This window comes from Eulemur rufifrons, chromosome 1 (genome assembly GCF_041146395.1).
Source record: "Eulemur rufifrons isolate Redbay chromosome 1, OSU_ERuf_1, whole genome shotgun sequence".
Lineage (NCBI taxonomy): Eukaryota > Metazoa > Chordata > Mammalia > Primates > Lemuridae > Eulemur > Eulemur rufifrons.
In genome coordinates this window covers 40,593,181-40,737,359 of record NC_090983.1, presented here as the reverse complement: position 1 = coordinate 40,737,359, position 144,179 = coordinate 40,593,181, and the positions used below count along the sequence as shown (strand labels likewise).

The 144,179-nt window shown below is 36.9% G+C and overlaps 4 protein-coding genes across 4 annotated transcripts in view; 3 read left to right on the top strand and 1 right to left on the bottom strand.

Annotated features, from left to right (window-relative positions):
- SLC40A1 (solute carrier family 40 member 1) overlaps positions 1–19,503 on the bottom strand; it is a 20,519-nt gene extending 1,016 nt beyond the window's left edge. The window contains exons 1-8 of the mRNA XM_069469524.1: positions 19,134–19,503; positions 18,499–18,566; positions 14,057–14,216; positions 11,108–11,223; positions 10,130–10,256; positions 3,241–3,486; positions 1,714–2,361; positions 1–592 (exon numbers count right to left, since the gene is read on the bottom strand). The exon at positions 1–592 is cut by the window's left edge and continues 1,016 nt beyond it. Coding sequence (XP_069325625.1) covers positions 279–592; positions 1,714–2,361; positions 3,241–3,486; positions 10,130–10,256; positions 11,108–11,223; positions 14,057–14,216; positions 18,499–18,566; positions 19,134–19,176 — 1,722 coding nt within the window. The 5' untranslated portion in view covers positions 19,177–19,503 and the 3' untranslated portion in view covers positions 1–278. The remainder of the gene's footprint in view (positions 593–1,713; positions 2,362–3,240; positions 3,487–10,129; positions 10,257–11,107; positions 11,224–14,056; positions 14,217–18,498; positions 18,567–19,133) is intronic.
- Positions 19,504–79,612: 60,109 nt separating this feature from the next.
- Positions 79,613–85,801, top strand: ASDURF (ASNSD1 upstream open reading frame). Its single transcript, XM_069469513.1, has 5 exons — positions 79,613–79,785; positions 81,582–81,635; positions 83,125–83,200; positions 83,895–83,990; positions 85,746–85,801. Exons 1-4 carry the CDS (start codon positions 79,696–79,698, stop codon positions 83,963–83,965), a joined length of 291 nt encoding a protein of 96 aa, XP_069325614.1. The 5' UTR covers positions 79,613–79,695; the 3' UTR covers positions 83,966–83,990; positions 85,746–85,801.
- ASNSD1 (asparagine synthetase domain containing 1) lies at positions 83,987–88,097 on the top strand. Its single transcript, XM_069469504.1, has 3 exons — positions 83,987–85,450; positions 85,746–85,927; positions 87,773–88,097. The coding sequence occupies exons 1-3, from the start codon at positions 83,987–83,989 to the stop codon at positions 88,020–88,022; spliced, it is 1,896 nt and encodes a 631-aa protein (XP_069325605.1). The 3' UTR covers positions 88,023–88,097.
- Positions 88,098–92,978: 4,881 nt separating this feature from the next.
- Positions 92,979–143,789, top strand: ANKAR (ankyrin and armadillo repeat containing). Its single transcript, XM_069469491.1, has 22 exons — positions 92,979–93,614; positions 98,676–99,113; positions 100,984–101,147; positions 101,796–101,899; positions 106,737–106,917; positions 108,584–108,803; positions 113,333–113,534; positions 115,000–115,208; positions 118,484–118,588; positions 120,545–120,786; positions 125,687–125,855; positions 128,050–128,291; positions 128,454–128,607; positions 128,692–128,853; positions 130,761–130,867; positions 131,017–131,139; positions 134,633–134,791; positions 135,927–136,044; positions 138,377–138,486; positions 140,099–140,295; positions 141,533–141,579; positions 143,528–143,789. The coding sequence occupies exons 1-22, from the start codon at positions 93,014–93,016 to the stop codon at positions 143,773–143,775; spliced, it is 4,302 nt and encodes a 1,433-aa protein (XP_069325592.1). The 5' UTR covers positions 92,979–93,013; the 3' UTR covers positions 143,776–143,789.
- The last annotated feature ends 390 nt before the right edge of the window (positions 143,790–144,179 follow it).

Genomic DNA, 144,179 nt, shown 5'->3' with positions numbered 1-144,179 from the left:
TATCTACTTATGAGAAATAGGGGGTGTTCAGTGTTATCAAAATCTTCATAACTGAGTTTTTCTTTTCCTATTTTTTTTCCATGTCTAAACATAAGGGAAATTAACCATGTCATTTCTGCTGACTTAGGTTTCCTAAATAGCTTTTAGTCCTCAAGGCACCGCTGTGGTAAAAACAGAGAGAAAAACCCAGCCATTTATTGGAATTCTGCAGTATGAAATAAGCACATGTGCTCTCTCTCTATAATCTAGTAACAGGGATAGCAACAGTTAGAACTGTCTTAAACATCAGATGTATTAGCTTGATTTTCATGCCTAACTTCTTTTGTATCAGGACAACAAACAAAGAGTTGGTTCCCCAGAGTTTTTTGGGCGAATCGGAAATACATAGCGTGGCCCATTGCTACAAAGGAGACTGAAATCAATACGAGCAAGCCAAAAGCTTCAGGATTCGGAGCCAGGATGACCATGATGAAGTGCAGAAGATCAAGAAGATAGTTCATGGAATTCTGTACACCATTTATAATGCCTCTTTCAGATTCAATTACATTTTCTTGCAGCAACTGTGTCACAGTTAAATCAAAGGACCAAAGACCTATAAATAAAAGATTTTTTAAAAGATCAGATTTTAGTTTATAGCCATATATTTCAGATTTGTAGATAAAAGTTTGTTGACATATGCAAAATACACATTTAGCCCCACTATCTTTAAGTCACCTAATATATATTTATCATAGCCTTGCCTTAGAGAATTGTTTTTCATTAATAAGTATTGGGTTATTAGCAGATTCAAGAAGAACTTTTGTAAGTCCAATCTACAAACTTATTAGGTCTGTTTTTCTGTCATTATTCATACTACAAAAGCAATACTTTCAAATCAGAGACATCATAAATCCTATTACAGTATAAGCACTAGTATTTTTAAAGTTTATGACCCAATATATGGTTATGGCTAAAGTATAAGGAAACTTTAAACCAGTGTTACATTTGCTGCTTGAGTTCTAAAGCCCCTACAATAAAGCTGTCTTGCTTGAATATTAATGTCTTCAATAAATTAATGAGCTGCTTTGTAGCACAAGATAAGTATGGTTTCATTTCAAGAATGAATTTGGTCAGAGATAATTCATCGGTATTCTATTAATGATTACTTAAATTTTGCTTTGTAAGAAGTCTTTACATTATGTTTCCTTCCAGAGCTATATAATCCATTTGTGTGGCAAAGTATGTAATAAATACATATCAGCTAGAGAGGACTTTTGAAGGATTTTTTTTTTCAAACTGCCATGTCTTTAAAAAAAAAAAAAGAAACTATCTTTTTTTTATGTTGTCCCATGGAAATATTCTCTAAATTATAGTTCTTTTGGTTAGAGTTATTATAAAGATTCTAAATGCCTTGATGGCAGTATAATTACTGTAACTAATATCTTTTAAAAATTAAATCACATTAAAAGAGTAACACTTAAAATACTTCAAAAAAGTTTTCAAGTCTAAAATATGTTTCAAGTATATGTACATACATATACACATATACAAATGTATTTTTAAGCTATAAAATAAAAATTTCATAATTAAAGACCAGATTATATATATATAAGTCATGAATTTTGCTTAAATTAATACTCAGGTAATATTTCAGACCATTTATTGATGGATTCTTTGTACCCACATTCCAAAAAGATACTTTAGTTCATTAATATACAAAAAGAGATTTCTTACCAACTCGAGCAGCAATGACGCCTGCAAACAGCAGACTGACGGAGATTATGGGCACAGGCTTAGGACCGGTCTCTGGAATGATATTAGCAGGATCAGACCCGTTTGACATGTACATTTCCGTTATAATGGCGGTTTCAGGTATTTTGGTAGGTGTAATTGACTCTCCTTGAATGAACCTTGAACGGATATCTTCAAAAGGAGAAACAGACAAGTCCAAGGGGCTTCCAGGCATGAACACGGAGATCACACACAAGGTCAAACAGGAAAGCTGTGCCACTCCTGAGATCACACCAGTCCGAACCAGACCACATTTTCGATGTAGCCAGGTAAAAGCCACAGTTCCCATTATTCCAGTTACAGCTGATGCTCCCATCAAAATGCTGAGAACGGAACCACTCAGCCCCTGAGTGTAGGCGTACCCTGTAGTGATGCAGTCGAAGCCAAGGACAGTCATGTAAAGGAAAGCAAGACCCATGCCAGCCAGGAACACTGGCTGGTTGTAGTAGGAGACCCATCCATCTCGGAAGGTGCGGAAGGGCTCAGCCATCTGGGAGGCACAGGTGGGCTCTTGCTCATGTTCAAGCTCATGGACATTAGAGTCTTTCTCACCCATTAGATGAGTTCCCTCAAGAGGATTTGGCTCAGTATCTGTTAATAAAAGATACCATTATTTAGGGGGGAGGACATGAGGGATAAAAGCTGATTAGCTTAGTACTTTTTCTTTTCCTATTTCCCTTCCCCATGGTTACTACTTTACTCCTTGGTTACTACTTTATAATATGTATTTTCTTTCAGTAATAATCTAAGAATTCCAGCCAAGGAACAATCTCCAAGTACCATTTTTATTAAATAAAATACACTGATAACTTTGACTCAAGAAGTACAAAAGCAATCCATGTAATCAAAACATTTGTATCCCCATATTCTGAAATTTAAAAAAATACTATTTATCTCTCTCTTTTTTTTCTTTCTCTTAGAAATTATACCCTCACCGAAATAAATAGCAGGAAAACTCATCAGATAAAATATAACAACTGTCTGGGAAAACACAGCATCTTATTTCTGGGGACCTGTTAAGATTCCATTTACCCAGAAGCCCAACTTCTTCTGCTCCTGAGACATGCCCATCTTCACTTCCTCGCTCCACTGTCCTACAAATGTCCACACAACTCGTTCTTTATCTATCTACTCCAAGGGATTCTCTTGTTCTCTTTTTTCCACTGTTCTTCCCACTCCTGTGACTCAGCTTTGCCCAGCCATTTCTCAACTAATTGTCCTTCTGTGCCTGCTGTTCACATCAAGGACAAGGGCCAGGGGCCCTGTTCCAACCCCATTAGGTGCAACCCAGAGTTGTTCCCCAGACCCTCAAAAGCCTGGTTTTGCCTCATCTACCAAAGTGATCTATTTAATCTCATCCAGGCCTTCACTGGTAATAAAACCTGATATTAATTCAAAAGAGCTTTATCTTCAACAACATTTAAAGTCTGAACATCAGAATAAAAGGACTGATCATTATGTTCAGTTTACCTTTGTGTAAATTCAGCTGTTTCAATTCAGTTTCCTCTACTTTAAGAGCAGCTTTCACAGCCAGAGCAGGAGTTTTCTGGTAAACCTTCCAGAGCAGAAAGTACTCCACACACATGGATACCAAATTCCATCCCGAAATGAAACCACAGCCAATAACTGGGGAGCCAAACGTCATAATCTGTCCCACAGCCATGGGGGCCAAGATGTTGGTTAACTGGTCAATCCTTCGAATTGTAGCATTCATGGCTACAGAGATGGGTGGAAAAGGCAAATAAGTGTGCAAACCTATCAAAGAGAGACCGCCCATTTACATAATACAAAGTCATAAACCAAGAGTGTAGATTCCTCAAATATGAATTTCTAAAAGCACTATGTGAACAAACTATTTTGTTAGAAAAACAATTGTTTGGATTAAGTCACACTAAATTTGCCTCAAAAATCACAATTCCTGTGGGATTATATAAATTCGTCTAATATCAGCTTTTAAAATGAGTATAAGAGTGATTCTACATTCATTCTTTAATAAATATTTGTTAAATGCCTATTATAAGCTAGGCACCATTCTTAACAGTTTAAAGAAGGCAAGTAACATCCTTCTCTGTCTTCATGGATTTACATTCTCACAGGAAGAAAAAGACAATTAATCAACAAGTATGTGTGTACAGCATATGTCAGATGTTCATTAAATACTATGGTGAAAAATAATGCAGAAAAAGAGCATTGAGAATGTTCAGGGGAAAGTTCTATATTAGATGAAGTCAGGGAGGGACTCACTGAGAAAAAAGAGAGCATCACGGCAAAGACCTACAGTGGCATACTCTGACATATTTTTAAAGGTTCTTTTTGGCTGCTATGTTGAGAAAAGACCACAGAGTGAGGGTAACGGGGTTCACAGACAAAAGCAGAGGCAGGGAGACAACTGAGAGATGATGGTGGGCAGTAACCAGTAGTGACGGGGAGAAATAGAATCAGGAGGACTTGCTAACAGATTAGATATGGGGTGCAAGAAAAAGGGAGGAATCACATATGACTCTAAAGTGTGTTTGTTTTTAGCTGAGCAACTGATGGAAGAACAGAGTTACCATTTACTGAAAAACAGACGACTTCAGAAGAATCAGGTTTAGCACAAAAGAACAAGTGTTAGGTTTCGAAGATGCTGATTTTGATAGGCCTACTGAAATTTAAAAGAGGCCACATCAGGCAGGCAGTTAAATATATTAGGCTGGAGTTTGGGAAAGAAATACGAGCCAGATTTGGGAGTTACCAGCTGGTTGGTTTTTAAAGCAATGAGGCTAGATAAGATCACCACCGCAATGTGTGTAGATTGAGAAGAGAGAGACAAGGTCTGAGAACTGAGCGCTGGGAACACCAATGTTTAGAGGTCAGAAAGGTGAGAAGAAACAGGAAAAAGAGGAGAAAAGCCAGGGGAGTGTGGTGTCCTTGAAGCCAAGAGGTGACAACGTTTCAAAGAGGTGAGAGTAATCAACTATGTCAAGTGCTGCCCATAGGTCAAGAAAGAGGAGCACTGAGAAGAAACCCCAGATTAGTCACATGAAAGATGCTGGGGACCTTGTAAAGAGAAGAGCAGTAACGGCAGTGCCTCATTAAAGTTGGTTTAAGAGACTTTAAGCGACACCATTTACATTATATTTTGAGTCATTCTGCCTAGAGCACAATGTGAATGTTGTCCCGTGGCCTTATGGAAGCAAGGTCCTGACCAAAGAAAGGAATTGGAAATAGACAACTCTTGTTGATACATTTTGCTGAACTGAAGAACAAAGAAATGGGGTGGTAGAGGGGGAAGTGCAGTAAAGACAGGGCATGTTTATATGCTGCCTGGAATGATACAGTAGATGAGGTGGGTGGAATGTGAATCTACTGCACACATGGAAGAATTGCCCTTAAACAGGAGCAAACGATGCATCAGTAGTAACAAGTGGAGGCCACACATATGGCTTCAGGTACAGGTAGGAAGAGAGATATGATGGTGGGATCACATGGCAACTTTTTTCATTTCTTCCACTTTCTCAGTAAAATACAAAGCCAGGTCATTGGTGAAAGTCAGGATCAGGGAGGAGGACATGAATGTGTGAGGTGAGAGGGAAAAAAGGAAGGAATCAGAAAAAACAGCATGGTCATCTAACGGTAAGAAAGGCCAAACTTGAACCCAGTGGTCCTGGACCTTAAGCCACAACACTGAGCAAGATCACGTGTTTTTCTCCAGCCATGTTCTACTGTAGAGAGTTGGATTTAACCACGGTTTTACCAAACCAAATGACAAAAGGAGAGGATGCCAAGTGAGCTGAGGGTATAGGCTAGGAAGTGATCATATCATCATGACTGACCTTGGAAATTAAGTTGAGTGAACAAGAGACAAGAGAGGGGTCAGGGACAGTGGAATTAATGACTGTAGGTGCCAACCAGGTGGATTGTTGAGGCTGTGGTAGTGAGGGAGTGGCTGGAACGACAGGTGGTTGTTCAAGATATGGACGCCTAAGATTGAGATTATGGAAGGGGAGGGTTTAGTGATGACGACAAGGTCTAGAGTTTGACATGTAAATATACCTGAGTCAGAGTGGAGGACAAGATGGACAAAGAAGAGGAAGTTAAGAAAATGCCCGATACAAAGAAATGATAAATGTTTGAAATGATGGTATGCTAATTACCCTGATCTGCTATATACTGTATATATTGCAACATCACTGTGTACCCCATAAATATGTATAATTATTATGTATCAATAAAAAACCCCAAAAAATTTAAAAAAAAAAGAAAATGACCTATTTTCTCATTCCCCATCTCACATAGCACAGTGAAAATTAATGAGACAAGTCTTAGGCCGGGCGCGGTGGCTCACGCCTGTAATCCTAGCACTCTGGGAGGCCGAGGCGGGTGGATCGCTCAAGGTCAGGAGTTCGAGACCAGCCTGAGCAAGAGCGAGACCCCGTCTCTACTAAAAATAGAAAGAAATTATATGGACAACTAAAAATATATATATAGAAAAATTAGCCGGGCATAGTGGCGCATGCCTGTAGTCCCAGCTACTCGGGAGGCTGAGGCAGGAGGATCGCTTGAGCCCAGGAGTTTGAGGTTGCTGTGAGCTAGGCTGACGCCACGGCACTCACTCTAGCCTGGGCAACAAAGTGAGACTCTGTCTCAAAAAAAAAAAAAAAAAAAAAAAAATGAGACAAGTCTTTAACAATCATTTCGGTTACCTCAAGGGAAAAGCAATACGTGACTAACAAGTAAATTAACAGAAAATTGCCTTTATTCCTTCTCTAATTCTTCCTGGTCCTCAATTACTTTCCAATTAGTCCTATGGGTGTATAATGCTTATATGATAACAGGAGAACTTTGATACATGTCACCTTTCACTTGAGAGGCAAAGGCAGCTTTCATCGAGCTTGTATTCGTCTTTGCAGAGGCTTCACTAACTTCCATCTCTCCCTCTCTAGTAAGTTTCCAACTAATATGCCAACAGAGAAGTGTGGAACCAATCCAAATAACTCAATAATTTGAATCCAAAAACAAAGTAACTAAAGAAAATATATACTTGGATCTGAAAGCCCCAGAAAAACAACAAAAAAATTATTTTAGTTAAAATTATTACTCTTTCAGTTTTCAAGTGCTCATTGAGTTTTCCAATGTCATCAATTTCTATCTTTTATATTATACTTAGGAAGTTAATAATATTTAGGTGTCGGTACAAATGCAGTGTCAGAAAACAGCTTTCATTTTTCTGAAGCAGAATGAATTAAATAATTTTTTAAAGACCTGATCATTTTACTGGTAACAGGCTAGAAAAGAGTCTTCTGAATATGCAAACATATGCTCCTTACAAATTTATATTTATTCTTATACAAACTTATGTGTGTTTGATTCCAATTTAACTTTCAGCTACGGCTGAGGCACAGAACATGACATGAAATAACTACTTCCATTATAAAGGGTATATTACATCTCACAGAAGTACAATTTTAAAAAAGATTTGCTGAGCAAATAGCAGCTAGGTTTGTCTGCCTTAAATATGAAATCAATTTTTAATCAGTAGAGCTTAAACATGAAAATTTATCTGCCATACTTGATCAAGTTAACCAGTACCGATTTTTTTTTCCTTCAGAATGATGGGCAAGAAAAAATCTCAGCAGATATTAATAAAGTATGATCCTCAAAGGAAATAGGGAAGGAAATAAAGCAATAGATAGAGTAAAAGGTCTGGAAAATGGAATTGAGTTTCAAACAGGTTAGATAGGCTAAGGATCATGGCACAAGGGAATGTTTTAGTAAAATACTATACTCAGTCAATTACCTGGAAAGTACCTAAATTAGTTAACAAATTAGTTAGTAGTATTTGTGTGAAAAACAATATCTTTTCTGGAGCTTTCTGAACTGGATATGGTTAACAGCTATATTTCGACCTGTTACCACTGATTTCTAAAACTTTTTGACCTTGCTAGGGAAAATTTCTGCTGTTCTTTACCCTCAGTGACAGAGCTGCTAATTTTAAAACTATCTCTAAAAATAGAGATACTGGGATGAGGAAATGAGTGCAATGAACATCCAGCTCCCAGGCTTTACTTTTCCCATGCACACCCCTCCCCTGCACCTTTTATACACATACATGCAATGCACACACAATGCTCACAAATGAAGCCTTCCCAGCCCAGTCCCCTACCTGGGTTTCTAACAGTCTTTGCCAGCAATCTCAAAAATCAGCCTGCATAAACATAAATCATTCCTGACTGGAGTAGGAGTGTCTGCGTGTACAGAGATACACACAGGAACCCAATGCAGCAGCTGGAGTTCCCCCTGGGTGTACCTTTCCCCTCTCTCTTCTATTTTTCTTTTATCGTCTTCCTTTTTCTCCGTTCTCCTTTAACTCTGCTATAGCAGCAATGGCACCAAAAATCCGTGGTTAGACACTTGCTGACCTTCAGAACTAGAGAAGTTTATGTGTCCTGTTTTGAAACACATAGTAGGTTTTCCTTCACTAGTCTACTAACCCACACTGCTGGCTGGATGTGAAAAGAGCACCACTCACTAAAAGCTAACCTAGAGTAGATGAGAATTCAACAAATAGCTTACTTTCTTTCTTAAACTTGAGAAACTCCAGAAGGTTAAAAAGCAGACTGAGAAGCCTAGATTCTTCCACTCTGCAATAATTCATAATACAATGAGGGACAGCTGAGAAATGGCCAGTCCTATTTTTGTTGTTGTTCTTGGACACAGTCAGAAAGATCATATATGAATCAGCACTTTTCTTGGGGAAAACAATTTAAAAAAAAGAAAGATCCCACAAAGTTATTTGAGATCTTTGTATTTATTATATTTATACACATATATATGGACAAGTTAAAGATTCTGAATAACTTTCTCTTTTATACTTTACAGACTTTACAGAGTCAAAATGAGTTCAGTTAAGAAGATAAGTAAAAGAAAATAATTTTGCAAGCCAACTTTCTTTCTCAAATATATTCTAACAAATATATATGTGATCTATTTTCAAAATATATCATTTCGTACTCTTTGGATTTTAAAATATGGACATTTTACATGCTTAAAATAATACGTTAAAAAGAGAAAGTAAACAACAAAGGACAAAAAGCCTTATCTCCCAGTTCAATGTGACAAAAAGAGATATCGAATTACTCTTTATTATAGGTGATCACAAGAAGAAAAGTCAATGAGAACCACTACTTTAGCTCCACAGAGAATTTCCTGCAGTACAGATTCACATGTGCTAAATTCATCCTACACACACACAATCCTCTAAAATCACTGCAGTATATCTATCTCAATTAAAATACTGCTACCACAAAATGATGATTCAAGCAAATTCTTCTTCTTCTAGACCTTCCACAGACTTTGCTCTCTTTCAATTACCACCTTCTTTCTATTTTTTTTTTTTTAATCACATGGTCTGGTGAAACAAAACTGCTTGCTAACCCCAGCATGTAATCTCGCCTTCTGTGTCCTAGGATAAGCCATTTAAATCAAGAATGGCTTTCTTGTCTGTCAGGATGGTTGAGCAATGTGTTTGTGATACCCATTATGTCAATAACTAGCAGAGTTGATTCAGCTGATCTGACAGGTAGGTAGGTGTACCTTTCCTCCTTTACTCTCAGTAATTATCAATCCAGTTTGTGTCTGTGTATCATATGGGGGGAAGATAGGGAATACTGAGTGACAGAGTTATTCTGAACCTAAGCAATATTGATGGTACAGGACATGTAGCTTTGTATGCATTCCTTGCATTTTCTTTGTCCACTTGTTTGTATTTCCAGTGAACAACTAAGACAGTAAGCTTCTTAAAAACGATATTCTATCCTCTATTTCTATTTATTCAGTATTTGTAACAGAAATTAAATTACATCATGCAGAATGCAATAGAAGTTATAGATTGTAACTTTAAAGTAGAAGGAATTAATTTCTAGAATCTCTCCTACAATTGAGTTGTTTCCATTTGCTTTGGAGAAAAATCATATCCATAATATGATTGTTTAGTACCAGTAATAACATCCATAGGTATGGCTGTATGACCAGCAAAATCTCATGTCAGGTTTTCACTATTCTAAATATTAAGTAAACCTTTAGAAACAGTTAACAGAATTTTCTTAAAAAACAAAAAGTTTGAAACAGATGTTCTTCCATTTGCCAAGTTTGCACAGAACAAAAGAGAAGTTAACTATCCTATAAAATAACTTCATAATAGTGAGATAAATCTTAGCACTAAAACTGGCAATAAGGCAAGAAAAAAAAAAGCTATGCTTTCAATTTATTGTTCTTAAAAATACTCCAAACAAAAAAAAGACTTATAGTCTCATTTCTTACCACTGATTTAAAGTGAATCCTAACATACCCGTTTAATTGAAACAGAAAACCAAATTACCTGCTAGTTTGCTTCTGTCATCTCCTGCAACAACAACAATCCAATCCCTTTGGATTGTGATTGTAGTAGCAGTACTGGCCAAATTTGCAATATTTGCAATAGTGATGATCAGGATATAGCAGGAAGTCTAAAGAATTACGACAAAAAATTGAGTTAAAATGTGTTTACACCACTGAACATACCATACCTCACTATAGAAGGTAGTTTAAAATGGTCTTTAGTGGCATGATACAATTTTGGTTTTAGTTTCATTTATAAGAAATTATTCTATTATGTATATGTAAAATGATAAATACCAGTGGTCAAGTTAAGGGGCATAATGTTGTCCAAATCTATATCATCTGTAGTACCCATAATATAAAAATTATAATAATCATGTGAATATAGTTATCATAAAATGTTAACATAGTATTGGTTTTTAACATTTCTCCCATAAGTACCTCCTTTGAAAAGAATGCTTAAGAAGAACTGAGAAGACCTATATTTAAGTCAGAGTTCTGATACTTTCTAGGAAATGACAATGGGCAATCACCTAACCTCACTTAGTCTTAATTTTTTCATCAACAAAATGAAGGAAATAGACTCAAAGACTGCTACTATCCTACTTGGCTTTGAAGCTCTGTATCAATCCAGATATACATAAGAAGGTTCAACATGGATAACATTTCTTATATAGGGTGAACAAATTATAGGTTAGTAAAACGCTGAAAACTAACAACTGAATTATACAATAAACTCTTAGAGATGCCATTAAAAACCAATAGGACAAAATTTAAATTCACACAATACTTAATGAGTGCCGGTTATGAGAAAACAGCAACAGCAACAAAACAAACTATAGGGGATATTATAGTAGACAGATCAATAGTAAAAGGTCACGTTTGCAAAAAAGACACTCCCTAGCTTCGAGGCATTTTCATCTTTTACCACTACTAGATATTCAATTTTCTGCGATCAAGAATCTTGTTGAGAACTTACAAGAACCCATCCATGGTACATGGTCAGAAGCTCATTTTTATGTAAGAAAACCATCATCAGGATGATTCCACACAGGATGACTGAAACATTCTGTACCACCAGCGAAGTCTGCGCCACTGTACAGAGGAAGAAACAAAGTGTTCACTACACCAAAATGTCTTAGTGGGGCTGTTTCTATCCACACACCAGTGTTCTAGTACACTAATGCGTATGCATAATTACTACGAGATAAAAGAAAACCTTCCTGAAGTAAATTGTGCCTCACCTATTTGCAGTACAACCCAGTGGGTCACACCAGACCAGAAAAATTTGCAAACAAAATGATGAAAGACCCACAATTTTTTTCTGTTAGTTGAAGTCTTTCATAATGACCATATTTCCATTTATTCTCTTGAAAGTTTGCTGTCATAGACAAAACTATAGCATTACATAGATATGACTTATCTTTCAGCTCTTTGTTGCTTAAGCTAAAACAAGGAGGTTATGAAGGAGGTTAAGGAGGAAGTTATGGAATCCATAACCTCCCACATGGCAGGATGAATCTGATAAGATGGTATGGATAAATAGGAAAGACATGCAAAAATTTGCCAAGAAGAAGCAGTGTGTTTCTTTTGGCATACTAATGCTATTTGCTTTTCCTACAAAATTCTAAGCTACACTTTCCATCACAGAAAACAGAAACTCTCTTGGAGTGAGGCAGCCATGTAGATAAAGCACTGGAATGAGGACAGGTAAGGATACCTGGTAGTTTTTTCCTTGCCACTCGATTATAGATGATCCAGGGCAGGATACCTAATGTCTCTTACACTTGCGTCTATAAGGTGAGGGTGGTAATACTTGTCTTCCTTATTTTATGGGTTCATAATGATGCTTAAATAAAACACTTATGAAAGCACTTTGAAAAATATAGAGAGTTGTATATGTTAGGGATAATTAGAGCTCTTGTCTTCAAGCATAGCAAAGCTCATCCTGGCTTGGAAGGTCATATCAAACACTCAAGACAAAACAAACTGCTTTCTGAAAGTAGTCTGAAATAAAGTCCCAATATATAACTCATTCACTCATTCATGCATGCACACATTCATTCACTGCACAAGGATTAAATATTAAACCTAATGAGGTTCTTAGCTTTCAGGACCTCACAGACCTGAAGGAGGAATGATATGTGAACAGATTAATTTTATCAGTATAAGTACAATAGCAGAGGTACTAACAAAGCCTCATGAGAGCTCAGGGGAAGAAATGGTAAATCCAGCCTAGACACATCATAGAGGATTTTTTCTGGAGATAGAGTCTTGTTCTGTCACTCAGGCTGGAGTGCAGTGGCACAATCATAGCTCATTGCAGCCTTCAGCACCTGGGCTCAAATGATCCTCCTGCCTCAGCACCCCGAGGACCTGAGACTACAGGCACAGGATGCAACCAAACCTGGCTAATTTTTTTATTTTAATTTTTTGTAGAGACAGGATCTTGCTATGTTGCCCACACTGGTCTCAAACTCCTGGGCTCAAGCAATACTCCCACCTCAGCCTATCAAAGTGCTGGCATTACAGGCATGAGCCACACCTGGCCATGGAAGATTTTTCATATATTTTCATAAACATATGAAGTGATTATATAGGATAAGATTGCTATCCTAACATACTCTCCTTCATCCAACTCATCATTCTTTCCTAACCGATGATTGCAGTGCTCAACAATCATAAGGTTAAATGTTTCTATGCATAATATTCCTATGTTCCTACGCATAATGATATAAATAACTAGAATTCTTTTCCTAGGTTACAGAACTTTTTTCTGTATGTGTCTGGTCTACCAGTAGTTTACCAGTAGTTTCAAGTCCAAGAAGTTGATAATCCTGTTGTTCTGTATCCAGGAGCAACTGAGAGAAACTAATGCTATCTCAATCTTTCCTCAACATCTAAGACTACATGGTCAGGTCTTGACATTATCAACTGAGCAATTCAAGAAAATTTTACCCTGATTATCCACATTGCCTTTATATTCTGAATAACTGAATTGCTCAATCACTTTCTCTCTTTCCTGTATAAAATGAAATGATTTCAGTATTAATGTTTAGAATAAATGTCAATATATTATTATTTCTTCTTTTTCCCTAAAAAATTTATAATTCAGCTTGCTGTGATCCAAGGGAAGTTATTCTCCCTTGAATGTGTATTTAGTTTTCAATTCCTTACACATACCCTTGTATGAAACACCATAACCAGAGGACAGATGTAAAAATTGTCCTAGGAACATTATTCTAAAGGGACTGCAATGCAAGTCATGGTAAGAAAGGAAGCCAGAGTTAAGCAAACTTCTCTTTTTTTCTTTGTTTATTTATTTTTGGAGACAAGGTCTTACCCTGTCATCGAAGCTAGACTGCAGTGGCACGATCATAGTTCACTGCAGCCTCAAACTCTTGGGCTCAGACCATCCTCCCACCTCAGTCTCCTGAGTAGCTAGGACTACAGGTGCACCCCACTATGTCTGGCTAATTTTTTTAAAGATGGGATCCCACTATGTTGTCCAAGCTAGTCTTGAACTCCTGACATCAAGCAATCCTCCTGCCTTGGCCTCCTAACGTGCTGGAATTACAGGTGTGAGCTGCTGTGCTGGCCCAGAGTTAAGCAAACTTTTAATGTTTAACATGGTTCTTAGCAAAGTGCTACAGGGTTAATCATTAACATCTGAAATTTATAAATAGCCAAAGACACAGAAAAAAATCTATTAGGTCAATGTCTTGGAATCCCAACCTTGTGCAGGAGCCCCAAGACCTTCAATGCAGAGGTGCTGCCACCAATGCCCCCATCCCTCAGGTGTGGCATGTAGACACTCATTGTGTCAGTCATAGTGGTTTCTCTGTTAGTTTGTTGTTCCCTCTGTTACTGAGGTAGCTCAGGAACCAGTCTCATGAATACAATGGCTCAATTATATAACAACACTCACCTTTAAGCCTGGCATTTTTATCCACCCAGTCACCAATGATGGCTCCCAGGACCAGAACAGACCCTGCCACCACCAGCCCATAGACTGCAGTCAAGAGGAGGTTGTTTCCATAGAGCTCTACCAGAAACACAGACACTGCAAAGTGCCACATCCGATCTCCCTTGAATAAGAAAAGATGAGAAAATGTTTGATGAAATATTTTTAGTTACTATTTAATTGTACTCAGGAAGTTGCTTCCTTATCAAAAGGGCACTTTCTGGCTACATCATGAGACTTTCAAAGTCAATAATTACTCTATGGATTGAATACTGGTCAGATGTTAAAACCGTTCATCCCAGCACAATGGAAAATATTCTTGCTCAATTATTAAGAGAACTTGAAAAAGCATGATATTAATGAAACACACATACTCCGTATCATTTTAGAAAAAAATGCAGTTTCCAGACCCAAGATGGCTTTTTGAGACAAAACCTGTTCTCTTGTTTGAGTGTTTTCTCCTCAGGCCTGGAATTTGCCTATGAAGACTGGAGAGGAATAAAGCAGTTTGCTACTGAACCAGAGCTAAATTACAGTCTAACACAATCACAAATATTCGTATATCTTGAGCATCAAGGAAAAGCCAGGTTCCCAGTTTGTAAAATGATAGGAATGGACAGTTCATTCTATGATCTCTAAAGTCTCTTTTGCCACTAACATTCAAAAATAAATGCTCTATTTCATAAAGCAAATAAATTTCAGTCATAAAACAGCAGAGTAATCAGAAAGATGAAATCAATAAGGGCAAATTCTGGCACCACATAAATGAAGATGTCAGAAATAAACGCCTAAGTAAGTAGTTATTTTAACATTTTTAGTACAGATGGATTTTAAAAAGGGAATGAAAACTACTTTTCTTCACACAGATTCTAGAGTATATAGGGAATTTTAGAATTCATTACTGTGAAGTGTGGTATAAGTTTAACAGATACTTTTCAGAGAGTCAGGTAATTTAATGTATAAAAAAATCTATAATGGACCTTAATATGAGATTTTAGACTCCATCCCTGAATTCTGAGGTTAACAGTAAGGACAACAATATTCTGTCATAACTTATCTCTGGGAATCACGATAGGAAACCAAGTTCCCAGGCTGGATTCCTCATGGATTTGACTCTGTGGAAGTACTTACACTCCTGGTTCTTCCCAGAGTCTGTTAACATACTCATAATAAATTTCATGTGTTGGAAGTAAAGTACTATCCTGGTATGTCAAATGATTTAAAAAATTTAATAGAGCCAAGACAACAATTTTATGCATTCAAAACCTAAATTGATGCATGCTAGCAATCATTTACAATAAACTTTGTGTAGAACAGTAGTTCTCAACTGGGTATGATTTTATCCCCCCACCCCCACCCCCAATCATTTGGCAATGTCTTGGAGTTTTTTGAGTTGTCACAACTGCAGGCGGGCTGCAGACTGAGCTGTTTCTCAATCTTTAACAGGAAAAGCAAATTTAGATTTGCTTAGAATAAAATGGGATGAAGAGAGGGAAGGTACCTTACCCTAATCTCTATTGCTCTGAATAGGGAAGGTAAAAACACATAAATGCCCAATGATAGGTTCCCTCTGCGAGTGAATCTTCTCTTTCTTAACATACAGGATGAGAAATACTATTCTAATACTGTCGCTTTTTTCTTTTTTTCTTACTCCTATATTTCCCCCCCCCCCCCAAATTGTTCTGGAGACCTCTAAAGCACACCATCAAAACAAGTGCTATTAAATGAAAGTTTTTTCTCTTGCTTATGCCTGTACGGCATGCCACCTCCTTGATGGAGAGGAATAAAATTGCTCTAGTTATTTCAATTTTCAATGAGTATAGGCTTCAAAAAGCAACAATTTTATGCCCACAAAAAGCCCATAAATTGGGTAAAGTCTATGTAAACATGGACCAAGTGCCTACCCATTCCTTCCTTTCTTCAATTTCCTGCCCTCCCACCTACTCTCACCATGATGACTTGTTTACGTGTCTGTCTACCCTCACTGGACTAGAAGCTGAAGGCCAACTCAACATCTGTGAATAAAGGATCACAGTCATTAATCTACTTAATAAATACTTACTGGGCTTGAGGCGCTACTATGTACCCAACACTATTACAGGGCACTAGAGCTTCAGCAGTGCACAAAAATCACAGTCCATGCTTTCATGTAGCTCACATTCCAGTGAGCAGAGATCAAACACAACTCTAGCACAGGCCAGGTGGTGGTAAGTGTACTATGAGGAAAAATAAAGTAGGATGGGGCTGGAAGATGGCCTTTTGTACGAAGTGGTAACAAAGACCTCTATAAGCAGAGTGAGGCCTGCAGGAAGTGAGGGGTAGAAAAACACAGACACACTGAGGTACAAATGGAGATAGTCCATAGGATAAAGATATGACATAAGCAACCGATCTTTTTCACTGCCTTACACTATTAGTTATCTTTTTGTGATTAGATACATTTTTTAAAACCCATAGTAAATTACAAGCTCCTTGACAACAGGATCCACTTCTGATACTACTTTGTATTCTGATAGTACAGAGTAAAAGGTATTGATCCATTGGCAGATAGAAATGAAGTTTCAAATAAAAAGCATTCAACCCCACACAAAGCTAACTTGAGATAACCTACCCTAATGCCCCTCTATGTTCAATGTGGAGGAAATAATGATTTGGCACGTTTGGCAGGAAAATGGATAGATACATATGCATACATATATACATATATACAAAAACATACATGTTTTGTTGTAATAAAATCAGAGTGCCACATAAAACACAAGAAATAGAATTACCTAGTGTTAGCATCCCTCTTTTGTACCCCTTTGCGGTAAGAAGTAAAAAATCCACTAAACCTTAAATGGTTGTAGTGTCATTGTCTTTTTAATCCAACTTCCTCACAAGAACCTTCTTTGCTCCATTTACTATAAAGTTGGATATGCAGCTGTCATCTTTCTTTTGGGACTTTTAATTAAGATAACAAAAAGTCCTCCTGAAACAACCACAGTTCCACTTCTGTTGTCGCTTTTTTTTTTTTTTTTGGCAAATACAACCTCCCAACCTATTAACCAAAGGTCACATAAACTTTAATCAGTATTTGGAAGTGAGGTACCTTCTTCCTCAAAGAGCTAGGTCCAGACCATTCTCCAAGCTGAGAATTTCAGATACTATTTCCATCACCTATTATTAATACTTAATATTTACTGAATTAAATTGGAAGAACAAACTATTGGTTTAGATTTAGTAAAGGCTATTTCACTAGGTTTCTAGTTAGAATCATTGGCTATTGGAATTAAAACAAACTCACACCAATTCCACTTTGTTTACATATGCATTTGCAGAGTCATCCCTGTGTAAGCCTCTGGGACGATAGGCACTCACTTTTCTAAAAAGTCATCTATGAACTGATACTTCTTAGAGATTCAATAACATAGCTTAATAATTTCCTAAGGGCATAAAGTATAGATTTCCTCATACAGTGATTTCCATTCATGTTTTGACTATGATCCAATAGACGCTTCCAACTTAAAAAGAAAATAACATTCAAACACTTTACTCTCAAAATTCTTTCTCTTAATTTATGGTTCTTTTTAATTAAATATCACTTATGTGACATGAACAGAATGTAGACAGATTTACTGGAAATAAACAATAAAAACAATTGTTTAATTTTAAAGATTCTAATCATCTTTAATTAAACACACAACCAGCACCCTTGTGGGATTATTCTTTTATGGAGGAGATAATGAAGGAACCCAGACTCACAGAAACACAAGGACTGTTCTGAAATTCTGAGACCACATAGAAAGTCAGAGGAAAATTGTGGATTAGTTGTTGATTTTCATTGGATGATGAATTTGAAGACAGCCTGTGATGCCCCACAATCATCAAATTACAGACAACATCTTTAAACACCAGAATTTTTGTCACTCAGATATTTATTTCTGGGGTCATTTATACTTAAATTAACCTTAGAATGCTATTATTAGCCTAAGTCAGTCACTCCACCATTCTACTGTATTTTCATAGTGCTACATGCTGGAACCAAATTTTAACAAAAAAATAAAATAGAGAAATATTCTAAAATGCAAAAGAATAGAAGATATATGAGACATCCATCTATTTTTAGTAGCACATATGACCATTTACTAAGCCTAGTAATACATTATACAATTTATAAACAAAGCAAATATTCCTTGCTTGCTAATCCTGCCTTTGGATAGTTGTCAATCTATATAACATACCATAACCTGATAATTAAATAGCGTTAACTAACACTCACGGGAAAATATCTTTTGTGAGAAATAAATTTTTTGGTAAAGCATGTGTATTTGGATGATTTATTTCTTTTAAGGGCATGACAATTTGGCTTAATACGATTGGCACGAATGAAAGGAAACAAAATAAGAATACACATTCTCACTTACCCAGGTAGAGAGAGAATGACCAAGGTAAAGAAGGAATTTTGCAGAAGTCAGGTATTTTGCTAAGGATCCTGCAAAGACACAGGGTGGGGGGAAGTGGGGGGCAAGAAGGGGGATAAAAAGTGAATGTAGTCACTTGAATGAGCTGAGATTAGAATGTTTATCCATTTGTTTTCATTAAAGCATTATTAAAAACTACTTTGTGTGACAAACCATGTACATTTATCAAGTCGCCTAATGAATCGATGCATTTGATTTACTTAATACCCTTTACTTAAATTCTGCATGACCTCTTGGTCAATAACCGCCTAACTTCCCATTAGGTGAAGAAATGATTGTTTCAACATTTTTTTTTCTTTCTCTCTCTCTCTCTCTCTCTTTCTTTCTTTTTTTTTCTTTTTTTTGTACACAAGGCAATCTAAACTGCCCAGCCTACTCCATCGGTGCCTGTGTGCAATCCCCTTTTCCCACACCTTGAATTTCCTTTCTTCCTTAACCTCCACCAAATATGAGTGAAAGGATCTTTTACAAAGCACTACGGTGAACAGTGGAGCCACATTTCTCCAAAACCTGCACAGAGTTGCTTGTCTCCAAAGCCCAACCTCTGTTTCCACATGCATTCGGTCAACACAACTCACCACAGCATCCTCCCTGGCGGTTTTGATCTCTTGCCCCGGTCATGACACCAGGCGACCCGGCTTGCTCTTCTGCTGCTACTGTTGCTGCTGCTGCTCTTTCCGAGGTGCTTGTTAACAGGTGTGCAAAGAACTGGATATAGCACCGCTAAAAACACAACAGCCTTGGGCAAAAAGACTACAACGAATACTATAGCAAAGAACAAAAGAAAAACGGCCCGGGGGTCTTCCTTTTGTCTTCTTTCCAAACTTAGCTAACACTGTAGCTGAAGTTGGAAAGGAAAGCCTTATGGAAGCGGGTTGGGAAGCGCAACAGGCCGTCCGAGCCGAACCGGACGCCCCAGCTCTCGCTGCCTCCGCCGCCGCCGCCGCCGCGGTGGGCCGGGCCCAGCACTTATACCGAGCCGGGGGCGGAGCTCCCTCCCCTTCTGGGCCGCCCGGGCGTCCCCGCGGCGCGAGCCGGGGCTCCCGCCAACCTTCCGCGCCGGGCCGCCGTCCACGCCCTTCCCTGGAGGAGTCGCCGCCCGGGGCGCAAGCGCGCAACTGGCCACAAACAACCTGCGCGGCCTGCGGGGACGTTCGCCTCGACTAATTCCCCTCGCCGGGTTTCCTGCCCTGTGGGAAGCAGCAAGTGGGGCCTGGGCCGGCCGGCGCCGGCGAAGGGGAGGAAGGTGCTCGGAGCCGGCGGGGGGCGGCGTGGAGAGGTTTTGCGCAAAATGAAGCGGCAGGTGCTGGAGGGGCGCACTTCGCACCAGCTACCTGGCCGTTGAGGGGAAGGACAGCCGCCGAACAGTCACTGCGAAAAGCTCTAGCCAGAGCTTGGAGGGTTGGGATTTTTTTTTTTTTTTTTTAACGAAAATGATTTTTAATGTGGACATGTAAATAAATATAATCCATGTCACAGAGGCTGCTTTCCTGGCTTTCCCATTTCGGCCCTTCTGCGTCAGAGAATGTTTTTCCTTCCCAGGACTGCATAGCAGGGCTTCCCTCAAAGAACCAGAATCAAAGGGCAGGAAGGGGGCGCAAAGATCAGAGTCCAGCCTGTGCGGAGGAGTATACGGAGGCTTGGTAAGGTGAAGTCCCGCAGCGAGTTAGAGACCTACCCCCAGCCCAGAACTGGGGTCTCCAAATCCCTCCTGGAGATACAAGGAGGACGCGACAACCCCAGCAAACCCTTCACCATCATTCCTTCTCTCCCCGTACCCTCATCCCGCCCCCACGCGCGTCCCTCCCCCACCTAGCCTCCAAATTCCCAGCGTGTGATAGGCAGTTTCCAGGAATACCGGTTATCCCAGTTGTGTCCCCTGGTCTGTCCCTGTACAGATAAAGCCATTCATGGCTCTTGGAGGGGGCGGTGAATGGCTCTAAAGAACACCAGACTTGGATGACTTCGCCACTTTTCTCCCGCTGTGCCGCAACCCCTGGGGCATACCAGCCCCTTTTGCCAGCCGGTTACCTTACCCTTCTCAATCTCGCCAAAACCCTGAGAGTGGATCCTACACATTGAAACTCCAACCAGATTCCACAACTTGAGCACAGGCCGGACTGACACCCAGTCGTGAAGGGAGCCACGCACGAATATATGCCCTGTATCTGGACTCGCAATCAGGAGCCCCAAAGGTTTACGGGTGGGTGCAGCCGGATCGGTTGGGATGTGGTCTGGAAGGTAGAGATAGGGGATTTACAGTTTAACTACTGCTCTTAACTGCGTTTTCTTTTTCAAGCCCTCTTTTTTCCTTTCTTTCACGGGACACTTTCAAGTTCTTTGTCTTCATTCAGGGAGATTTTGTGTTTGCTAAAGTTGGAGAATAGGCTCATGTGTCCTTGAGAAGTAAACCAAAGTACACTAAGATGAGGGACCTGGGAAGGAGGAAACTGGTAAATTAAGCCCCTCCACTTTATGGAGATGGCTATTACAGAAGAATTTTGTTGATAGGTTCTCAAGCGTGTCTCAGCTACAAAGATCACTGAGTGCTTTTCATTAAATATGCCATAGCATTGTGTTATGCTGTCCCCAACTTCCAGGTGGCTTTAAAAAAGGTTCAGTTGGTTAAAAACAATTTACTTCCTATAGACACTGCCTGAGACATATTTTTGGAAATAGTGGCTAAGTCAATGTATACCTCAAAATATGATATGGAGTCTCTGTTCTTCATTGCACCAGGGAGTCCCCAGAAGCCAAAACTGAAAGAATGTTATAAAGAACAGATGGGACACTACAATGAATCAAGTAGGAAAGCAAGATCCATAACATCCAAACCAGTGAGTGTTTGAGCTTTGGCAGGGGAATCCTAAATTCTAATTAATGGGAATAGTCAAGATATATTAGTCGGGGCTCATGAAATGGAAAGGAATTGAAAATGAAAATAGGATAAAAATCCTTAAAATATGTACAAAATGCAAACTAACAGAATTCTTCTGGCCTTGACATTCTAGATTACAAAGCACTACTTAAGTCACAAGACCCTACTGGTTCTTCCTCCTTCCAAGAAAACATTTGACCAGTTGAAACTTAAGACTTCTTCCAAAAGTCATATGTATTTTTCCCAGAACACAGAATATACTACTTTCCTGTCAGTGTAATCATAACTAAGAAAGCCATGCAAGTTTTAAGTCAGTTTACAAGAAAAAATAGATGCCCTACCATTTTCCAATTCACTTTCAACATTTTTAAAAGTTTGACTAGGTTAACCAACTTTTTAACAATTTCAGTCAAAATAAAATGTACATTGTAATTTAAAATTGATAAAAAGTGTTTATGGTTAGGAAATAAAAAGGGTTTGATTACTTTATTTTCAGGTTGCTTTTTCACTTACCCCCCAGGCATCCTCAGTTTCCTCTGCGGTATCTGATGTGCTCACCAGGACAAAGGCAGAATAAAGAATGGTCACTATTCCACTGCTCCGAAGAAAAAAGTAATAGAGTTATCACCAACTATTACAGGAAAAGCTCATATCCAGGACAGAGCTTCTGTTGGGTGTGAAACTTTTTACCCTAACTTAGGAGCTATAAAGCCACATTTCCATTCAAAAGCCTTTCTCAATGTTACGGGCAAATTTCAAAAACTGCTTGACATTTCTATAACCTCTGACAGACTGAACCCTTGAGAAATTTAATTTTAAACACCAGCTTTAAGTTATAGACACCTTATTGAAAGATGGGTCCTCCCAGGTCTTCATTTTGTTTGAATCTTTCAAATAGATTTGACCTTGCAAAGTTCCTCATGAATGTGACTCTCATTGTGAGCACTCTCTCACTTGCTTTCTCCATCATACACACACAAACACACACATGCAGTAGTCTACAGTTTCTAGCTGAAAAATTAAATGCAGAGTTCAGAACATTCCAAAAGAAATATACTCCTAAGACAAATCCATAGAGACAGAAAGCATATTAGTTGTTTTCAGGGGTGGGTGGAGGGGGGAATAGGTAGTAACTGCTTAATGGGTATGGGGTTTCCTTTTGGGGTGATGAAAATGTTCTGAAACTACATAGTGGCAGTGGTTGTGCAACCATGTGAATGGACTAAAAGTCACTGAATTGTATACTTAAAAATGACTCCAATGGTAAATTTTTATGTTATGTGAATCTTACCTCAATTAAAAAAATAAATATATTCTTAAAAGGAAAGTTTGCCATTTTTCAGTAATAGTGTTGATTCCAATAAATGTAGGCCAAACATGGTCTCGGGAAATCTTAATCAAATAAAAAGAGCATGTGTAAAGAAGAAAAGAGAAATTTTGGCCATCACATTGACTGGAAACTAAAACATGAACCAAGTTAACTGGCCAGAAAATACATACAAATTCCATTTAAGAAATGTTTCAGCCTTTCAACTTTTGCCATAGGTCATTTCTTTTGCTATCTAACCTAACTCTCTCATGTTATAATACAACAAAGAGTCCATTCTTGTGTGTTCTGAATTCAGTAAAGCACAAGACAGGCGCTTAGTATCACCACAATATCCCCTTACATTCTCAACTGCTCAGCTTTGCCTTCCTCAGTCTATATGAACAGGGATAGATTTCTCAAATGTTCAGGCATTTTAATTGGTCTTCTTGGCACCCTTTTCAATTGTTGTCTGTTTGCAAACCCCTCACAGAAAAGAGCACAGAGGACCTCATTCACCTAAACAGAGGTCCTGTTATATGTTCTCATATCCTCAAACTTCTATCTCAGACACGCCACACTGCATACTTGTTTCTTTTTTGTTTTCCTTTCCTTTCCTTTCCTTTCCTTTCCTTTCCTTTCCTTTTCTTTTCTTCTTTTTGTAAGATGAAGTCTTGCTATGTTGCCCAGGGTAGTCTCAAACTCCTGGCCTCAAGCAATGTTCCTGCCTCAGCCCCCTGAGTAGCTGGGATTACAGGTGCATGCCACTGCTCCCAGCTTGCATACCTGTTTCTAAGCAGCACCTTGAAGCTGAATTCTACTAAGTTGACCATGTACTTAAACTGACGTTTACATTTTGTACTATTGGCAAAAATGTCAGAGTTCCTTAATGTTTCATTTAGGACATAGTCCATGTGTCCATTGCAGGAGTCCCTGTTTTCCAGCTCCTTCCCAACCCCAACCTCTTAATGGTATGACCATTATGCCTGCTCTTTTGTTTGTTTTTACTTCAGTAAATACTACTTCCATAATGCTGATTTTTCCCCTTACCTAGTCTCATAAAATGCCCAATTATCATAACCTGTCAATTATGAATGCAGCATCGTAAAAGATAATGGTGTCTCAAAGCCATAAAATCCTTAGACGATATCCCTCATCTTGGGTCCTTGAATGTGTGCTCACACAAACTGATAGTATAATAAAGAAAACCCTAGTAATATAAAGAAGACTTTAATCATGTGACCTGGACAAAGACCTCCAATGCAATTAGGAAACACTAACCAGATTAATTATTTCAACATTAGAGAAAAGTTACAAATACAGTAACAAGGCCCCTCCCAAGGATGTCTGTCAGAAATGTTTCACTGCAGTGTTATCTGCATTGAGCCATGTATATAACAAAAAACATCATATATTTGGAGGACTATACAAGTGCAAGATATGAAACAAGGTGCTTATCAGATATTATCTCATTTCATCTTCACAATACCCCTATTAACCTATACTTTTATTATCCCCATTGTACTCATAAAGAAACTGAGACTCAGAAAGGTTAAATAACTCACTCAAGGTCACTCAGAGAGGGGCAGAGCTAGGGTTCAAGCCTAAACTTGTCTGATTGCAAGGCCTTTGGTCTTTTTGCTTTGTTATCCTGCCTCTCACCAATCTAATAAGCTTGGGACAACATAGGTGAAGCCAATAAGCATAAATATGGCTTTTTCTCCCTATTGGCTCCCTTAAAGATGAGAGGGACTCAGGCACCAGTAGGGTCTTGGAAGTAACTTAGAGTTGATGATAGAGGCTGGCATAAAACTGGGAGGTGCAGTGACACCACTACCCCTCTGGTGGGGTGGGAATCACTTAGTCCAGGAGCTGTTGAAGAATTTCAGCCTGCTGCCCAAGTCCAGGGGATAGTCCAGCCCTCTTTCAGAGTACTGTATGTCTATGAAATGGATAAAATAACACAAAATAGGTTTGTGAAAAGCTCTATTTTATATGTTCAACTATGAAAAGGAGAGACTAAGTCAAAATGAAATATTTTGGAGGTTTTCCATTTTTATTTTTAGACTGCTTACTACTGGATTTTGTAATCAGTATTAAAAATGTGGGAGTTGCGGCTTTATGAAAATGTTATGTTATCTCAAAAATAGTCAAAAGGAATTTCTTGGCACTGTAGAGGGAAATAAGTGATAGAATTTTTAAAGGGGACATGATCAGCGTAGACTTTACAATATTAAAGAGGTTATTTTTTGAGACAGAGTCTTGCTCTGTCACCCGGGCTAGAGTACAGTAGTGTCATCATAGCTCACTGCAACCTCAAACTCTCGGGCTCAAGCAATTCTCTTGCCTCAGCTCCCAAATAGCTGGGACTACAGGCACGCACCACCATGCTTTGCTAATTTTTCTATTTTTTTGTAGAGAGACAGTCTCACTGTAGCTCAGGCTGGTCTCGAACTCCTGGCTTCCCGGAGTGCTAGGATTACAGGCATGAGCCACCGCACTTGGCCCAAGAGGTTATTTTTAAGCTATTTATAAAGCAGCATTAGATACAGATTTATTATTAGGTATAGGAGACAGGTTTTTCTATGGTACCGGAAGAAATGTATTTTTGAGAAAGTTTTGATATTTAGAAAATGTTCTACTGAGAAGACTAATATTTGCACAGGTCTTTCCAGTTTTCAATATGTTTTCATGTTTTCTCACTTAATCCTCTAGTTACGGCACAAGGTCTTTGATCATAGACATTGTACATCAAATCAACTCGAGGTCCATTGCCTGTGAGTACACAAACACCCGCAAACACACACACATGGGCTGTGCATGTTTGTCTCTCTGGAGATAGGAAAGATATTTAGTGACTGAGGTTAGTAATGAGGGGTATTACGGGTTTGGAAAGACAACTGATAAGGAAAACTTAAGAGGCTAAAGATAAAAGCGAACAAAAGAGCAAGGTTTGGAAAGAGAATGGGTAGCAACTGTGCATCAAAAACAAGCTTCAAATTAGAAATCAGGAGACAGAGTTCCATCTTTGCTAATAAACAGCTTTGTGTCTTTGGGCAATTTATTTTACCTCTATCTAAGGTCTGTTTCATCATTTGTAAATGAAGGCATTAGTTGATCTCTGAGATCAGATTCATTTAAATTGTGATTCAATAACAATAATTATAGTTATTATTTTCCTGTTAATGCTTTTCTATATAATAAGCATGTATTATTTTTATGATGAGTATTTATTACTTATATATACAGAAACGAAAAGATTAATGTAAACTTTCTGAGGTTGTAATTCTTCAAATGTAAAAAGGCTTTCTTATATCAGTTTATGCCACTTCAACCTTGGAACAGGGATAACTGCAAATTTTCTTCAAGGACGCAAATACCAGTTAAATTAAGCTTTTAAAAATCTGAATTGCAATAATCATTTTGAAAGCAATCTCAATATATCTTTCTACCATGTATTGGTATTATTTCATTTAAGAGGAAAATGAATGATGGTTTTCTATTCTTGAGTTTGCACTTGAATTGATTTCATTATTATACCTCTGGGGAATTTTAAGGTTACTCATTAAGGAAACAATATGATCCTTATTTATTTTCAGAGTACTTTATCTGTCTACTGGATCCAAATATTCATAACCTGAGAATAATATCACCAAGTAAGGGACGTTGGTTTGGTAACTATTTTGGTGCTTCTGCATTTTAATTAATTACTTTTTGAATTGTTTGATCCATCTGTTACCTGAAATGTAACAAAGGCTATTTCAAGTTTTGCTTCCTAAACACCGCATTTACGTATGAAGATTGATTTTCAATATGTACCTAGGGAGTTGCCAAAAATATACAAAACAGGCTGCTAGAATTGATAGGCAAAAATATTTTTGAGGTCATCAATCCTAAAGAATGTATCCTTGAACTTTTAGGTTTCATTTGATTTTGGAAGTCCAGCTGAGGCTGGCTTCAACTATTTTTAAGGATTGTTTTCTTAGGTTTACCTGATTCTCCATCAGCACTGACGGTGAGTTTCCCCTTTTCCATCCCCACCCTTTCCTTCTGATATTCAGCAATGGCCAATTATTAGGCTGTGGCAAGCTCAGCCTCCCATTTCTTGTGGTCACAAGGTGTGTGCTTTCTGTATAATCTACTCTGTATTCTCCTTAGCATTAACATTGGGTCTATCCTTTGCGGAAAAAAAACAATAATGAAGTCACATTAGAAAACATAAATGTTTTGACTAATTTAAAACTGCAAATGAAAAACACCTAGACTATAATTTTCAGTTTATGAGGATGTAGGGTATCATTAAATGAGTTTAGTGTCTTCTTAGTACCAATTACTTTAGACATTTCTAATTTGGTTGTCCTTTTTGTGTGCAATCTATTGCCTTTGGTGTAAATGTGGACTGATGAATGATGATTGTGGGTCAGCCCTTCATAGGGTGGACCATCTAAACTAAAGTTGAACACTAAGGGTAAAATAATTAAAGAAAAGTTTGTATTTGTGTCACAGGAGCTCCTTCTGTAATGCTTTAAAAAAAAGTCCCATTTTAAAAGCAGCTGACCAGTTCAAACAAGATCACAGCAAATCAAACGTATTCATCCACCTATTGTGAGCTTATAATGAGCTGGTGATTAGATATTTAGAAAATAATCCCTCACTAAAATCTCACAAACTCCATTAAATTCACATCTATCTTCATTTGATTGTGCTATCTGGCCCCAGGGAAAATGTGGCATATTTTTTCTTTTCAAATTTGTCATGTTTTTTAAAGTACAAGTATATGACAACTCTTCTGATGTCTCTTGTTCATGTATTTCAGAAACTGCTTGGCTCATCAATGCCTCAGACTGCTTTGCAAACCACACAGTATAGAAAAGCGCCATGGTACAAATGTCCCAGAAGTGCCTTGACTGTGCCTTTTGGCCTAATTAACTAATTATTGTTTTCATATAGAAGATTAAAATAACTAACATTTCCATTTCTCTGCCAAACATATCTGTGCAAGGATAGTTTGGCTACACAACTAAACTTAAGAGTCCAGCCATAGATATAAACTGACAGTTCAATACACAGAGGAAAACCATTTCTGAGGTAAGTTTATAAAGATTACTGGTCAAAATATCTCTCTGACAAATTTCCCTACATATGTATGTCCAGGTTACCCTGAGTGTAAATATTGTTTATATTGTGCCTGCAAAACTCTGTCACCCCCTCAAGGGAAAGGAAACTTCTCCACTGGAGTCCTTTGGTTTTGAAATTTAAAGGAGGAAGAAGAGCCTTCTGGTATTTAATCTAGACTTTTTTATTGATACGTAATGATTGTGCATATTTCTGGGTACCTGTATTATTTTGATACATGCAAACAACATGTAAATATCAAATCAGGGTGATTGGGATATCTATCACCTCAAACGTTTATCGTTTCTTTATGTTGGGAACATTGCAAATCTCTCTTCTAGCTATTTCAAAATATATAATAAATTAAGTATAGTCCCCCTCCTGTCCTATAGAACACTAGAACTTATTCCTTCTATTTAACTGTAACCCATTAACCAACTCCTTTTCATCCCCACTTCCCACCTTTCCCAGCCTTTGGTGACCACCACTCTATTCTCTACCTCTATAAGATCAACTTTTTTCAGTTTCCACATATGAGTGAGAACATGTGATATTTGTCTTTCTGTGCCTGGCTTATTCACTCAATAAAACGTCCTGCAGTTCCATCTGTGTTGCTGCAAATGACAGGATTTTATTCTTTTTATGGCTGAATAATATCTCATTTTGGATATTACCATATTTTCTTTATTTTTTTACATTTTTTAAATTAATAGACTTAATTTTTTAGAGTGATTTTAGGTTTACAGAAAAACTGAGCAGAAAGTAGGAATCTATTTTATGAGCAGAAATTCTTTAGAGCTCAAGAAATTCCAGGGCCTGTTGTAACAGTTGGATTCCTGTTCTGACAAGCTTGTGTATACACCAATAGTGTATAACAAAATGTAAATTAGTACCCATCAAACCCATGAGTGATATATTTTGCTTTAAATCACATGGCCCTAAATTACAGGATGCAGAACCCACGGATATGGAGGGCCTACTGTTCCTACCTCTTTGACTCTGACATTTCCATACCATAGCTGGCATTATCCCCAATAATGTATCCCCCAAAATGTCCATATTACTTTTGGAATTTTAAAAACACAGTCTAGGAACTTCCCAGCACAGAGCTCACCACCATTTCTTCTAAATACGGTGGTGGGTCCTGTGAATCAACATTACACAATGGGTGCCATTCAAAATCACCTGGATTGACAACCCTTAGGATTTCGTTGATAAGTAACTCATTGGCTTGACAATCATATCCAGGGCCTGACTAGAGGATTTTATCCTTTACAAATTCACATGCAGAATTTCTTTTACTATTAAATTTCCCTAAAATTGTTTGTGAGAAATTTTCAGTTTGTTGCTTTCAGGAAGGTTTCTAAAGTAGACTTCAGTATATGGGGTACCCTCAGTCTTTCCTGTGCTATTTTTTTTTTTTTTTCCAGAAGACTGGTCTTGGGAGAGTGTGTGGCTCTTGGAGGTATGCTGATCCAATTGACTGACTTTGTGGACCAGGAGGCTAATTTTATAATCAACTTGGGTCTGAAAGAAAAAATATCTCACTATTGTTTCCAGGCCTATGTTCTTGTGAAGGTGTCCCTAAGCATGGAGACCTTAAACTCACAGATTCTACAGCTAAGATTCTTAACATGGGGTCCAAACACCCTCTTGCTCATGGTTGAATTTTAGTGGGATTATGAATACCCTAAAATTGCATATAAATTTCCTGTAAATGTGATTTTTTTTCCTGGAGAAAGAATTCTTAACTTTCATCAGATTCTTCAGAAATTGACCACCCCAAAAAGGTTAGGAAACACTGGTCTGTCCTATCTATTACCTTAATCCAACTTCTTGATACATATAATTCCTTGTTTTTATTTCTAAATGGTAGAGTATGAATTGGTTTTATCAAATCCTTAAGAGTATCATTCTTTTTGTCTCACACTCTTGTTCTTTTTAAAAAAAAAAACACTATTATTTCAATAGGTTTAGGGGGTACAAGTACAGTTCTGTTACAAGGACATATTGTATAGTGGTGAGGTCTGGGCTTTTAGTATACCTATCACCTGAATAGTGTACATTGTACCCATTAGGTAATTTTTCATTCCTCACCTCTCTTCCATCTTTCCACCTTTGGAGTCTCCAGTGTCTATTATTCCACTGTGTACAAACATACATACCCATAGCTTAGCTCCTGTGGCATTTGGTTTTTCATTTCCGAGTTACTTCACTTAAGATAATGGCCTCCAGTTTCATACAAGTTGCTGCAATAGACATTATTTCATTCTTTTTATGGCTGAGTAGTACTTCATGTTTTTTATATATATATACACACACTAGATTTTCTTTATCCACTCATCATCTGATAAACACTTAGGTTGATTTCATATCTTTGCTATTTTGAATTGTGCTGCAATAAACATACAAATGTAGATATCTTTTTGATATGATGACTTCTTTTCCTTTGAGCAGATACCCAGTAATGGAATTGTGGGATTGAATGGTAGATCTATTAATACTTTTAGTTATTTGGGAAATCTCCATACTGTGTTCCATAGAAGTTATACTAATTTACATTCCCCTCAACAGTATATAGATGTTTCCTTTTCACTGCATTGCATGCCAACATCTATTCTTTTTTGTCTTTTTATTAATGGCCATTCTGACTGGAGTAAGGTGGTGTTTCATTGTGGTTTTAATTTGCATGTCTCTGATGGTTAGTGATATGAGTACTTTTTCACATGTTTCTTGGCCATTTGTATATCTTCTTTTCAAAAATGTTTGTTCATGTTGTTTGCCTACATTTTAATGTTTTGGTTTTTTTTCTTGCTGAGTTGTTTTGAGTTCCTTGTAGATTCTGTATATTAGTTCTTTGTCAAATGCATAGTTTGTGAATATTTTCTCCCAATCTGTTGGTTGTTTATTTACTCTGTTGGTTATTTCTTTTGCTGTGAAAATACTTTTTGTTAATAATTTAATTAAATCTCATTTGTTTATTTTTGGTTTTATTTCATTTGCTTTTGGGGTGTTAGTCATAAATTCTTTGCTTAGGCCAATGTCAAGAATAGTTTTTCCTAAGTTTTCTTCCAGGATTTTTATGGTTTCAGGTCTTACATTTAAGTCTTTAATCCATCTTGAATTAATTTTTGTATACAGTGAGAGAGAGGGATCCAGTTTCATTCTACTGCATATGGTTATCCAATTTTCCCAGCACCATTAATTGAATAGGCTGTCCTTTCCCCAGTGTATGTTTTTGTCTACCTAGTCAAAGATTACTTAGTTGTAGGTACGTGGCTTTATTTCTGGGTTCTCCATTCTGTTTCATTGATCTATGTATCTGTTTTTATACCAATACCATGCTGTTTGGTTACTATAGCTTTGTAGTATAATCTGAAGTCAGGTAATGTGGTTCCTCTAGTTTTGTTCTTTCTGCTTATGATTGCTTTGGCTATTTGGGCTCCTTTTTGGTTTCATATGAATTTTAGGATTTTTCTTCTAATTCTGTGAAAAATGATATTAGTATTTTGATATGAATTGCATTGAATATGTAGATTGCTTTGGGCACTATGGTCATTTTAACAATATTGATTCTTCCAATCCATGAGCATGGGATGTTTTTTCACTTGCTTGTGTCATCTATGATTTATTTCATCAGTGTTTTGTAGTTCTCCTTGTAGAGATATTTCACCTCCTAAGTTTTCTTTTTTTCAGATATTGTAAATAATATTGAGTTCTTGATTTGGTTCTCAGCTTGGTTGTTATTGGTGTATAGAAATGCTAATGATTTGTGTACATTGATTTTATAACTTGAGACTTTACTGAATTCATTCACCAAAACTAGGGCTTTTAAAGGAGGCTTTAGGGTTTTCTAGGTATAGGATCATATCATCAGCAAACAGAGATAGTTTGACTTCCTCTTTTCCAATTTGGATGCCCTTTATTTCTTTCTCTTGCCTGATTGCTCTGGCTAGAAGCTCCAGCACTATGTTGAATAGAAGTGGTGAAAGTGGGCATCCTTGTCTTGTTCCAGTTCTTAGGGTGGATGCTTTCAACTTCTCTCCATTCAATATGATGTTGCCTGTGGGTTTGTCATATATGGCTTTTATTAATTTGAGCTATGTTCCTTCTATGCCTAATTTGTTGAGAATTTTTTTAATCATGAAGAGATGCAGAATTTTATTAAATGCTTTTCCTGTATCTATTGAAATGATCATATGGTTTTTGTTTTTAATTCTGTTTATGTGGTGAATCACATTTATTGACTTGTGCATGTTGAACCATTCTTGCATCCCTGGATAAAACCCATTTGATTATGGTGTATGGTGTATTATCTCTCTTTTTTTTTTTTTTTAAAGAGTCTTGCTATGTCACCCTGGGTAAAGTGCAGTGGCATCATCAAAGCTCACTGCAACTTCAAACTCTTGGGCTCAAGCAATCCTCCTGCCTCAGCCTCCTGAGTAGCTGGGACTACAGGCATGTGCCACCATGTGTGGCTAATTTTTTCTGTTTTTAGTAGAGCTAGGGTCTCACCCTTGTTCAGACTGGTCTCAAGCTCCTGAGCAACCTTGCTGCCTCAGCCTCCCAAAGTGCTAGGATTACAGGTGTGAGTCACCATGCTTGGCCTGTATTATCTTTTTGATGTGCTGTGGATTCAGTTTGCTAGTATTTGCTGAGGATTTTTGTATCTGTGTACATCAGGGATATTGGTCTGTAGTTTTCTTTTTTTGTTGCATCCTTTCCTGGCTTTGGTATCATGGTGATACCATGGTTTTGTAGAATGAATTAGAGAGGATTACCTCCTTGATCTTTTGGAAAAGTTTCAGTAGGATTGATACCAGTTCTTTGTATTTCTGACAGAATTCAGCTGTGAATCCAGGGATTTTGTTGTTGTTGTTTTGGGGAGATTTTTTTTTTTTTTTTTTTTTTTTTTTTTTTTGAGACAGAGTCTCACTCTGTTGCCCAGGCTAGAGTGAGTGCCGTGGCATCAGCCTAGCTCACAGCAACCTCAAACTCCTGAGCTCAAGCGATCCTCCTGTCTCAGCCTCCCGAGTAGCTGGGACTACAGGCATGCACCACCATGCCCGGCTAATTTTTTCTATATTTTTAGCTGTCCATATCATTTGTTTCTATTTTTAGTAGAGATGGGGTCTCGCTCTTGCTCAGGCTGGTCTCGAACTCCTGAGCTCAAACGATCCGCCCACCTCGGCCTCCCAGAGTGCTAGGATTACAGGCGTGAGCCACCGCGCCCGGCCGGGAAATTTTTTTATTACTGATTCAATCTCACTACTACTTATTGGTCAGTTCAGGATTTCTATTTCTTTCTGATTCACACTTGAGAGGTTGTATGTTTCCAGGAATTTATCCATTTCCTCTAGGTTTTCTGATTTGTGGGCGTAGAGATATTCATAGTAGTCTCAGATGATCTTTTGTATTTCTGTGATATCAGTTGTAATGTCTCTTTTTTCATTTCTGATTGAGCTTATTTGAATCTCTACCTTCTTTTCTTGGTTAATCTAGCTAGCAGTCCATCAATTCTGTTTATCTTTTCAAAGAACCAACTTTTCATTTTGTTGATCCTTTGTAGTTTTTATTTTTAGTCTCAGTTTCATTTAGTTCTGCGCTGATTTTTGTTATTTCTTTTCTATTGCTAACTTTGCATTTGGTTTGTTCTTGTTTTTCCAGTTCCTTGAGGTGTGACAATAGATTATTAATTTGTGATCTTTCAATATTTTTTATGTAAGCATTTAATTCTGTAAACTTCTCTCTTAGCACTGCCTTTCCTGTACCCCAGAGGTTTTGATATGTGTCATTTTTTCATTTGTTAATGAAATACATTTTTTAAATTTCCATTTTGATTTGGTCATTGACCCAAAGATCATTCAGGAGCATGCTGTTTAATTTCCATGTATTTGTTTAGTTTTGAGATTTCCTCTTGGAATTGATTTTAGTTTTATTCCACTGTGGTCTGAGAAGATACTTGTATGATTTTGATTTTTTAAAATTTATTGAGATTTGTTTTGTAGCCTAACATATGGTCTATCTTAGAAAACATTCCATGTGCTGATGAGAAGAATGTATATTCTGCAGTTGTTGGGTAGGATGTTCTATAAATGTCTGTTAGGTCCATTAGTTCTAGAGTCCAGTTTAAGTCCAGTGTTTCTTTGTTGATTTTCTGCCTCAATGATCTGCCTAGTGCTGTCAGTGGGAATTGAAGTCCCCCACTATTATTGTATTTTTAGGTCTAGCAGTATTTGTTTTGTGAATATGGGTGCTCCAGTGTTGGGTGCATATATATTAAGGATTGTTGTATCTTCTTATTGAATCGATACTTTTAATCATTATATAATGAACTTCTTTGTCTTTTTTTTAACTGTTATTGATTTAAAGTCTTTTTTTCTGATATAAGTATAGCTATTCCTACTCATTTGTGTGGAACATCTTTTCCCACCCCTTGGCCTTGAGTCTATAAAATTTTTTATCAATTAAGTGAGTCTCTTATAAGCACATTTTCTTTATCCATTCATTGGTTGATGGACACTTAGGTTGATTCCATATCTTGGCTATTGTGAATAATTCTGCAATATACATAGAAGTGCAGATATCTCTTCAATATACTGATTTCTTTCTTTCAGATATATACCCAGAAGTGGGATTGGTAGATCACATGGTAGTTCCATTTTTAATTTTTTGAGGAACCTCTATGCTGTTTTCCATAATGGCTATACTAATTTACATTCCCACCTAAAGTGTACAAGAGTTCCGTTTTCTCCACATCCTCACCAGTGTTTGTTATTTCTCATCTTTTTGGTCAAAAAGATAATAGCCACCAGCCTGAGCAAGAGCGAGACCCCGTCTCTACTAAAAATAGAAAGAAATTATCTGGCCAACTAAAAATATATATAGAAAAAATTAGCTGGGCATAGTGGCACATGCCTGTAGTCCCAGCTACTCGGGAGGCTGAGGCAGGAGGATTGCTTGAGCCTAGGAGTTTGAGGTTGCTGTGAGCTAGGCTGATGCCACGGCACTCACTCTAGCCTGGGCAACAGAGCGAGACTCTGTCTCAAAAAAAAAATAAATAAATAAATAATAGCAATAGCCATTCAAGCTGGGGTGGGATGACATCTCACTGTAGTTTCGATCCGCATTTCCTTATGATTAATGATGCTCAGCATTTCTTCATATACCTGTTGGCGATTTGTACGTTTTCTTTTGAAAAATATCTATTCAGATCATTTGTCCATTTCAAAATTTGGATTATTTGTGGGGCTTTTGCAGCTGTGTGACCTCTTTGTATATTTTGGTTATTAATCCTTTGTCAGATGGATAGTTTGCAAATATTTTCTCCCATTCTATAAGTTGTCTCTTCAATCTGTTGGTTGTTTTCTTTGTATGCAGAAGCTTTTTAGCTTGATGTAATTCCACTTGTTTATTTTTGCTTTTGTTGCCTGTGATTTTGAGGTCTTACCCCCAAAAAATTTTTACTCAGACCAATATTCTAAGGCATATCCCAATGTTTTCTTTTGGTAGTTTCATAGTTTCAGGTCTTACATTTAAGTCTTTAATCTATCTTGAGTTTAATCTATCTTTAATCTTGAGTTGACTTTTATATGGTAAGAGATAGAGATCTAGTTTAATTCTTGTGTATACAGATATCATGTTTTCCCAGAACCATTTATTGAAGAGACTGTCCTTTCCCCAATGTATAATCTTAGCACCTTTGTTGAAAATGAGTTGGCCATAAATATGTGGATTTATTTCTATTCTGTTCCATTGGTCTGTCTGTGTTTATGCCAGTATGATGCTGTTTGGTTTACTAGAGCCTTGTAGTGTATTTTGAAGTCAGGTAGTGTGCTGCCTCCAGCTTTGTTCTTTTTGCTCAGAATTGCTTTGGCTATTTGGAGTCTTCTGGGGCTCCACATGAATTTTGAGATTTTTTTTATATGTCTGTGCAGAATGTCCATTGGTGTTTGACAGTAATTGCATTGAATCTGTAGATCACATTGGATAATATGAACATTTTAACAATATTAATTCTTCCAGTCCATGAGCATGGGCTATCTCTCCACTTTGTATGTGTCCTCTTCAGTTTCTTTTATAAGTTTTATAGTTTTCCTTGTATAGATCTTTCACTTATTTGGTTAAATTTATTCCTAGGTATGTTATTTTTTTGGTAGTTATTGTAAATGGAATTACTTTCTTGATTTCTTTTTCAGTTTGCTCACTGTTGGAGTACAGAAATACTGCTGATTTTTGTATGTTGATTTTTGTATCCTGCAACTTTACTGAATTCATTTATCAATTCTAACAATTTTTTTTCATGGAGTCCTTAGGTTTTTCTAAATGTAAGATTATGTAGTCTGTGAACAAGGATAATTTGACTTTTTCCTTTCCAATTTGGATGTCTTTTACTTCTTCCTCTTTGAATGTAATTTTATTTGCCGACTCTGCTGTTAAGAAATTAAACACTGTTTTATAAACTATTCCCACAAACAAATTCCATACAGAGTTAACCTAGCAGTCCATTGACCCAAAATTCAGACTCTGACTTTGACACAAAAGGATCATTTGTAGAAGATCAGAGTGTTTTTCCTCCTGTTTTCAAGAAGGTGGTATGGCATAGTAGAAGGACATGCTATTTGATACTAGTTGATCAAGACTCTCCTTCTTATTAATTATGTGATAAGGTTACATAATTCTCTGAACTTTAGCTTCCTTTTCTGTAAAATGCAGATAGTAACATTTCTTTGCATAGTTAATGTAGGCCCAAGTGAGATGCTACAAAGGTAGTGCCTGGTAATTGGTTTTGCTTTTGACATTCTGGAGCCATTTCACACCCCATCTGAAAAAATTTTCCATTTGTTTACATTCAGTATTTTATTTGCCTTAAAAATTCATTTTTGAAACTTTCAGAAAACAGCCCTCTTTGAAGTGCCCAGAAGTTATGTTCATGCTCACTCAATTTCCATCCTTTATAATTTCACTGACTTCAATCATTCCTCCTTCATGTTTGCTAGTTAGGGATCAGCAACATTTGAAAAATTAAGGGCCAGTCTTCCTGATCTATTAGGTAGGTAGTAGTGACAGGCCAAATCTCCTGGATAATTTCACAAACAAGAAGCAGGTGGCAAATGCATGCAGACCACCTGCCCTAAGGTGAGAAGGGGAAGAGGGAATATAAATTAGCCACTAAATAACTGATAACTGGGGCCAGTTCAATCAAACTGTAGGGAGATGTGTCTGTCTTACTTAACATTATGTTTCTGGTGCCTAGCACAGTGCCTGTTACACAGTAGTTGCTTAAGAAATGTTTGATGACTGACTGAATGACTGAGTAAATGGATTCCATTGAAAATCAACCCCTGTATAATCATTGATAATGTGCTGTAAGTTACAGGTGCCTTGTTATACCCGTTAGAAACACTTTCAGTTTTATGTCAGAATACTCACCCAGTAGTTGCTTAAACAAATGAGGTTTTTCCCCTCTACAGTTTGGAAGAAGGCAGTTGCAGGTGTTTTGACTGAGTGGCTTTATGACTTCTCAGAGTTGCGAGATTGTTGCAGGACTCCCATGCATCATGTCCTTCTATAGCATGTTCAAAGACAGAAGTAGCTGGTTGAAGGGCAGAGATCTTCCTTTATAATCTCCTTCTTTTATGATGGAGGAAAATATTCCCCAGGAGACCCCTAGGGGATTTCCCCTTCGCTTCATCCAACAGAACTAGGTTGCATGCTTGCTCCTAGGCCAGAAACTAAGACCACTTCTCTTGAGAGCATAGGATCTCCAACCAACACCTAAACAGGGATTCTGTTAGCAAGGAGGAATTAGTGAGGATGGCTTTTGCCATTCCCAAACTTATTGTAACATCAGAATCTCTTGGAGGTCTTGTTAAAACTCAATGTTCTTTTGGCCGGGCGTGGTGGCTCACGCCTGTAATCCTAGCACTCTGGGAGGCTGAGGCGGGTGGATAGCTCGAGGTCAGGAGTTCGAGACCAGCCTGAGCAAGAGCGAGACCCCCGTCTCTACTAAAAATAGAAAGAAATTATATGGACAACTAAAATATATATATAGAAAAAATTAGCCGGGCATGGTGGCGCATGCCTGTAGTCCCAGCTACTCGGGAGGCTGAGGCAGTAGGATCACTTAAGCCCAGGAGTTTGAGGTTGCTGTAAGCTAGGCTGACGCCACGGCACTCACTCTAGCCCGGGCAACAGAGCGAGACTCTGTCTCAAAAAAAAAAAAAAAAACTCAATGTTCTTTTGATATTCCTTAGCTACAACTAGACATAGAATTGGTGCTTTTAGTGACCACTGCTAGAGTTGAATGCAGAACTAAAGAAATGTTATTTAATTAAAATGCCATGTATAATTCAAGGAAAATGACTAATAATGCTTCTGAATTTTGATCAGTACCTGTGATTTTGCCAGCATTTCTTGTATGTGCTTATATTTAAATGGATTTTTGCCCTCCGTAAAGAAAATAAAAATCTATTCCAACAAATAAAAACAAATTAACATCTGGACTCATTTTGGAGATTTGTTTCTTTTATTGCGAGCATAAGAATATCTTGAGTTTGTGTTTGCTCTACTAATCTATGTCCACAAGAACAAAATAATAAATCCAAAAGTGAAAAATTCAAATAGCTTTCTAATATCGTAGCATCAGAGAAGCCCTAGATACTACATGTAGTGTCTAGTATCATATAAGTCCTCAAAGTAAGTGTACACCAACCTTACAACTTAATTTAGTTAAACTTCTTGTTTATGAAAACACAAACTTGGTCTCAAGTTACTGTTTTCAGTTTAAACAAAGTATATAGTTTTAGAAAATAGTAGTCCATATAGTAATTGTGACTTAATGTGTTTTGCTGCTTTGCAAGATTCTCCAAACTGTTATTATTAGTAAGAACGGTGTTGTATAGCTTTCAGATACATTGTTTTGGGTGATAGGCTTCGAACATCAAAGATACTAAAAATTGCCTGTGTCATATAAGGGATCTCAGATGAAGATTCCTCCAAAAGAAAGCATCTGTTTCCAGTAATTTCTGTATGAATGTCTAAGGTTATAATTTGGATAAAAAGGTTTTAAAGATAAAATTTTCAATTCTCCATTGTAACAGTACTTCCAAACATATCTATATTCACATTTTAGTAAAGACATCTATTAGATTAAATATAACTATCAAACCAAAGCACTCATCTCATTTCTCCTTTAAAAATGGCCAATACATTTTTAATGAAATGTTATTTACTTTAAAATGTTATATGTTGTATTATGAAAGACAATCACTAAAAATATCTTAAGTTATTCCTAAGTGGGTCTTCCACAAGTTTGTGCCAAGTAATGTAACAAGTCATCATCATCAAATAACTTGTTTGACCATTGTAGTAAATATTAATCATTTATTCAGATATGAAAGTGAAGTTTACAGGATGTAAGATTTTCCTGGTAATATTGGAATGATTCCACAGAATGCAGGATGGGTGTCACCCTTACAGTTTCCTAGGTAGTAGATTATATAAAATCTGAATATTTTCAGATGTGGTTTTTTTTTTCCTTTTTTACCTGTTCTCTCTCTCTTTTTTAGAACTTATTTTCCACACCACAATTGATTGGGTGTTACATACTTGGAATCTATGCAAGAGAGTATCATTTCTGAATCTGTGCTTATTAAATGAAGCCTATTTGCATCAACTTGTCAATTGAGTGAGTGTTAGAATCCCTGGCTGGAAATGATTTTTTTAATTGATTAATGGGTTCATTTGTTTGTTTTTATTTATTTATTTATTTTTTGCCATCACTATTAGTGATTTTTTTAAAATATTTTTTAAAGTAAAACACAAACTCAAGGGACAGTTTCCATTGCTCATTGAGCATTTAAAATGGGATCTGCAGATCATAATTGTTATGGGTTGAATACTGTTCCCCCCCCAACACACACACCAAAAAAATTCTTGTTAAAGTTCTAACCCCCAGTACCTCAGAATGTGATCTTATTTGGAAATAGGATCAATACAGATATAGTTAAGAATAGGTCATACTGGAATAAGGTGGGCCCCCAATCCAGTGTGATGGGTATCTTTATAAAAAGAGAAAATTTGGACACAGACACACACACAGGAAGAATACTTAATAACTTAAATAGTATCACAGATCACACGATGCTGGATGGAGGGAGTAATTAGAAAGCCTTCTTTTCTCTGGAAAGCAGTATACCTCTCTGCAAAGTAAAGCAGCAGTATAAATCAGTATCCCTTGAGTTTAGCAAATATGATCTAGTCATAATAACAAAAATAATAGATAACACAGAACACTTGCTATGTGCTTGCCGCTTCTCTAAGTACTTTACATATACTAATTCATTTATTGTCACAGTAAACCCCATGAAGTAAGCATAACTATTATGCTCCTTTTATGGGCAAGGAAATTGCAATTTAGAATGTTGGGGAAGTTTTTAAACCTGAGGCCTAAGAAACTAAACCTCTGACCAGTAATAATCCCCTAATGTGCTCTACCTTCTTAAACCTCGCTTGAAATAGTCTCACCAATCATATTACCACACAAGGTAGTACCTGCACTATCTCAGAAACTCTGTAGATAGCTCAGGTCTCTCTTGAGAATTAGGATAGCAATAAAGAATTGCAAATAAAATTGTTATTATTATAAACTATATCTTATTGTTATTATCATAAATTATATCTTCTCAGAGCAACTATGGGTGGGTAGTTCCCCAAGTTGTCGTCTACCCAGCATCCACAAAGAGTAGAGATAGCGTGAAATAGCATGAATATTTAGGGTGTACAGATCATGTGCAATTTTGAGTTCACACTATTACATTACTGTTTTAGAAGATATCAATTTCGTCAGCATGAAGTTGTTTCACAAGTAAGCATTAGATATTCAGATTGCAAGTATAGTCACACATCGCTTAACAACAGGGACACACTCTGAGAAATGCGTGGTTAGGCAATTTCATTGTTGTATGAACATCATAGAGTGTACTTGCACAAACCTAGATGGTATGGCCTACCTCACATGGTATAGCGTATTGCTCCTAGGCTACAAACCTGTACAGCATATTACTATACTGAATACTGTGGGCAATTTTAACACAATGGTAAGTATTTGTGTATCTAAGCATAGAAAAGATAATATGTTGTGCTACAACAATACAATGGCTACTACAACATCACTAGGCGATAAGAATTTTTCAGCTCCATTATAATCTTACAGGACCACCATCATATATGTGCTCTGTCATTGACCAAAAAGTCATTATGTGGCACATGACTGCAATTAAACTTTATCCACAGTGTAAGAAAGAGCCTTCATATATTCTTTGGAACCACTGTAACATTTCAAAATGTATGACTAAAAGTTAAATTTGAGGTGCCTACCTTTCATCTATAATTATCCGTATCTTTAATAGGTGAGCTGAAAATAAACGCCAACAAAGTATAAGCACAGAACAGTTCCTTATATATAATTTTTATCTTTGACCAATAAAACCTTTTTAAATTTTGTTACTCTGGTCAGAATAAGATTTTTTAAAGATCTAAAACTATACAGTTGAGCCTCAAGTATTCTGTTGTATTATCAGTGTTAAACAAGTAAAGATCAATAAATCAAAATATAGAGCAATGCAATGTGGTAAAGTGAATGACAATCATAGAAATACTTAGAATCTTCAAATGGAACAGTTTTGGCACATAGAAGACATTCAATAAATATTTTTAGAATGAATGATTAATAATTTTTAAAGCTGTCAAAAATCAACATTATTTAATACTTATTGTATAACATGAATTCATCTGACACTATATAAAAGCGTTTCCCTTATTTTCCCTCTTAAATAGAGGAATAGTGTCTGGATAAAGAAAATGCTTAAAGAATTTAAGGTAGGATGCAAGGCTATATTAGGTAAGCACTCCAGTTTTCTACATCCATGAGAATTCTTTATAAACAAACAAAAAACATGAAGTCACAAGAGGCCCTTCCCCTAAGTATCACATTATCACAGCATAGATTTCAGGGGTGGCTGGAGAACTCAAGAGATAAGCAAACATTGTTCGCTTTTCTATGCTCAAAACATACAGACTGTGAAGAGCAAAGTAAAGCGGAAGAACTTAGTTTGCTTTGTGAAAACAAAAGAAATTGTGCACTGAATTTACCTTCTAATAGGATAAGTGAGCCATGTCTAGAGAGGTGGAGTGTAGAGAAAGCATTACTGATTGGCTAGATAATTTCATTGGAAGAATTTAATATTGAGGAAACAAAATGTAGTTGCATAATTCTCAAATTGTCACTCATGAAAAATATCCAAGTAAAGTATAAATTTCTGATTAAAGAATATGTAATGTGAATTACATGAATGTTAACTGTTTCTATTATTGATAGCAGTGTATTTTTTTTCTTTCCACATCTTTATGATAGTATCTTCCTACTTAATTGCCTCCTCAGTAGTCTACCTATAGCCTAGCAAAAACTGAAGGGAACTTTTTAATCTATGTACAGTAAAAATTTTAATTACTTTCCCAACAAACATGGAAAGAGAAAACTAACAGCAAGTCAACTAGGTGGGGGTGAAGAAAATCATTGCTGTTTAGGCTGATGCTTCTTTAGACAAGGTGAAGATTCTGGTCATTCCCAACATGAGGTAGAGAACAAGGAGGAGATAAGCAAAAGCCCATGACCTGGAAAATGGGAAGCCTCTGTATTTTATGAGCCTAAGCTTCATAGTAAAGCTTCATTATTCCATCTGAATTAGTACTTTAAATTCCCAACATGATACACCCACATTCAAATATAAGTCCAAAATACATTCCAGAAACGTGTGTAACTATATAATCATCTCTTAATTATCCCCGCTAATAGACAACAGTGGTAAAGACAACCCAAAATTACTTTTAAAAAATCATTTTAATTGGGCTATGGATATAGTATCAACATATGATATGAAAAATTGATGAGTAACAAGAAGTACCACCTCACTATTGCTGTGATAGCTGTCACACTCATTCTTTTGAGAATTTTATGTCCAGTGTTGATGGAAACAGAAGAGATATAATGCATCCCTAGGAATAAGTTAAGGTCTAAGCAAATATGAAAAGTTGACAAGTATCCATTTCAAAGTCTCTTGCAATCTAAAGTTTAGTAATCTGTGTCTGGAAGACAAGGAAGTTAATGAGAGATTACTAGATTACCTATCTCAGAGAAAATGGAAAAATAGTTTCATAAGAACTTTTGATCTTCAAATTCAGAAATAAACATAAGGGCTTCTTTTCTCCCAATGTATATTGTTGTCTGCTTTGTCAAAGATCAGTTGGCTATACATGGATGGTTTTATATCTAGGTTCTCTGTTCTGTTCCATTGGTCTGTGTCTCTATATTTGTGTCAATACTATGCTGTTTTGGTTACTATTACCTTATAGCATAAAGTCTGGTAAAGTGATGCCTCCAGATTTGTTCTTTTTGCTTAGGATTGCTTTGGCTATTCAGGCTCTTTTCTGGTTCCAAATGAAGTGTAGAATTATTTTTCTAGATCTGTGAAATATGCTGTTGGTATTTTGATGGGGATTGCATTGAATCTCTAAATCACTTTGGGCAAAAGACATGAACAAAAGCTTTTCAAAAGAAGATAGACAAATGGCCAACGAACATGAAAAAAATGCTCAACATCACTAATCATCAGGGAAATGCAAATTAAAACCACAATGAGATATCACCTTACCCCTGTTAAAATCGCTTTTATTAAAAATTCCAAAAACAATAGATGCTAGTATGGATGCAGAGAGAAAAGAATGCTTATACACTGTTGGTGGGACTGCAAATTAGTATGACCTCTATGTAAAACAGTATGGAGATTTCTCAAAGAACTAAAAGTAGACCTACCATTTGCTCCAGCAATCCCACCACTGGGTATCTACCCAAAGGAAAAGAAGTCATTTTATCAAAAAGATACTGCACTCAAATGTTTATTGTAGCACAATTCACAATTGCAAAGATGTGGAATCTACCCAAGTGCCCATCAGTTCATAAGTGGATTAACAAAATGTGATATATGTATACCATGGAATACTACTCAGCCATAAAAAAGGATGAATTAATGCCTTTTGCAACAATTTGGATGGAACTGGAGAATGTGAAGTATCTAAAAGAATGGAAAAACAAACACCACATGTACTCACTATTAAAGTGGAACTAACCAATGAGCACACATGTACACAGAGGGAGGTAAAACTCAGTGGAAATCAAGCAGGGGAGGGGAAAGGAGGGGATGGGTGAAAACCTACCTAATGGGTAGAATGACCACTATTTGGGTGATGGGCACACTTACAGCCATGATTGAAGCATTACAAAATCGACCCATGCAACCAAAAACATTCGTACTCCCTTAATATTTTGAAATAAAAAAATAAATAAGCATAAAATAAATTTAGGAGTGGAATCTAACCCAGGGAGCATACCAGGTGACAAGAACCAACTGGCTTAGAACCAACTGGCTCAAGAGTAGAGGAACATTTATTATTTAAATTAAAATAAGAAAAGTTATTTCAAAAGAAAGATGATAGCACAATTTATTTGTTAAGAATATGTGAAAATTTTCAAAAGAGCATTTCTACCCATTCATATCCAAATAACCATAATCCCACCCAAATATCTACATATTTATATTCTTTTTTTTCCCTTGTCTCTTCTCTAAAATTGTACACACTTGTATTCTTAGTGTGTGCTACACAAGTAGCAAGTCTAGGTCTAAAACATAGTTATCAGGTATTTTTCATGACAAATTCCCAGGATGGAGCCAGGGTAAAACCCAAGAGGCTGCCCCTTCCAGAATTAACCATGTGGGCGGCTGCAGGATGATTACGTGAATGTGGAATGGCTATGAGTTTTTTGAAGGAAAAACTAGGTTTTATTCATCTTATTGAGTACTGACATATTACAGTGCTTGGTACATGCTAACCACTCAGTAAGTGTTGATTAATTAATAAAGATGTATAACCACAGGTAGCCACCTGGGCTGAGAATAAGTCACAGATCAAATTCAAATTATGTTGGCAACTTGCTCTGTGAACTTTTATGAGTCAGTTCCTGTCTATTTGATGATTTGGAAAGAGGCTGAGTGTTGGGATGTTTAATGTATCTAATGTATTGAAGTCCTCATATAAAAGTGCCAAATTACTACTATTAACTGAAGAACTGGTACTATATATTTACCAAGGTGTCTTTCATCCACACACTTGAAAGCACTTCCAATTATGGCAGATTACTGCTTACACTTTTCTAAAACCTTAACACATTTTAGGGATTAAAACTGTATTTCTAGCTCTCATTTGTAAATATTATTTTTCCTAGTCCCAGATGGCTTCACTGTAATTTCAACTTTTTAAGCCTTTCCCTGGCCTCTTACCTTTTTTTTTCATATTAATGAAATATTTATATTGAAAAGGTTATTAGGTAAAAAGAGATAATAGTGCAGGCCTTTAGACTCACTATTAAATTCAAGGACAATCTGAATTTAACTCTGTTCATTGTACCTAGAGTCAGACAAATCTGAAGAAATCTTTTGCCATTATCCAAGACTTGCTATGTCTGGACCATCACTAGCCTTGGGAACATTGGTCAGATCTAGGGCTTAGGTAGCCCAGAACCACCAGGGAACATCAATCAATACTCAATGAAATAAACCTGTATCCTCAGGACTCCTTGAAACTCTTTTGGTTTTTTCAGCAACTGAGAAGCCAGGGGGACTACCAAGACACACTCAAGGGCTACCTCTAACTTCTGCCACTTAAATTCAGGCCAGCCTTAGTACTCCAGGTGCTTACAGGCATCCCTCTGAGGGTCACTTTTTTCTGTAGCACATGAAGGTCCAGTTCACAATTGGTGCAAATCTACCTGTCTTCACTGCTGAAAAGAAGAAGAATGCTAAGGAAAACCAAAGAAGGCAAGAGCCAGTAATAGATTCAAAAAATTGTTATATCTGACAAGGCCCTTTACATTGAGGTATATTAGTAAAGCTTTCCCAGGTCTGTATTTAACATAAAATAATGATCATTTTGAAATTGAAACACATTTAAGCATTTAACATGAAGACTTTGGTTGGAAAAGAAAAAGTTGAAAGAGACTATTTTGGAAATTTGGAAAGGACTAAGTATATATCATTTTATAATAGTTGTTAAAAAATAGAAAACTGCACGATTGATGAAAATAAAAATCAATCTCCCCCTACCTTTCTGTTGCTGCTTTTTTCTATTTCCCCAAAAGTATAGATAATTCTAACAGACCATTCGTAAATTTTTATTTTGAAATTAGTCTCCCAATATATGTTTCATTATGTTTAAAGTCTTTTTTTAAATAAACATAGTTCTTATACAACTGTAATTTACTTCAATAAATAATAGTAGTGTGACTTCTTAAGTAGGAGATATATCAACACTACAGTATTACAGAGGGGACTGAAACACAGATTATAATCCATGATAGTTATTCTTGGTTCCCAGTCCCCTTCTCTTTTAAAATAGAGGCAGGAAAAGCTAAAAATACACTTTTCCAAAGTCCCTTACAGCTAGAGGTGGCCATGTGACACAATTTTGGCCAGTGAGATGTAAGGAGTCCAAAGGAGGTGTTTGAAACTTTTTTTCTTTTGTGATACAAGGCACAGATATGGCTAGTCCCCGCCCCTTCCCCTTTGTCCTGCCTGAATGCTGATGTACGTGCAGCCTGGAGCTGCAGCAGCCATCTTGCAATCAAACAGGGAAAAACAAGAGCGTGGCAGCAATGCTGGTCCTGGCAACACTGAGCTGCTGACGTAATGTCATCAGCAACCTCCTCTCAACTTTTGCATCATGTGAGAAAAATAAAACTCCATCTTTTTAAGCCAACATCTGAGTCTCTGTTGCTTAAAACTGAAAAGCATTTGTAGCTGATAAAGAATTAATAAAGTATGTTTAAGTACACAAATAACCAATGAAGGTTCAAAGAAGAAAATTACATGAAGTAGGAGGAATTTAGGAAAGGCCTGAGAAAGAGCTGGGGCTTGTGATGGGTTTGGAAGGCTAGGTTCCAGAAGCAGGGTAAATCTCACATAAAGATTATTCTATGAGCAAAATCTCTGGATACAATTTTAAATTATTAGTATTTTTATTATGCCATCTGTCATAAAGTCATTTTTTTTGCAGTTTTATTTAAGGCTAAGATTTGATTAATACATTTAATGCTACCAAATATGAATACATTCCCTATAATTTCTATAATATCACAAAAATAACTGATTTAATTTGCTATTTTGAGACAAAATATCTCCCAAAAGTATAAATAATGAAGTATTTTGCAATTTTCAACTCCACATGAAATTATATTTTAAATGCTGCTTGAGTAACTTATAAAGTTTATTTTTTAAATTTTTCTTTACTGTATTTTTAACCATAAAAACAAAAACATCCTAAGCCCATTTAGCCATGATAAATTATTGTTTATTAAAAAATAAAACTATCAGGAGCCAATGATTCATTGCGCCCTTCACAAACCTGATTATTATATGCACATATTCTAAAAATAAATATAATAATGAGCTCCTTGCTTCTGTATAGATATGACATCAAAATTATAGGATTGTGCAGACTTAGGGTCAAAGCAGTAAGTCAGAACTCTGATCCTAGCCATCCCAGGACGAAGCTGTTGATAAAAAACAAAACTAAATACCAACAAAAATCCTATCCCAGTGCAGGGGAATGTACCATGACTAACTGTTCATTAAGTTCAAATATATTTGCTCAGTGTTAACAAGTCCATTAAAAGATGCTAATGAAAAGCCAGATTATCTTTTAAAAATGAGATTTCTCCAAATTTAATCCAAAGGTGAGAAAGATCAATTTAGTTATTTACTTAGAGTGTAAGAACACACAAACTGAAAAACCAGTGTTAGAGGGAAGGATAGATTTCCTTTCTCTGAAACAATCTCTAAATAGAAAAGTTTAGAATTTCCCCAATTTGTACATTGTCAGCTTTCTGAAAGCAGGCTTAATTCTTCAATAGTAATAATTATGGATACTTTGTGCCATGGTATCAAGACTAAAAACTCTGTTGTTTCAGTTTTTTCAAGCAAATTAGTCTTAAGTTATTTTAGCATAAATACTAAGATAGGTTACATAAGAAAAATAAGTGGATGCATTATAGACTTTGTATTTTTAATATCCTGAATAGTCCAAAACAGAGATGACAGATTAAACCTATTAATATAAATTCTGTATTGACTATAGCTATAAAATATGTGAAATTATTTTTAATAAATAAAATTATGTTTCTAAAAAGGTATTTGCTGAAGAGACATCAAATTTTACTATAATAGCTAATGGTGATCTAAAAAAAATAAGAAAATTGCTGTACATTTGATTTTAGTATTTACTTTAAATACTTAACCCATAGAATTTATGTATGTATGTATGTGTGCATATGTATTGTTTCTATTGTCCCTTCCCAGTTTGAGGAAGCTGATCTATTTATGGCTAAAACATATTAATCTTGGGATATGCAAGTATTCATGACACTGAAGTATCTTATGGTCAAAAACTAATTTTTACTTTTAAAACATCTTTAAGCTTCTGAAGATTATCTGTATTTGCCTGTGTCTCTTACATATTGGATCCAATTCAGCAAATATTACACAACCTGAGGGCAAGGGACTGTCCCTTACATGCACATCATTCTCAGTCTCCTCCACTTCCAAACTAATTACCACCATACACACACTATTTTTAACAAAACCAAAGAATCATAGCTTGTTTCTTTCAAATTTCTTTGCAAACAAAAACAAATGGCTCATGTTTTGGAGTGAAGATGGCAAATCTCTCAACAAGGTAGCTAGTGGCAAAAAGAATCTTCTGCTCCCATGATAGAAATAGTTGGTCTTCTGTCCATCCCTAGTTGACAGGTCTGAACCAAGCCAGGCAGAGCCCATCAAGGGTAGGATCCCAAATGTGTGCACATATCTGTAAGGGCACATACACCTCTCTCTCTTTCACTTTTCCATGTGGCCATCTGGCTTTAGTAATTTTGTCCATGAAATAAAACTGATTTCAGTATAAATGAGGGAGAACCTATTATTAATGAATTCAACTTTTACACCCCAAGAGTTTAGCCAAACCTTTCTAAGTTTTTCCTAGTCAATTGCAATCATTACTTTTCTGTTTAATTTCTCTCACCTCAATCAGCAGCTGATCTTTCATACACTGTCACTTTTTAACCCCCATAACAATGCAAGTTATTTTTTTTATTACAGAAAGAACATTTTATAAACATATATTCTTAAAACTATTCTTAAAGTCAGTTCTTTCTCACATTGGTGTTGCCAATAATCTTTTCTAATGCCTCAACTTTTTTGACTGAATTAACTTGCAGGCTCAGAATTTGGTTGGGAGGTTGTTTTGGTTCTGGTTAATTTTGTTTATACTTGTTTTTAAGCAACTCAATAAAAGTGACCAAATTGAAATAATATATTACTAAATTAACCATTTGTTTAATTGAACTAACTGACCATTCAATCATGAGTGTAATCAAGCACAGTATAAAGTGCCCAGATTGAAATTTAAATTTGCTTAGAAATATGGAAATTCAGCATATGTAACTATATTTATTCATTGTTTACAGATAGCAAAATATGTATATCATTGGTAGTATACCCTCATTAGACAAGAAGGTAGTACCATAGGACATGTTTAAGTAACCTGAAAATACAGCGTGCTTTTAAAAGTTTTGAATACATGGAACTGTACAGAATAATATTTATGCTACTAAACAATGTGTAACCAGGTGTGGCTCTTGAATGCCACGTCATAATTGTTATTTAGGTTTTTGAGCTTGCTCTCAACATTGCTTGATCTACCATTGCTTAAAAGTATTGGGAGAGAAGCTAGGCTGAGACCGTGGCAGGCTGCTGCCTGGAAGGGCAGATTGTCAAGTGGACTGAGTTTGTCTTCAGAGCTCCCCTTCCCTTCGCTGGGCCTTCCTTCCTTAGATGTATCCCCCACAAATGTTCTCCAGTATGCACCCATACACTTCCTCTACCACCAAACCAGTTTTCCACCCCTCAGGAAAACCTGGATGCAGGAAATGATGGCATAGACTCACTTTCATGTATAAATAGCTAACAAAGCTTCATTTGTTATCATTCCTGAGTTATTTAAATTTTAGTTAAGCAACAAATAAGCAGAGAATAAAATATTTAATTTTCTAATTTCAGGATCCTGGCAAATGAAGAAAGTATTTTTGCAGGATGGTAGGGGGAGGGGCACTATTTCCAGCAAAAAGGGTAGGGGAAGCTCAGTAACCTCAAATTATTTTCAGAATTGCCATAGATATTCATATAAACTTAGGTCAGGTGAAACAGTTCCATGTAAAATATGAATGCTAGTATTATTCCAAGTAGCTGAACACAAGTCTAATATATAGCTTGATAATTTAAACCATAATTACTTATAACACTCATTTTATCCTGAGTCACCTCCAAATTACTATAATCCATAGAAAACTGTTGTCCTCTGCACATGGATATTGATCTGTCATCTTTCACTCTGTCCTTTTTGCCTATTTTACCCCTGGCAGCCCTGACACAGGTTATGCCTTGGCTCATATACAAAAGAGAGAAATTCCAACTTTCTCATTTTAGTATTAAGCGAATGAAAATAGTAACTTTGTAATAGGCTAAACAAGGAACATGACGTGAAACAAAGGGCAGGAAAATATGGAGAATTGGGACGATGATTGCCATGAGATATGTTGAGACTGTTTGTTAAATCTTTCTAATATTTCATGAACCGCATAAAGGACAAGTAACTTTTGTCTCTGACAACAGACCCAGAAAGCAGTGTGAGATGCAGCAGCTTGTGCAGCTAAGGGGAGATGTTCATAACCCAGGCTGCTCAAGCTCCATGGCTTTAATCATGAGCACAGAGGGCCACTGGCATTTTAGATTCCACTCTTGTAACATGGCTTTGCCCATCTCTTTCTTTCTTTTCCTTCTGTTTTTCTCCTTCTTTCCTTATTTCTCTCTTTCTTTCCTTTTCTATTTTAAAAAACATTTTCTATTTTGTTGGCTTTCTATTTTCTCAATCCAGTGGCCCTTCAGTGATCCCTACTGTGCTGTGTTTCCCAGGAGATGCCACAAAAACAGGTGAGGGTTTCCAGAGGCTTTCCCAGGATTTAAAGGGAGAGGGCGAGCTGCCCTGACCGGGCAGGCAGATTTAAGTAAGCTATGTTTGGGGGACTCTGAAGAGTTCTTCCTAACCTCATGCCAGTCCATTTTCACAATGGAGGGTACCATAGGTCACAAGTTAGGAATTCAGATGACTTACATCTTTAGCGAGCAATTGACATTCAAGGGAAGAGCCAGGATATGCTGAAGAGAACACTGGTCTAAGAACCAAGAGACCTGAATTCTAGACCTGCTCCTGCTGCAAATAAAGTAATTTAAAGCATTATTTATTTGCCCTTGGCCTCATTTTTCTTATTTATAAAAGCTAGATGACCTTGAAGATTCTCTCCAGTATTAAAAATTTTTTAAAACCCATATATTCTACCAATCTATAAGGTTCTACGAAAGGGTAGCTTGTGAGTTAAATTATTGAGTAGAAGAATGTCCAATTAATCGTGGCACGTTCAGAAAGGAAGGAAAATGACCAATGACAACAGTAACAGCAAAGATGATTCACCCCATTCCTCTGAAATTATTCACATTGTCTTTCCATTAACAGGTCAGACTATTGTAGTGCTAACACCTGTCTTCCAGGCTAATTGTATGTTATCACCTGAACAATAAGCATCTGAGCCAAAGGAGCAGGAAGTAGTTTCAGTTATCTATATCAAATTCTTATAGCTTCTTACACTACAGCAGTTCCCAGTTTGGAACTCTGGCAGTATAGAGGAAGCCTTTTTATATAACTCACATAAATAATTTTTTAAGACTTAGAACAGGTTTACCAATTTGGAGGACAATGAACCTGTTGGTTGATGTAGAGATGGCTTTCTAAAAAGCTTTAAGAAACTTCTCATTTTCTGGTAATATGTTGTCTGTACACATAGCACTTTAATATGATTCCTCATGCCATGTTATTTTTGTCTTTCTTTTCATAAAATTGTACTATGTAAGATCACTTGTAGTCTATATTAAAACATTGCAAGATATTCTAATTAAAGTAATAGTATTAATAGAAAGTTAACTAAAATTATTTAAAAGGAAGAAAATTCATCATTTTCTGATTATTTTTATTGGTTTTCAGTATCTATGTAAATTAAAGAAATGTTCTCTTAAAGAAATTAAGTTTAAATTTACTTACGCTAATTCACTTGAAGTAGAATAGTTATATAATTAATAGAGAGTAGGTTCTTCAAAGAAAAAACTATCAACGGCCTTCTACTTGAAGATGGCATTGTAGTTTAACATAAATAATAGACATGATAAAAACATGCAGGAAAAACATGCAGGAAAAACTGACATAAAAAGACTGACAAAATCTGGTAGGCAATACAAAAACAATGCTTATTGGAAAAACAGAAGAAACTTGATTTAAATAAAGCTGGAAAACAATTCTAAAATAATAAACAAAAAGCCCACAATTTTACTTTACCATCTTTGAATATTCCATTATTGTGCCATTGGAGTTTCTGATTCATTCCCACAACTGCCTTCCTTTGTCTTTGCCCTTATTTTGTAAGGTTCAAAATGTGTATAGACAATCTCCTGACAGGAGATTGGAAGACCACATTTCCCCTGCAAGTTGCTTCAGCCTGGTTATTCACCTATAAAACAAGAAAATTAAACAAAGATTTCTGCTTTTTGTTTTGTTTTTTTTACTTTTTAGAAGCTGACTCTTTAAGAAAAATCTTACATACAAATCCCAGATAGGGTAAACAGATACAAGAGTAACTGTGTGTATGTGTCTGTGTGTGTCAGTGTGTAGGGGTGTGGGTGGGATAAAAGAGAGCAAAGCACCATCCACTGAGCCCCTCCTCCTGTCCTTGATGACCACTGAGCCATCACAGAGCTTGAGGATAACTGTAATCTCTCAGCTGTTTCTCCATGCAAGCTCTAATATTTGATGCATATTTGCACTCTCTTTGGTATTACAATTATTATGTTGCAACAAAGCCAACCATATAGCAACATTTTCATAGCCCTGGGATCCTATAGAAGTGCCTCTGGACTCTTGGGGGTGAGGACATTCAAAAAAGAAGCCCAGACATTTGGTTTCTGTAACTTTCCCATCCTTATCCCCCACCATTTCAACCAGAGCATTTATGTTTTCACCTATTTTTTTTCACCTATTTTATATATTTTAGGGTCATGTAAAATTTATTTTGAGAAAAAGACTATGTGACTTAAAAAGTTCAAAATCTGTTCTGGAGCAGTGTTCTTAAGCATTCTTTCACCTTGAAGCACAAGAAAAATGGCATCGATACGCACCTCACAGTTTCCTGAACGTACTCAGTGATGTAGGCAGCGTCTCTACCATTTTCCTTCCACTTAAGGGTGCAAAAAGGCTTCCAAGAGGGTGACCTTGATGTTACTATAAGCTTGTTTTGAATATATGTATTTGTTTCTCCATTGGTGGCTAAGATGATTGCTGTTCACACCACTGTAAACAAGAAATGAATAGGATACATTAATATTACTTAAGTAAATACTACCTTATTTACAGAATTATTCTATGCAGATGCTGGAAATTTAGGAACCATAGAAAACTAAGTTTGGTAGTTAAAAGTAACTAAAATATACCACTAGGTACCTTGTTAGCTACTTCATAATTCATCTTCAAGGCTGCATTGGGAAATCAGCAGGCCTAGGGGCCTGACTGTAGGTAGGTTTTCTTTCAATTCCTTCTAAATGATGGAGTTTAAAAGAGATGAGGATCACCAATACTTGGAGGTGAGGAGACAATATGGAGGGTTTAAAGAGATGATTTGATATGTCTTTGTTTTTAAACCCTGGTATGTTTAATATGTGTGTATAAATATAAATACAAAACATTAACTGATATTAATTATTACCTACAAAAAGTAATAATTGAGTTTTTTTCAAATGAAGTTGTTTGTATAACTACAATATCCATAAACAACAAACATACACATGAATCAGAGCAAAATCGACCATTACTAAGTTTGAGGCAATGCAGCCTTCCCTTCGCCCCTGTCTGCCTCCATACACTGCACTCCACATGGTACCCTACCACCCCAAACCCACAGTGTGAGTGTTGGCTCTGAGAAGCTACACAGCTTGTAGGTAGAGGGAAACATATGTGGTTTGATACTTTCCTGACCTATCTGAAATGTGAGGTACGACCTAGCAGCCCCCTGAATTCTCCTTAATAAATTAAACATGAAAAGGTCCATCGAGTGTGTCTGTAGGGTGACTCAGGGTTACAATCTAGGTCTTTTATTTCATATTCTCTCTTAAACTTCAAACCTTCACATATCATCAATTCCAAGAAAATTATTATCCACATGCCCAAACAAAAACAAAAGACAACCTAGCCTGGATTTTTTTTGATGGAAAGATCTCACAGAAATCTAACTTAAAATCAGCTCATCACAAATATATTAGAAATCAAGTCAGTTATCTTTACATCAGATATGGTTCTCTGCTACTGAAATATATATACTTATTATAACATCTATACTTCCTTTCCTTCTCCCCCCTAAACAATTTTTTTTCAGAAGACTTAGAAATTCAAACACAGAAAAATATCTTCTACAGTGGGAATTCGATAAAATTAATTTTATTGCTATGTGCCAAACTTTCCGCGTAAAATTAGAAATCAAATTATACTGGCCATATTTAAATTTTAGTAATTCATTATTAAATTTATATAGCTACACAAAGACAATTTAATTGTAATGTGTGTAGTTTTTTAATACTAAAAAGATGCTTTCAGAATAAAGCAGACTAAATTTAAAGGAACTATGGAGGTCATTTTTATTTCTGAATATATATATCTGCATCTCCTACAACTCCCATCTCCACCCTTGCCAATCAAGCCCAAATCCAGTGAAATTATGGCATATAAATAGTGAGTAAAATCTGTCTGTTAATGGCATTAACAGAATTAGGACCTACATTTTTGTAATTGGTATTTAATTTGGGGATGTTTCCACTTTAAAGCTGCAAGGAAGAACATTGAGATAGTCTTTATACAGATCTTACTATCTGATTTGAGTGCTGTGAGCATTTTGGGTGAGTAATGGAGGACCGAGGCCTAGAGACTTGGGGAAAAGGCAGCCAGGAAAAATGTATCAAATCCACGGGGCAGCTGAACCCCGCAGCTGGCAGCTGGGACCCAAGGAGAGAGTGAGCCAACCGGAAACACCTCCTGCTAGAGTACGAGGAGGGAACTTAGGGCAGTCTAGTATCTACCTGTCTTAACACTGCTTTAGCACATGAAAGAGGGCCTCTGGCTTCATATGGGAGCTGTGAAAAAGAAGAAGGATTGACATGAAGTATGGTGATCAGATGGCCAGTAACAACCAAGAACTGAGAAGGTCATTTAACGAGCAAGCAAATGAGGGTTTGCACAATTTTTATTTGGATGTTAATGAAAAGGACAACCCTAGAAGGCTGGAAAACAAAGTACTCCAGTTATAATTGTATTACCTAAAACATTCTATTAACACTTGGAATTATGAAATTTCTTCTCAATGAAGCTAAAGTTACATCATAACTAAGTATAGCTTTATAGAAGCCTCACTTATGGCAACAACTTGTTAAAACCACTCTGCTTCCTTTACTTGAGGAAGGAAAGCTAACTACTCTCTCTGTAATTGGAATCCTTATATCTGTTTTGTGATTCTATATATCCCTATAGAATGAGGGAAAGGAGCTCAGAGAGGGAGGAGAATTATCATTTATTGAGCATCTAAGTCCCAAGATGTTTTATATAATATTAATAGGTATTGTCTTCACTTAATCCATAGCAACTTTCTGAGAGAGTTATTATAAGGCCCATTTTATGGTAGGGAACAAGAAAGTAGGGCTCAAGGTTAACTCACTTGCCCAAGGTCACAGTGTTTCCCATGCTTGAGTAAAAAATAGACTCCTTGTATAAGTATCACCAAGAATATGTCAAGTCCCTGGTTTAAAACACATTGAGTTAAGATATAATTTATGAAAACATCTTTAATTGTGAATTATCACCGTAAAAGAAAACTTTCATTCATGTAAGGGTAAACTATAATTTTAAATATCATTGAACTGAAAACACACACACACATGCACACACACAAACAAAATAAAATTCAAAGTACAAGGATCGGAGAATAATGTCTTTGGACCCTTAGGTGTCAACAGACTCTTGAGAAACATTACACTTTTACCTACACTCCCATCATTTCAGACATCAATAAGAGGATTGAACTGTGCTGTAAAATAGTAAGTAGAATGTAACATTGTTGAAACATTTTTTTAAGCTTATAATCTGCAACCAGACATGAAAATCCATATTCCTAATTTCTAATTAGCATACAAACTTCCACATTGTATAGCCGAGTTGTTGCAAAGCTTTGCCAAAATGGGTCAGTCTCAGAAGATCAAAGCTATGACACCCTTACACTGTGTAAGGCCATTATTTTTGGACCTGGTTTCATCCAGGGTGCTTCCTGCTTCCATAAGCACGTTCAACTGGTCTGAACAGTCTTCGTCCCTTGCCGGCAGGTTGATCTCGCCCTTCTGCTCCTCCACCTCACAGGTCTGCCTTGCACGAGGCTCAGTTTAAACAAACTGGTTACCACTGGCTCTATATATCCTACCCTTCAAGTGCAAATTCATATACAGTTGTCTCTCCCTATCTTGGGGGGATTAGTTCCAAGACCCTCCTGTGTACCCCCACATACCAAAATCCACAGATGCTCAAGTCCCTTATATAAAATGGTGTAGCATCTGCACATAGCGTACACGAATCCTTCTGTATACCTTAAACAAGCTCTAGATTACTTATACCTAATACCCAATGCTATGTAAATAGTTGTTATACTTTATTTTTACCAGTTTTTTTTTTACTGTTGTATTGTTATCTTTTTAATCGGCAGTTAGTTGAATCCACAGAACCCCTGGATACCAAGGGCTACCCACACAAATTCCAGGGTTCAATTCACATGATACAAACTTACATCTAAGAACAAATGGGCCCCTTCAAACAGAAATTTCCTTTGTCCTGGAGACTGCACAGACTACTTTACCAAAGATGTGATTTGGCAGTCTTCCAGGACTCCAAATATCCCTCTTTGCACTGCTAGATACAGAAAGAATATATATGATAAAAATGCACATGATAACCAAAAAAACAGAGGTAGAGGAAAGTCTAAAATGCATTTTTCCAATAGGAAATAGCTAGTTATGAAACTGCAGAGACAATGAGTTTTGTTTTTTTTTTTTAACAGCAAAATGGGGACTGTGGTTCACAATTCCCCAAAAGTATGTTTTCAATTGCTTTCTCTGCATTACTGAAGGACTGACTTTCTGATTTAAGGGGCTTTTGCCATTTAAAATGTCTAAATATACCAATTCAAATACATAGTATCAACAAAATATGAAAACCAAACTGCTTATTTTTTTTCCTCTCACTAGTAAGAGCTGAGCCAGCTGTTCTCACCTACCCACTTTGGCAGGAAAACTGGAAGCAAGTATGTGGGAGGGAAGGAGAGATATCAAGGCACATACATGCCTGCAGATGCCATAGTTGGCTTTCAAGCTGCGTGATTCACATGTTAATTCTGGAACACTCACCAACTGATTTCAACGGGAAAAAGCGCTTGGGTTATACATAACTGTTTGGTTTCTACATAAGGAACAGAATGCATGTTAAATCAGATCATATATGAGATTTCATCCCTGGTAAACTCTAGAAGAGCAATTTGCCAAAAAAAAAAAAAAAAGTATAGCTAATAGGTTTCTTTCTTCTTCCCCCTTCCTGCCTTCCTTCCTTCATTCAGTCTTTCCTTTTTTCCTTCCTTTCCTCCTTCCTTCCTTCCTAACAAATAGAGACCTGAACAATAACGGTTATTTTCCAAATATCCATGTACTAACTATTAAGTTAGTTTAGAAAGATTAAACTAACAAAACACTATTTCCCTTAATACTAAATTGCAGCCAGTGACTGAGTTGTTTTCAGCTCAGGATGTGTTTGTTTTTGACCACTATGAGTCTGTAGTCCTTAAAGAGACTGAAGCTGATATCTGAGACGTGTCACTGGGTGTGTCAGACAGGGAGAGCTCCGAGCTTGTGGAAGGCTGAAGCATGCAAGGCCATTTCTTCTCTTTGCCTTCTACCAGCCTGAGCTCCACTTCCTGCAATTCTTTTCTAATGTGCTTCTTTGCTATTTTCCAAGTGTCGACCAAAAATATCAAGATTGTTTGCTATCTCAAATCCCAAAATATCTGTGACCTTGAACAGAACATACATGATTTCTGAAAGGGAAGCAGTGGAACTAATGGCAAACTTTTTTCTACAGTCTTTTTTTCCCAGGGATAGATATCTTGAATAAAAGAAGTCAATAAAAAATGCTATGCTTTATTGGGGAGTCAGATAATTCTAATTTGAATAAGACTCAGTTAAATCAACCAACTGACAAATATCAAATTCACACTTCTAGGTTAACTTAGAAACCAGATTCCCACCCTCACTGCCCCTTTCCTGCCTTTCCTCAAATATGAGCTAACTATAAAATAAGCAAATTACAAATGCTTGTTTCTAATCCAATAATCCAGGGAAAGAGGGAGGTCTCTTCCAAAAGCTCTCAATAAATAGAGAGGAAATTTCTTTCTCAGAAACCCTAGTAAACGTCTTCTCACATCTTCTTGGTTCTGACTGGGTTACAGGCCATCCCTGAATGCATAACTGTGGCCAGAGTAATGGAATATGATGATTACCGCAAGCCAACTGAGGCCACCCCTGGAGCCGGACATAGGATCCATCCCACCTAAACCACATGCTTAAATGTGGGGGAGAGGTAGAACTCCAGAGGAAAATTGGATCACTATTTTACCAAAAGAAGGGTGGATAGATGTTGGCTGCAAAACAGCAGATGCCTTTATTAGGCCATGACATTTAAGCTGAAATTGAAGAAGCCAGCCTGTGATGAGCCAGTGAAGCAGGGTTTCATGTGCCAAGAATAGCAAATGAAAAGGTCCAAGGCAGGAAACAGCTTGGCATGTTCAAGGGACAGGAAATTATAGGTATTTACAAAATAGATCATTACTAATCTTTGATAATTTAACCAAGAACTCTCTTTTTTATTGATACGTAATATCTGTACTTATTTATGAGCTATATATGCTATTTTGCTACATGCATGAATATATAATAATCATTACATACTACTATTATACAGTGGGTATTTAGAGTATCCATCACTTTGCATATTTATTATTTCTATGTGTTGGGAACATTTCAAGTCCTCTCTTCTAGCTATTTTGAAATATACAATACTTGTTGTTAACTATAGTCACCCTACTCTGCTATTGAACATTAGAACTTCTCCTTCTAACTGTATATTTCTACCCATTAACCAACCTCTCTTCATTTGTCCCTTCCACACATACATACACACCCTTCCCAGCCTCTGGTATCTATCATTCTACTCTCTACCTCCATGAGATCAACTTTTTTAGCTCCCACAAGTGAGTGGAACATGCAATATTTGTCTTTCTGTGCCTGGCTTATTTCACTTAATATGATGACGCCCAGTTCCATCCATGTTGCTGCAAATGACATGATTTCATTTTTTATAGCCATATACTGGCCAATTTTATATATACACACACAAAAACACACAACACAACACACACACCACATTGTCTGTATCCACTGGGTGAATACTTAGGTTGATTTTGTGTAAGTTTGAAATTTTTTATAATAAAAATTAAAATAATAAAAGATAATACATGCCTCTTGATAAGTCATTGTTTGAATTTGGGAATAATATTGAAACTAAAGAACAGCTGCATTAATATATACTCATTACGTAGATTTGCGCTCTCTTAACTGTTTGTCCCTTGGACTCTCTTGCTCATTTACACTCTCCTTCTCTCTATATATATATAGATAGAGAAATAGATACTTTTTTCAAATATTTAAGGGTAGGTTGCATATAGCCCTTTACCCCCAAACCCCTGAAAACCACAGTTTTGGTGTTATCATAAAAAAGAAGATATTCTCTTACATACACACAGTACACACAAACTACAATAAATTTAACATTGATACAAAATTTTACCTATTGTGTCTATTAAAATCTTGGCAATTTACACAGTAAAGTCCATGAAGGTTTGCTATTTTGTTGTTCTTTGTTTTTGTGTTTTGTTTTGGTTTTTAGTTTCAGTTTTTTTTTTTCTTTTGCCATTCAGAACATGATCCAGTAGGATAAAATAATTATATTTTGTTTACATGTCTCTGGATATCAGTACAAAATTCTTAGATTCAAGAATCAGACACTGTGTCCAGGTCATCCCCATTCCAGGAGCCCCAGGGAGCCTCTATCCCAATTAGGCCCTGCCAGTATGGGCTAAAGAGGTCAGTTTCCTCAGGCCATCCTCGCCACTGTCCCAGACCTTGTCTTTAGAGTTAGTCAGCAAGAAAGTCTTCCATCTCCTCTGAGGAGGGAAGTTTCCATCAAAGAAATGTTTCTGTACAATTAGACAAAATTAATTAGCCACATGCTATCACATCCTCTGAAGAAGATGGCCTCTGTTCTCTGTTCTCGTAAGCAAGGGTATTTATTCTTTCCAAATATATTTACTTATTCTTCTAATAACCAAGTGCTATCTTCCATCTCTACTGTATTTGGAGTATTTGGTTAGGGAGTTGTGAAGTTTGAACTTAGAGGAAGCAAGGAGTCATCTTCAGCTCTTCCTGAGTGTCTGCTTTGGCTTCTCAGAGGTGACCAGAGGTCGAGAGGGAGGCTGACAGTGGCTTTGCACACCCTGCTAGCTCAGTGGTATGTAGCCAAGGGAGTGGGCAGCAGGGGGGGCTGCTGAGTCTTGTTCACGCACCCAGATCAAAAGAAAAGTGCCTCTTTCCCAATATCCCTATTAGCAGGTTACAGACCTTCCCTTCCTCTCTCACCCACAGAATGTAAAAAGAATTTGGTGTGAGAGGTACTGGGTAGAACAAAAGTGGTAAAGAAATATCTGTTGTTTCCTTTTCCTCTCTCTGTCAGAAGGAAGCCAAAGAGAAAGGAGAATAAGACCAGGAGAGAAAAGAAGACAAAGACAAGGAATCTTTACATACTTTCATGTATTACTCAGGTCACTTTCCACTACTGGAATATGACCTGGATTTTAGGCTTGAAACATAAAATTGACTCCTTACCTGGTTGGCTCTCCCCACCTCCTCTCCATGCTCCCACTCTCACTCTAAGAAAGCCTCACTCTACAGTGGGTCAGGGACAGAAAAATTTTCCTGCAAACAGTGGGAAGGGACAAGAAAAGCCAAAGTAGTCAAAATATACCAAGTGGGTCCTTATCTTTGCCCACTTTTGACCATCTGTTTGTCCCCTGGACTCCCTTGCTCCATGTCACCTGGCCTAAAGGTACAGACTTCCGGGGAAGTATGTGCAGGCAAAAAAGATATCAAAAGGATATGGCTGTAAAGAAGGAGGCAAAGGTGATCTGTGGGGCCCAATGAAAGATAAAGTGAGAGGAGCCCCTGGAGCCAGCTGATGAACCACTACTAAACTTCAGTCCTGGCATGGGAAGTTCAGGCCATGTGGTTCATTCTCTCTCCACTCCAGTCTCATCACTCTACCCAAGCTCCCAATTCATGGGTCCAGAATAGCAACCTTTATCTTTTACAGAGAAGGCAAGTCTTACAAAGCCTACAGATTGGCAAGATTAATTTTAACTCTTAATAATAGAAAATAATACTGTACATCCCATTTTATTTGAGCCTCACAACTTAAAGTTCAGAGAGTCTGAGTTACCTAACAAGTGAAAAATCCAGTACTAGATAACTCAAGAAATATGACTGCCCATCTGGAGATCTTTGCCATGAATAGACCAAGGACACCTAACCAAGGACTGAATGACCGCTCTAGGGACATATTCAAAATCATCCCTGTGAGCTGGTTACCACTAGGAAAGAAAGAGAAAAAGAAAAAAAAACATCATCCCTGGCCCCCATATTTTTGCTTATCTCTCGAGATACATAGGAGATGAAGCAATCAGACAGGATTCTAAAACACAGGGGGCTAGTAAAGACGGGATACCCCCAGTCTTACTCAGATTCTACCACTGTTTCTCCTTCCCAGAATCCATCCCACATAAGAAAACAGGAGGACAAAACTCATTTGCTGAATATTGACTTTTAAAATAAAATTTTGAAATAAATTGTGTGTCCATACCTAGGGCTCACAGCATTGCTCAATTCCAGGGATAACTGTTCACTTTGTATAGGTGACACTGATATAGAATACAACAGGAATGGGGTTCCCTAGAGTTATGGGATACCAAGCCCTATACCCTATACCTTACAGAAGGCCAATGAAAATGCATAAATGGTCTGGCAGCTTGGGGGTGGAGTGGCTCTGGCCAACACATTCTGGGGGGTTGGTGTTTTAATGTTATACCTTTTACACTGTTTTACTTATAATGAAAGAAAATGGAAGCATCTAGATGAGGCTTCAAATAGAACAACTATATTTTAACATTTTATCTGCCATCCTCAGAATAATCTTCTAAGGAAAGGTTCCCCTTTAAAACATGTCCACATTAAAACTTGCACCTGAATCTTCATAGTAGCATTATTCATAATAGCAAAATAGTAGAAACAATCAAATGTTCATAAACTTATAAATAGCTAAATAAAATACAGTATACCCATACAATAGCATATTATTTGTAAATAAGAAATGGAGCACTGAAACATGCTATAACATGGATGAATCATGAAAACATTATGCTAAGTGAGTGAAGTCAGTCACAAAAGCCCACTTACTGTGTGATTCCATTTATGTAAAATTCCATTTATATGAAATTTGTCCAGAGTGGGCAAATCTATAGAGATATAAAGTAGATGAGGGGGCTCCCTAAGGCTGGGGGACTTGGGTGGAAACAGGGAATGACTGCTAATGGGTATGGAGTTTTGTGTTGGGATAATGGAAATGTTCTAAAATAAAATTTGGTGATTGCTGTACAACTCTTTGAATATAATAAAAACAATCAAATTGTACACTTTAAAGGGTGAATTTTATGGTATGTGAATTGTATTTTAAAAAAGCTATTATAAAAATGTTTCCACTTTAGACACAAAATTCAGAAGTGCAAGTAAATAATATTTCAATAAGCAAAAAATAAATTTAAAAACCCTGCCTATATCTAAAGATGGAAAAGAAAAATAACCAAAATTGATTGTCTTTGAGTGATGGAACTCTCAGTCAATTTTTTCTTTCTACTATTCTGTATTTTCCATATTTTTATAGAGATATATACCTATCTCTATAGGTATATATAAATTTTTAGTGAAAAAAAAACACAAAAACTAATGCATATAGAAAATTTAAAACTACAAATAAGTACACCAAGAAGTTAATAAACTTTAGTTTGGGGGAGTGGGTTGGTGAATGATTTTTAATTTCTTCTTGTTGTTTGTCTTTATCAACCTTTTTAATACAGTAAGCAGGTATTACTTATTTAAATAAAGGGGGGAAATCTCTACATTATGGACATGAATGAGCTCATTTTCATGTGCTCCCAGAGCTCTGGCCAAGGTGCAATAGCCCTTCATTGGAAGAGTGTGCACTGTCATGCTAGGCTTGCGGATTCCTGGAAAAGCATATTGAGGCTCTAAAAGGAACCTCTAATGACTGAATGGTAGAAGATGTGACTTGCCCAGGTAAGAACTGGCCATTCCTTACACGACCATGTTTGTGAAAAAGTACATGTTGTTCACCCAACTTTTGATGCTTTGGGTAGTAGGTAGTCCAACATGAAGGTAGGTCATCAGTAAATATCACCAGAAACTCAGAAATTGCATTGATTTCCATTTATGGCAATTGTGAGTAAATACCTTTATCTTCCTTCTCTTTTATACCCACTCTTTCACCTTTGCCTAATTTGCATTTCTTCCAGTCTCATCTTTAGATTTCCCATACCTTTCTGACCTTCCCTGACCCCCTCTCTGACCCCCCAGACCTTCCCTGACCTCTCCCTGTTCACCCCACACCCTATCTGGTTTGATGCTCCTCATGTGTACTCCCATAGCAAAAACTGCACTCTCCATGTCACAGAATTTATCACTTCAGAAGGTAATTTCCTGTTCACTCCTCTGCCTCTCTAACTACATCATGTGCTACTTGAGGCAAAGACAGCTGTATGTCTTGTTCACTATTATAGTCCCAGCAGCTAGTATAACACAAAAGTAGAAGCTAACCAACATTTACTTGTGAGATGAATGAATAATATTTATATGAATCTATAGGAAGCACTGCATCTGTCTCATATTTTTATTCTGCCTAGGAACTTAGAAGGCATGCTAGGTTAAAAGTAGTCTTCCCCACTGAGCCAAGACCTGCCTTCTGGATGGGCAGTGACACAGACTATGTCTCCAACAGAAATACGGAGAACTGGAAAAAAACAAAAACCTGTGGTCATTTGAATCTATCTGCCCATTAGCTGGGGAGAGCTCAATTTTTATTCCAGAGAATCATCCATGTTACTCCTAATGTTTGTTTTGTTTTGTTTTTTAATTGGAACTTGAAAAGGAATCAAAATGCTAACATGAAACACAAGCTGCTAAACAGCATCAAGGGACAGGGGCAGGGAGGAAGAGATGGAAGTAGAAAAAAAGACAGTGAAAATAAACAGAATAAAACAGGATTCCAAAACACATTCTTATTCTGAGACAACAGGGAGCTGACTCTAGTTTTCATGATGTAAAACATTTGACAAGTTTGCTGATCTTCAAGAGAAAAAAATAAAAGCAACTTCTTGCTTTGAATCTCGACTTTTTCTTAAATATCAAGTAGAAAACAATTAATAATAATAGACAAAATAGATATAAATTCCTGCCACATGGACCTTACATTTTATAGGTGGAAGATAATAAACAAAATTAATAAAAGATAAAAAACAAAATTGATAAAATATTATATATACCATTGATTGTATGGTGATAAAAAGTAACATGAAGAAAATGAAACAAGGAAAATCCTCAATGAAAAACTCACATTTGAGTGAAGATCTGAATTAACCTTTAAATTTTATCCATGTATGGCATAGATGCAGAGAGATAGGAACACTCATACACTTCTGGTGGGACTGCCAACTAGTACAATCTCAGTGGAAGGTAATATGGAGATACCTCAAAGAGCTACAAATAGAACTACCATTTGATCCAGCAATCCCATTACTGGGCATCTACTCACAGGAAAAAAAGACATTCTATAAAAAATACATCTGCACTCGAATGTTTATAGCAGCACAATTCACAATTACAAAGATGAGGAAACAACCCAAGTGTTCATCAATATATGAATGGATTCATAAAATGTGGTATATGCATACCATGGAGTTCTACTCAGCCACAAAAAACAATGGTGATCTAGCACCTCTTGTATTATCCTGGATAGAGCTGGAGCCCATTTTACTAAGTGAAGTATCACAAGAATGGAAAAACAGGCACCACATGTATTCACCATCAAATTGGTACTAACTGACCAACACTTATATGCACATATAGTAGTAACATTCATTGGGTGTCAGGCAGGTGGAAGGGGGGAGAAGGGGATGGGTATATTCACACCTAATGGGTGTGGTACCCACCATCTGGGGGATGGACATGCTTGAAGCTCTGACTCAGGTGGGGCAAAGTCAATATACATAATCTCAACATTTGTACCCCCATAATATGCTGAAATAAATAAAAAAATAAAAAAATTACAATAAATATATCCATGTAGTCTAAACATTCATTTTAAGTTATACTTATTTTGTAAAAACAGAAAGGGTAACTCTTCTTGGGAAGAGTAAATTTTCTGTCCCTAGAGAGAGTATACCATGAAGGTGGCATCATCCAGCTTTTGTCCCACTAACAAATGGGACAAATGCCATCAAAGTCTTGTGAAGCCTTCCCGGACTCCCTTACTCTCTCAGGCAGAATTAACCATCCCTTCCTCTGTCTGATGCCTCCTCACTGTTTACAGACTTCTATGACATACCAGGATTCCTTTTCTAGTAAATGTCAGGCTCCTTGAGATTTTTGAGCGGCTCTATTTGCTCCACACAAGTAGCACACGGACTTAAACGTTTATTATAGGTACTCATTTTTCTTTTTAACTGAATAGATACACATACCCAAATAGTTAACAGAAAACACAACTATAAAACAAACATCTCAATATCCAAAGTCAGCTCCAGGTACCCATTAAATAAAGCTGCGATTGGGTGCACTATCCCTGAACCAGAGAATAGGGTACTCTCACCTACAAATCCTTCAAGGCTTCTCATGGTCCCATAGGAAAAACTGTTGAGAGATCTTAGCCAGGCATTCAAGACCTGCAGCAACTGGGCCTTGCCCACTTTCCCAGCCTCCTCTTCAACCACCACCCCGCACCTCCCCTATTCCTAAATCATGCCTAAAGTTATGTCTCTGAGCCTCTGCAGAGGCTGTTCCCTTTGCCTGGAGTCCTTGTTCTCTTTCTATGCCTAGTAAATTCCTGCTCCTCTTAAGAATCTATTTCAGCTTTGTTGCTCTGAAAAGCCTTCCCTGATTTCCGCAGATAAAGTTACTCTTTCCTCTGAGCTCCCATATTTCCATTCCTTGTCTACAATATTTATTATTAATACATTGTACCGTAACTATTTCATTGTCTGGCTTCTCCATTTGACTGAGAGTTCTTTGATGATAGAGACCATTTTATTTATCTTTGTACCCTCAGTGGGTAGCAATAGCGCCAGGCACATAATAGTTACTTAATAAGTCTTGGTTGAATGAATGTTGGACAGATTTTAAATACTTGCGTAAGAACATTCAGTGACATATTGTCAGAGAAAAGACAAGAAAATAAGTCTCCAGAGTACTTTTTCCCATATACTATTCTGCATTTTGGGTAATATGGCTCACATTGTAAAAGTACACAAATCTAAACCAGTCACATCACTTTTTAAAAAGCAAGGATCTCTGAAATCCTTGGTGGTAGAACATGCATGTGGTATGCTCTATTTCATATGACATTAAAGATTTATATTCACATTTCAAAATTAGACATGTGAATAACTAAGTGGAAGAACAGAATAAAGTGGTTTTAACTGGGGATGATTTTTCCCCCTAGGGGACATTTAGCAATGTCTGGGGCCATTTTTTGGTTGTTATAACTTGAAGGATGGGGCTGCTACTGGCACCTAGAGGGTAGAGGCCAGGGATCCTGCTAAGCACCCTATAAAGCACAGGACAGCCCCCACAACAAATAATTACCTGACCCTAAATGTTCATAGCGCCAAAGTTGAAAAACTTTAACCTAACCCTTTTATCTCGAAAAATTATAATTTTTTTACAAGTTACTATGACATTGAAAGTTATGATGGGCTCTTAGGTAGATATGATTGCTTCACTAGTCAATTGCTAAGAATGTACAACTTCTAAAAAGAATTGTAAAACATTGTACTCTGAACTAAGGGAAATAATCAATCCTGAGAAAAGGGAAGGGCTGGGCTTTCGTGTTCCACGTTTGATCAGTTAGTAATTTGAACTCTGCTAAAACAATTAGGTGATAATAAACATCATACTCAATCTCAGAAACATTTGGATGAATTATTAACAAGCATTAAAGTATTATTGCTGATAAAATGGGTGATGACTTTGGAAAGAATCACCCAGCTACTTAGCAAGAGATAACCAACCTTTGTAACATTTTAGTAATGCATGCAAGGCTTGGGTAATTTAAAAATCAAGAAATACATCAAAGCAGAATCAGAAAATGTAAACATATTCTAAATGATAACACCTAAGCTTAACTTGTCACCCAGACTCCATACAGAATATGGAGAGAGTAGCAATATGTTAAGAATATGGTGAGAGTAGCAATACTTCAAATTTATCTACTTCATTCCAGTGACACAAAAGAAATGTGGTGCAAAAGCAAATATTTACTTCTGTCTCCAGCTTCTTACTAATCATATTTTGATGGTCTGTAGGTTACCTTCCCTGAGATTTAATACTGACATACAAATACAGGTTAAGTAACCCTAAAAACTCTGAAATACTCCAAAATCCAAAACATTTTGAGTGCCAATATGATATCACAAATGGAAAATTGTATACCTGACATCTTTGCTTTCTGATGGTTCAATGTAGACAAAGTTTGTTTCATGCACAAAATTATTTAAAATATTAGATAAAATTATCTCCAGGCTATGTGTATAAAGTATATATGAAATGCAAATGAATTTCATGTTTAGACTTGAGTCCCATCTCCAAGATATCTCATTATGTATATGCAAATGTTCTAAAATCCAAAAAAACTCTGAAATCCAAAACACTTGTGGTCCCCAAAATTTATTATTTTATTATTATTATTTTTTTTTTTAACAAAATGCTGTTTGTTTGAGCATCTGGGTGCAGATGGTTGGAGGCTGACAAGAGCGTCCACACCAGAAGGGGAGAGCCTTGGGTTTTATAGAGGATTTTTTCAGGGGAGTAGAGCAACTGGGCCAAAACAGCCGCTGTAATAAATTCTTTTCAAACAACTAGTTCCTGGGACCCCAAACTAGCAGGCAACCTGCTGGGACTCTGTTTACACAAACACCTGAAAAGAGCCCAGAAAGGAAATGTAAATCTTTCTCTTTACTTTTCCCCAGCTCACAACTTTTAGAATTTGTTTTACAGCCTCAAAGTGTTCCTGAGAAGCTCCCAACATTTTAAATAAGGGATATTCAACCTGTATAACACTTCAAAAGATGAGCTTGTCATTTTTCCCATTGTTAGAGCAGGAGACTAGGAGGCAGGGCTGAGACTGGATATAGGGGCTTGAGGATTGGGTGCAGGTGTTAAAGAAAACAACCTTCAAACAGTAGTTAAGTAGAGGGACTAATAACCTGCTTGTCAGCTATCTCTGTCACCTTACATGAATTTGGCTAATTACAATATCATTTACATTGTGGTTTTAAAATTTCTTCGCCCTTAAAATCACCATAACAGTTCCAAGACAACCATATAAAGTATGGAAATGGGATGGAACACAATTCTAGAAATTACTACCCAAATTCTTAGTGAAAGTCAACCCCTTAGCCTTGAATATTCCTCCCCTCAATTAGTAAGAATGCAAAAGACCAAAAATCACTTCCTCCAGGTGCAGCTGCTCTTTTTTGAGCCTGCCTGCTCTCTCTGAAAGTGTACTTTTGCTTTAAATTAAAAAAAAACTGTTGCTTGCTTGGCTTATGTGACATGACATGAAATTCTTTTCCCAACAATCATTAAGAACTTGGAAAACTCTCCACTTGGAGGCCACTAACAGCATTCTGAAATGGGAACACCTACATTATTTTCATTGGCATCACCCAACTTATGAGTATCTGGGCTAAGAACCCTGTTATCTTTCATTTCACTCTCTACACTTCAGCCTCAGTATTAAATTATCTTCTGTATTTGTATCATGTAATGTCTTTTGGATTTGATCCCTTGCCTTGTTTATTTACTTTAATCCCTCCTCTTAAAACCACTACCTTAATGAAGGTTCTCATCATTTGTTCCTAAATTTCTGTAACAATCTCAGATGGTCTCTTATCTTTAGTGTCTCCCTGATCACTCAGGTTATTACATGATAACAACCACAACAGTTATACTGACAATTCTAGGCTGCTGGAGCTTGGGGGTTTAGAGCCCAAGTATTGGAGTCAGACTGCCTGAATTTTAAGCACTTAATAACAACCCTGTGAAGTAGCTTCTATGATTTATCCTCATTTTACAAATAAGAAGACAAAAGCATAGAGGATGGAAGTCACTTGCCCTCGGTCACACCTCTAGTAAGCACTGAGGTAGGATTTGGTCCAGTCAGTCTGGCTCCACAGTCTAGGCCCCTAACCACTGTACTTCAATGACCATCCTCCAGCCTATTATCACCCAGGACTTGGTAGGTCCTACATCCACCCCATGGGGCCACTCTCCATACATCTGGACCCTTTGCACCCCACACATTTTCTCTTTCAGTGTCCTGTTGCATGTAAGGGGCAAGCTGTCTTTATTTTATTTTGTATAGGGTAGTGAATTGTTTCACAATTGTTTTCAAGTAGCTCTGTTTATATTTTGTCTGTTTACCTAGATCTAAGTATTTTAAGAATTTTGTTATTCTTCTACATTCTCCCAAAGTATAATAGTACCTAGAATAACATCAATGAGCATTAAGTGCTTTGAGACTACTCTAATTACTTGCACGAAAACCTTTTATAAATAAAATAAATAAATTGAGGTGAAATATTATTATTAGGAGTATAAAAATCACATTGGAGATTCCCAATAACATTCCCTAACAAATAATCACAGCTAGATTTGGATATCCTGAAAATAGTAAAACCTTTAGGCTTCATTTGTTAATGCCAAATACAAGTGCTGAAAAACCAAAGACTTTATTTTCCCAATTAGTATAACTAGTACAGTTATTCCAGAATACCACCCAGCTTGACAGCATAAAAGCTCTCAATGCTTCCAACTGAAATTGCAACCTAGATTGGAAGTCAGCAGTGGTAGACAGTTTTTACAATGTGTACAGTAATAGCATTTGAGCAAGAATCTCAGGGAGAATAGAAACTAACATCTTGCTCCATCCAGTACCACTGTTTCCACTACAGCTACCACTCAGAAATCTTTAATTGGAATGATAGCTGCAAGAAGTCTTTAGTTTGGCTTGTCCATATTCAGAAAAGGGGAAGAGACAAGAAGCTTAATTTATCAATTAACATAAGCCCAGTCTTGTTCATTGTAGTTCACAATCGGTCTATCGTATGTACCTAGAACAGGCTTGACTCATAGGCACTCAATTTGTTGAATTAGTGAATGGGTCCAGAAATTTACATTCCCTTTACACAAGAGTAATAATAACAATAATATATACCAACCAGAAATATAGCCTGGTGGTTAGGAAACAGCTCTCTAGCATCAGACTGCCTGAATATATGTACCAGCTCTTTATCCTTGGCAGAATTACTTAACTTTTCAGATCTCCAGTTTCTTCACCTAAAAAGTAGGCCCAATAAAAGTAATCATCTTCCACCACACTTCTGAAAGTATTAAAGTAGAAAATAAATGCTACACACTTAGTATTACACATATTAAGTGCTCTAAAAATTATAGCTATTTCTGAGTACCTACTCTGTGTTAGGCACTATACCAGGGTTTCACAACCTTAGCACAATTCAGATTTTGGGCCAGATAATTCTTTGTTGTGGGGGGTCTGTACCGTGCATTGCAAGAGATTTAGCACACCCCTAATCTCTACCCACCAGATGTCAGTAGCACATCTTCAATTATGAAAACCAAGACTGGGGAGAAAAACCATCCCTGGCTGAGAGCCACTGTACTAACCAGAGCTCACTCTTTACAAATATTGTACTGATTCCTCAAAACAATCTGACAAATTTGTCAATGGTATTGTCTCTATTTTAAAGGTAAGAAAATGGCAACTCAGAGATGTTACCAACTTGTCCAAGGTGCCCCAACCTTCCTAGGTTTAACTGAGTCCATGGTCTTGACTGTGCATTACCACCTCTGTAATGTAGGTGATGTTTATCTTCATGCCTCTCCTTGGCTTCTCACAAAGGCACTACCTGTAGGCAGAGGTCACAGGAGGACCTTTGGAAGATAATAGTAAAGATAAACTTCATCTCTACAGAGTTGTGAGATGATCTCAAGAATCCTCACCTTATGCCCATAATTCTTGAGCCACAGTATTTCCAAGCTGAACAACAGAGTTTTGGTAAATTCCACGTGGAGTGGGTAAACAAAAAAAAAAAATGGCATTATTCTAAAAATACACTCAGGAATGTGAACTTAAACTGTGTATGGTTCTCCTTTAATTCTTCCCTCTTCCTTGGCAGTTCCCCTCCAAGTCCCTCACCAAGTAATATGGATGGCTCTTCCACTCAGCTTCTCTTCTTTGTTCCCACGAACTCCACCTTATCCCTGGCCCTCACAAGAGCCATGCCCAGAATGTTTCAATGGCCCTCTCAGTATGACACTCTAGTTTATTCAGCATCTTCTGTCAGACCAATCTTCTATAGTAAAGTTCACCAAGTTACTGCCCTACTGGAAAAGTACTAAGACATCTTCATTTACTGAAGCATCACATTTAAATTTCACTAATTGACATTCAAAGCCCTTCAAATACTATCTCTCTCTGCCCCTTGTCGTGCTGTCTCTCCTCCTCCTGGCCAAACTCCTCACTGTCCCACAGATTTGCCGAGACAAACACTGCTTCTCTAAGGCCCTTGACCTATGGCTTCATTGCTTGTCAATGCCTTCTCTTTTCTGTGCCTCTCAAAATCCTGGCCACTCTTTTAGGCCTAGCTCAGTTGAAGCCCCTCCACAAAGTATTGTCTGACTACTGCAGCCTCACAGGGCTTTCCATTTAAAGGTATTCACAGCCCTGACAGTCTATCTCTATCCTATACCACCTAGCATTTCAATTTTAAGTCTCTAGTATCTGTTGGAGTTTCACATTTGCTCAACTGGATTATAATTCTGCAAGCTGGTATCATATCTCACACTTAAGGGCCATACTCAGAGAAGGTCCTCAGTTAGTCCTTACAAATGGACTCCATAAAATTCCCCTGCTGCGGTACAATAGAGGGAATGCTTCAAGGAAATGAGCACCCCTGATCTTATCTTTATGTCTGGGGTTCCACCCAATATGAGGTCACCTCGTGTTCACTGCTACTTGGAAATACTATCACCAGCATACCTGCTGTTTGCCAACTCATTTCAATCCTGGGCCCTTTACTGGCCCTTAGCTTTCAAGACTCCTAGTCTCCTTTTCTTATCAGCACACCTTGACTTACTTTTGCATCATAGTCTTTGACGCTGACATTCTTCCTTGCGGTAAATCCAAATCATCATGCTGAAATTGCTCTTTATTGCCTCTTTGCTGGCATCTCTGGAAATGGAAATTATGACATCATCTAAACTGATCATTCCCAAACATAACTGAGGATAAGATCACTTGTGTGCTTATTACATATTTTAATTCTTGGGCCTTGTTCCCTGCTACTGCATCAGAATATACAAGATAAAAGCCTAGGAATTGGAAAGATTAACAAACATCCCAAGTGATTCTTATGATGAAATCAGTTGAGGAAACACTGATCTAAGCTACTGAGTAATATTTTACAAACTGATCTGATGAGATATTCAGGTTCAATTGCCAATCAGAAATTATGCATACTGGAAAAAGAAATCATTGAATTCAGGAGCTTGGCAGCATTCCTCCTTATCAATTTCCATTTTTCTAACTATTTATATAAGGAAACATGTTCTACTAATGAACCACTAAGATAGAAACTAGCTGCATTCTTGAACAAGTCACCTTAGAACTCTGAACTTTAATTTTCTCATTTATAGAAAAAGGGAGGGTTAGACCAGATCAGTAGTTCTCTTTTACGGATACCCACTAGAATCACTTCATTAGCTTTTTAGAACATACCACCCCTAGGGATTCTAATTTAATTGATCCAAGTGATTCTGTTGTACAACTGAGGTTAAAATAAAGTGAACTGGTGATTTTCAAGATGCCTTCTAGCTCTGAAATAACGCTTTGAATTAATAAATCTACTATTTTTCAAGTGTTTGTATCAACTTGACATTTATTTCATGCCATATGAAATATATATATAGTCTTTTTATTCCATTTTTTCAATATCATCTTTCTTACGTATTTGATGTTTATGCAGAAAAGAGGCTGAATAATTCTAAATTATTTTTATGGGTTATTGATACCATGCAAAAATATTCAGGAATATAATAAACTCTTTTAAAATCTATAGGCCTAAAGACATATGAATAGCAACAACCCAGTGGCTAATTAAATAAAAAAAAAGGGGTATATTTATCCATTTCTTCAGTATTTCAACTAATATTTATTGTTGAATGTCCGATATCTATTAGCCCCTGTGATAGTTACTAAGGATATAGCAATACATGAGAAACACAATCCAAGCCCACATGGAGAGATAAACATAGTGTCGATATTACAAATGTGATAAGGATCACAAAGAAATACAGAAAGCATAAGAATACACAAAGGGAGACTTCACCTACTCTATTCAGGAAAGGCTTATAGGAAGAAGTGACATGTAGGGTGAAACCTGATAAATGAATTGGAGTTAAGTGTGTGTGCTGGGGCAGAGTGAACAGCACATTGGAGAAGGAGCAAGGTCAGTGCAAAGATGATGAGTTCACTCTGCGACACACTGAGTGCGAAACACCTGAGTCAACCAAATGGAGGCCTTGAGTAAAATGATTCTGGAACTCAGAAAATAGATCCGAATTCAACTTACAACTTGAGAATTTTCAGCATGTAGATGACAATAGAAGTCATTAGAGGTGGATGAAATCATCTACTATGGAAGGTGCTGGGGTTATACCTGTACACCTGTGTAACTATTCACTGTGCTCAAGTGGCTCACAGTCCAACAAACGCAACCATATACCAGCAAGACCAGAATTTCAGTTCAACTAACATGAAAACTACACTGAAAATCCCTATTATTAATCACAGCAGGTATATTCCTCTGTTCCACCCTATGGAGGTTTATCTCCTAATTCAACCCAAAACTAGAAATTCATCTAAAAGTAAACTAGCCACCATTATGTACTATAAAGTAGGCTTCAACAGAGAGTATTTCTTGAGCCACTAAGAGATTCCACTTAAATCTTAAAAACAAAATTTACAAGTTGAAATATATTAACCTTGACATCACACTTTTTAAAATCACTGAACAAGAAAATCCAGGGAGCAAACTGCAGATTTTATGTTTGGCCATTCTCATGGTGACGTGAACTTTACAGTTTACAGAACTGTGATCACAAAACTCCAAGACTTGTGCCACACATAAGTCAGTCCACAGTCTAAGGGGTTCTTGGGACATGGCCTGTTTTTAAAATGTGCTTTGGACCTTAAAAGAGCACTGCATCCAATCGCTACGACTTCTGTTTGAAAGTTCACTTGATACCACAAATAATTACCAATTATCCTAAAGAAGATTGACATTTTTGAGATTTGACCCTTCTCCAATTATCCTTTTTCCTCCCTTTCTCTCTCTTCCCCCACTTATTCCCTCTACTCTTCCCTCCCTCTCTTTTTTCCTTTTATCTTCCCTCCCTCCTTTCTTTTTTGCTCTTCCATTTTTTCTTCTTTATACAGTTTCTGCCTCAAAGCCTTTATGGAATGGGATGGGCATACATGTAAAATCTACACACCTCATACTACAACATTGAGTGACTTTTCTTACACAAAGCACTTTGACAGAACCCAGCATCAGTATCAGGAATGGAAGAACCCTCATAAATCATCTTACCCAATTCACTCATTTCACAAATCCAGAAAGGGAAACTTCTATTCCACTGACGTGCTTGAGAATCTTCCCAAGGTTTATTTGGCTATCATATTAGATTTCACACAGTAATGGCAGACACTCTCTTGTACTATTTTGTTAAGTCAGCAGGCGTAGAACTGCACTGACCAATACAGTTAGCCACTGACACATGTGGTAATTGAGCCCTTGAAATATAGCAAGTCTGAAGTGAGATGTGCTCTAACTGTAAAATATACAACAGATTTTGAAAACAGTATAAAAAAACATAAAATATTTCAATTTTTATATTGATTACATGGTGAAATGATAATGTTTTAGATATACTGAGTTAAGTAACATATATTATTGAAACTTGTCTTACCTGTCTCTGTTTACTTTTTTAATGTGGCTACTAAAAAGTTTTATATTAAATATATGGCTCACATTTTTGACTCATAATACTTCTGTTCCAGAATAATAGGACCTATCTCATATAACATTTTCATTGGTTAGCTAATATTTCAGCCTTGATAAGACGTTCCTAAGCTCATGTAATACTGATAGGTAAAAAAATTCATTCATCTACCAAAAAAAAGTGAATCACATGTCCTAGAAGAAATTTGTTCATCTACTAAAAAAAAAGTGAATCACGTGTCCTAGCTGAGAGTGTCATAGATCAGTAACGCCAAAGGATGTAATGATTTGCCCAAGGTCACATAGCTTATTAGTACAGAAGATGATACTTGGGCCCAGGACTATTTATTTGCTCATTGACATTTTATCTTGGAGAGTTCAATGAACAAAATTGTGAAATGGTTTTCAATGGCTGCAAATCTGATTTTAGTTGAATTCAACAAATATTTGAATGCTTAATAGGTGCCAGACATTTTTCTATGCAGTAGTATGAAGTAAGCTTAAGTTTTATTATTTTTAACATTTGGGGAATTTTCCTTGAGTTCTAAATGAAAAACAAAATTATTTTCATCACACTTTTATCATATTCATAATTTAAATATGATTATATCCATGTGGGCATGTTTCTTAATTTAATTTAATTTTTTTAGAGCCAAGAGTCTCACTCTTCACCCAGGGTGGAATGCAGTGCTGCGATTATAGCTCACTGTAACCTCAAACTCCTGGGCTCAAGCGATCCTCCTACCTGAGCCTCCCAAGTAGCTGGGACTACAGGAGCATGCCACTACACCTGGCTAATTTTTTTACTTTTTTGTAGAGACAGGATCTCACTGTATTGCCCAGGCTGGGCTTGAACTCCTGGCCTCCAATAATCCTCCCATCTCAACCTCCCAAAGTGCTAGGATTACAGACAGGCATGACCCACCATGTCTGGCATTGTTTCTTAATTTTAAAGTTCTAAACTGAATATTTGACCAATGTAAAAAAGCTGTTTAAAATTTCATAAAATGCTATTACATGTTAATTTAAAAACATAAATTTTAACTTTAAAAAATATACCTTGAAGCAATTATCTGTGGCTCGGTCTGTCTCCTTTCAAATGGCTTCCAGTTTTTTTTTCCCTACTCCATCATAGTTAACAAAACCATCTAATTGTGACAACCCAAAGTCCCTCCATATACTTTTGAAAGAATCAGCTAGGGAAACCCCTAGCCCTGTGGAGAATCACTAGAAGAGAAGACATGTCTTCAGTAAGAAACATGTCAAATATTTCAGAGCCTGGTTCTTTCCATTCCATTGGTTCATAAACCTTGTTTATGTCAAAATCATCTGGAAGAACTTCTGATTTATCTATTTAACACACACTTATATAGAGCTTGCCATGTGCCTGAAGCTGTTAATGAACACTTTTCAAATATTAACTCATTCATCCTCATAAAAAATCTTTGTGGCAGGCAACCCTTACTCCTAATTTACAGATTAAGAAACTGGGGCTTGGCTGGGCGCAGTGGCTCACGCCTGTAATCCTAGCACTCTGGGAGGCCTAGGTGGGTGGATCATTTGAGCTCAGGAGTTCGAGACCAGCCTGAGCAAGAACAAGACCCCATTTCTACTAAAAATAGAAAGAAATTATCTGGACAACTAAAATATATAGAAAAAATTAGCCGGGCATGGTAGTGCATCCCTGTAGTCCCATCTACTCAGGAGGCTGAGGCAAGAGGATTGCTTGAGGCCAGAAGTTTGAGGTTGCTGTGAACTAGGCTGACGCCACGGCACTCTAGCCCGGGGAACAGAGTGAGACTCTGTCTCAAAAAAAAAAAAAAGAAAGAAAGAAAGAAACTGGGGCTTGAGAGGTTAATAACTGATACAAAGTCACACACCTAATAAATGTAGAAGTCAAGATTCAAACTCAGTTTTCTTATAGGGTAAATGGGAAACACTATACTATGCAACAAACAACCATATACCATTCCCAAAGATATGTCTCAGTAAATCTTGGAAAAGGACTGAGGAATCTGTAACGTATCTGAACAAGACTTTCAAGTGATTTTATATAATGAGAAGGGCATCTATCTACTGACTGGTATTTGGTAACCACAGCACTATACCATACCTCATTTGAGAGAGGCAGGAAGGAGACTTATGCAGCTAGAAACAAATCTGTGTTAGAGGATGCTGAGAAAGTAGGGAAGAACAGTAGTTGGGGACTATACACTCAGAATCTTGGAAGCCAGGCTGATAACACACATCATTTTTATAAAGTGTTCAGTAAACTATGCATTATCAAACAGAATGAAATATAGTAAGGATGTAGCATCAGAGGAAGACTATAAATAGTATTAATAAACATGAAATTATCCTATTAAGTAGGATACACAACAGCAATAGATTATGAACAAAGGAAGAACAGCCTAGCTAGTTGTATAGTGGGCTGCAGATAGGCAGTCCTGAGCCAGTCAGGCATAACAAATGATACCAGCTAACCCTAAAACATGACTTCAGGCAATGCAGGAGATACAGTAGCTGGGGGCTGGGGGGAATAGCAGTAAGTGAATGAACATGGAAAAAAATAAGATAAAGTGCAGAAGCACTTTGAAAACAGTTGATCACCATACTAAAGTGATTATCTCCACTTTGTTTAGTATTGTGTCATCTTGGGTGGCCCCTGTGAATAAATAAAAACATCAGAACCAGGCAGAGCCACAAGCAACAGCCCACCTCCAAAAGGAGTGAACAGCTATAGGCCAATCAGCAGTATTTCTGCCTACTTAATATGGACATGATTGTTAGTCAATTCAGACATCAACCAGAGCTACCACTCTACCAGACACTGCACTAGAAGGTGGGGTAGAAAGAAGATTAATACACTGGGATACTCAGTCTCTTTAGCTTTACAGGTAAGCCTCACCACCATCTCTAAACACTAGTTAAAATGGCATTCAATTTGTCAGGGGATGTATTAATAGGTTTTGGGAAATGGATCCAAGAAGTGGGCTAAAAGAGAAAATGCCTAATTTTAGTTTTTCATTAACATAATATTTGGTGGTAAAGATCTTTTAAAAATAGTTATCTTAGCAGCACAATTCACAATTGCAAAGATGTGGAAACAACCCAAGTGCCCATCAATACATGAGTGGATTAAAAAATGTGGTATATGTATACCATCGAGTATTACTCAGCTATAAGAAACAGTGAAAATAAAGTCAAACCTGTAGCAGCACTGAAAGAACATTCAGTAGTATCTTTTGCCTATTTCCAAGTTTTAGTTATTCTTTTTCCACAGGAATGAAATATTGCAAATATTGTGTGGGACAAATATTAATATGCACTAAAAAACTATTCGTTCATCTGAAATTCACATTAAAATTCATATAAAATTGTATTTTACTTGGCAACCCTAACCACAAGTTAACAAAAACTTACCAAGTCTATACAGTTCTGTTGCCAACATTGTGTCTCTTAAATCTATGCTTCAGCTTCATATCTTTGCCTAGATAAATATGAAGTGGTTTTTCTACTGAGCTATTATTCTTTACATTTACCACTAGAGGGAGGACGCACATAACTTGTAGTATACTTGATGCGAGGCCGTGAAGAAATCACCAGTGCGTTTCTACGTCCGATCCGCTAGAGGACGGTTCAGGAACCTCTCAGATTTTGCAATCAGGTTGCCTCACTTGCTCTGTTGCGTCCCTAAGTAGCCGTGCGCAGGCGCAGCACTGCTCCCAGACCAGACCCAGACTGCGCAGGCGTTCAAGTGAGCTCGCAGTCACTATTGGTAGGAATCATGGAAGGGGAAAGGGAACGGAAGGAGCCCCTGGTAGTGCGCACGCGCTGTCGCCGGGGCGGGGGGCTGTTGGGGTTTCGGCGGAGCTGCGTAGGCTGCGCATCTAGAGCTTGGTGGAGATGCCCAGCCGGGGAACATACCCAGAGGACATCGCTGTGCTGGTTTCCACCGACGAGTCCACCCCGTACAAAGAGGATCTAAGCAACAAGGTGAGTGTGGGACGCGACGAGAAGGCCCTCGAGCTCGAGACCGGGCGCCATTCGATCCTGCAGGTGGTCTGCCTCGGGCAACGTGGCCGGCCTGACCCGGGCTGGGCTTTGACCTGCTCCTTTGCTCTTTTTACTCATAGCACTTGACAGCTACAGTTAATCCTGCCCTCTCCTAAAAATTATTGTGATAAGGGAAACTCTGAAATTGGCCCCGAGAGTAGACACCGGTGGCAGTGGAGCGGAGTTTTGGTTGGGTTTTTCCTCCCTACTCTGTTTAGACTTTTAGAAATACTGCCAACCCCAAATCTGTTCTGCCACGGAAATTCTCCATCCAGTTATCCATGCCAGCAACCCGGAAGCCATCCTTGACGTCCATCACGAAGGCTTGTCATTAGTACCTTTGAAGCTCATTTCAAACAAGCCCCTTTAAAGCTGTGTACACTCTTAACCACCCCAAGCAAGCCACCATCATAAGCCATCGGAGCCCCTCCCCCCCTTCCCCGCAAGGGCTTCCTAACCGCTCTCTCGTCTACCTGTTACCTTCTTCTAATCATCTTTTCACTTTAACCAGAGCAGTGGTCCCAAAACACACATCTGATTGTCACCCTCTACCAAAAGGGGGTAGACAGGGAGTCAATATAATGTTAGTCTTAACTGTCATAAACAAACAAAATCTTTAAAAATATATGGGGCGGGGGGACGCAGAGGAGAATGGTTATAGCCTTTCAGGTATTACATATCCTAGATTCTACTTTGGTTCTATCCTAAACTCACAGTGACATCTTGGGCAAGTCTCTTTAATCTTCCTGTATCAGTTTCCTTCTTTGATGTAAAATGAAATGTGTATCTGTGCTTCTTAAAATGAATGGGAAAGTACTGTATATAAACATAAGTCTCAAGGAGATTTTACACATCCAGCCTTGGAATTCAACATTATCTAGTCCATTATCACAACTCTGCCAACTGAGTAGACAGAAAGGTGCACACTCATGGGGATGGGGGGTGGGGCTAAATTTTCACAATACACACAGCCCACTCTGATTACAACCACAGCAAGCCACTTATACATACTGATAGCAGATCCCTGAGGTGTGTGAAATAGCACAGAGATTATAAAGCCTGCATTTAGAGACCCTAGTGATACTATGTAATCATTCATGTTCATGAAATAACTACAGTGACTGAAAAGGGTTAAACAAAAACTTGGTTTTCACTTAGTTGACCCCTCTCCTACAAATAAAAAATGAAGCCTGGTTCAACAGTGCTAGGAGATACAAAGAGGAGAAATGCAAGGATGGACAGTGGTAGGTCTTACTGCCCCAGATATGGCTTTAATACTACTTTCTTGATCCAAATGTCTGGCTGCACCCTTTAATACATAAATTATGAAAAGCACTGGTAATTGGGGTGGGGGGGTGGGTAGCCCACCCCTCATTCCATTTCCCTTTTTAAGCTAAAGCATAACTTAAAAGAATTAATTGAAAGACTGCTATTACTTCTGGTGCACAGTGTCTATCTTTAATAAAAGGTATAAACTTTGTTTAGTAACTGTGGTCCTTGGTATGAATGCTGGGTATAAACACCAAACCCCTAGTCTGGGCTCAATGGGTTGCCTAACACTTGGCAAATCTAATCACTGTTTTCTTTTCCAACCTTTCCCCACTTACACCCCCACATAGACTGCTGTTGAAAAGAATCTGTATATTCACAGTCTGCCCATTTGGACAATAAGTACATAATGGTCCCTCTCTAATTTTAAAACAAGCACTTAAAGGAGTTTTTCTTTATTTTAATAGATAAAAGAACAAAAAATTGTTGTGGATGAGCTGTCTAACCTGAAGAAGAATAGGGTGAGTTATTAGAGGAGTTCTGAATAGTATGTGGGAGGTTTGGTTATTTATATTAACTATATATTAAAGTTTTAAGAATTATACTAATTGTACTTCAGTATCTTAGAGCTGTAATCACTAATGATATTTATTTTATACTTGAATTTGGTTGTTTTCTTTGGAAATAAACGAACTTTTAAATATATTGAGAAGATCACTAATGATATTTATTTTATACTTGAATTTGGTTGTTTTCTTTGGAAATAAACGAACTTTTAAATATATTGAGAAGAAACTGTTTCTTTAAATGAATGTGGATACTTGAAAAAGGATAAATTATTTCCCCTTCCCCCCAAATTTTTACATAAATATTCTAAATGCTTAACATGGTTATTTAATGCCATTTACATAATTAATGTATTCATAAACAGAGAAGCCACTGCTTCCTCTGTAGTTATACTATCAAAAATAACGTTTTAAAGTTCAGGAAGAAATTATTTTGAACTCTTTAATTTTAAAGATCACTTGGTGGCCAGGTGAGGTAGGTCATGCCTGTAATCCTAGCATTCTCGGAGGCCGAGGCAAGAGGATTGCCTGTCTCTTGAGCCCAAGAGTTTGAGATCAGCCTGAGCAAGAGTGAGACCCTGTCTCTACTAAAAATATAAAAATTAGCCAGTCGTAGTGGTGCATACCTGTAGTCCCAGCTATTCTGGAGGCTGAGGCAGGAGGATTGTTGAGCCCAGGAGTTTGAGGTTGCAGTGAGCTAGGATGATGCCACTGCACTCTAGCCAGAATAACAGAGTGAGACTCTATCTCAAAAAAAAAAAAAAAAAGGTTACTTGATAACTGGCAGGTTAGACATTTCTGATATTGTCACTTATAGAATATTAGAAGTTAAGACACAATTAATACAAACTTCCTGGAGGGCAAATTGGCAGAATGTATCAGTGCCTTAAAACTGTACAGCACTTTGACCTAGTAGTTCCATTTATAGTAATTGATACTTAGTAAAGAATCATGGGAGTGCACAAAAATTTAGTTACGAAGATATTCATCACAGCATTGGTTTTATTAAGAGTTGGTAACACCTGAAATGTCTAAAACTTGAAGACTGAGCAAATAAACTCTAATGTGTTATACCTATACAGCAGTTTTGTAAAAAAAAAAAAAAAAAGCACTTATTGATAAGAAAGTGTTCTCAATATATTGTTTATTAATAGAAGCAAATCATAAACCTGTAGGCATAATAGGAGCCTTTTTCTAAATATAAAAATGGTATTATGGTACATGCAGAGAAAATGAGTTTCACCACAGTGTTAATGGTTGCAATTTCTGAGTGACAGGATAATGGATGATTTTTGTTTGTCTTTTTGTTTATCTGTATTTGCTAGAAGTATTGTACTGAATACATATTTCTGAAGTTCAAGAACAAGTGATAATAGAGTTAAGCGTTTTGACATCTGCTACTTTTTAGATCAAGTCTTGAATTATCCTACATTATGTTTTGCAGAAAGTATACAAGCAGCAGCAGAACAGCAACATATTCTTTCTTGCAGACCGAACAGAAATGCTTTCTCAAAGCAAAAGTAGGTGGGGTTTTTGTTTTCAGGGCGGTGGTGGGGTAGGGAGGTGAAGGGCAGGGTTTGGGTGTCTTATATGGAAAGGCACAGAAAGTCTCTTAATGGTTTTCTGTGAAACTTCATGGTGGTACCCAAATTATACTGTCTGTATCTAAATGTTAAAAAAATATGTATTTAAGGTTTCATGCAGTGGGTTGGTTTTCTTAAAGTTAGCTTCCTAAAGAAGAGTCCACAGTTTAAAAATATATATATGTGTGTGTGTATATATGTGTGTATATATGTATATATATATATATCTCATAAGATGTGTTAGCAATTTTTATTGTATTAACCTGTGCTTTTAGAGTTTCAGACAGGTATAAGTATGAAAAACCATTACCACTTTTTACCTTTGTGACTTTGGGTGAAATACGTTGAGCCTCCAGGGTCTTTTAGGCTTTAAATAAGATGATACTTGATTAGCCAAGTACCTGGGCCAAAATAAGCACTCAGCGAACAGAAAGTATTTTTGTAAAAGATTCTTTATTATTATTACTAATAAAACATTCTTTATTAGTAACCTATTGTAAATTGTTATTGGCACTAACACATTGTGTGTACTCATAGTTTGATCTTGGTAAATGGCCTATATTGCCCTATGAATTACTAGTTAAAAGTCCAAAAATTTTTATTTAACCTTTCTTCTCCCTCCCTGCCACAGATACATTAGATGAACTGAAAAAAGAATACCAAGAAATAGAAAACTCAGAGAAGACCAAAATCAAGAAGTAATCAACCTGATATCACGTAACAATGTGTGGCATTTGTTGTTCTGTAAGCTTTTCCATTGATAATTTCAGTAAAGATTTAAAAGAGGATTTGCTGTATAATCTTAAGCGACGGGGACCCAGTAGTAGTAAACAGCTGTTAAAGTCTGATGTTAACTACCAGTGTTTATTTTCTGGCCATGTCCTTCACTTGAGAGGTGTTTTGACTGCCCAGCCCCTGGAAGACGAAAGAGGCAATGTGTTCCTATGGAATGGAGAAGTCTTTAGTGGAATAAAGGTTGAAGCTGAAGAGAATGATACTCAAATTATGTTTAATTATCTTTCTTCTTGTAAGAGTGAATCTGACATTTTGTCACTCTTCTCAAAAGTCCAAGGTCCTTGGTCTTTTATATATTATCAAGCATCCACTCATTATTTATGGTTTGGTAGAGATTTTTTTGGTCGCCGCAGCTTGCTTTGGCATTTTAGTAATTTGGGCAAGAGTTTCTGCCTCTCTTCAGTTGGTGCCCAAACATCAGGAGTGGCAAATCAGTGGCAAGAAGTTCCAGCATCTGGAGTTTTCAGAATTGATCTTAAATCTCCTACCATTTCCAGATGCGTGGTCTTAAAATTGTATCCTTGGAAATATATTTCCAGGGAGAATATTGTTGAAGAATATGTCAATAGCCTGACTCAGATATCTACAGACTTACCAGCATTTGTATCAGTGGTAACAAATGAAGCCAAACTATATCTTGAAAAACCTATTATCCCTTTAAATATGTTGTTGCCACAAGCTTCATTGGAGACTCATTGCAGTAATATTTCCAGCAGCCCAACTACAAGAGAGCCACTTCAGGTCTTTCTTGCTGATAGACACATGAAGGAAGTAGTTCAGCAGTTTATTGATGTCCTGAGTGTTGCAGTCAAGAAACGTGTCTTGTGTTTATCTAGGGATGAAAACTTGGCACCAAATGAAGTTTTGCAAACGTGTGAAAGGAAAGCAAATGTTGCAATCCTGTTTTCTGGGGGTATCGATTCCATGGTTATTGCAACCCTTGCTGACCGTCATATTCCCTTAGACGAACCAATTGATCTTCTTAATGTAGCTTTCATGACTGGAGAAAAGACCGTACCAACTAGCATTAACAAAAAAAGGAGTAAACAGAAAAATCATTGTGAAATATCTTCTGAAGAATTCTCTAAAAATGTTGCTGCCATTGATGGTGCCAGTCCTGATAAACAATTCAACGTACCAGATCGAATTACAGGAAGAGCAGGACTAAAAGAACTACAAGTTATTAACCCTTCCCGAATTTGGAATTTTGTTGAAATCAATGTTTCTCTGGAAGAACTGCAGAAATTAAGAAGAACTCAAATATGTCACTTAATTCAGCCCTTGGATACAGTTTTGGATGATAGCATTGGCTGTGCAGTCTGGTTTGCTTCTAGAGGAATTGGTTGGTTAGTGACCCAGGATGAAGTGAAATCGTATCAGAGCAGTGCAAAGGTATGGCACAGTATTTCTGCTCATAAGAGTTTCTGAGACTTAATTTTGACCCCTAAAGCTTTAGCATTTAGGTTACTAGAATATAGTATATTTTAGTTGTATTTAAACTACAACATAAGGCATTTGACTTCTTAAGAATTGGGCATATTTTACTATTTTGTGACTTTATCTGGTGTTTTTTCTCCAAAAGGGTTATCTTTAGGGTTACAATTGTTTAAGCTTTTCTTTTATCTTAGTTATTTTCTTTGCTGTATAGTCAGTAACATTTTTATATGGATCTCTTTTAACTTTATAGGTAGTTCTCACTGGAATTGGTGCAGATGAGCAACTGGCAGGTTATTCTCGTCATCGTGTCCGCTTTCAGACACATGGGCTGGAAGGATTGAATAAGGAAATCGTGATGGAACTGGGTCGAATTTCTTCTAGAAATCTTGGTCGTGATGACAGAGTTATTGGTGATCATGGAAAAGAAGCAAGGTAATTGCAACTATCTGAGTGTTGTTAGGGTATTTTTGTAAAACCAGCAGATTGTAAATGGAGATTTTTAAGTTCCTTTTTTCTTTGGAGACTATTCAGATAAGTAAAAGGAGCAGCTGTAATAGCTTAGCTTTATATTAAACTCAGACAGCAAAGCTGGGAGGAGGCAGGGAGCAATTATTTTCTAGAATTCATTCTCTGAGAAATGTCTTTTCAATACTTGTCAAAAGTGACACAATGACATGATGTGTTTTTAAGAATGCAGTGAAAAAGACTATAAAAGTAAAACTGAGATAGTGAAATACTAAGAGAAGGTAGTTAAAGGGTTTTGTTTTGTTTAAAATGTTTGCTTTCCTCCCAATAAGGGTATCAGCTCCACATGTAAGCTGTCTCCACTGTTGTAGAACCTAGCTTTGTCTCTATAGATACTTCTGAATGTGTAGATCCATACTGATTTGAGTGGTGGTCCTAGTACTGGATTTCCCTCTACTATATGGTTTTAGAACACAGTTTAGTCATATGTTGCAGATTGTGTAAAACCTTTACCAGAGATCAAGGAACTTGCATGTATGTATTATCTTTAGTCTCAGGGATTTATTTTTACCTAAATTATATTTCTGATGGCAGTAAACAAGTGCAATACTTAAATAAAATTTTCTAAAGCATTAAGGATGAAGGAAGATACAATATTTAGTTATAAAGAGCAAAAAGAAAATCTGTTCAAGTAGGCAAATTTATTAAGTGGTAGTTTATTACAAAAGTATAAGCATGCAAGAATAGGGAATCTAAGTAAGCTTCATGGGAACTGAAACATCATACTGTACCTACTCTCTATCTCTGAAACTTCGTTGTTTCTTGTCTCTTCCTTTGACTCATGGTCGCCTTTAGACAGTTGTCATTCTTATGTTTCCAGTCCTGATGCTTGTAAAATTTTGACTCCTATGTCATTATTCTGTCATAATTTTCAAGATTTCATTATAAAGAGATAACTAATACCACAATACAAAGTCTGTAAACTGCCCTTTGAAGGATGTAAGAGAGAAAGAGAGGGAGATGGAGTGGGAAAGAATGAAATTGAAAGAAATTCAGTCTATCATTTCAGCTAGGTCAGAGAGAAGGGAATTTATTTTATCTACTAAAAGCACTTCTAAAGGCCCCATATGACAGTATTAAGTATCTTGACATACATATTAACAGTAATCTATTGATTAGATTCTCTATTTAAAATTGCTTTTACAATTAATTCTTTACCCTCTCCATTCTCTCTACTCAAGCTATAATAAAATGTAATGAAATGGAAAAATTGGTATAACTGTATTGCATTTTGAGGAATTGATGTGGGGGGTGGGTGTTAAAGTATTTTAAACAAAAAGAACAGAATTTTATAGAAATTGGGAAGCCAAAAGGGCAGAAATATTTTGTTCTGTTAAATGAATATGTCAGCATTTAATCAGCTTATATGTAATTAAATAATTTTGATACTATGAAGTTTTAACATAAGTGTTTCACGAGTTCAGGATTGTGGAGCCCTTCTATATTGGTTTCATAGCCCTAAAGTGTCATTTCTTTAGACATGATAAAGATAAGACACAGACTGAATAGTTAAGATCATTCTTGTTTTCAAAGTCTCCCCAAAGATTCCTTGTGAAACAATTAGAAATTATTTCTTGACATCATCGGCCTAATTTATTTATTGAGACTTAGACTTTTTTAGTATATATATTAAAATTAGTCATGTGCTATGAAACACTTTTTAAAATGATTAAATTTTAGCTATAAAATTGTGTGAAAATTGCAACATTGATTTTATTTTTACATAGTGGTTATATTATCTATTTATTTTAGATTTCCTTTCCTGGATGAAAATGTTGTCTCCTTTCTAAATTCCCTACCAGTTTGGGAAAAGGCAAACTTGACTTTACCCCGTGGAATTGGTGAAAAACTAATTTTACGCCTTGCAGCTGTTGAACTTGGTCTTACTGGCTCTGCTCTTCTGCCAAAACGGGCCATGCAGTTTGGATCGAGAATTGCAAAGATAGAAAAGAATAATGAAAAGGCATCTGATAAATGTGAAAGGCTCCAAGTCATTTCCTGAGAAAACTTAACTATTGAAAAGTAGATTAAATCATAATATGATTTCACAATGTAACAATACTGAATGACAGTTGCATAAAAATAAAATACTCTGCTGTTTATTAATGTAGTGGTTTTAAAGTTCATTTAGGTGAATTTTTACTTTTCCTGTCAGAGAGCTGCTAAACCATGGCAATTTCCTGAATGATTGGAGTGTCTTTTGTTATTGTAATGAACCCCTTTGATCACACCTGAGTTTATTATGCTAATGAAGTGACTTAGATTGAGATCTTTAGAGAGCCTCAAGCTGGGGCTGGTCACCAATAAGTAAAGTTTCTGAGTTGTGTGAGCGATTATAGCAAATTATTGAACCTGAGTAGGGGGTTGTGGGAACCTCCAATTTATAGCTGGTCTGTCAGAAGCACAAGAAGCCCAGACTTGTAAGTGGCATCTGAAATGGGGGCAGTCTTGTGGGACTGAGCCCTTAACTTGCAGGATCTGACACTAACTTTGGGAAGATAGAGTCAGAATTGAATTAAATTGTAGGACACCCAGCTGGTGTTCAGAGAGTTGAAGAATTGCTTGGTGTGGAACAAAAGCACACATCTAGTGTCAGAAGTACTGTGTGTGAGTGAAGAGAAACAGTTTTTCCCCCCAGACTTACTTTATGGTAGCCACATCTGGAAATAACTCGGTTTGCTCTTGCTGTCATCAGGAACCATGGGTCAGATAGGGCCCTGTTTAACAGATGAAAAAACTAAGATTCAAAACTAAAGAATTTGCTTGAGACTCATTCCTGGGCAATACTTAGTACTTCTATTACATCTCTTTAGGCAGCTTGTTTTCCCTGCTCCAAGAAATTTTAAAGACTACAGTTGACCCTTGAACAATACAGGTTTGAACTGCGTAGGTCCACTAACATATGGCTTTTCTTCCACCTTTGCCACCCCAAAGACAGCAAGACCAACCCTTCTCCTCAGCCTACTCAATGTGTAGATGATGAGAATGAAGACCTTTATGATGATCCACTTCCATTTAATGAATAGTAAATATATTTTCTCATCCTTATAATTTTTCTCTAGCTTACTTTAAACAACAGATGTGTTTTTCATGGTCTGGAGGCTAGAAGTCCCAGATCAAAATGTCAGCTGGATTTGTTTCTTTTGAGACCTCTCTCTTAGGCTTGCAGGTGGCCACCTTCTCTCTGTGTCCTTACATGGTCTTTTCTTGTGCTCCCCTGGTGTCTCCTAACACCAGAACTTCTAACTCACCTGTAGGTGCACCCATCCTTTTTTTCTTTCTTGCTCTTATTAATAAAAAGGGGAAAGTGACCATCTACCTGTCAAAAAGCTGTGCCTCTGCCCGTTCTCTGTATCACAACCCTTCTTGCCTTTCAGAAAATATACTCTTCTCTTTCCAATGTCTTCAGCCTCTTCCTCTCTGATGGATCCTTCTTGTCATTTTTTAAAGCTTCTAGTCTATGCTAATTTTAAATGAACATGCTTGGTCCTGCATCTTCCTCTACTTAGCATCTCTTGCCTCCCATCCACACTCATTCTCTCCACATTTTTATCTATTCATGCAATTCCACTCCAACCTGACATTGACCCGCATTACTCAACTGTTAACAAGCATCACTGGGATCTATCCTCAATTAGGGATGACACCCTTTCTGGATCTGGCCACACTTTGATTCTTTTAATCGTAGTAGAAAAGAAATTTTAGGATACTGACAAACAGGTCAGAAGCCAGTCAAAGGCTTTCACACGCCCTAGATTTATTCCTTCTAAAATGTAATGTTCAAGTCAGATTTAGATACTATCTGTGTAGCTTTCATCTATCTGAAGGCAGACAACTTCAAGTGTTTATGCGGTCCTGAGCATTAAATTGACATTGCTTATATTAAATGAACTTAAGAGGTTTGCTATACAGCCTAGAATTGAATATAATGATTATTATAATAACAATATAGTTCAATACTAAAAATTATGACTTATGTACTCTCGTTGCCAGGCACTACTCTATGAGATTTACATATGTTAATTTAATCAACTGAACTTGTGTAAGGAATTTCCAGGTCATTTGTTCCACCAGGATGGTGTGCGTGTGCATACGTGCACACGCAAGCACATGAAACCCCAGAGAACCTAGGCATTTACAACCTTGCTAATTAATCCCATTAGCTCTAGGATGAAGTTCTGTGTTAATCCTTAAACAAAGGGACAATTCTTTCCCAAGATTTGAGACACAGAACAAATCATTTGGTTCCCTGGGGGCGGGGGTGGGGTGGGGGGGAACTTCGTAAGAATTTACATATGGCTCATACTTCATAAGTACAAACATGCAAATTTCTTAAAAAACGGTAGTGATGTTTTAACACTGCTTTGCTCTGGAGTAATTATCATAAGCTTATTAATATTCACCACTTACATAGTAGCTGAAATAATGACATGGTTGGTGGAAGAGAAATTCTGCCCCAGTTACCAAGAATTTCCATATTGCTAAATTCAGTGCAAGAGTTTTAGTTCTCATCTCACCTGACCTACCAGCAGCATCCAACAAAGCTGGCCATTCTTGACTTTTGACACACTTCTCTTGGCTTCTGTGATGTGACCAATTTTGGTTTTCCTCCTGCCTTCCTAGCTGTTCTTGCATTGTCTTCTGTGCTGACTCCACTGTCTCTACCTCTACCTGACCTTTAAATGTTATATTTTTTGGGTTTCCAATCCTTGGTTCTCTTCTCAATTCTTCTCATTCTGTATGCTCTCCCTTGGTAATTTCAGCCACTTCCCAGGCTTCCATTACCATGAGCCTGCCAAAAATTATACATCTGACCCCAGCTGCCATACTTAGCCCAGAACTATTTATCTAAGGCATATCTGACATCTCTATTTCTCTCACAGGTACTTCAATCATGTCCACAGGTGAACTCGTAATCATGCCCTGACATCCATCCTGTTGTTCCTGACAGAAATTTCGATGTCACTTTGACACCACATTTTTCAACACCTCTCCATTCAATCCATTACCGATAGCTACCTCATTATTTCTCAAATCCATCCACAGCCCCCATCTACACTTCCACCACCCTAGCCTAATCTTTCCAAAATCATTATCTAAGCAGCCTGCATGCTCTATCCCTCACCTACTTCTACAGCCTCTTACATGTCTCTCTTGTTCTCTGTGTAAGGTTTTGTTTGGTTTCTCAAAAACTTTCTTTTCACTTCGATTCTTCCCCTGCTCTTCCATGTCCCTGAAAAGCTACTTCTCCAATTCTTTACTTAGATTTTTCATCGTCCAGGCTCCGCTTAAAAGGTCACTTCCTCAGAGCAGCCTTTCCCCACCCCGGTCTAGCTTAACTTTCATTCATACGCTGTCATTGCATCATATATTCGTCACATTCTTAAATATACCTGTAAGCTCCCTGGGATTTTGTGTCTGCCCTGCTTTCTAGAGTCCCCAGACCCCTTAGCACAGTGCGTGGCTCATAATAGGTATTCCATAAACGTTTGTTGAATGAAAGAATGATGATGGAGGTGGGATTCCAACTCGGGACTACCTCAAAGCCTGGCGCTTTCGCCTCTGCTACTCTATTTATTGTTGTTTTGTTTTAACAGAGACAAATAGAGTAGCACAGTGCCCAGAGCATGAGGCTGGACTGCGTTCCAGAGCGGGGTCAGGGAGGAACTTGAGCAGTGGTGGAGGCGTTGCAGCCGGAAGGAAGCCCTGGGGTTCCCAGCGTCCGTCCGCCCGCGGGCTCCCCCTCACGAGCAGCGGCGCGACCACACCACGGTCCGGGGGACCAACGGGGACCAACGGGGACCAACGGCTTCCACCGGCGCCTGCGTGGTGGCGGGAGTCAGCTAGCTAGGCCGAGGCCGGGGGTTCTCAGGAGGGGCCAGCGGCTAGGGTGAGGCGAAAAGACCTGAGAGCTCCTCTCAGATCCTGCCCGAGCGTCTCCCCGCCCTTGCCCACGCGAGGGTCCTGACGGCAGGTTCAAGGCCCAGCGAGAAGCCAACCAAGGCGGTGACAACTGTCCCCGGCTCCTGGGAATACTACTGGAACAGCGTGGACGCAGTTTCCCTCTCCTGGACTAGAAAACAGTCGTTTTAAAGTAGGTTCCTTCTTTTTCCTTGTTCTTTCCCCTTTCCTGTGCCGCGGTGGACGCGAGCTGCTAGTGGACATAGGTCTTGAGCTTGAGTATGGGCAGACCTGGGTTGTGGTTCTGAAAGGTGTGAAACCTCAGGCGTGTCCTGTAATCTCCCGACTCTCCATTTCTGGGACTGTAAAGTGGGCATAACAATGCCTACCTAGCTCATCTGGGTTCTCAAGTGTGGTGCCCAAATCAGCAGCATGAGCATCACCTGTAACTTTACAAAAAGGCAAATTCTCTGGCCTGACTGAATCAGAAACTCCAGGATGGGATTCAGCAATTTGTGTTTTAACAAGCCCCAGGTGATTTTGATGCAGGTTAAATTTTGAGAACTACTGTATAATGAAACCAATTAAATTAAATCAGTAAAACTATTATGTATCACAGCCTGGCTGGCCTGGTTCGGTGACTCACACCTGTAATCCCAGCACTTTGGGAGGTGGAGGTGGGAGGATTGCTTGAGGTCAGGAGTTTGAGGCTGCAGTGAACTATGATGATGCCACTGCACTCTAGCCCAGGCAACAAAGCAAGACTCTGTCTTCAAAAAATACATAAATAAATAAATAACATTTCTTTTTCACAGACTTCTTAGTATCTTTTGACTTTTTTTGAAAAGCAGAACAATGATTAGTGTTAAAGGTTTTACAATTTTAATTCAAAATTCAGCTTTCTTATGTTGCAACTAGTTTGAGATTGAAAATGTAATGGTTGACTATGAGAAAATTAACCTTATAAAGATGAAAGGTACATATTTATTTCTAGAAAAATCCAGTTTCATTGCCATGGCAAAATTTATTGATCATCTTTCCCTTTTTACTCATGCAGAAACTTCAAAAAGGACATAGTAGATTTAATTAGGAATGTTAAGATTGCCCAAAAAAGGATTAACTAAATTTGATCAAATTCAAGATGAAGAGACCTACCTGGAAAATTTATCAGTTCAGAGAAATGCTTCTGCATTTTTTGAAAAATTTGATCGGAGTGAAGTACAAGAGTTACTAACTACTGCACTGGTTAGCTGGTTGTCTACCAAAGAGGATGTTCACTCTCAACTGGACATCCCGTGTGGAATTATGAGTCAAATGAATAATGTAGGCTTCTCCACTGCAATCCTACTGACGCCTGTGGACCCTACTGCCCTCTTAGACTGTAGAGAAGTCCATCAGATCATAAGGGAGTTGGCTATTGGAATTTACTGCTTAGATCAAATCCCTTCAATCAGTTTGGAAGCTAATTATGATCAGAGTTCTTCTTGTCAATTACCTCCAGCTTATTATGATACCAGAATTGGACAAATTCTGATCAATGTTGACTATATGCTGAAAGCACTATGGCATGGCATATACATGCCCAGAGAAAAACGAGCTAGATTCTCAGAATTGTGGCGTACCATCATGGACATTGACCCAGATGGGAAACCTCAAACAAGTAAAGATATTTTTGCAGAGTTTAGTTCAGCAGGTAAGAGATTTAACACTTCTTAATTATTTTTATTAGAAGCCATTTTTTTTTTTAAATTTAAAGGTAATATATCTGTGATCAAGATGATGCCAGGAGCTTTGTGAAGATCTGAGCTCCATGGAGATTAAGGATGAGCAGGAGTGGGTAATGTTTCCTACGGTGTTAGAGCCTTGACAATCCTGAAAAAAATTGCATTTGCTTTTCCTTCCTTTTTACCAATTTACCTGGGGCTCTCACTGGAGAGGAGGTGGGACTGATGAGCCATCATTCCAAACAGACATGTGCCAAACTGGTAAGGAAACAATGAGCCCTTTTTAGATTCGGATATCTAGATGGAAACTTCCATTATAAAAGAAAGAGGCAAAGAGGCTGAGCAGATAGAGAATAACATGCCGGTGATGGATGCTGTGGACAGACAGCTATAGAGATGGCTCAGCAGCTCCTCCTCCTCCAGCAAGGAGGTCAGCAGGCACCCCATTGTCAACAGGACCCAGGAGCACACTCTTCAGAGCCCCGGACATTTCATAAGAATGATAATGGACCCTCCTTTGTAGTGGAGGTAACCCAACAAGTAAGCAAAGCCCTACATCTAGAATAGAAACTACATACATCCTGGAATTGATACAAGAAACCCATCTAAAGTGAGATTAGGGTGTTGCTGCTTGCCCTCCTCTGGATAAGGATAGCCCTTTAAAAGCAGGCTTAAGTTAAGCTCCTAAAAAAAAACGCAGTTTATGAGAGACCCATCCTAGCACTCTGAGGTAAGTATGGTAATATAACCATAAGTAGAAGAGAATAGAGTAAAACAATACATCAAATGAGTGGGTCAGGTGCTAACCACTGTACATGAGTTTGCCTGTTTCAGGTCCCTGCCCCATTTGGAAGCAGAGAAGTGGAAGGGACCCTATGATAAAGTGCCTCTGTCAACTCACACCTCAATGAAATTGTCAGAGGTGAAACCTTGGGTCCATCATACCAAAGTAAAGAGGTATAGCTCCCAGTGGAGAGACCAGCCTTTAGGCAATCTAAAGTATCTGAAAAAAAGAAAAAAATGAAAATGATATTTGTGCTTAAAAAAATAAAAAAGCTACCCAGTCTATGCTATTTTGTTGTAGGAGCCCAAATGGACTAAGACAGGATGGAAGAGAGGTGAGCGTATCCACTGGCTCCTGTCCCTCCTTGGGGGTTACAAGGGGGTTTCACTGCCTCACACTTTCAGATTTGTTCAGACATCAGAATAGCTGGAAGAGTTCCATCACAAGTCCAACACAGAGGTGGCAGAGAAGCTGCAGGGCAAAAAATAAGAGTCATGTGATGCATCTAAGGCAAGGTGCAGTCAGGTTAAATCTGTATGGAGCTAGTTGACACAAGAACTGAAGTCTAAAAATGTAGTCTGAAAGGCTGAAAGGTAGGGAACAAAAGATGTCTGCTACACAGTGTGACTCACGGGAACTTGACCACAGCCCTTTCCTCCATGCTTAGTGTTTGAGGTTAGGAAGCAGACCACCTCTCCACTGGTGTGATCAGAGAGCTGGTGTCCGGGCCTTGTAGTTGCAGCTGTATGATGCCAAGCTATAGGCATAAATTGCTACATTGTCATTCACATTTGGGAAAACAGCATCTCCTCTCTTGGTATAACTAACTGGGAAACTGGATTTAAACCTTGCAACTGAGCACGTGATTGTTTTAAACAGTGTGCTGCAGTGGATTTCCAAGGAACCATACAGGAAGCCAGCTCCTTTTCTGGGAAGACAAACTGCTGGGAATCAATGTTGGCCAAGTTAACATTTACTTCTCAGACAGCTTTGCACTGTACAACACCACCAGCAGCACCATTCTGAAAAATCAGTAGCAACAGTAGTAGAGAACAGAGCACACCAAAAATCTGGTCATATTATCCAGTTTTCTGAAAAGGGATTTTAATTAGGGTGGATCCCTTGATCTGACTAATTTATGGATTCTTGGGCTCTTTACAGGAGGTTTGGGGGACAGAAGGAAAGAAGAAAAAGACTTATGATAGCAAAACAAGGGTGGGAAACTTTTAATTGAAATACTAAAAAAAAAGATGGGACCTTATTTATTAATATTAATAATATCACAAGCTAGTAACACGAAATGGTTATTTTTTTTTTAGGCCTCTGTTCATTCCCTGTCCTCTATCTGAAATGCCTTCTCCCTGCCCACCTCACCATACTCTTCCACATTCTTCCCGAGGTTATTGCTACTCATTTTTTGACACTTGATTCAGACACTGTCTCCTCTATTAGGACTGTACAGTGCACACTATACTTTGCACAGAAAATACTTTGTATTTTGTATTGAAATTGTTGGCTACATCTCTGTCTTCCTTATTAGACCTTAAGGTCCTCTTTGAAAGCACAGAAAACTGTCTTTTTTTGTTTTTAAAAAAATTCTCAGCACCTTATACAGTGCTTATCACATAATAAACTTTCAATGCATGTCAAAATTAAATGGTTAACAACAGATAGAATGTAAGAGAAAGGGAACTGAAGGAGACTCTCAGGTCTCTAGTTGGAGACACTGATAGATAAATAGCGCCATTAACTGAGATAGGGAATAAAAGAAGAGCAGATTTGGTGAAAGAGAAAAAATGAATTTAGGTGTGGAGTGCTGCCATAACATTCCAGGAAAGGTATTTATTAGGCATTTAGAAATAAACTGGAGTTCAGGGCAGGAGATGACATTAAAAGAAATTAGCATAGAGGGCAAAACAATGGAACATTCTGTTTCCCTTCTGTCATCCTCCAAATTTAGTTTTATCCAATTTTTGATTGAATCCTTTTTCATTATTTACTTTGTCATGACTTTGTACATATTCTTCCCAACTGATTTATGAAATGTACTGTGATTACAGTGCCTTTCTTTATTAACTTTTTATTTTTCACAGCATGAACAATTGTGTCATTTAAAAAAAAAAAAGTAGCCAGGTTTTCCGTGTACTTACTAATATTATAATTCAGTCCCAGATTTTTGAACAGAAATATCTAACTCCTCTTTATAAAAATGGAATATTGAATGGTTGGAACTGATTGTTCTCTCAGCCTCCTGTAGAGCCCCCCACCTCCATCCCAGTTGTTCCGGTGCCTGTCTTCCACCTGAGGCTCTGTTCACCTGTCTGGCATCCTTGCGCTTGCTCTCATTTAGGAGTGAGGCAGGAGCAGGGCTTACTGACTGGTAGACTACACTATAGGGTGATGGAGGAAACCCTCATGTTTCCCTGAGTTATACCTGTAAGGATATTGCCCTGCTCGGAAGGAGGGCAATGAGTCTGGGGCCAATGGAAGGGAAAGGTCAGTGGAATCTCCCTGTTCAGCACTCAGACTGTTATTTAACCCTTACTATCAGCACAACTTCTCCTGGCCCTCAGCTGTGCTTTGTAGCCCTTTTAGTAAGGAATAGGGGAGGAGCTGTGCTATCTGGGGAAGAAGATCTAGAGATCTAAAGGCACCTTTATCAGACTTTGAACCAATCTTCCTCCCCCCACACCCCCCCATTCTTACACCACAACCTGGCCTTCACAGCCTCCACCTGATGCTTCCAATGTCTAAGCCTTCCTGTGGTTCTGTGGTGAGAACTGATTGGCTCCCACCCACCCCAAGCCACAAAGTTTTAGTGGTATCAACAATCCTCTGGCTTATATTTAGACTGTTTTAAACTGTCAAAATCCCTCTAATTTCTTCATAATCCTCTTTATGATTTATCTTACCTTTTTTTGCAAAAGGGAGATGAATTATAGTGGCCATTTAAAAAGCCCAAGATTTCAAGCTCAGAGCTTTGCTTAAAAAAAAATAAGATGAAACAAAAAAAATAAAAAGTCCAAGAGTATTTTGCCTTTTTTATGGATTTGAGGAAGAAAAAAGAAAAAAGAAAGGCAGGGGCACGTTGATGTATCATTTATACTTTAAAGCAACTATATTACAAGCTCCACATTTTCTACGTCAAATTTCATGACCCCAAGCAGTTTTCTCAAGTCTAGATTAAGTATGACATTGTAGATATAACTATCTTAAAAAGACAATTTGACAACAAGAAAGTCCTTAATTTCATCATAAATGGCAAGGAAATGTAGCATAGGAAATTTTTCATTTTGTATACAGTAAAATCAAGTTCTAATTCTTATTTGTAAAATCATGATTACTTAGCAGGCAGGTTTTTTTTTAATGTGTATGTCTACCTTCCAGCTTCTCTTATCAGCAAAAAGAAGAGATTTATAACATTGGGCCTGAAAAAGCAACTTATACTTTTGGCCCAAGTAAGAAGCTGATTCCCTGCTTAAAGAGAGATTACATTTTCTATTTTTCTTTTTTCTTTTTTTTCTTTTTCAGAGACAGGGATCTTGCTCTGTTGCCCAGGCTGGGTGCAGTGGTGCGATCATGGCTCACTGCAGCCTCAAACTCCTGGGCTCAAGCAATCTTCCCACCTCAGCCTCCTGAGTAACTGAGACTATAGGCATATGCCACCATGTCTGGCTAATTTTTCTATTTTTTTGTAGAGGCGGAATTTCGCTCATGCTTAGGCTGGTCTCAAACTCTTGGCCTCAAGCGTGTTCCTGCCACGGCCTCCCAAAGTAATTTTTTTTTAATTTATTTTTTGTAGAAAAGGGATCTTGATGTATTGCCCAGGCTGGTCTCAAACTCCTGGCATCAAGCTATCCTCCCATCTGAGCCTCCCAAAGTGCTAAGACTATGGACATGAACCACCATGCCCAGCTGAGATCACATTTTCTTATAGTTCTTCCATATTTTTGTTGATCAAAGATGGGACTTATGATGTGTATCCACGGTATTATGTTTCTTTCCCCCAAAGAGAGTAGAAATCTATTCTTTTAAATTCCACAAGCTCCCATCTTTCTTCACTCTGCTTAATAATCCACTCATCTGCCTGCTCTTTAGCTTACACAATTTTATTGGCATCCCATTATTCCTTTGCTGTCATGTTAGTAGGATTTCAAGATGAAACCCTGTGTTCAATCTTCTATATTTATCCGGAAGCCAAGTATGAAATTTTCGCTATCTAAAATCTTTCTTTTTTACCGTGAAGGTTTGATTGATATTACAAAGGATCCAGACTTTAATGGAATTTACGATGAAGATATGAATGAAGATCCAACATATGATCCCAATAGCCCTGAAGAAAAAGAAGTATTTATGAAATATGCTGCAAATATTATGTTAAAGTTGACATTCAGTACCACACAAATTCAACAGTATGAAAATGTGTTTATATTTGAAACAGCCTATTGGCTTACTAATGCTATAAAATGTAATCAGGATTATCTTGACATTTGTACCTACCAGAGACTGCAGCAAAGACTGTATCTTCAAAAAAAGATTATTCAAAAACACTTTGAGAAGAAAAATGAAATAAGAAGAGGAATAGGATACCTAAAGTTAATATGTTTTCTGATTCCATTTCTACTGAGTTTAAAAAAGAAAATGAAAGTTCCATATTTAAGTAGTCTGCTTCCACCTTTTTCAGGTAAGACTATCACCAAAATTAAAATATAAAACATAGGTATATATTCAATCTGTATTTAAATTCAATATTGTTTCTAGTATGTGGGTCCAGGCAGTAACCTAACTGTGTAACCTGTTAGAAAGAAAAAACAAAATTCAGTGCCTCCAGTGTAATTAAGAAGACTTGGTATATGTACATAGTATTTTGTATATATTTATACCATTTGTAAGGGCTCGTGAAAGGCTTAAAATAAGTTCTTAGTGAATAGGAAAATATGCCATACTCATGATGGGACAACACTGTGAATATATTATATCTGATCCAAATTACTGTCTAAATTCATTGCACTTCTGTTCAAAATCCCTGTTGTGTTTTTCATTAAAGTTTACATAACACATTGATTCTAAAATTAATATGGAATAGCAAAGGATAGTGAATGGGCTTACATTTCTGAAAAAGAGATTGAAACATATTAAAACTGTAATAAGTGAGGGTTGTATTGGCAATGTAATAAATAGAGCAAGAAAAGAGAAAAGAGAGCTGAAATAGGGCCATGCTTATATGGAATTTGACAGGACTTCAGTGCAAACTCTTAATCCTACCAGATTAGCACACAATTTATACACTTTCATTGCTGTCTAAGTATGTAAGCTTATTATAATGGGCTTTCTATTCAGGTGTCAAATTTTCAGTAGAAATTTTGTGAATCATTTAGTGAAAATTTGTACCATAAGAATTCAGACAGTGAAAATAATCCATATCTGTGAATTATTAAAAATGGAACCATGACAGTGCTTGTCCCTTGGGTGGTAGGGCCCATGTATGGAACTGGGAGGACCTTGCTTAAAGAGAACATTAGCTATATCTGTAATGTATTATTACTTAAATTATTGGAAGCAAATATGATTAAATGTTAATAGTTAATTCTAGGTGGTCAGATCAGGGTATATATTATCTTTGTACTTTTTCCTACCTTTTACATTTCTTAAAATATATACCTTATATTGATGAAACCATATTCTACCAACCTGTCAAAATATTGAATAATTTTAAACCTTGCTGGGATTTGAGACAATTTTTTTAAATAAGGTACATGTGTTTTCATTACTTTCCTGAAATATAGGCTGGTTATTTTTGTTATGTGACAAATGCTTATTTATTTCTTTAGAGTGTCTCTTTTTACCTAACCTAGCTAAGTTTTTTTTATTTCACCAAAGTTTCTCCAAGACACAGAGTTTCAAGCCTTTTCTGATAATTGACAGTAAAGTATTAGTCTTGAGCTTACTCATAAAAATCAGTTAGTCGAATAATGTTTTGGGCCAGGTGCAGTGGTTCACACCTTTAATCCTAGCACTCTGGGAGGCCAAGGTGAGAGGATCTCTTGAGCTCGGGAGTTAGAGACCAGCTTGAACAAAAGCGAGACTCCCACCTCTACTAAAAATAGAAAAAATTAGCCTGGCATGGTGGCATGCACCTGTAGTCCCAGCTGCTTGGGAGGCCGAGGCAGGAGGGTTGCTTGAGCCTGGGAGTTTGAGGTTGCTGTGAGCTGGGCTGATGCCACTGCACTCCAGCCAGGGCGATATAGCAAGACTCTATCTCAAAAAAAAAAAAAAAAAAAAAGTAGAATAATGTTTTAACTATACTTTTTGGAAATGTCTGTACAATGAAACTACAGAAAATGCCCAAACTGTATGTTATAAATATATTTTAGTGTTCAAAATATTTGTATACATTAACAGCATAAATAATTTTATGGATTATAATTACCCAGATTTTAATTTCATGTGGAATTTTCTAACTTTGTTTACATGAATAAGAATTTAGATCCCCAAAATATGATTGTACATGTGCTGTTTACCTTGTAACTAAAAGTTTGTTTTCATTTTTGGAGATGACAAGGTCAAGACAGAGCGAGAATTGCCTCCATTTATTTATGGACGAGATTTTAAATGCCAGCATTTTCACTACAGAGAGAATAAATATTTTCATGTTCATGGAGGAATTGAATTTGATATCAGCACCTCTCCAATTGAGAATGCTTTGGAAGATTTTAAGGTTTAAATTATTATCATTTCTGAGATGGTTTGTCATTTCACAGCTCTTTTATCCTATTCTCCAACCAGAATGAGCCTCTGTTGGTACAGGCACTAGGCAGATCTCCAAATTATTATTCTCACAATTCACTAGTTTTTTCATATATTATTTTAACATACATGAATTAAGTGCAATTATATGTAAGGTACTGTGTTGGATGTCAGAAATAAAATGATAAATAAGCTACCATCCTCACAGAATTTATATATTTTTTAATGGATGATATTTGCCCTAGAATAGTTAACCAAAGAGTATAGTAGAAATCCCTGGACACTCACTACATACTCTCATTTTCCTTAAAGGTTAGTATTAGAACAGAAACCCTCTAAAGTTTGGGAACAGTAATTCTGCACCTGAAATTTACTATAAACATTCTACATTTCAATTGTCATTGCTTTTCTACCTTTTCTGTATCATATATTTTTCCTTTTGTGTTTTTTTCTCTCATTCTCAAAATAGCGGTTGAATACATACAGTTACTATCAGGGTCTTCTGGGATATTGTATTTAAATTGGTCATGTACATGGGTAAAATTTCATATAAAAGAAGTCTTACAATTGTTTAGATTTGTTTAAAGATAAGTTTTTAGTAATATAACTCATATTTTAGAAAAACTTAGAAAAAATACAAGATTGTGCTGCCAATACATTGGTAGAAGATTCGGGATACAAGGAATATTACTCAATACCAGTCATGGAGATTAATGGGAAAAGGTAAGAAACTTTCAGTAATTAATCACGCTAGGCACAACTTGTTGGAAGTTAGTAGAGAACAAAGCAAGTGTCAAAATGCAAACGCCAACTTAAAACTTGACGAATGGAGAGCCCAGAACAATAATAACCCCCATGAATGACACACTGACTCAACAGAATATTAAACATTATAGTTATTACTTCATGTACAGTCTGTGTAATAATCCTTAGAGTTTATAATTAGTTCTGATAATTAACACAGTGTAACTACTGTAGTGGTTAGGGGATTAGGATTAAATCCTATGAGTCAAACTGAAAGCAGGGACTCAGCACACACCACTTCATTTCCATAAGAAATAGTATTTAAAATCCTTTTCTGCCAGGTCTTGTTATGCCTGTCATTTTTTTGGAGGATATGTTTCTCCCCAGTATTTTCTGTCTTTTATATGTTGTGTTCTTGGATTTTACATCTTGGACACTGAAGTTTGGAAATATGAGAAATGGATCTCAGAGGAAACATTTGGATTAGAGGTAGAGATTTTAAAGTAAATAGGAAGGTTCTGCTTGTTTGTTTGTTTGTTTTCAAGGCTTGGAAGTAGTTGAGAGGACAGGACCAAGTCTGAAACTCTGGAGAATAGTAACTTTTAAAGGAGGTTGGGCGAGACAGAGGGGAAAGAGCAAAGGAAACAGAGAGGGATGATACAGGTAGAGGAGGACCAAGAGAGCATGATAGCATAGAAGCCAAATGGGGAGAATTTAAGAATATGGAAATAGTTAAAAGCATGAAACGCAACAGAGAAAAAGGCCAAGGCAATTTAAGATTGAAGAGACTCTTCTAAATTTGGCTGTGACTTGGTAAGAGAATTCAGTGGAGTTTTGGTTAAAAGAGGCTATTTGCAGTGAGTTGAAGGGTAAAGTGAGGGAGAGTTAATGAGTCGTAAAGACGAGATTATAAATTTCTTTCAAGATGCATGGCAGTGAGGAGAGTAAGAGAAATAAGGCAGAGAGAGTAGCAGGATGAAGGATGAAAGGTGGATCTTTCTATTGAATACTCCCTGGTTGCCCATATAGTACTAAAGCTAAAGTCAAAGACCATGTGGATAATGGCCTCCATGATTTTGAAAGGAACCAAGTAGCAGATCTCACACCTCTGGAATGGACAGGTGGTGTGCATCTCCCTAAAGGAGGAATCTCTCACCCAGAGACCCAGTGCCTGTTCACATACTCCATGCACAATCCTTGCCAAGCTAAATAGTGCCCTGGAGACCCCTCTGAGGAAACCTTCATTCTCCAGGTTCTGTCAGGCTTCTGGGGCACCAGTGATCCCAGGAATATAGGGAAGCAGCTGGGATAAAAGCTGTACTTGATGAGGGGTTGTTGTGGGTGAAGGAGTATGGTTGGTGTAAACATACTGCCATTGCACTGTAAAGGATCCAATCATGTTGTTGCAAATAGGATATAATAGTGGAATTGTTTCTTTAGTTTTGAACTAATACACAGCATTTGGCCATCAGTGTTGGCGAATGGGAGGTAGATAGATATGAATCTGCAGGTTTTCAAAACCAGCATAAGCTGTTTCTCACACCCCAACAGACAGCAAGGAGTAAAAGTAAAAACCACAAGTAGAATAATAATGAGAATTTTCCTGGCTCCTCTACCAATTACTAGAGAACCTTCAGTCCCCTATAAAATCTAATTCACACAGAATTACTCTTAGAATTTCATATGCTAATGGATCAGCACACTCAGCTACCGTGAGATATCTTCAGTTTCCTCCTTTCCTGCCTGGGCACCCAGAGCCCAGTAAGCCCCATGAAGGCAACTCAACACTAATGCCATTCATTGTTGTCTCTGACAATGCTGCTTCTGGTTGTGGGGCTGGTGTCACCTCTGGGCTGGCTCCTTCTGATGCCTGGAAGAGGCATGCATCAACAGTGATAAATGTTGAAGGCAATCCAGTCAAGTAAGAAGAATTCATTTCCCAATTTTATTAGTTACAAAGTAGTGCTGCCTTGAAACCGTAATAATTTGGCACAAAAACAGCTTTTCAGCCATTTTACTTGTAGTTGTTCTTTTCTATGATGTAAGGATCATCCTATGTTGGTGCTGGACTAGAGAATAATCTGAATGGTTAGAAACATGCCATCTCAAAATCTCCCCTTTCCTGGGGTTTTAGAGGCATCATTATTGGACCAAGCTCATATGTCCTGATGCTCTTTCCTCAGCATGGTTTATTTCCTAGGAGACTGTTGGTCCCTTATGAAAATAAAACCTGCTTCACTGACCCTTCAGTCATGCTCAGAAACATCTAAATCCTAGACTCATTTTAGGCTCAGGTTAGGTTCTCGTACTATATCAGAATTAAAAAAAAAAAAAAAATACAGGCCACAGCCATATACCTAGTGATTTCGCAGTCCATAAAAGCAGAAGAACTCATGAATTATTAAAATGACAATTACTGGAGCAAATAGATGAATTTATACTGGTTCTAAAATGGGGAGAACATACTAGAATCATGATACTGTTGTGGATGTTGTGAAGCAGGTCAGAAATTAACTAAATATGACAGGTTAATGTGACAGGTATGTCAGGAAAGTGTGGTATTAAGAAGCTCCTCACCACAGCCCCCTAAGTGAGGTGCAGATTCTCAGGCAGAAGAATATGGAGGGAGTTATTTTAAACATAAGGCTTCCCTAAAGTCCCTGCTGATGACCATATTCAAGGTTTTGAATCAGAACAATAATTGTCACTCTGCAGTATTTAGACAAGGGCTCCCTGAATGAAATATACAGCTACTAATAACTCAAAGTGCGGACTGTGCTTCCAATAATCATCTCTGTGTGAGCCAGTGCTGGCCTACTGTGCAAAGTTGTGCATCCTACCCTGGGAGTTACCAAATTCTCTGGTCAGAGACTTTCTCAGTGTACAGTGACTTTCACCATCTCTTGCCTCTCTGGTTTCTAGGATAGGATAGCCCCCTGCAGGTTCTAGATGCTTAATTCACCTTGAATGACTAAACTGAATTTCTAGAAGAAAACAGTCCACCTTCCCTTGGTATTTGTTGAGTGTATAAGTCAGTTTCATCGCTTGAGCAGTGGTCTAAGAGTACATCGCTGAGTACCAGGGCTCCAAGGGTAGTCAGCAGCTCCTGTTCCCATAGCAATCACAGCCAGAGTCAGTGCCCTGGAGAGTGCATGCAAAGACAGAGGTTGCTGGTGCTGGGATTCTCCTAGAGCAGGATGATGTAGAGCTGGGCCAGCCAAAGACCAACCAAAGGACATCCTATCCTCAGTATAATTTTTCATGCCTAGATCAATGAAGGAAATCTTTGGGGACTTGGTGTATCCAAAGGGGTATCCACTTTGGGGTTTGTGGTGTCCACTTTTATCAGTGTGTGCAATACCAAGAAAAGGTGAGCTGTTTTCTTCTAAAAATTAAGTTTAGTCATCCACTAGAAATCAGGCATCCAGGTCTGATCCATCCAGCTCATTAAGGTCCTTGAGCCTATCACCATTGTGATTTGAAGACCACCTAAAGTCTTCAAATCCAAGTAGGCTCCAGAATACCTGCTCCTTGATTTTGGAGGCTGGAGTCTAGTCATATAGGCAAGTTCTCATTGATGAAGGTGGCACCTCCACAATTTGGGACCTGTAGACAAGTGACAAGCCCCACGACCTGGTCTGGCACTATACCTGCGAGTTTTGGGCCAAGGCAGCCTTTATATTCATAGTTTATATTCTTGTGGTCTAGTTTCCTTTAGAGGGAAGAGGGTAGTAGATAGGAAAAATGACATCCACAAATAAATGTGAGCAGGTCTTAAACATACCTCTCTCCTTACAGCAAGGTCTATTATATTCAGGAAATTGGGGTTGAGGTAAAGGTCAAAGAAAAGAGAATATTAGCCTCGGGCTAATTCATAAGAATATTTCCCTAGGACCTTCCTGTTACTAACCCATGGGGCCCAGAGATTCTCCTTTAGCTTATGGACACAGTCTCCTTAGCATAGAGTCACTAACTTTCCCAGAAATTAGCATAATGGAACAAATTTATCTACACTCTTAGGAAAACTGATAGTCCCTGAGCTTCAGTGAAGAGCCATAGTAGGGGGGACCATTGTCAGAAATACAGTATTTACAGCAATTGATAGTTACATTTAGAGGAGAAACCCAGTTAACATTAAGAGGCTTCCTACTGTCAGAGGTAGGGTCAGAAGCTGAGGTACTCACTGTTGAAATCTGGGCCTGGGGAAGGGCACTTCGTGGTGGGGAGTGGAGGAAGGGTACCATTTTCCTTTACCTGTGATGCTAAGCAACCCCAGGGAACAGAGTAACTCAAAATTTTGCCACTTTTCCATTCCAGAGTGATAGGGGTCAGAGCCCTTGCAAGACCCACCTATGTCCCAGGGACCTGGTGGGTTGGGGGTTTCTCTAGTCCATTGCTGCCGTGCGTAAAAATCAAGGAGCCACTACACAAATCATCATTCCAGGTCAGACTCAAGGTAAACCCTCGAGAAAGCAAATGTAGACGTCATTAGCGTAAACGAGTAATAGGTGGGTAAGCAGACAGACGACCCACCTTCAGCCAGAGTTGGAGTTTCCAGTGACTTTTAGGTAGCACCCCAGATCACTGGCATGGAAAGGACAGTCAGTCAAAGGGCCAATACAGAGACAATGTTCCTTATATAAAGACTTGATTAATAACAGTTGATAACCATATTAATATATTTACAATCAGGTACAATTTAAACTATTTTGTATTTAATTGTCATGGAAAAATTATGTTTTGCCAGCATAGGGGAAAAAAAGTAGCAAATCACTTTAAAGTTAGAAAAACATCTTTTTTTTCTTTATTTTTATAGCTACTATGTGATCAATTTTGAACTTGAAATTTTCTATCAGCAACTATATAAGACACAGTGGTGGGGAGCCATAAATGAAATAATGAACAACCTGAGAATAAAAAGACTTCCACTAACAGATGCTCAATTACATGAACAATTTAAGAAAAAATTTGGTTTCAAAAAATCTATGAAATGCAAGGTATTTCAATAACTACCACATAATTTAACATAAGAAGTCATGTATTATTAATAAGGATATGTCTCAAACAGATTTTTATTGTATAGATAAATAATAAAGTCTTCAATATGAAATAAAATTTCTACAATTTAGTAGCTGAAAGGCTATATAGTTCTGGATTATAAACTTCCAGCAGAGTACAAAATAACCTATTAATGAACTGGATTGTGATTAATCTTAATAAGGGCTCATATTTATTGATTGCTTGTTGTGTGTGTGTGTGTGTGTGTGTGTGTGTTTGTTTTTTGAGACAGGGTCTCCGTTACCTACGTTAGAGTGCAAGTGGAATGATCATAGCACATTACAACCTCAAACTCCTGGGCTCAAGTGATCCTTCTGCCTCAGCCTCCCAAGGCTGGGACTACAGCACGAGCCACCATTCCTAGCTAATTTTTAAATTATTTTGTAGAGATGGGGTCTTGCTGTTGCCTAATGCTGCTCTCAAACTCCTCGCCTTAAGTGATCCTCCTGCCTTGGCTTCCCACAGTGCTAGAATTACAGGCATGAGCCACCACACCCCGCCTTTTGATTGTTTATTTTATATGTCAGGCAATATTATAAATCAATAAACTATTTTAAGGTACCAGATCTATTATTATCATTCCTGTTACACAAATGAGAAGTTTGAGGTGTAGAGAGTTAAGGATCTTTCTCACATGATATAGTAAATGGCAGAGTGAGGCTTCAGCCCTGGGAATTAAAACTAACACCCTGAATCAAATCTCTACACCTGTTTCATCAAGCCTTGATTTACAGCTTCTGGAACTGATCAAAACTGGTATTTACTTTCCATTTATTTGTTTTAATGTCTACAAATTTAAAACTTTAATAATTTTGTTTAATTTTTAAATACTAAGTAGTCAGAATGTCTAAAAGAAGACTGTGACATTTTTACCTTTCCATTTTGAAGACAAACTGTATTTCTTTTCTTTTTTTTTTTTTTTTTTAGACAGAGTCTTGCTCTGTTGCCCAGGCTAGAGTGAGTGCCGTGGCATCACCCTAGCTCACAGCAACCTCAAACTCCTGGGCTTGAGCAATCCTTCTGCCTCAGCCTCCCAAGTAGCTGGGACTACAGGCATGCACCACCATGCCCGGCTAATTTTTTCTATATATGTTTTTAGTTGGCCAGATAATTTCTTTCTATTTTTAGTAGAGACAGGGTCTCGCTCTTGCTCAGGCTGGTCTCGAACTCCTGACCTCCAGCGATCCACCGGCCTTGGCCTCCCAGAGTGCTAGGATTACAGGCGTGAGCCACCGCGCCCAGCCCAAACTGTATTTCTTTAGCTATATATTTCAAGTTTCTAGTCTTCTAATTTAGGTTGTTCTTAAAATCAGAGAACAGAAAGAGCCCAATGACCTCCACATGCTTTTATTTTAGGAAAAAAGATAACAAGAAGAAAAATTCCCAAAATTATTTTTTAAAGTTCTCAGTGTTTATTTATGTAATAGCTCTGACAACTTTAATCATTACCTAGTGAGAAACTTTCCACCTAGATCTTATGAAAATTCTACTAAAATTGATCAGCAATCATGTGATTCTGTTAATATATTTTATGTCCTTTTTTCCCTTAAACCAAGCTTTAAGTGTATTTTGAAAAACTAATTCTGGTCTTCTTAATCATTTTAGAGTATCCCATTTGGTATGAAGTCTGCAGTTGAAAGAGGGTTAACTGCTGTTTTCCATACATTTAGTCGTAAAACCTCAAGCTCGACAATCAATGTGTCGGATGAAGCAGGTTATACTATTTTCCATCATGCTGCTCTTCACAACAGAGTTTCTATCATATGTCAACTGTGCAAAGCTAACTTCAATGTCAACCAAAGACGCTTTATTATGTTCAACCAAGGTACCGTATATAATAAACTTTTTAAAACTAAAATGTTTTTCTTTTACTTACACCTTATTCAGCATTAAGAATGCATGTTTATTTTAGAGCAAGGTTAAAATTTGGTATTGTTAACCAGAGCAAAGTTGAAGTTTTTGTTTCATTTATCTAAGAAAGGCTCCTTTCAATTTTCTAAGTATGACTTATTGCTAGCTTATGTAGTAGTATATTTGCTGCTTTTTTTTTTTTTTTTTTTTTTTTGAGACAGAGTCTCACTCTGTTGCCCAGGCTAGAGTGAGTGCCGTGGCATCAGCCTAGCTCACAGCAACCTCAAACTCCTGGGCTCAAGCAATCCTCCTGCCTCAGGCTCCCGAGTAGCTGGGACTACAGGCATGCGCCACCATGCCCGGCTAATTTTTTCTATATATATATTTAGCTGTCTGTATAATTTCTTTCTATTTTTAGTAGAGATGGGGTCTCACTCTTGCTCAGGCTGGTCTCGAACTCCTGAGCTCAAATGATCCGCCCACCTCGGCCTCCCAGAGTGCTAGGATTACAGGCGTGAGCCACCGCGCCCGGCCTATATTTGCTTCTTGTGTCTCCCTCACTTGAATATAAGCTCTAAAAGAGGGCAAAGATTTGGTCTCCTTTATTTGCCATAATATCTTAGTGTCCAGAAGGAAGCCTGGCTTGGTAAGTGCTTGGAAAATATTTGTTGAGTGAATGCATGGATAGGTAAATGCAGGATATCATTTCATAAGCACTGGCATAATTAAAATATACTGATATACTACAGAAATTCAAAGAAGAGAGATAAATATGAGTGTCATGTTCCAGGAGAACAGCCATTCCTTATGTCAGGGTTTCCAAACAGGGAATAGTTTCTTCATATTATATATATTTAAATTATATTTAATAATAAAAAAATTCTTCATAATAACACTTTTTAGGATTAATAGCCCCTTCAAAGCTAACCTAGTTTAAACTTTAAAAAAACATTTTTGCTGATTATCAAATATGCATACACATTTTTATATTTATCAAAATAAGCTTAACTAGCATAAAAAATAAAAAAGTTGAAAGTGAAAGTGGCGGTCCTCCATAACTGAAAAGGGAAATAGAGATAAATTGTCAGGAATAGCCAATACAACAAGATTGGCAATAAGAAATGGCAATTTTATATTTCTGTGAGGTCAGCTATCTTAATAAGCTGTGTTAAATTTTTGCAGATCCCAAAACAAAATATCGTGCTTTAATCCTGAGTCCCAATAAACTCTCTATCAGTATGATTGAAATGTTTTAATATTGAGATTCTTTTATTACTCAATTAAAACATTCAATATCTAATGAGCCTACAAAATAATAATACAAAATAAGGCACAATTCAGTCACATTTAAGTGCAATGGGTAGCCTATTATTTAAAGGTACATTATCTTTAATCATTCTTTAGTGTGAAAAATTCTTCAGTAAATTAAAGTCTTTCATTCATCTTCTGACTGCTTGGATTTCATATTTGCTGACATGTGTTACTCTACTGGCAGTGTTATTGCTTAACCAACAAAAAATTGTCCCACCTGTGAGTTTTGACCAGCCACCTGAGGGGCAGAGTTTCCAGGTCTGCTCTTACACATTGTCAGGTGCACGTGATGTGCCCAGATGGCTTGCCTATATTAAATATGGCTTAATACTGTTTGATGTAATCTTGCCATCTATAGCTAAATATAGTCATTTTGATCTTATTCATATGAGTTTTTTTTTGACTAATTTAGAAAACTGCTATATATTAATAATAATGCTTCTATGTGTTTTTCCTTTTAAAATAGAGTCAGACAAAGTGGACATGAAAAAAGAAAGAAATGGTAAGACATAAGTAAAATACTTGGTGCATTTTAAAAGATTATTACATATATTAAAACTTTTCTTATAGTATATAGTCTCCAAAATGCTGTCACATGAGAATGTTGCATAATGATGCTTTGTATTTGTTTTGAAGTATAAGTTTTTTCTACCCATGATTAATTTATTGATATTCTTCTTAACTCTTGGGATCCCCCACTTTTTGTTAACTGCGATATATGCTGTCATAAAGTCAGGCCCGAAAGTGGTTTTTATACCTTAAAAAAAAAAAAAAAGGCAGTTATTAATAATATAATTTAGATATGCTGCCATCTAGTGGCAGTAACAATCTATGAGTCTGAGGAAAGTCATTTTTGACTGAGGTAATAGACTTGACCTAAATATCGGATATGGAGAAAAACAGAAAAATTGTAAGAGATTACACTTTCTATATGTAAGAGGCTATACCTTAATATTCTATATAAGATAATTCAGAGAGGGTTTATTTTTAAAGAAATTACTTACAAAATTCTGAATTGGCAAGGGTGGGCATAGTTATTCAACCTGGCCGCTTTTATTGGTAGGGGAACGCAAACCTGAGATGATGTCAGAGAGGGGCCCTGACCTCACTCTTCCCCCTCTTCCAATCTCCTGTCAAGACTCTCCTGTGGCAGATACTGACAAGAGGCCAGAGAACAGGGGTTGCTAAATCTTTAGGGTTAAGAAGCAGTGTGGTAAAAGGACGTGAGTGGACCTGGAGGGGAAAAAGGAAGCTTACCTGGGCCACCTACCCTGTAGAAATTTCCAGTTGAGTAACAGGAGTGTGCCTCCTGCATTGCATTCTCTCTCTTTTTCTAAGTATCACTTATGGCTACCTTATATCATATTATTTATTTATTTATTGTGTTTCCCTCACTTGAATATAAGTTCCATAAAGGACAAGGATTTGGTCTATTTTGTTGGCCACAATTCCCTACCCCCAGAATAATGCTTGGCCTTTGTAGGTGCTCAGGAAATATTTGCTGAATGATTGTGTGGCTGTTGAATGCAGGGTAACATTTGGTAACCATTGGCATTAATATGCATTGATGTACCGTGGAAATTCAGAGAAAGGGGAGATAAATATGGCTTTCAGGTCCCAGTAGAGCATCTTCTTAGACTAGGATTCTGTATCAGAGAATAGTTTCTTCAGACTAGGTAAAACCCTCCAGAACTTTCCTGATTCTAGCATACCTTAGGGCAGCATTTCTTATCCTCACCACTATTGACATTGTTGGCTGGATAATTCTTTGTTACCACTATTGACATTGTTGGCTGGATAATTCTTTGTTGTACATAGGAATCACCCCATATTTACATTTTGAAAAAGTGGGTTGAATAAGGGCAAGACAAGGTGGGGCTATCAATCGGGAAGCAATTATGGCTTGGATTAAGGTGATGGTGGCTGTGGAGATAGATTCCAGAGATAATTAGACTTGGCAATAGATGGGTTATGGAGATGGAAATGAGAGGGGGGTGCCAAGGAGTTTTCCAGATTTCTGGTTTGTAGAACTGGCTGGATCATATCTTTCACTGATTTAGAGAGCAATGAAGGAGGACTAGGCTTGGAAGGGAAGATAGAGTTCAATTTTGAAATACACTAAGTCTGAAGTATAGATCTGGAGATCAGAGAATAAATCAGATCTAGAGGCATAATCCTGGGAGTCATCAATTTATAGATGGTAAGTGAAGCCATTGAGAAGAGAAAAAGGCCCAAGATAGAGCCGTAAGGCTCATTTGGTATCAGGACAATGAGAAGGTCTCAAAGGAATGGCCAGTAAGGTAGGTTAAAAATTGGAAGTGTGACATCACAAAAGGCAAGAGAAGAATCTATTTTAAATAGGAAGAAGTGGTCAACAGTGTAAAATACTGTTGAGTGGCAAGTAAGATGAAAATTGAAAAACGATCACTGGATTTAGTGGCACAGGGGCCTTTTGTGAACATTTTTTTTTTTTTCAATTTCAAAGGATCTGGCTGGGCGCGGTGGCTCACGCCTGTAATCCTAGCACTCTGGGAGGCCGAGGAGGGTGGATCGCTCGAGGTCTGGAGTTCGAGACCAGCCTGAGCAAGAGTGAGACCCCGTCTCTACTAAAAATAGAAAGAAATTATCTGGCCAACTAAAATATATATAGAAAAAAAAAATTAACCGGGCATGGTGGCACATGCCTATAGTCCCAGCTACCTGGGAGGCTGAGGCAGTAGGATCGCTTAAGCCCAGGAGTTTGAGGTTGCTGTGAGCTAGGCTGATGCCACGGCACTCACTCTAGCCCGGGCAACAAAGCAAGACTCGGTCTCAAAAAAAAAAAAAAAAAAAAAATTCAAAGGATCTTATCTCCTACTACAAAACATTTTAATAAAATGAAAAATAATTTAAGCAAGAAATAGTTTATCACAAGACTATTTTACACATTGACTTAAATGTTCAGATATTTAATATTTTCAATATTATTTATTCTTCTTTGCTTATAAAGTCATGTGGATTTTTAGTGGTCAGATATCCCAAGTTAAATAAAGAAATATAAGATTGCCTTAATTTAGGCAATTTATCCTTTTTAGTGATATTTTGGGGATTTTATATCATACAATACCAAACTCTGTGGTTGGGGACCAAAAAGGCATATTTCTTAGGAATCTTAATTCTTTGACCACTAAAGTAACTGTCCATCCATTCTAGGTCCAACACCTCTACATTTGGCTGCACAGGCTTGCTCATTAGAAACAACTATCTGTCTACTCTGTTTCAAAGCTGACTACACGCTTTCTGAAAAAAGAGGCTGGATGCCAATTCACTTTGCAGCTTTCTATGACAACGTCTGCATCATTATTGCTCTCTGTAGGAAGGATCCCAGTTTGCTAGAAGCTGAGGCAACAGCTGAGTAAGTCATTAAGCATTTATAAGAATATAAATTTCTGCTTTTCGTGGCTTGCCCCACGCACTGACACTAAAAGGCACGGTTGGTATGGGTGATTTGAAAGGTATCTAAAGCTTACTCTACTTTCCTTTCTGGTGACTGCCTTCTCCTACCTCTTGTCTTTAGAATTTATAAAGATGAGAGCTTCTATCAACCTATTCTTGCTTTCTAGAAGAATAAGGAGTAATCCCTAGGGAGTTTTTCCTAACCTTGTCCCAATATGGTTCCACAGATTAGTTTATCAGGTTAACTGCTTTAATTACTTAGTGCCCTGGAAGAAGCCTGAGGGTTAGGGAGGAGAAAGTTGCTCTAAATTGGACTCTGCACAACCAGGAGGCAGCCCTAGGGCTTCAGACCAAAGTGGATAGACTTTGGATAACAGGAGAAATATCTACGTGGTATCTGGAAGAAAAATACATTAAAAGGAAAAAAATAACTTTGCAATTTAAAAGATCACAGACAATCTTTTGTTTCACAATTTAGCTGACGACCAGCCTTTAGGGTAGTGGCATAATCACTCTCGGCTAGAAATCTAAAGGTTATTATTTTGAATCTCTCAACTTGATTTAGGCATAGTTTCATTCAATTTTTTCTAAGTCTTCAAATAACCTGTCCATTATTCAGTAATCTAGGGCTGACATAATAGCTTGACAGTTTGAGGGACACCAGCTTCCTCTTGTTGTTCCTTAACGTGTGGTTTCCATGTTATGGTACAAAATGGCAACTCTTGCTTTTATTTTATTTTATTTTTTTATCATTTTCCTGCATTCTAGCCATGAGAAGAAAGAGAGAAAAGAAGTATTGGCACATTCCTTTCTCTTTAGGGAGCTGCCCATGTAACTTCCACTAACATCCCATTGGTCAAACTTGGTTGTGTGGCCACAACCAAGGGGAAGCTGGGAACTATAATCTTGAGCTGGATAGCCATGTGCCCACCCAAAAGATCTTCACTATTTAAAAAGCAGATAGTAAGTTTTTGAGAAAAACTATTAGTTTCTGTCACAATCAGGAAGCTGGGATTTGAAAATTGGATGTGAAATGTGAAAATACGGATTTGATTACTACCTGAGCCTCAGTTTCATCATTTGTAAAATGGGCTTATAATACTTGCCTTACTTTTTTCTTTACTCATATTGTCATTATAAGAATAAGATAGGGTAGTGTATTCTAAGAACTTTGTGCATTATCAGCCTCCAAAAAATTATAAGGCATGATAATTAAGCTGGGAAGTAGGGCAGGGACTAATACTAAAGACAGCAAGGCAAGGAAGTAAACCTATTTACAGGTAGAATATAGAAGATGAGAATGCATAAAAGAAGGTGGTGGTGTAAATAAGACTTCCTCCAATAGCAGTTTGAATAGTTTTATAAAAAGTAAATTTGACACTATATGTGTGCTCAATTGTTATAACATGTTCCTCGATTTTTAGGAATCAGTGTACTCCACTGTTACTCGCTGCCACTTCAGGAGCACTGGACACTATTCAGTACCTGTTTTCTCTTGGTGCTAACTGGAGAAAAACAGATAATAAAGGAAATAATATAATCCATTTATCAGTGTTAACCTTTCACACAGAGGTTCTCAAGTATATAATAGAGTTAAATATTCCTGAACTCCCAGTTTGGAAAACTTTGGTAGGTAAGTACAGAACACATACTCTCTTCGTAAATAAATGTTCTGATTATTATCTGGTTTAATTATTGATAACTTACTCTGAAATAGAGCAAGTAAAATAATACATGCATCATATTTTAAACATTTAAAGAATAATGAAATAAATATTTTGTGAATTAAAACCAGAAATAGAAATACAAATAATAAAGAGCTGTATTTTTATGTGTGCAAAGGTAGTTTTATTTCTAAGTTAAAATTAAACTTCTGTTTCCCAAACAGGCTGTATTTTACACAATTATATTTATTTTTATTTTCTAATTTTCTCCAAAAGTTCAACCATCTTCTCCTTCATCAAAAAAATAAAAATTAAAAAAAAGAAAGGGGGGGAGGAAATTTTAAAGATTCCCTCCAATTTATTCCTTGCCTCTTAATTTTAGAGATAAATTCAGCAAAACCTTTTCTTATATTTTGATAAATGTTTTGTAAAAAATCCTGTTGAGATTTTTTTTCAAATTCATGTTCGGTCTAGCTAGAAATATTATAAGGGGAAGGGTTACTAGGCCAATTGAATGTACACATCTAATTTTACTCCCTCCCAAGCCCTCTCTAAAATTACATGGAGATTAAATAATAATAATAACCACCAGCAGCAGATGAGTATTCAAAGGAAAACAGGAAAAGATACAACAGCAATAAAATATTAGAAGATGGAAACAGATAGGCAAGTCTTAGGACTTAGCCGACCAGAGAAAACCATTCCAAACCAACAGTGGGAAAACTCAGAACCCCTTGGACTCACACCATAAAATCCTCAAAAGGCTTGAGAACTGGCAGTGCCAGTCAGGAGTACTCTCCTCAGAGTCCAACCAGGAAAGACCGAAAGATGCCAAGGCTGGACTTCGTCCTAGCAAATAGAAAGGCGAGGGACCTAGGAAACTGGGAGTCTGACCCAAGAGAAAAGCAAAGGGAGTTTCACCGAGGATAGCAAGAGGAAGTTCCAGAATGGAACTGTGTACTCAGCCTACAGGAAAAAGAAGGGAGGAATTTTCAATAAGTATGCAAACTAAGCCAATGAAATACCATAGGCCCTCCTTATCCACGGTTTTGTTTTTCATGGTTTCCATTACCTACAATATAGTACAATAAGGTACCTTGAAGGAGGGGGGGAGAAAGGAAGAAAGAGAAGAAGAGAGAAAGCACATTCACATAACTTTTATTATAGTATATTGTTATAATTGTTCTATTTTATTATTATTGTTGTTAATCTATTACTGTTTCTGATTTATAAATTAAACTTTATTATAGATATGGATGTTCAGATGGCAGATGGTCTGGTTTGACTTACATTTTTTACTTTACAATGGTGTGAAAGTGATACGCATTCAGTAGAAACTATACTTCGAGTCCCCATTTAAGCCTTTTGCTTTTCACTGTCAATACAGTATTCAGTAAATTACATGAGATGTTCACTGTACTATAAAATAGGCTTTGTGTTAGATGATTTTGCCCAACTGAAGGCAAAGTGTTCTGAGCACTTTTAAGGTAGGCTAGGCTAAGCTATGCTGTTTGGCAGATTAAGTGTATTAAATGCATTTTCAATCAACAATATTTTCAATTTACAATGGGTTTCTCAGGACATAATCCCATCATAAGTCAAGGAGCATCTATATAGAAAAATCATAGTATTAACACATATAGAGTTCAGTACTATCTGCAGTTTCAGGCATCCACTGGGGAACTATATCCCCTGTGGACAAGGGGAGACTACTGTAAAATAAGGAACTTATTACCTCCAGGAAAAAAAAAAAAAGAAATGAGACACAACTATAGTACACTACAGTGCTCAGCTGTGAATAATATTTGTATGCTTATTGTTCATTTTACTTTTTTTTTTTTTTGCTTTACCTGGATTCTGGTAAGGTACCCAACAACTCATTTTGGGATGGGATAAAATACACATAAGATTTTCAACTCTATTCTGCTGATCCAAGAAGTCTGAATATTTGGTTTCAAACTGGCTCAATACCTGATCTTAGAATTTATTGGGTACTGGGAATATATTCCAAGTACTGTATGTCATCCACAAAAGTTATTGAAAAGTGTTTTCAATGTTTATTTATATGCATATATATCATTATACCTTTGTCCTGTTAGGAGGAACCAAGAGGAACATCCTGTTACTTTTAATAGACTAAACCACTGTATTAATAAATCATACCTTAATAGTAGGAAGCTCTGGCCCCTAACAGGAATAGCCTAATGGCACAAAAAAACTCCTCATGGCCACTGCTTCCTATAGCCGTTGTGGGGAAGTCCTGGTAATGCTGCAAACAGAACAATAAATAGTAAGCATCTAAACCACTGTATTAATAAATCATACCTTAATAGTAGGAAGCTCTGGCCCCTAACAGGAATAGCCTAATGGCACAAAAAAACTCCTTATGGCCACTGCTTCCTATAGCCGTTGTGGGGAAGTCCTGGTAATGCTGCAAACAGAACAATAAATAGTAAGCATCTGGTCACTGCTGCTTTGCCTTGTCCCAGGGAATAGCTCTCTCTCCTCACACTGACCATTTCTATGGGTAAAAGAAGAATTAGTTGGTTTATTAGAAACCTCAGGATTAGCTCTTGGAGTGGAAGCTGAATTTTAAGAGAGCTCCATGGAGTGATTTAGTCAAGGTAGAATCAGGACAGATTTGGTAATGGAGCGCCTAAATAAAGAGATGAGGAAAAGATATAGCTATGTGTTTGTTCTCGCATTGTAGACATTGTTTAGAAGCATGTATATTTGTATTATCTTCTTTCTGGAGTACAAGTTCATTCAAGATTTTTAAAAAATATCTTCTTCCTATTCAGGAAAGGTATAAGGCCTCATATCTAATTTAATGGATATTAAATATTTACTGATGGTAATGTAGTTTACTTTGCCATTCTTAAAAACCCATACTCAATTTTTATTTAACAGCTGATTTTAGGCAAGAGAGAGATGTACTATTTTCCAAGTGAATTTAAACTATGTGACCAGCCAATCTAAGCCATTCAGACCAAAGATAAAGAGTTTCAGGATTTTTTGTCCCATTAATTATATATACTATAAACCTCAAAGATCATGGGCATATATAATCTGTTCAGCACCTCACAGAGGGCCAGGTACAGAATGGAATTTAATACTTTCAGTTCATAGTGATGGTGGTAACCTCAACCCTTGGTTTCACTTGACCCATACAAAAACAGAATCAATTATCCCACTGCCTTTTGTGTAAATTACAGCTTGTGTTTTTCTGTCGAATACTTACCAGAAATGTTGCAGTGTGAAAGCTATAAACGAAGGATGATGGCTGTCATGTCCTTGGAAGTAATTTGCTTAGCAAAGGATCAATACTGGAAATACATTTTGGATGCAGGTAATATAAAATCTGTCTTCTTTTTAGGCTATTTTATGTAGAGCTATATTACATTTAAGGTAATCATTTAAAATATATTTTTAGTTGTAGAGGAAACTTTTTAGTTGATTTTAAGTTTCTTTTTCTAAGGTCACTTCCTTTACCTGTCAACCATATATTTTGTTTTCCACATGGAAGATGCACAGGATCAAAAAGCTATATAAATTCTGTTTCTCTAAAAGTTTGCAAACTTAAAAACTGATTTTAAATTACTTTACCATACTACTCTTATATTTACTTTCATTTAGAAATTGGTCCTATTTTGTATTTGCACCATTTATTTATTTATTTATTTATTTTTTATTTATTTATTTTTTTTTGAGACAGAGTCTCACTCTGTTGCCCAGGCTAGAGTGAGTGCCGTGGCGTCAGCCTAGCTCACAGCAACCTCAAACTCCTGAGCTCAAGTGATCCTCCTGTCTCAGCCTCCCGAGTAGCTGGGACTACAGGCATGCGCCACCATGCCCGGCTAATTTTTTCTATATATATTTTTAGCTGTCCATATAATTTCTTTCTATTTTTAGTAGAGATGGGGTCTCGCTCTTGCTCAGGCTGGTCTCGAACTCCTGAGCTCAAACGATCCGCCCACCTCGGCCTCCCAGAGTGCTAGGATTACAGGCGTGAGCCACCACGCCCGGCCGCACCATTTATTTTTGAAATTAAAATTTCAAAGCAGATTTAGTATCAGGCCTGGTTTGTTATCAATACTAGCTTTGTATTTAGAACTCAGGCTAATTGCTTAGTCTCTCTAGCCTAGTTTCCTCATTAATAAAATGATTCTACCTCATATGGTTGTTTTGAGAATAGCACTGTTGAATATAACTTTCGGAAATGATGAAAATCTTCTATCACTGTACTGGTCCATGGCTTGTTAGGAAAACAGGGCCACGCATCACTGCCTGAGCTCTGCCTCCCCCCATGGGCCCCACCCCGCTAGGCCCCTCACCTACCATCTGTGGAAAAATTGTCTTCCATGAAACCGGTCCCTGGTGCCAGAAAGGTTGGGGACCACTATATCTGAAAATGTCCAGTATCATAGCCAGGCCCCTAATTTGGATATTGAGCACACATGAGATGTTCCATAAATATTAAATAAATTAAAATGTATTTGATTGTAGATAGTCCCCTAATGTATTCCTAAAAATATGTATGAAAAGCTCTATGTCCAAAAAGTGAAGTACAGACTTAAACAAGTCATGAAGGATGTTTCATTTCAGGTAGTTAAATAAATAAGACCCTAATTATACCCATTATATTTTCTAGCATTTTGTATATGTTCTATAATGTGCTCTCTTTTTATTTCACACTAAATTGATACAAGTATAACAAGCATCCAACTGAAGCCAGATTTTCTATTTTCATGATGCCCAGTGATTTCCGTGTTTGAACCCATTGTAATTAATGAGGCTAATGATGTATTTTACTAGATCCAGCACTTTTTTCATTTGCTGATATAGAATAAGGAGAAAATATAATAAAATGCTCAAATAATTGCACAAGCACTTCCATCCAAAGTTGACGCAATAACCAAAACTGAACTCTACCATGTGGTAGCTTAAAGAATTTATTTATCAATGATTTTTAAGCCAAAATGCAGTGTTTCAAAGATGGCTTAGGATTATTAATATAAAATGTATGCTTGTGTGCTTTGTGAAAACCAAATATATGAACAATGAGAGCTGCCTATACTTTAGTCAGAAAGTTTATTGATATAGTTTCAAATGATAATTTTATAAACATAGGATTATTTGCTATCTGCAGCATGTCAAGCAGAGAAAAAGAAAAAATTTTTAAATAAGAATTATTTGCTAATTATTTATATTGTAATGCCCATAAACATTATTTAAATATTGTCATGATAAATTTACTACAAATGGTTATACATAATTCATGCTGTTTTTTGTCTTTTCATTACAGGTACCATTCCTGCTTTAATCAATCTATTAAAAAGTTCCAAAATAAAATTACAGTGCAAAACAGTTGGGCTATTGAGTAATATCTCAACCCACACAAGTGTAGTGCATGCTTTGGTAGAGGCCGGAGGCATTCCAGCTCTGATCAACCTACTGGCTCATGATGAACCTGAACTACACTCTCGCTGTGCTGTCATTTTATATGATATTGCTCAATGTGAAAACAAGGATGTTATTGCCAAATATGTAAGTCCTTTTCACAGAACATCATTTTTGACTGAGTAATTCCCTCATATGGAAGCTAGATAAATGCCCATGTTACTATACAGTGGCAAAACTCTCAGGGAAGAATAAAGCAGGGAAAGGGGAGAGAGAGGGAGCCTGATGAAAAATACTTCACTAAGAAGTTGACATTTGAGTGCAGTCCTGAAGTAGATGAGGGAGTATTTTTCATATGTTAGTATATGTTGATTGTTTCTTGCTGCTTACAAGAAAATACTAAAAGAAATACTACCATTCTGGCTATTTCTATTCTGGCTGAGAAATTGTCTAATTGTGTACCAGAAAGTATTAGAAGAAATTTTTTTTCATGAACACCGAGTAACCTTTGCCATACTGTATTTTCTCAAAAATCCTCCTTATTATATCTACTAATGTTTTATTTAAGATCTTTTAATAGATATTTATAAGTGAGGTGCTTTTATTTGTTTGTTTGTTTGTTCTTTTTTTGTGATGGGATCTTACTGTGTTGCTCAGGCTGATCTCAAACTTCTGGGCTCAAATGATCTCACCTTAGCCTCCCAAGTAGCTGGGATTACAGGTACATGCCACAGCACCTGGATAATGAAGATTTTTTTTATAGTTTTCTTTAGGTAATGCTTCTTCATTATGGATTAAGTCCTTTAACATTGTAAAATGTACGTTTTTGGTGAAGTTTAATACTTTAACCTTGAATTCCACCTTGTCAAAAATTATTAATATGTTTGTGAACTCTGTTTTCTTTGTGTTCTAATATTTAATTTGCCTTTGTTCATCCTTTTTAACTTTTCTGAATCATTTCAGTTGTATTTGTTATCAATCATTTGGGAAATATATTAGAAATATAGACACATACACTACCTCCAGAGTTAGTCAGTCTTATTCATTTAGACCTAATAATGTTTAGTGATTCTGATAATTAGCCAGAGTTAGGATAAATATGTTACTTCTATGCAGTATATTTAGTTTTTACTTTGTTATTCACTTTTTCACTGAGTTAGCTAATTTACAGATATTGATGTGCATGTTTAATTTCAGTTCTGTCATAATATTATATTATTGTTTTTGTTTTTTATTGTTCTTTAAATCTTCTACTGTATGATCAGTATTTTCTATTTTTTTCTTTATCTTTGATGTCCAGGACTTACACATCAATGTTAATTACCCATTTTTCCTGGGACTTGGTATACCTTTTCAACATATACATTCATATTCTTTTGGTTTGGGAATGCTTTCTTGAATCCACATCTTTAAATATTTTTTCTGTAGTATTACTTTAGTCCATTCCTACAACAAATATTTGTTGAGAGTTTATTATATGGCAGATATTATTCTAGATGCTGGGGTTATAGCAGTGTACAAACCGACACATTCCAGCCTCTATGGAACTTTTATTCAAGTTGGGGGTAACAAGACACTAAACAAAACAAATAAGCCAAAGATGAGAATAGTTGTTTAGAAAAAAATAGAGCAGGGAAAGGGGAGAGAGGAAGCCTAGGGAAAAATACTACAAAGTAGGCATTTGAGTACAGTTCTGAAGTAGATGAGAGAGTGTCTTTCATATGTCTTTCTGTTGGGAAGGGCATTCTAGGCAGAGGAAATGAGTGCACAGTAAATGAAGTGGGAGTATGTCTGGCAGATTCAAGGAATAGCAAGAAAGAAGCAGGAGACACTCAGCTGTGTAATGGTGGGCCACATCACGTAGGAGCATCTAGACAATTGTTAAACACTTTGTCTTTTAGTCTGAGTATGCTCTGGGAAGTTTCATAAGGAAATTTACATTATTTTACATTCTATGTTGAAATAGGTAGGCAAGGGTGAATGCAGAAAGACTAATTAAGAAGCTATTGTAGTAATCAGATGAAAGATAATGGTGTCTTGAACTGGAGTGGCAATAGTGGAAATGGTGAGAAGTAGTCATGTTCTGTACTATGTTTTAAAATATATGGTTGAGCCATCAGGATTTGTGGGAAAGGTGAAATATCTAGAGGAGCTAATAAAGAAGACTAAGAAGGAATGGTCAATGAGGTAGAAAGAACCTTGGATCTGTTGTCCTATCAGCCAATGAAGAAAGTGTTTCAAGGAGAATAGAATGATCAATAGTGTCAAATGCTGTTGCAAGATTAAATATGGACTATTGAATTAATGAATTCATTGATCACTTCTCCACCCTTATCTCAAAAAATCTTCCCTGAGCTCTAATGTCTCTCCTATGTACTCTTGTTTTATAGAGGTGATTGGTTCATTTACTTTTTTCATTGATAGTAATACCACATTTTGTTAAAAAAAAATTTTTTTTTTTTTTTGAGACAGGATGTCACTGTCTTGCCCAGGCTGGAGTGCAGTGGCATGATCACCACTTACTGTAACCTCAAACTCCTCAGGTCAGGCAATCCTCCTGCCTGTTTTCCAAGTAGCTAGAACCACCAGCACACACCACCATGTTCAGCTAATTATTTTATTTTATTTTATTGTAGAGACAGGATCTTGCTATGTTGCTCAAGCTGGAACTCCTGGTCTCCAAGTGATCCTCTTGCCTCAGGCTCTCCAAATGCTGGGCTTATAGATGTGAGCCACCATGCCTGGCCTGGTTACAATTTTCATCTACTTTGTGGCAACATTTTTCTAATGAGCATCTGTTTTAGTCTGTTCCTGCTGCTATAACAAAATACCACAGACTGGGTAATTTATAAACAGCAGACATTTATTTCTTACAGTTCTGGAGGCTGGGAAGTCCAAGATAAAGGTACTGCATGTTTGGTGTCTGATTAGGGCTGCTCTCTGTTTCTAAGATTGTGCTTTTTTGATGTGTCCTCACATGGCACATATCAGAAAGGCAAAAGGGCCTAGCCACCTCCCTCCAGCCCTTTTATAAGGGTCACTCATCCCATTCATGAGAGTTCCACCCTCATGACTTAATCACCTCCTAAAGATACCACCTCTTAATACTACCACATTGGGGTTCAGTTCCAACATATAAATTTTGGAGGACACATACATTCAAACCATAGTATTACTCTTCATCTGTCATAAGTTTTTTTCTATTTTTTTTCTTATATTTGAATAGATTCTGTGCTGATTCCTTTTTGATCATTACTCATCTTTCTATTAGGTGACTTCTTTCTGGTCCAGCTGTTTTCAGGAAGTATACGTGGGAATGGGCCCAAACCTATGTTCTAGGTTGGCAAGAATATGTCACAGGGTTGTATGGATGTGTTCTTTTATCTTTACTTTTACTTAGCCAACAGTGACTGGTCATGCATAGTGCCTCATAATGCAGATTCTATCTCCTCCACAATGTGGAGTCAGTCTCTTCCCTTTTACCTCACCAATAGATAACTTCTTTCAAACCCATATTGTCAGTTTGATTCCCTGATCATCCTTGCTTTCTCTGATTTTTTGAAAGTTTATACCAAACTGGTCCAGGAAAGAGCCTGCTGCCATTCTGCATATCTATTCCTATTGTTCCAGACAGGGAATGTGTGTTTCTTTTTCTGCTCCTAAAGGTAGAACCACTTAATTTGGAAAACTGCTCTGCCAGCATTTCCTGTGGTCAGTGGCCATGGGAGAACTCTCTCATTCTCTGTTGGTAACTCACACACACTTATTATGTTTCAATACTACAGATATCTCCCACCTTTATTGAAAATGGGTTTGCATTTTTGTTTCTTATTTTCCTTGATATTCTTGCAGTATTTCTGTTGGTAAGGAGAAATGCCATTTTTACTCTATTTAAAATTAGGAATTTATATTCACATCTAAAAATAATATTTGGAGCCAGGCACAGTGGTGCATGGCTATAATCCAAGGAGGATCATTTAAGCCCAGAAGTTCGTGTCTGGCATGGGCAACATAGTGAGACCTGTCTCTTAAAAAAAAATGTAATAAAGCCCAGCACTTTGGGAGGCCATGGTGGGAGGATTACTTGAGCCCAGGCATTTGAGACCAGCCTGGGCAACTTAGTGAGAACCCCATCTCTGCAAAAAAATTTTTTCAAGAATTAGCTGGGCATGGTGGTGCACACCTGTAGTTGCAGCTACTTGGGAGGCTGAGGCAGGAGGATCACTTAAGCCCAAGAGTTCAAGGCTGCAGTGAGCTATAATTGTGCCACTGCACTCTAGCCTGGGTGATAGGAAAAGACCGTTTCTCAAATAATAATATTTAGTGTTGCACACAAATATAATTACCAATTACCAGTGCAGTGTCCACAATGGCAAATATTTCTAAATGGGGCAATATGTTCAATTAATCTTACTCAGTTGCTTCACTTCATAGAGATTTGTTAAATGCTACAATAAGCTTGCAGCCTTAAATTATTTTGGTGTAAAGCAGGCTATTTTAAAATATATTTATTGGACTGATGCAGTGGTTCCTGCCTGTAATCCTAGCATTCTGGGAAACCGAGGTGGGAGGATTGCTTGAGCTCTGGTGTTCAAAACCAGCCTGAGCAAGAGTGAGACCCTGTCTCCACTAAAAATAGAAAAATTAGCCAGTCATTGTGGCACCTACCTGTAGTCCTAGCCACTCAGGAGGCTAAGGCAGGAGGATTGCTTGAGCCTAGGACTTTGAGGTTGCAGTGAGCTATGATCATGCCACTGCACTCTAGCAGCAGTGACTGAGTGAGACTCTCTCCAAAAAAAAAAAAAAATATATATATATATATATATATATTCATTGAATGCTTACTTTAATGTTAAAGCATAAGATTTGCTCAAAGTTGTATTAACTGTTACTTAATGTGTCATAACAGTGGACACATTTGATTATAGATAATTATTCTAAATAAGCAGATATTTACAGCAAGAAAGATTATAGACATGTTTCTAAATAAAGATTGCATTTATGTTAAATAAATTCAAATGTAATTACTTTTTTGATTTATTCTTAGAATGGAATCCCAAGTCTGATAAATCTCTTGCAGTTAGACATAGAGAGTGTGCTAGTAAATGTAATGAACTGTATACGGGTATTATGTATAAGAAATGAAAACAATCAAAGAGCAGTGAGAAACCACAAAGGCATCCAACATCTTGTCAGATTTCTGAATTCTGATTCAGGTGAGCCTGTATCTCTATATTATTTTATAATGGCCACATATATTAAGTGAAGCAAACATGGGTTTGGACTTGTCATATATAAATAGATGTCCTGAATTTGTCTTCACATAGATTTAGATATATGTAATATAACCTAAATATCTTAAATATCTTAAACTGCTGGGTTTATAAAAGGAATTGACTCTCGAAAGCAGATTTTAAAAAAATGTTTAATTAGACATGTTTATCAATAGAAATATTGGCATGGATAATGAAAATAATGCAGATTATATGCCCAGGGGAGTAGATATCTTCTTATGTGAATAATACACATATTGATCATTGGTAGCTGTTTTGCAAGTTACAGGACTTCAGATTTGCTGTTAGATATTTGATATAAAAATTCAAAGTCATCAGGAAGCATTAGGCCAATTATCAGTTTATAAAGTGCATCTCAGTACCAAGAACATCAGAAGCTATGAGGCAGTTTCTTCAGCTCTTGCAAATGGTCTCTTAGGTTCTGTACGCATAACCTCATTCCAGATAGCATACAAAACAGTATAAGCTTCAAATCTAGGATTTTCCCCAAATCTGGGGAAAGAAAAAATTGTGAAAAACTTGTCCATTTTTTTTTTGCTCACTTTATCATCTGTCTTTCTGTTCCAGTTCACTAGGAATAAATACAGAATTAGATACATTGGTTAAAGTGTAAGTCAAAGTTATGGATAAGGGGAATGTTACAGAGGACTCTCTTTTACTTTAAAATTTCAAAGTTAAGTAAGTGTCACCTTCTGAGAACCCTATCATGCAGTGAAATCATCTGAAAGCCCTCTGTTTATAACAAATTCCTTAAGATCTCTCTGTTCAAATTTTCCTCCATCATTAACTATGCTCTACTTTATCATTTAAAAATATCGTCAGAGAGGGTTAGCTTTTATGTATATTTAGCCATATAATTTTTACTTGTTTATAATTATTTTTAATCGTTTTTTGTTTGTGTTTTATCTCAATTAAAATTTAAAGATAGGAACTAGGTCTTCCCTTTCAATTTTGATTCTCCCAACCCTAGATGCTGGAACAAAGCACAAATTGTACTAGCAATTTGAATAAACAAATGATAAATGAGTTCATGAAAGAAAGCTATAGAAATAAATTACTGGAATAATTTCTTTTGGGGCTCTTGCCTTATCTGAAACCTAAATATTAATAAAAGTAATTTTTCCTACACTGTAATCTGTATTATCCTTATTCTCCAAGAACAATAAATAATTTTCAAATAAATTTGTGTTTCCAAGACAGGGTCTCATTCTGTAGCCCAGGCTGGAGTGCAGTGGCACGATCATAGATCACTGTAATCGTGAATTCCTGGACTCAAGCGATCCTCTTGTCTCAGCTTCTTGCATAGCACACCATACTCAGCTAATTTTTTTTTTCCATTTTTTGTAGAGATGGGGTCTGTGTTGCCCAGGCTGGTCTTGAACTCCTGGCCTCAAGTAATCCTGCCTTGGTCTCCCAAAGTTCTGAGATTACAGGCATGAGTCACCATGCCTGGCCTATGTATTTATTTTTAACGATAATACCTGTACTCAAAAAAAAAAAAAAAAACCAAACAAACATAGTAACATTGATACTCTTAAACTCTGATTATAGAAAACTAAGGTGCTATCACCATTTTTGAAATGCAATTTCCTAAGATATACTGAGTTGTTCCAGTAATTCCTGGAATTCTATGCTAAGGGGAAAAAAATAGGAAAGAAATACCTTATATGCCAAAAAAGATTTCTCCTGGAATTGTTTAAAAATACAGTGAAAAGTTAGAAACAACATCTATTTTCAAAATGTGAATGGCTAAGGAAATGTGATACACCCACTCACTAATGGAATATTTAGAAGACAGTGATGTTCATAAAGAATGGGAAAATGTTTTAATTGTAAATAAAATGATAGTTTAAAGTAAAACAATATCAAATATGTCTATAACTACTTAAATCTATCTGTCTTCATAAGAAATAGAAGAGATTAAACCAAAGATTTGATTGGGTTTAGGTGGTGAATCTGGACAGTTTTATTTCTTTCTTCTATTTTTCATATTCTAAATTTTCTATAAATTTTCTCTAAATTTGATTTTATAATATGAGAAACTAATGATATGCTGTACTTTGATATTTTTACTTTTTAAAAGATTTCTTTAACTTGTTCTTGAATTCATTTGAAGATGTGTTGAAAGCTGTGTCTTCTGCTACAATTGCTGAGGTTGGGCGTGACAATAAGGAAATTCAAAATGCTATAGCAATGGAAGGAGGGATTCCTCCTCTGGTGGCTCTTTTTAAAGGGAAACAACTTAATGTCCAAATTAAAGGTGCGATGGCTGTAGAATCACTGGCAAGTGGCAACCCTCTTATACAGAAAGCATTTCTGGAAAAATCATTAACCAAGTATCTTTTAAAACTCCTAAAGGTAGGAATTTTATGATTACTGGTCATTTTTCTTAGATGACATATTCCATTTTGAATTTTAAATGAATAGAAAATAAATTCTGGAGTAAACATTTTATAAAATATACATTCCTAAAGTGCTTGATAAATGCTCACTGAACAAATGAAATATTTTTTTAAATAGGCATTTCAAATAGAAGTTAAAGAACAAGGAGCTGTAGCACTTTGGGCCTTGGCAGGGCAAACGCTGAAACAACAAAAGTACATGGCAGAACAGATTGGATACAACTTTATAATAAATATGCTTTTGTCACCATCAGCTAAAATGCAGTATGTTGGTAAGTTGTTTTCTATACCTAAATCTGAACAATATAGAACAGGGCACTGGAGTATCATAAATGTGTTTTGCTTTTTTTTACCAGGAGGTGAAGCTGTCATAGCTCTAAGTAAGGACAGCAGGATGCATCAAAATCAAATATGTGAAGGGAATGGAATTGCACCATTGGTTCGCTTACTAAGAATAAGTAAGATAGCTGACGGCACACTTCTCAGTGTTATCAGAGCAGTGGGATCCATTTGCATTGGTTTGTACACTTATTCTCCATTTCTTAAATATTTGTAAGAAAAAGAACAGACTTAGGTAGAGAAGTAGAAATTAATCTCTTCCCCTCCATCCCCACTGTTGGAGCCCTGAATGATAATTTAATCTATAAAATGATATGATTAATTTTTAAAAATTTCTCCAAGACTTTGGTGAATAAAAGTAGTATAGTTAAAAATTTTATATTGATCTTGCTCTTGAACTATGACTGTAAAGGAAAATAAGGACAGTAAGCCTTGGCTATTTTGACTGAAAGAAATCTCATTTTTCAAGTTTAAGAGAAATACAGTTTCTCTTTTGAATCAAAAGGACTATGTTTTTAAAGATATGGAAGGGTTTCTAAAGCTGGGGCACATTTTTTTCAATTCCATTTTTTTTTGTTTGTTTGTTTTGAGACAGAGTCTCACTCTGTCACCCCAGCTAGAATACAGTGGCATGATCGTAGCTCACCACAACCTCGAACTCCTGGTCTCAAACGATCCTCCTGCCTCAATGCCTCAGCCTCTGCAGTAGCTGGGACTACAGGTGTGCACCACCACACCCAGCTAATTTTTTTTTCTATTTTTAGTAGAGATGGGGTCTAGCTTTTGCTCAGGCTGGTCTTAAACTCCTGACCTCAAGTGATCCTCCCACCTCGGCCTCCTGGAGTGCTAGGATTACACGCATACACCACAGCACTTGGCCCAATTACAGTCTCTTTCCATAATGATTCTTTGTTTATATAAAGTGGCCTTTCATTGCAAAGGAATTGACATTTTGGGATACCTGAAAGATGTGGAATTGTCAGTGATTGACCTACCAAAAAATTAAAATTTGGATTCTTTGCTGACTTTCATGAATGCAGGGTGCTGATTGTAGACTGCTTCTTGCAAACAAGAGGGAAAAAGAGATCTTTATTTCTAGATCATTGTATTTCCTCAAAAATAGTCCAGCTTTAATGAAGTATATAGAAATTGGTTCCAAAATTTTTTTTCTCCTTGCTTGCAAAAAGCTACTTGTAGAAATTCATTAACTACTCCAAGACAATCAGCCAGAGAGGATGTTTCTTTTTTTAGCCAGAGACTATGATATAAATTATACAGGTACTTCTAAAATTCTAGTAAATAATAATATATATGGAAGGTACACACACACGCACACACACATACAACACACACACACACACACAATCAATTTCTTCTCTTCTCACTTCAAGTCTGTCCACATCAGTTCTTTTTCCTTCTACTTTCCCCAGTTCCTTAAAATTTACTTATACAATATGTAGGTGACTTCTCTTCATTGTTCACAGAGAGGCCCAATCTTGTATTTATATTTAAGTATATAAACCTACTGTATATGTAATTGTGACATTTATTGGCAAAAGGACAGAATTAAAATTGTGCATGTTCACTAGAAAGAGATGACTTCAGTTTCTCTGTTCAGATTAGGCCTATCATTTAAAGTAGCATGTTATAAAGGGAATAGTAAGATTATCTCTTTAGCATGTGAAATTTTAAAAAATCTAGAAATTTTAACTTGGTAATTTAGTCATCTTTGTAGAAATAAACTTTTTATGGAAAACAAAAGCAACTATAAACTTAAGTACCTAGCACATATTTCTTCAATAACTATTATTCCTTAATAGTATAGCATTTCTAATTTCTTCACTTTGTAACTATTATAAAACCATTCACAATTCTAATAATAAATTCTCCATGTTTATTCACTTTTGCCTTTTAAAAAATTAATTCAGGACTATTAAAATAGTGTCAATATAGCATTTCCTTATGTAATTAACTAACCGTATTACCTTAGGACACTTTATCAACCAAAAATATCAAGCTATGTTTGACATTAGCATTTATAAGATGGAAAAAAATATTACCTCATTGACATGTGGACTCTGAACAGGTGTTGCTCATACAAACAATCCTGTTAGTCAACAATTCATTGTAGAGGAAAATGCCCTTCCAGTACTTATCCAACTACTAAGAAATCACCCTTCTCCTAACATTAAGGTACGTATAAAGGTTTACAATTTTTTCCTAATATAGTAAAAATTAACAGAAATATCATTTTAAAGAATAGTTTCATTAATTTTAAAGAATATGTCATTTGATAACGCACGAATGAAAAATAAATTGATTTCTGAAAACCACATATTTAGGTTGAAGTGGCATTTTCTTTGGCATGCATTGTCCTACGGAATGATTTGTTTCAGAAAGACTTACACGAAAATGAAGGATTTGAGTATGCTGATGTTCTTTATCTTCTTCACTCAACAGATAAGGTAATACTTTTACAAAATATTCAAGCTCATTTAGAAGAAAATGGTTTTTAGACTACATCATCAAATTATCATCAAGTCTTCTTCATGGCAATATTCAAATGTAGTCTTTAAGAAATGTAAAAGGTCTCTTTATACGTCATTAATTCACAATGATGTGATAATACAACTTAATATTTTTCAGAGTTGTCACATTTCATCTTTGAAATGCAGCAATTTTAATGCTTGGTGATGAGCCAAAAAAACAAATCTCTTCTGTCCTGGATTAAACTGAGGTTTCTTTTAAATGTTTATTCTCAATTTCTGTTGTCCCATTGTCAATGATTTTGTGGACTGTCACTGGTCCACGGGCCACACTTTAAATAGCACTACCCTAGAAAAACAGGACCCAAGGTCTACAGTGCATTTAGCCATCAGGGAAAAAAACTGCCATCAGTGAGTGTCTCTCTCAGTTCTCTGAGATTTTAGAAGGACAAAGGAGAGTTGGGTGTGGAAGTGAGAATGAAGTTGTGTTATTTTTTTTCTTAAATATCACATTTTACTCTACTGTGGTACACAAAAAGAAAGAGAAGTATGCTATAAAATTATGGGAATATTAATAATAGGGTGAGGAAACTAAATTAACGTCTGAGCCACCTTACCCTCTACTCTGTTCTCCCACATTTCACTTCCATTACCCTATTCCTCATGTACACTCTTCTCCCTTTTCTTCTACTACACATTCCACTCTCAAGCATTCTCCCTTCCCTCCCAGTCTGCTACCACCTGTTTCGCCCTCTGGACCCTACATTTGGCTCATAATAAATACATCCTTGTGCATCAGTTCTACAGATATAGTGGATCTTAGAGAACTAGGTGTAAGGATAAACCAAAGGACTGATCTAGTCTTGGCCAATTTTTTTTTAATTTCAGCATATTATAGGGGTACAAAAGTTTAGGTTACGTATATTGCCCTTGCTCCGCCCCCCGCCCCCACAGGCCAAAATTTTTAATTCTAAGAATCATCACAACATGGAGTTAAAAGTTTTCTAGGGTTTCTTATACTATATTAAGTTTATCTCAAAACTATTTGTCCCATAGTACTCTGAGGGCTTTAGAGAAAGTACTGAACTAATGTGGTCCTTAATTAAACCTATAGTGGGAGACGTCAGATTACACAAGACCTGTAGTAGAAATTAGTGGGGAGGGAGAGATGTTCAGTAACTAAATAGGTCACTGGATAAATAGCTACCTTATCAATAATGACAGGAGTGCAATAAAGATTAAGTCACAGGCCGGCGCGGTGGCTCACGCCTGTAATCCTAGCACTCTGGGAGGCCAAGGCGGGTGGATCGTTTGAGCTCAGGAGTTCGAGACCAGCCTGAGCAAGAGCAAGACCCCATCTCTACTGAAAATAGAAAGAAATTATATGGACAGCTAAAAAAAAAAAATATATATATATATATATATATATATATATAGAAAAATTAGCCAGGCATGGTGGCACATGCCTGTAGTCCCAGCTACTTGGGAGGATGAGGCAGGACGATCGCTTGAGCCCAGGAGTTTGAGGTTGCTGTGAGCTAGGCTGATGCCACGGCACTCTAGCCCGGGCAACAGAGTGAGACTCTGTCTCAAAAAAATAATAAATAAATAAAAAAAAAAGATTAAGTCACTTAACCCAGATTCTTAAAACTCCTAGCCACATTGATCTTGTTTGTTTACATGGAGATCAAATAATTATGTGTAATTTTAAAATTATAATTTAGTTCTTCTCATGCTATAAAACTAGAATATGTGAAATAGACTGATGAGAATGATTTTCAAAGCCACATAAAATTAGTATTTTAGTTACTGTTAGTCTACTCTTTTTTAATTAATTACAATATATGACCTACTTATAAATGTACTTTTGAATAGATCTTAGTGAGCATAAATAACAGGCACTCTTCTCCCATTCATAAAGTGAAAATAGGCAACCAATGGGTATAACCACCTCAGTAGGTAGGTAAATCAAAAGATATACGAAGTAAAGAGTGTAAGACAGTTGATATTCAGGAAAAAAAGTATGGAAAATATCTGTCCTCATGGATTAAGTTTTAGTCCTCTGGACTGGGAATAGCCAACTTGGTATTATCCTGCATCTGATACTGGCATGGTGTGTAGTCAAGCTGTGGGATTCATTTTGAAACATAACCAGGCACTTTAAATTATTTATGGTAGACTTGCATAGTGATAATGTAGGAGCAAAATCTACATGGAAAAGCAGTGGAAATGGTTCAAGTCCTAGCTTACTTCTCTCACTTCCCTCTATTGGACCTTGATAGCCAACGCATGCCTCTTTGGCTTATTTCCCATTGCCCTTCTTCCCTACTTGACTCAAGGTCCTATTCTGCTATCTGTTATTATATTAATCTACCCTTTGTCCATGACTGAGACCTAGTTCCTTATTCCTTTGACTATACCTAATACCTTCTTGCCTATAGCTGGGTGACTACTTTGTGTGTGTGTGTGTGTGTGTGTATAATTTTATTATGGAAAATTTCAAATATATATAGAATAAGAGAGAATAATGAACTTAAATATCCCTATGACACAGCTTCAGCAATTATTAATTCATACCCAATCTTATTTCATCCATATATCCACCCACTCACTCTCCCATATTACTTTTGAAGCAAATCTCAAGCATCATATCATTTTATCTATATTTCAATATGTACATATAACATTTTAACATAATGATTAATGTGGCAGAGGAAAATTTACTAAGTCTAATGAAGTCTCTCTGTATGTGTACTACACTGTTCAAATGGCATAGTAATAATATTAATATAATTGTTTTTAATATTAAAAGTAAAATTTAATAGATTTTATCTTTTGGGTCTTTCTGGAAGATCTACTCTACTTACACAGCTTTGGCAAGCAGACTAAGGGAGAAATTGGCTTTTGCTGTTTGTCCAGCCTCAGAATGTTAACATACGATTTTTTCAGGCTCAGCAAGTGAAAAAATATGATTGTCAAAAAGCAAATTACTTTCTCCTATTCCTCCTTAGAATACAGTACAATAGAATTTTATAAGTGAACTTATTTTTAGAGATGATAATAGACAATCCCACAATGCATGAATGCAATATATAGCATGCTATACAAAGGAAGTTTTGATTTGTCAACTCTACTTTGAAATGTTGAAAGAAAAAGTTGATGGTTAATAAAATTATTGCATCCCTCTTACCATTTAAGTATTCATGTGCATAATCAATAATCTAACATTCTCCTTGAAAATTAAAATGTTTTCTCTTTTCTTCTGTCTGCCCTTATAACCTAGTCTCTATTGTATCTGTTCAATAACAGTCTGGGGTAACTCTCTGTTAGCTGTTTTCCCCAATAATGACATATTTTACTCCCCCAGTGATAGGAATGCAATATATTTTAATGGGCACTGATTCAAAGTCTATTATGTTGAGTAACATGATAAATGAAGTAAGTTAAAGATAATGCATGTTTCTATTTCTAGGATATTTGCTTAAGAGCAGGCTATGCATTAACCCTTTTTGCCTTCAATAATCGCTTTCAACAATATTTAATATTGGAAAGGGGAACAATGACCATATCTATTTTTGAACCTTTCCTTCAATCAACAATTGAAACTGAGAAGGCAATGGCAGCATTTCAGGTATAAAATCAGAGGTTAACAATTAGAACAAATATGTCATTTTAGTGATAACTTGAATGTTTAAAAAATTGGAGGGGGGGGTCCAGAAAAATGTTTACTGATTTTTAAAAATTTAGTACTTTGCACAGTAGTCCCTCCTATCTCATAAAAACTCCATTATCGATGAGGATTTCTTCATTAATAAAAATTTTGCAAGTTACAAGGCACTTTTGTCTTTACACCTCATCTGATGCTTTTAACAGTCCTGTGAGGTTGATAGGGAGGTAGTGGTATTTTTATCATGCCCATATTATAAAGAAATAGATAGAGAAATACATTAGCATCTAAGACAGGTTTTCTTTTTTTTTTTTTTGAGACAGAGTCTCACTTTGTTGCCCAGGCTAGAGTGAGTGCCGTGGCGTCAGCTTAGCTCACAGCAACCTCAGACTCCGCGGCTTAAGCGATCCTACTGCCTCAGCCTCCCGAGTAGCTGGGACTACAGGCATGCGCCACTATGCCCGGCTAATTTTTTCTATATAGATTTTTAGTTGTCCATATAATGTCTTTCTATTTTTAGTAGAGACGGGGTCTCGCTCAGGCTGGTCTCGAACTTCTGACCTTGAGCAATCCACCCGCCTCGGCCTCCCAGAGTGCTAGGATTACAGGCGTGAGCCACCGCGCCCGGCCTAAGACAGGTTTTCTAACTGCAAATCTGTAGCTGATCACACTGATTCTTCATCCCTGTAAAAACTACATGTATCTGGTTCTTCTTAGTCTTATTCTCTCTTCATTTTCTATCCTGTGCCCTTTAGAAGAAGAAGTTTCTATGAACCCACATTTCTAGGATGCAGAAGTTGCAAACATTATAGGAAGAATAATATGGCCTACTATGGTCACTGCTATGACCAGATAGGAACAAGTACTCTAACTTCTCCCACCACCACAGGAAGAATAATATGGCCTACTATGGTCACTGCTATGACCAGATAGGAACAAGTACTCTAACTCCTCCCACCACCACTTGTTGCGTCTGTTGAATCCCACCAAATACTCCCTTTATCCTCCTAAGAAATGAAAAAAAAAAAATCATAAAAGCTTAATTAAAAAAGCTGAGTAGAAAATGTTCAATGATTCTATGCTTTTTTTTTCTTTTTAGATTATTGTATTAGCTAAAGTCATTATAGATGTGGACCATATTACTTTGTTTGCAAGAGGTGTTACTATTTTAGTTGATAGTCTGTATTCAGTTCAGACCTCTACAATTATCTTGACAGGTAAGAAATGACTAGAAGCTAATTGTAGCCACATAAAACTATTTTCAAAAAGTTTTTTTGTAATCTAAGCAACAATAAAATAATACACCTGATACCCTGTCACAGAGTTTGAAGAATGAACTCATATTTATCTATATGGAACTCCATGGTAAGTCTCCATGGAACAATGGGCCTCTACTCTGCACCGGAATAGGAGCAGAGTAACTCTGAACACAGACCTATTTTGGCTTTCCTAAGTGCTTTTTCAAACTCCTAATTACTTTTTCCAGGATGTAAAATGAGAATTCAGCTATGAACTACCAACAACAAAACTTACACCCTGATTTATAATAGTAGTGGCAGATTTACATTGATATACCTCTGTCTGGTTTCCTTTTGTCCAAGTGTGCACATTTTGCTAATATTAAAGAGTTCTCTACATCGCTATGCAACATACCAAAGCAAAATGGCCCAAGAGTTCTTGACACATTTAATACTATTTGTGTAACTGCATCTACTCCAGACCTAACCCACCAGGTTACACATAATAGGTGATCAATAATATTTAGGCCAGGTGCAGTGGCTCACATTTATAATCCTAGCACTTTGGGAGCCGAGGCAGGAGGATTGCTTGAGCACAGGAGTTCCGAGACCAGCCTTAGCAACATAGTGTGACTCCGTCTCTACAAAAAATAAAAAACTTGGTGGATGTGGTGGTGTGTACCTGTTAATCTCAGCTACTCAGGAGGCTGAGGCAGGAGGATTGCTTGAGCCCAGGAGTTTGAGGTTGCAGTGAACTATGATGACACTACTGTACTCTAGCTTGGGCAACAGAGCAAGACCTTGTTCCCCCTCCTCAAAATAACAATACTTAATTGACATGACATGGCACTCTCAAAGTAACATAAAATAGTGTCAGAATGACAGTCATATGCAGTAACTACTGACTAAATAAATAAATAAGGTATTTGGGTTTTTTTTTTTTTCCTAACTAAAATGGATCACTGAAGGAAACTTCACTTGCTGCCATAGAATTATATTTTTCTGGAGTACAATTTGCATGCTAAGGAAGAAAAAATGAAGCAAATAAAACTTTCTGATGCAAACTAGGTAGAAAAAAATGTTTAAGTTATTAAATATATTTTCATGGAAATAACATTCAGTGTCATAGTAATTCTGTGTCTCTGAAAAACAATTGTGGGGGTTTAAATTTTACTCCACAAGCTATTGTGTCAAAGAAATGTCACATTATACTAGCTTTCAAATATTAAATTAATTTCTACAGGTTAGGGAGAATTGAATCTTAAAAATGACTAGACTTTCTCTGCACTTCATCACCAGTCTTATGCATGTCTGGGGTATCTCGGGTAAAGCCTGACATTCAGGCCTCAGGTATACGTGCTCAGTATCCAAGTCAACATGGTTCCCAGAAGAGGCTCCAAAGGCACAGAAGCTTTGCAAGACTGGGATTTCTGTTGCCAAGTGGTTCAGTTTTCCACTTAGGTATTCTCCAAAGTTCCTGCTTCTACTCCTTTGAGAACTATAAACCTTAGTTTTCTTCTTAGTTTTAGATTTTATGCTTCTTCCATTTGTTTCCCATTTTTAACTTCCCATCTTCAAAGGCATCTTTTTAACTTTATATAGAGCTTACCTTTACACAATTTTTGCTTTAGACAATATAATCCAGTCCTCCCCATTCTGAGGCAATAAACACAAAGAATTTCTTGGCTTACAATGGAGGCCAGAAAAAAATACAAGGAGAAAACTCAGTTCATATTTCAATGAAGTATCCACACACAAATATAAAAACATTTATATCTTTAAACATGAATATGAATGAAATAGCATTAAGTTGGCATCTGCACATTTGTTTTAATTACTGGTATGTTTTATTATTTTTAATCCCCAAACATGCCTTTTTATGATAAGAAATTCAATGATTTTAAACTTCAATAAGTAATACATTGCTTAATTTTAAAATGCCATTAAGCTCTTAAAGCCATTTGAACTGCAAAAAGAACACATTAAATTTTCTTATGGTAATTCAATCATTATTGGTCACAGTCACTTTTTTAAAAAAAAACAAACCTTAAAATATATTCTGAAGCCATGGGAGGAATAAAATCTCTAATTTTCAAATTTTACCACTCTTACATAAACCTATATAACTTTTACTGTTTGTGACAGAAAACCAAACCATAATTTTGAGGAAAGTTTACATATACATGCCTTTTCTCAGCGCTGCTTCATTAACAGAGATGTCTTATGGTGCAAACATTTTCTAATGCTATGTACAAACAAATCAGTTTATATCAGTTAAATAACACAAGCATTTTTCTTGTTTAATTTATAGGGAATTTAATAGCTACCTTGGTTCAATCTAGAAGTGGTATTCCAGCAGCATTTACCACATTAGGAACAATCCAACGTCTCTGCTACCATTTGTACTCAGGAACAGAAGAGGTAAAAACAAAACTAATTCTAAAATTGAATACATTAAAAATATAATCTGCCTCTCTCTCACTCTGTGGGCTAATTTGTCCACTGATTGGCTATGTTATATAGCTTATGTTACTAACTTAAAATTCGATGATTTTTCTAGTACTAATTAGTCATATCTGCTATGCAAAATTCTGATTCCCATAAAAAGTGTACCTATGTTTGAAATCTAAGACAAAATTAGGATTTTAATTACAAAAACAGTATAAACCAATAGTAATTAAATATTTAAAAATAAATATCTGTTCAAATTAGTCTCTGAATTAAAAAATAAAAACCCTATGGAATAACAGCCATCTTAATGCTGGAATTAAGATTCAATCTACAAATTTGTACATTGACAATATGGAAATTTATAATTAAAATGTTTATACTTTATCTAATTAACACTGGTGACTTTGTGATCTTGCCAAGTTATTTCTATAATTTGGAATGAATGAAAGTAGAATCCACACGATAGTTTTCCTTATCTGCCAAGCAGCGTTAGATGAAAGAGGCCATGCTGGCCATAGCAGTGGTTTGCCTCTGAGTGTTCCCCCACTTTTTCCCCCTGAGGTGTAAAGCAGTGTTAATCCAACCGTAGGGTGTATCAGAGTCACCTGGGGGGCTTGTTAGATTGCTTAGCCCCATTCTCAGAGTTTCTGATCCAATACATCTCAGCTGGGCCCTGGAATTTGCATTTTTAACAAGTTTCCAACAGCTGAACTCAGGTCCAGGGTTTCCAAGGGTATAATGAAAAGCCAGATGCCAATGTAAAGACCAGTATGTTAACTTTCTGGTACCCTGCATTGTCCTGCCTGGTTTATGTTTGTTCTATGAAATTTTTTATATTACCAACTATCAGATTCCCTAACAACTACCCAGCAGTATATTTTAATTAATCATATGAACAACCTCTAATTACTTCAGGGTCACAGGCAAAGGGTACTTCCTTCAAGGAAAGCACTACTTTAGAGTCCTGTGGCCTCATTGTTGTGTTTCTTTTTGTTTTTACCAGTGGAAAACTGAGTTGCCTTCCTAAGTGGCTATTTTTAGCCTACTTGTTATCCTAAAGTCTCTTTCCTGGTTTCCTATTACAATCTCCTGAGCGGTTTTGAAAAATTCTCGATGCCAGGCTACACCCCAAAATAATTAAACAATAGTTTCTAGGGGTAGAACCCAGGCATAATTGTTAAAGTTATCCAGGTGATTACAATGCACAACCAAGGTTGCGTTCCACTGCCTTAGTTCAAACTCAAAGGTTCCTACTCTGGCTGCACATTAGAATCAGCTGTCACACTTAAAAAAAAATACAAATGCCCCGATTTTCTACCAAGAGATTATGAATTAGTTGGTGGTTTTTTTTAACACTTCCGATGATTCTAAAATGCAATTAAGATTGAGAACAACCACTAGAAATCAATGGCAGTTGACAGCCGTCTAAAAATATGACCATGCTTCTATCCACAGATTCCCATCAGTTTATATACATATTTACGGAGACTTTCATGTGAAGTAGCTAATTAGAGCACTGGGTTAGACATTTTAAGAACAAAGCATATTAGTTAAGAAAGAATTGTTTTTTTTCTTCATTTAGGTTCGAGCAGCTTGCTCCTGTGCTCTCGGCTACTTAACTTACAATGCAAATGCTTTCCGCATCCTATTAAAGGAATGCAGGAATAAACCTAATCAGTTCCTCCGTTTAACAAATAATATCAGCAGAGATGCAAGTATTAACCCAGCATTTTTAAAGGAATTTCAAATGCAACAAACAGTGGGACTTCCTTCTTTAAGGTATTGTGCCTATATTTAAAGTTGCAGTAGTGAAATTATTGATAGAGGAAATTTCAAGGAAGTTTCAGAAAGATCAAACAATGAGAACTATCTTTGATATGAATTTATCTCTTGTATATTGCAGGATAAACTTCATTCTAAATGTCTATTGCCAAAGCCTGTTTTAACTTCACCTCAGCACCAGTCTTGTAGGTGCAGACAAAAACACAACTATCTGGCCAGAATTATTCATTCACACTTTAGAAAAGTTTGTGGGAGACTTGTTGCCTCCACATCTGATCCAGGAAGCCATTTTTTCGTAGACTAGTGGTACATTTGGGAGTTTTGAGACAAAAGAAACACCAACATGACTTTAGCATCAAATGGGTCTTCTGGACTTGATCCAAAGCAAGACTAAACTCCTAGAGTGGAAAATCAGACCCAGTGGTTGGAGTTATAGTGAAGTTTGCCAGGCATTTACTCAGAGGATTTTGCCTCAATGTTGCAGTTTCATCATGAACTTAAGTCTCTGAAAAAAGGGAAGAGAAGAGAATCTCTTTGCTATGGACATATTTTCTCTTTTTCTGTAGACGTAGGTGAATTACAAGTCTTATTTGCAAGTAGGGATATTCATATATAGGAAATAGAACTATTCAAGATATATTATTAACTGGATGATAATAGGATCCCGTAGTGTATCATGGTTACATAAAACAATTTTAAGTACAGAGAATAAGTACATCTTTAGAGTCACTTTAATAATTCTTTGAAAAACTGAAAATCCAAAACTGATTTATCTAATTTTATATAAGCCAGGGAACCTGAATTATAATTGTTATAACTGGCAATGTTAAATATTTTTTCATTGGCTCAAAAAAGTAATTAATTTAGGATAAATAATGTAAGTAGCATTTTACATAGTCACTAGCCCATATGGCAACTTTGTGGGAATTAGAAAAATATGTCCCTTTTTCAGAACTATTTTCTTCAAAACCCAGCTGAAGTATCTTTTCCTCCATAAAGCTTCCCCTGTTCATTTCAAGCAGATTTAATCATCCAAATGTTTGAAGTGAATGACTAAATATAAAATACCTACAGGTAGCATGCATAGTTAATACAGGTAACATAGATGAATCAGGCCATCAGACATTGAACATGGTACCTGAAATAAGTCTTCATATATTTCGTCACATATTTTTTTCTGGGCGAACTATATCTTCATTTATTTTATTATCTGACAAAAATGTTTTCCTTTTAGTCTGGAGAAGAATGGAGGACCATCCATAATTCCTGTCTTTAAAAAAGGTAATTTATTTTTCTTTTATTTCTGTGGTAACTTCTAGCACTGACACTTTATAATTCTTTGTTCGTTCTGTAAAAATTCAAAATGTAGAGGGTACCAAAAAGAAGGTTTAACTGTAAATGTTTCTTTCGTAATTCCGTATACCTAAATATCTTCCTATTTACAAGCCCATGTTAATCATTTCTTTTAAGGTCTTCCCTACTAATATCACTTGACAGAGATCTCTCTTTGCTTTTTCTTGAGCTATGAGCATTGAAATGTCATTAAACAAAACATAAGTATGACTTAAATTATGGTCTTGCTATTGTTTCTTGTACAATTTGTCTACCTATAACTTCTTAGGGCAAAGATTACATTTTTTCCATTGATACTCTGTACAGTTTTATATATACTTGGTAGATGACATTTGAGTGGACTAGGTCTGCAGAGATCAAGGTCCAGATCTTATAATATTACTTGTCCCTTTCTATTAGACATATAATGGGGAATAAAACAACTTATTAATTTCATGCATATGCTTAGTGCTTGTTCATACATGCTCAGGGTAGGATCCAAATCAGTCTTACTTGGTATGTTATCAAAATCAAGGATACAACCATTCAGAAATCAAGATCAGGGCTGGGCGCGGTGGCTCACGCCTGTAATCCTAGCACTCTGGGAGGCCGAGGCGGGTGGATTGCTCAAGGTCAGGAGTTCGAGACCAGCCTGAGCGAGACCCCGTCTCTACTAAAAATAGAAAGACATTATATGGACACCTAAAAATCTATATAGAAAAAATTAGCCGGGCATAGTGGCGCATGCCTGTAGTCCCAGCTACTCGGGAGGCTGAGGCAGTAGGATCGCTTAAGCCGAGGAGTCTGAGGTTGCTGTGAGCTAAGCTGACGCCACGGCACTCACTCTAGCCTCGGCAACAAAGTGAGACTCTGTCTCAACAAAAAAAAAAAAAAAAAAAAAGAAATCAAGATCAGTTTGCTGGGGTCTCAAACAGAAAGAGAGAGAACATAGAGTCAGTAAAAGGAGAGGAAAGAACTTCATTTATTCAGGGAACACCTGAGGGAAGTTAGTTATATGTGGAGGCTATATTTCTGAATATCATGGATAGAAGAATATCCATTTTTTGTATAGCTTCTTTCATGTAAGTAATTTATATCAAAGAATAAGTTCAGTCTCACTCTTCTTCACTTAAATACTGGTTTCGAAACAACAATCTGTGTACCAGTAAGGTCTGATAAGGTTTTTGCAGATTTGTGGTAACATAAGGAAAAATAAGGACAATGTAGTAAGTTTGTGACAAAAGTAATTTCATTAAATGTGAAGTCCATCATTTTGAGATGATGCCCTTTACACTTTATTTTGGTGTTAAAATATCCTTTATTTTAAAAAAGGATGTTTAAAGTAGTTAGCATTTGTTCTTTTATTAGCGCATAATAAAAAGTTAGCAAATCATATAGTGGTCCCTATAAATTTTTGGTCTCTGACAAAAGTCTGGAAGCTACTGATCTGTTCTCTTAGTATGTTTTAGTTATGTAAAGAAAATAGAGGCTGGGCACAGTGGCTCACGCTGGTAATCCTAACACTCTAGGAGTCTGAGGTGGGAGGATCGCTTAGAGGTCAGGAGTTCGAGACCAGCCTGAGCAAGACCAAGACCCCCGTCTCTACTAAAAATAGAAAAATTAGCTGGGCACAGTGGCATGTGCCTGTAGTCCCAGCTACTTGGGAGGCTGAGGCAGGAGGATTGCTTGAACCCAGGAATTTTGAGGTTGTAAGGTTGTAGTGCGCTATGAGGATGCCACTGTACTCTAGCCAGGGCAACAGAGTGAAACTCTACCTCAAAGAAAAAAAAAAAAAAAAAAGAAAAGAAAAGAGAACTATACAGAACTGGAAGTAATGAGACTATACCTAGGGCTCTTAGGCTTAAGAGATATTTAATTGCAGCTCTTCAATTTTTAGGGAAAGAACACCGAAGAAAATCAAAATCTAAAATTCAACCAAGAGATTCTTTCACTTTAATACCTCCTGTAACTAACTTCGTGGGACTCTTCAAAACAACAAAAAAGACCAAGGTTTCCCAAAATATTTTTTCTTTTTCATCTGCATTTACATCGGATATCATAAATGTATCAAGACCAAGAATAGTGTGTTTGAACCAACTTGGGAACCATGCACAGAAAGCCAACCCAGAACCTGCTGAAGGCTAATAAAAGCATTTTAGTCCTGAGCAATCTTTTAAAATTTTATTTTAATTATAGTAAAATATACATAACTGAGCAATCTTTTTGAATGGAAGTTCTCGATATTGATACTAAATAGATTTTTCTTTGTACATCTACTAGAATTTAATATCAGGTCAGAGTTATGGTTTCAAAAAAAAAAAGGTAGGATTTCTGTAATACAATGTCTGCACTTAAACCTACTAAAATTTATCAACTGGCATGTGTGGTATAACTAGTGTGTGTGTGTGTGTGTGTGTGTGTGTATCTCAGGAGTTAGAAACATTTTTAAGTTGGTATGCTGAGCTAAAGTGGTCTGATTCAAAGTGGCCTACATGTTAATACTCACTGTAATACTTCAGGATATTTAATAATAAATATTACAAATGCAC

What these genes read in the sequence shown, in the direction of transcription:
- ASNSD1 (XM_069469504.1), top strand. Translation starts at nt 83,987, where the DNA reads ATGTGTGGCATTTGTTGTTCTGTAAGCTTTTCCATTGATAATTTCAGT. An exon ending in CGTATCAGAGCAGTGCAAAG is followed by an intron (nt 85,451 to 85,745) that starts GTATGGCACAGT and finishes TTAACTTTATAG; the next exon opens with GTAGTTCTCACTGGAATTGG. An exon ending in GATCATGGAAAAGAAGCAAG is followed by an intron (nt 85,928 to 87,772) that starts GTAATTGCAACT and finishes TATTTATTTTAG; the next exon opens with ATTTCCTTTCCTGGATGAAA.
- ASDURF (XM_069469513.1), top strand. Translation starts at nt 79,696, where the DNA reads ATGCCCAGCCGGGGAACATACCCAGAGGACATCGCTGTGCTGGTTTCC. An exon ending in AAGAGGATCTAAGCAACAAG is followed by an intron (nt 79,786 to 81,581) that starts GTGAGTGTGGGA and finishes TTATTTTAATAG; the next exon opens with ATAAAAGAACAAAAAATTGT. An exon ending in CTAACCTGAAGAAGAATAGG is followed by an intron (nt 81,636 to 83,124) that starts GTGAGTTATTAG and finishes TATGTTTTGCAG; the next exon opens with AAAGTATACAAGCAGCAGCA.
- ANKAR (XM_069469491.1), top strand. Translation starts at nt 93,014, where the DNA reads ATGTTAAGATTGCCCAAAAAAGGATTAACTAAATTTGATCAAATTCAA. An exon ending in AGTGGGATCCATTTGCATTG is followed by an intron (nt 128,854 to 130,760) that starts GTTTGTACACTT and finishes GACTCTGAACAG; the next exon opens with GTGTTGCTCATACAAACAAT. An exon ending in AATTCCTGTCTTTAAAAAAG is followed by an intron (nt 141,580 to 143,527) that starts GTAATTTATTTT and finishes TTCAATTTTTAG; the next exon opens with GGAAAGAACACCGAAGAAAA.